The sequence below is a fragment of the Balaenoptera acutorostrata genome, chromosome 11 (genome assembly GCF_949987535.1).
Source record: "Balaenoptera acutorostrata chromosome 11, mBalAcu1.1, whole genome shotgun sequence".
Lineage (NCBI taxonomy): Eukaryota > Metazoa > Chordata > Mammalia > Artiodactyla > Balaenopteridae > Balaenoptera > Balaenoptera acutorostrata.
The window spans coordinates 10,948,325-11,054,503 of record NC_080074.1 but is presented as its reverse complement, the minus strand read 5'-3'; the positions used below and the strand labels follow the sequence as shown (position 1 = coordinate 11,054,503).

The 106,179-nt window shown below is 52.9% G+C and overlaps 2 protein-coding genes, 1 long non-coding RNA gene and 1 pseudogene across 7 annotated transcripts; 1 reads left to right on the top strand and 3 right to left on the bottom strand.

The window, feature by feature from the left end:
* The first annotated feature begins 34,113 nt into the window (after window positions 1-34,113).
* LOC114238423 (small nucleolar RNA SNORA11) lies at window positions 34,114-34,202 on the top strand (annotated as a pseudogene).
* Window positions 34,203-37,773: 3,571 nt separating this feature from the next.
* Window positions 37,774-52,630, bottom strand: MFNG (MFNG O-fucosylpeptide 3-beta-N-acetylglucosaminyltransferase). 2 transcript variants are annotated; one of them, XM_007165653.2, is made up of 8 exons: window positions 52,186-52,630; window positions 47,919-47,967; window positions 47,407-47,509; window positions 46,844-46,997; window positions 44,021-44,106; window positions 41,990-42,155; window positions 40,153-40,238; window positions 37,774-38,701 (listed from the first exon to the last, which is right to left on the bottom strand). In XM_007165653.2, exons 1-8 carry the CDS (start codon window positions 52,438-52,440, stop codon window positions 38,635-38,637), a joined length of 966 nt encoding a protein of 321 aa, XP_007165715.2. In that variant the 5' UTR covers window positions 52,441-52,630; the 3' UTR covers window positions 37,774-38,634. The 2 variants fall into 2 exon arrangements, with proteins under 2 accessions (XP_007165715.2, XP_057412720.1); XM_057556737.1 differs by having other exon boundaries at window positions 47,909-47,967; window positions 52,186-52,379.
* A 2,646-nt stretch (window positions 52,631-55,276) lies between these two features.
* CARD10 (caspase recruitment domain family member 10) lies at window positions 55,277-84,058 on the bottom strand. 4 transcript variants are annotated; one of them, XM_057557220.1, is made up of 22 exons: window positions 83,679-84,058; window positions 83,015-83,260; window positions 80,143-80,394; window positions 79,134-79,271; window positions 77,320-77,645; window positions 73,366-73,557; window positions 72,269-72,424; window positions 71,559-71,684; window positions 70,247-70,438; window positions 68,955-69,089; window positions 68,494-68,609; window positions 67,669-67,697; window positions 67,096-67,219; window positions 61,537-61,696; window positions 61,008-61,116; window positions 60,097-60,340; window positions 59,866-59,935; window positions 58,715-58,817; window positions 57,381-57,539; window positions 57,172-57,287; window positions 56,575-56,690; window positions 55,277-56,320 (listed from the first exon to the last, which is right to left on the bottom strand). In XM_057557220.1, the coding sequence occupies exons 3-22, from the start codon at window positions 80,375-80,377 to the stop codon at window positions 56,080-56,082; spliced, it is 3,087 nt and encodes a 1,028-aa protein (XP_057413203.1). In that variant the 5' UTR covers window positions 80,378-80,394; window positions 83,015-83,260; window positions 83,679-84,058; the 3' UTR covers window positions 55,277-56,079. The 4 variants fall into 4 exon arrangements, with proteins under 4 accessions (XP_057413203.1, XP_057413204.1, XP_057413201.1 ...); XM_057557221.1 differs by having other exon boundaries at window positions 83,015-83,181; window positions 83,679-83,881; XM_057557218.1 differs by lacking the exons at window positions 83,015-83,260; window positions 83,679-84,058 and adding an exon at window positions 80,566-80,767.
* Window positions 84,059-84,446: 388 nt separating this feature from the next.
* Window positions 84,447-90,022, bottom strand: LOC103004817 (uncharacterized). The gene is made up of 4 exons (XR_449613.2): window positions 89,798-90,022; window positions 87,773-87,899; window positions 86,809-87,110; window positions 84,447-86,595 (listed from the first exon to the last, which is right to left on the bottom strand). It is a non-coding gene; the product is annotated as an uncharacterized LOC103004817 (long non-coding RNA).
* Between the last annotated feature and the right edge of the window lie 16,157 nt (window positions 90,023-106,179).

Here is a 106,179-nt window from a genome sequence, read left to right as displayed (position 1 = left end):
CCCCCCACCCCATCCTCGGCAGCCGTCCGGTTCGCCTTTCCAGTGCTCAACCGTTGACAACCGGAGAAGTGTGGCTGATGCGTTCCCATTTTACAGGCGAGACAACTGAGGCTCGGTGAGCGCAGTGACTCCTCCAAGGTCACCCAGCGTGCTTGATAGCAGAGACAGTAGTAGACTCCGGGTCTCTCTACCCTTGGGCTAGGGCTCTGGGCTGCCGCTCACTACCTTTCCCCACCCTTCACGGAGTATGCCCAGGGGCACACTGGTCTCTGCTGCAGCCCAGAGACGCTTCCTAAGACCTTTGAGCCCTAGCCTCTCTCTGGCCACCGCCCCCCACGTAAACACATAGAGGTGGGAGATGCAGAAAGAAGCTCTGACATCCGGGGCCTATACCTCCACCCCCACCCCCACCCAACACACACACACACGGGCACACAAGCACCTGGTGAGGAGATTTGGCTCATGTCACGTGCAGGAAGAAACAGGCGCCTTCTCGGCTCCTGGGACCTGCAAACCTACCCGTTGAAGTCCTGCCTGGGACAAGCCCTATGCGTCTCAATCACTTTTATGGGGCCTTGTGCACCAGTGCCTGTCCTCAAGTAGTGCACAGCAGAACGGGCTGCAGGAACTCCCAGAAGGAGCATCTCATCCAGGCCAGGAATGGGAGAGACTCCCTGGAAAAAGCCATTGCCTGAGCTGAATCTCGACGGATGAGTAGGAGTTGGTCAACTGAAGAAGGTGGAGAAGTATGTCCCAGGCCGCGGGAACGGCATGTGCAAAGGCACAGAGGCATGAAAGCACCTGGTGTGTGCAAGGAACTCCAGGGAGTTAGGTATTACTAGAGCAGAACCTCTGTTCAGAAATTCCTCCCGCCTGTCAACTGAGAACAGGAAAGCAGGTCCAGGATGAGGCTAGGAGAGTAGACAAGCGCTGAGACACAGGCCGCCGAGGTCACGGTTTCTCCGAGTAGGAGACAGACTTGGGTGTTCCACCTCTGCCCTCCACAACTGGACTCCAGGCTACCTGGCACACTCCTATCCACCCTTCAAGGCCCCTTGCTGCAGACCCAAACAAGCCATTATGTTGTCTCTGCCCTCTAAACTGAGCTCTCCTAGAGGTTAGGGGCCACATGGAATGCATTATTCGTCCGCTGCATAGGGCCAGGCAAGAAGCAGGGTCCCAGCCCAAAGTCCTTGCTGGAAGGAAGGACTCGCTCACCGCCCCGCCCACCTCAGGCGGAAGCACAACGGCCTCTGCGCCCTCTGGCGGATCTAGGGAGCAACTGCAGAAAGCTCCCCAATCTACCCCTGTGGCTGAGGCTCTCCCGTGCAGAGGCTTGCAGAAATGGGCACTGGAGGAGGTCCACCAGTTGTGCTCTGGCCCAAGAAACTGAGCAATGATTCCAAGGAACACCAGGCACTGCGCTGCAAAACAGTCTGTTCTGGTTCAGTTTGCGTGACTTTCCCATCATCTGCCAAAGGACAAGTCACACCCCTCTCTGAGCCTCAGTTTCCTCCTTTGTGAAATGCGAGTAACAGAAGCAGCCCTGTCCCCAGCACAATGCTGGGGGTCACCACAAGGGCACTCCCTTCCCCTTGGAACCTCCAGGCCTGGTGGATTAGCTCGGAGATGGCTTTAAGCTCTGAAACGTTCTAAGATTCTCCCTTCGGAGGCTTTGTCCTTAGTAGGCAGACATAAATTGGCAAGGCTTTCAAACTCTTAGTCACCACCACCAGATAGAAGATGGAGTTGACCTGGGCTAACTGAGGGTCATGATCTGGACACCCGACTCGGCTTTCTCTGGACCAGCGCCGTCCAATGGAACTTTCTGCGGTGGTGGAAAGGTTATATATCTGCATCATCCAATACAGTAACCACTAACCACATGTGGCTATTGAGTGCTTGAAACTGTGTCTAGTGGGACTGAGGAACTGGATTTTTTATTTTGAATTTATTAATTTAGACTTAAATGTCCATATGTGGCTAATGGCAACCACATGGGTTAGCACATTTCCAGAAATACAACACCTTTCTCCCCACAATGGAGCCCAGACAGAGCTAATACAAACATACACACACACACACACACACACACACACACACACACACACACACACGGGACCCTGAGCACTCTGGCCAAGCCTGAGGGGTGGAGATGAAGAGACCGCTTGGAATCTCTAGCTGAACAGGTAAGGTTGAGAAAAATGTGGGCAGCAACCACCCATCGCCATTGTCATTGTCCTAGGTTAGGACTTGCCGTCTTTCACCTGAACCCTGCAACAACCCTCCCTCATCACCCGCCTATTTAAACCCTCCAGTAGCTCCCCAGAGCCCATGCAGGGATGCAGTGTGTTTCATTTTGCATGATGATGCCAAGTGATTGGCAGCAGCTACCTCGGTGCTCCCCCTGCAGACAGTGTCATGATCGATTGGTGATGTCTGCCTTGGGTGCAGGCGCAGAGATGAATGGTACGCACTCTCTGCTAGGGAGTAAAACCCAAACTCCTCACCTTGCCCAAATAAGGCCCTCTGCAGTCAAGCCCTTACTCTTCTAGCATCATGTTGTATCACCCCACACATGTTCTGGGTCCCAGACACCAATATCTGTCCTTTCCAGAGCATACCATGAATCTCTCACCCCATAACCTCCACACCTTTGTGCTTTTGAGCATGCTGTTCCCTCAACTTGGAAGACTTTCCTCCTTTCATATTCCTTCCCTACCTGTCTACTTCTGGTCTATCATCAAATACTGCTCAAAGGCTGCCTCTTCGGTGAAGCCTTCCCTGACCACCCCTAAGCTGAGCTGGCCAAGTTACTTATTCTTCCAATGGCCCCCAAAGCAGTCTGTGAAGGCCTTGATGACAGCACACATCACATCGTATTGTTCATTCTCACATGTGTCCTCCCCCGAATTATTTCTCACTCCGTCACCTCTCTCATAGTAGCTAGCTTGTATGGGGCTCACTCAGAGCCAGGCACCGTGCAGGGCCCTTAACATATATCATTCTCATTAAAAAGTCACAAAGCGAACATTAGGGGGTTTTTGTGGGAACCCAGCATCTCTCCTCCCTCCCACCAGCCTCCCAATTTCCTCTCTCCCCACTGCCATGTACAGTCTTGGTAGAATTTGAATCAAGGTGCCTCCTCCAGCCCCCGGCTGGGCTAACTGAGTCGTGAGTGGAGTGGCGCATGGACATGAAAAACAGCTGAAGCAGAACCATCCCAAAAGCCTCAGTGCCAGAAGATGGGCAGGCATTTCCAGCTGCCTGGACCCCTGTCCTGAATCCCAAACCCTGGGATCTTCCGGCAGTGCCTGGGAGCTGCTTCTCACAGCCCACCAACAAGCACCCTTTGTCCTAAGTTGACCAGATGTGGTTCACATCCAAATGACCCCACTGCCCATGCCGTATCGCCACAAGGACATGTTTCAGGGAGATCTTCCCTTCTGCAGGCTTAGAAAACAAAGGAGTGAGAGTGTGAGGAACCCATAAATTGCTGAAAAGCTTCATGGGCCGTTTAAGGTGAATAACACGACCTACCCTTTGTACTTAGGTGAATTTTTTTTCACTCTGTCTACATGGCATTTCGAGTTGATGCTAAGGAAATTAGGTTAAGTGGTTCTTTTAGAGAAACACACACACACATTGACCGTGTATGAGGTGTCATATTCCTGTTTTGGATCCAGACCAAAAATCAGATTTTCTGCTGTGCTTCCAATGCTGGAACCAAGGGCTATGATCACAGAGGGCGGGAACCAGTGATAAGACACGGAACCCAGAAGGACAAATAATGAAGATTCCCCACTAAAAGCCCTGCCCCTTGCCCACCATGGAACCATCCAAATTGAATATAAAGAGATAGATTTGAGCTGCCTTCTTGGGAAAGGGCGGTCACTTAGCTGAGGGCATTTTGGTTTGCAGGGCAGTGTGAAAGGTCACAGTGTTCCAGGTTAAAACTAGGGGTTAGGGAGCAGGTAATTGCTGGATATATTAAGGATGAGAGGATTTGGAGCTGGGGATTGAGGAAAGGTGGGCAATATAAGGCCCTCCCCCAACTTCAGCCTCCCCTACCACCTCTCCCCACTACTTTCTTCAGAAAAGTCTACATGCTTATCATATAAATCATCTATTGCCGGGTAACAGATTACCTCAAAGCTCAGTGGCTTCAAACAGCAAAGGATAGTTATTATTTCACAGTTCCTGGGGTCAGGAATTTGGCAGCAGATGATTCTGGCTTGAGATCTCTCATAAGATTGCAGTCCAGGTGTTTGGCTGGGGTTGTACTCATCCGAAAGCTTCACTGGAGGACCTGTTTCCCAGATGGTTCATTCATACTGGCTGGCAAGTTGGTGCTGGCTGTCGGCAAGAGGCCTCAGTTCCTTGTCACATGGACCTCTCACCAGGACTGCTTGAGTGTCCTCACAGCATGGCGGCTGCTTCTCCCAGAGTGAGAACAGGAAGGAAGCCACAATTCTCATATGACCTCTCCTCAGGAGGTACACACTATCATTTAGGCAATTTCCTATTGGTTACACAGATCTGCCCTGTTCACTGTGGGAGGGGACGACACAGGTGTGAATTCCAGGAGAAAGGTATCATCAGGAGCCGTCTTGGGGGCCAGTGGGCTTGAGGTCAATCAATTATATTTGGAAAAACTGAGGAAGTTCCGTGTTCTGCATCCAGACTAGCAAAGGTTAAAAACAGAACTAGGGGTGCGGATACAGGAGCTGGAGGATCCATAGGATTCTCTGATTCTGAGAGTCTATCATCCTCCATGAATCAAGGGCAGCTCAAGGTCAACGGAGCTTGAAGAATGAATATAAAATTCCTGATGAGGCCAGACAAGAGTAAAGGGTAGCTGCGTGTGTGACGCCCATGAGAGGGTGTCTGTGAGGGCCAGAGGCCAAGACCACACCCTGGGGGATATTTTGAAATGTCCAGGTGGATACCCTTTGGTCCAGAGATCCAGTTTTGGGAGGGGCCCCAGGGAACCTCATTAGGGGTGCCGACAGCATCATGCTTGCCTGGCTTGGAGCTGAGATTCCTGGGGGCTGAGGTTGGCCAGCATGCCTCCCTGCCAGTCTTGGTAGAGCAGGCCCGGAGCGTACCCTGGGACAGGGAAGGACCGTGAGTCCCCCTGTTGATACACCTGGTGCCTCCACTAGAATGTGAGCAACTCCCAGACCTCACCGTGCCTGACCCGGTCTGTGCCCTGGGTGCCCAGCCCCTCGCCGGGCACAAAAGCGGCCCCACCCAATGGTGCAAAAGTCAAACCAAGGAGAGCCGGCTCCAGCACAGGCGGGGTCTGCAGGCACTACAGACCTATGACAGACCACCTGCCCCCAGCTTTCTGAGCCAGGGGTCTCCTCTGAGACGCCCGCCAGGGAGAGCTGGAGGGGATGCGGGGATGCTCGGGGATCTGTGCATCTATCTGACTTCTGCTGCCCACTAGCCGGAGGCCACTGAGCCCTGCACTGTGGCGGTGTCTGCCATTTGGGTCTAAGCACCCTTACGTGGGGCTCCAGAATTCTGTCGGGCGGGGATCCTGCTGGAGTCTCAGGCCTGGGCCCTGTGGCCACAGCGTCGGGGGCGCGGGGGGTGGCTTGAGTCTCAGCTGGCTCAGTGAGCCGGGCTCTGCCCAAAGGGATGCTGGGGGTGGGGGTAGACTGGCTTCCACTGCCTGGGTCCGGAGGTGGGGCAGCTGGAGGGCTCTGGGAGCTGGAAGTCACTGGCCCTGCGGCCGGGCTTGTCACCGCTGACCTGTAGCCGGCTCCAAGGCTCCGGATGCTGCAGGGACTGGAGAGGCGCTGACTGCCTGCTTTCTTTGTGTTCTTCCTCTGCTCAGAAATGTTCAGGCTCTGACTCCACAGGGTAAAACGCCAGCTCCTTACACCAGCATCTGGACTCTTCTGCAACCTGGCCACATTCTACCTAGAATCATGATAATCACTTAAAATGGAGACATTTACTGTCTCTTTCAGGCTGGATGCCAAGTGTTCCCCATGAATTAAAGTCTCAGTGAATAATGACAGCAATCTTACTAGGTACTTATTGTTAGTATTCCCGTTTTATTGATGTGGCTCAGAGATGCTGAGTGATTTGACCAAGATCACACAGCGAGAAAGAGGCAACGCTACGATTCACCCAGTTTTTCCTGCTGATGGAACCGTGCTGCGGCCACGGGAATTCTTGGGGTATTTCAGGCAGGGAACCCCATTGTTAGCCCCCATCTGGCTCGTCATTCCCAGCACCTTGCCTTTATACCTAATGTTCTCTGAGTCTAGAACCCAAGTGTGAGGGTTAGGGTTAGGGTTAGCATTAGGGTTAGGGTAACTGTGTGCTCCCCGGGCCCTGTGGGGAAAGGCAGGTGTACGCGGCTGCTTCTGAGTTACTCAGGCCCAAAACCCAGGTGCCTCCTTGATGCCTCCTGGGCTCCCCGCAGATCTGACCCATCAACAACTCCTACCCGCTCTGCCTCCAAAATGTACCCTAAACCCAGCCCCTTCTCTCCCTCTCGCTGCCACAAAGGCAAGGGCGGGGTCCATCCTATTCACCTCGGTTTGCTCGGGATCTGGCATGCAGCCAGCACTCCAAAAATATTTGTTGAATAAAATGATCAAGTTCATGCCTGAGTGGACAAACGAAGGAAGGAAGGAAGAGTAAAGCAGATGAGGAAAGAAAACGTATGGGAACAGAAAGGCAAGTGAATTCAGTTCTGCCCTGCAGGCGGGGTGGGGGAGGGGGTGTGGTGGGCAAAAGGAACGCTTCTCACAAGAAGAGATGCTCCAATCTAAAAAATACAACAAACTAGTGAATATAGCAAAAAAGAAGCGGACTCACAGATATAGAGAACAAACTAGTGGTTACGGGAGGCGGGGCGGTGGGCAATATAGAGGTGTGGGAGTGAGAGGTAAAAACTCTTGGGTGTAAGATAGGCTCCAGGACGTATTGTACAACACGGGGAATACAGCCAATATTTTGTAATAACTGTAAATGGAAAGTAAACTTTTTAAATTGTATAAAATTTTTTAAAAAATTAAATCACTGCAAAACAAAAGAGAGAGAGATGCTCCAGCTACCTGTCAGCCTGACAGGTGGAAGGGACATGGCACAGAGGCACGAAGTGGCCAGGACAGCACGGGGCAACTGAGGCTCAGGAAGGCAACCCCAGGACCTGCCTCGTCCCTCCTCGGGCTGAGCAAGGTCCTTCCCAGCCCAGCTCTAGGGCAAGGTGGCTGCGTGCCCTCAGTACTCTCCCTGGATTTCCCTGGTGGTGTCTCTGCCTTCCTGGCCCACAGCCCAGACGTGAGATAAAAGAGCGACTTCTGCCCTTTCTCACTCAAATCCTTCTGATTGCTCTGCCTGTGGTTTCTCTAACCTCCCCTCACATCTCCTGCTCCCCCCGCCACCTCACACTTGGGGCCCATGGAACTCCAGTCTCCACAGCCCCATCATTTCATTTCCAGAACAAGCACTAGACAAACCTTGGCATTCGAACACTCAGCTACACCTTGATTTCACTGGGTCTGGCCAGGCCAGTGTTGGGATTTTGCCCCCCACTTCTGAGCAGGAAATTTTCTGCCAGAGGCTGAGTTCCATTTCTTCCTCCCTGATACCTTTCCCAGAGCAAAGCCCAATCTCAGCTGCAAACTCAGCTCCCAACACCAAGAGGAGGAGGCCGGGAGCAGGGCCTGGAGGGGGGAAGGGCGTGTGAGGCCAGGTGGGCTCATTTGAAGCAGGATGCCCAACAGGGTACGTAGGAGCCAAGAGGGGAGCAAGGCAGGTGTCAGGGCCATAACCAAACAAGCTGAAGTTCATGGCAGGCCCCACCCAGACTCCTTGGAGAAGAAAACATATCCCTTACCATTTGCAGGGTGACTGCCGTGTGCCAGGTTATATACAAACGCCATTGAATCTTCACACAACTGGAGAGGAAGTTATGTTAGGACTCGTTGGTTGCAAGTGACAGAAACCCAACTCGAGCCCAGTTTTAACTGATTTAAACTCAAAAGAGGATATACTGGCTCTCATAACAGGGCAGGGCAGGAAGGGTCTACCTGAGGAAGACTGGGAAGGAGGACGAGGCCACCTTGAAGGCCATCATCATTCTCTCTCTCTCTCTTTCTCTCTTTCTCGGCAGCTTAGTTCTTTTGGGTCACCGTCCCCACTCAGTGCAACCAGGAGACCCCAGGTTTACAGCCTTACAGATTCATGGCGAGAATGGGAAGAGATTTTCATCCAATTCCAAGCTGAACAGTTCTAGGGAAGGACTCTGGCCCAGTGTAGGTCACATGCTTACCCCTTGGACTAAGGGCCAGGGTGATGAGGGCAGATTAATGGCCCAGGCTGGGTCAGGTACCCCCACCCTTATAGCCAGAGAAGGGCCCGTCAGCAGAAGAATGGGAGAAGGACACGGCAGACAAAAGCAATAGCAGTGGTGCAGGTTTGTTGTTTTTTCAATAAACATCTTATTTTGGAATAATTTTAGATTTATTTAAAAAAAGATGCAAGTAGAGCCCAGAGAGTAGCTGTGTACCCTTCACCCAGCTTCCCCTGATGTTAACATCTCACATCACCACAATGCATTTGTCAAAATTAAGAAATGAGCACGGGTATATTACAATTAACTAAACTCCAGATTTCATTCAGTTTCACCCATTTTCCACTAATGTTCTTTTTCTGTTCCAGGATCCTATCCAGGATCCCACATTGCATTTAGTCATGTTTCTCCTTAGTCTCCTCTGGTCTGCGACAGCATCCCATTCTTTCCTTGCTTTTCTTGACCTTGACAGTTTTAAAGGGTACCGATCAGGTATTTTGGAGCATGGCCCTCAATTCGGGTGTGTCTGAAGTTTTCTCATGATTGCTCTGGGACATGGGGGGGGGAAGAAGAGCACAGAGGTGTGGTGTCCTTGACATGGCTGCATGTCAGGATGTACAGGACCGGTGATTAATGTGGGGTCTAGGCCCACCTAACAAATCGGGAAACTGAGGCTTGGAGAGGCTAAGCTACTCATGCTAGTCAGTGGTGGGAGGAATGCGAACCACGCCTGACTCCCATTGTCAGTTCTTTGGAGTTGCAGCCCAGCTCTAGGAATGGGAAGGTAAGAAAGGCTGCACCATGGAATCTATGTGAGGTTTGCAGCTAGAAGACTGAGCCCAAGGCTTCTTCTTGGGAGACAAGGCCCTGGAAGGATTGGCCCGGGGGCCTGGAAGCCACAGTAGACTCTAGCCAGGAGGGGCAGGGAAAATAGACAGGCTGGCACAGGCTCAGCCAGGTAAGAAGGATGAAGGAAGGAGGGAATGGCAAGCAGGATGGGCCAGAGCAATCCAGGAAGCCTCCCTAGAAGAGAAGGCTGCAATTGTAGGAACAGTCAGGAGGCTGGCTCAAGGTGTGAGGTCTGTCCCAGGCGACAGGAGAGCAAAGTGTTTACGACCACGAGCCTTGGAGTCCGACAAGACTGGGTTCAATTCCTTGTGCTACCTCTTCCTGCCTAGATGGTCTTGGGCAAGTAACCATTTCCCAAGCTGATCTGGGGCTTTCTAGCCTCCAGGCTTTGCCTGTAATGATCTCCCTGCTGAAATACTCATTCCTGAGCCAGCTCTCAGACCTCCCCAGCCTGGACCAGCTCCGTAATTTGTAAGACCCAGTAAAAAATGAAAATGCAGGACCCCTTGTTCAAAAATTATTAAGAATTTCCAGACAGCGATGCAGAGCATTAAATGAAATGTGGGGTCCTTTAAGGCAGGAGGCCCTGGGTGACTGCACAGGTTACATGCTCATGAGGCCGACCCAGTCCCCCGCCCTCAGTGACCATCCTGACCCTGTGCTCTGACCCTGCCGTATTTCCTCTACAGCTCCTTGAACATTAACCACAAGCTGCCTACCGATGTTGCTCAGGCCACTGTATCGAGCGGTTGCTTTGCTCTCCCGTGGTTTTTCCTTGTCTTGCCCTGGGTGAAAGGTTGGATGAGATGAACTCCAAGGTGTTTCCAACAGTTAAATTTGATGTCCTCTAATTTTATGGCTCTAATATTTTCTGCCAGGAAGCTTCAGAGCTCCCGTGCCTAAGATACTATGGGTCGAGAGGTGTGGGCTTCCCTCATGTGGTCTCAAAACCCTGACCTCCCTGGGCAGTTGGAAGTTTTTAGATGAAAGAGGAAAGGTTGGAAGAATTTCATTCACTTCCATTTTGCAAATTTGAAATGGAATATTAATTGTGATTTTTTGCAGGTGCTGTAGCCTTGCTGGCACACTTTTTACATTTTGTGCATTTCTGCTTGTTGGTTAACTTTGCTTTCCCCCATTGTTAAGAGGCAGAATATTAGAATCAGACTGCCTGCACTCATCTTTTATCTCTGCCATGAAAACACGTGCAAGTTGCTTAATGTCTCTGGGGCTCAACTGCTTTATCCGAAAAATCGAGATGAAATGAGTTCTATATTTTCTGGTTACTATTGCTGCTAAAAATTCTAGTGGTGAAAAAAAAATCCCACACACAACCATTTTATTCTGCTCACAATTTTGTGGGTCAGGAATTCTGGAAGGGCTCAGCTGGGCAGTTCTCGCTGGGGATTCTCACGCAGGCACAGTCAGATGCCGGCTGCGGATGCCATCAGCGGATGCATCATCTGGGCTGCACTGGATGTCCAAGATCGCTCACTCACACGGCTGGCATCTGGTGCCTGCTGTAGTTTGGCAGCTCTGCTAGAGCTGGTGCCTACATCCAGCATGGCAGAATCAGGGGAGTTGGTGGCTGGCTTCCTCCAGAACAAGAGTCCCAGGAGAACCTGGTAGAAACTACATGGCGTTTTTGCACCTGAACTTGGAAATCAGAAAGCATCACTTTCACTGCCTTCTATTGGTGATAAGCAAATCAATAAGTCCAGCCCAGATTCAAAGGGAAGGGATGGAGATTCCAGCTCTTCACAGGAGGATTGTCCAAAAACTTGGGAGCATGCTTTAAAATTGACACAATATATATAAAGCACTTAGAATAGTGCCTGGCACATAGTAAGCCCTCAAACATGTTTGTGTTGTATTACAGCCCCAAATAAAATGGATTGATGATGCAAAATGGTTTGTTGAAACATGAAAGTAGCGATGAAAATATTAACAAAAATTCTGTAATTCAGAATAAGGCATAACCATCAATAGTGACTAGGATTTTGATATGCCTGTGGAATGCGCTGGTTTGGAGAGGTATGATTTTGCATCAGCAAAGACAAACAGTAAAAATTGAAAGTACAACCCTACGTACCTGCCAGTAGATCTGTGTCATACCTGTGACCAGTGTGGGGTCTCTCATGTCAGGTTGTCCGGTGGTGGGTAGGAGCCTTTGAAGTTTTCACATCTGTTTCCCCAGAAAACAATCCAGGCATCACTCTGGGAAACCATTGGAGTGTTTCTAGAACAAGCACAAAATAAAGCTTTCCAGTACAAAATTGACGACTTCCATCACTAACGGCAGAGAAGAGACCAAAAACACAGAGGCATTAATCAAGGTGGCTGGCCTCATAGAAAAGCCAGGTACAAACCATTCTATTACCAGGACCATTATAAAGCCGGCCACACGGTGACTAAGTAAGAGCAAACAGGTTAAGCTATTGACAAAATTATTTTATCTTTTATCAAATACCGCTATTGGAGTTGGGGGTGGTGGTCCATGAAATTAATGGCCAACGATGTAGAAGACTTGTAATGATCACACATGCATAGTGGCTGATACTTCACTTTCTTTACAGATGCACAAAACCAGTGGCAGGCAGAGCATAGCAGACCTCGGCACATGTATGGGAGGGCGTGGCAGACAATCCCTCTTCCTTCTCTTAGCTGAACCCTGGCTGCATTTGATGAGGCGGTGTGCCCTCCTCTCAGCCAATCTTGAGAATCCTGTTCCTGATTTCCCAGCCTCCCTTGCAGCTAGGGGTAGCCATGTGACTCAGTTCTGACCAATGAGATCTAAGCAGAAAGCAGCTGGTGGGTTTCTGAGAAAGCTTTTTCTTTTCTTTGAAGTGAGACATTACTGCTGGCGCCCCACCTTCCTTCCACCTTCCTCCCACCTGGAATGCTGGAGCCAGTGGTGGCAGCCATCTTGTCCCTCCTGGAGGCTTCTTGTCACGTGAGGAGAGCAGCCCCTTGGCAGCAGATGTGTAACTTCTCCTATGTCCCCAATCCTCCAGTCTCTCCTCCCCATCTTCACCCAAGCTACCAATGACCTTTTTTCCTATTTCACTGAGGAAGCAGAAGTAATCAGACAAGACTCCACCAATGCCTGCATCCCTCTTTCTAAGACCAAGCTTCCATGGTGCCCTAGACCCAACCCCTCTCGTCTCCTCAAGGATGCTCTTCCAGCATTTCCCCCTCTTTCTCCTTCATCTTCATTTTCACTTTTCCCTCTCTAAGATCATTCCCATCACCACACACGTACTTATTTCTCCATCTTAAAAAAAAAAAAAAGAGAACAAACGTATGGACATGAAGGGGGGAAAGCAGCAGGAGGGGGTTGGTGATGGTGGGATGAATTGGGAGATGGGGATTGACATATATACACTAACACATATAAAATAGATAACTAATAAGAACATGCTGTATAGGGCTTCCCTGGTGGCGCAGTGGTTGAGAATCTGCCTGCCAATGCAGGGGACACAGGTTCGAGCCCTGGTCTGGGAAGATCCCACATGCCGCGGAGCAGCTGGGCCCCGTGAGCCACAATTACTGAGCTTGCGCGTCTGGAGCCTGTGCTCCGCAACAAGAGAGGCCGCGATAGTGAGAGGCCCGCGCACCGCGATGAAGAGTGGCCCCCACTTGCCACAACTAGAGAAAGCCCTAGCACAGAAACGAAGACCCAACACAGCCATAAATAAATAAATAAATATTTTTAAAAAAAGAACATGCTGTATAAAAATAAATTAAATTTTTTTAAAAACTGTCTTGACGGGCTTCCCTGGTGGCGCAGTGGTTGAGAATCTGCCTGCCAATGCAGGGGACACGGGTTCGAGCCCTGGTCTGGGAAGATCCCACATGCCGCGGAGCAACTAGGCCCGTGAGCCACAATTGCTGAGCCTGCGCATCTGGAGCCTGTGCTCCACAACAAGAGAGGCTGAGATACTAAGAGGCCTACGCACCGCGATGAAGAGTGGCCCCCACTTGCCACAACTAGAGAAAGCCCTCGCACAGAAATGAAGACCCAACACAGCCAAAAATAAAATAATAAATAAATAAATAAATAATTAAAAAAAAAAAACTGTCTTGACTTCACACCCCCATTTCTCTCCTTTTTTTTTTTTTTTTTAATTAATTAATTATTTATGGCTGCATTGGGTCTTCGTTTCTGCGCGAGGGCTTTCTCTAGTTGCGGCAAGCGGGGGCCACTCTTCATCACGGTGCGCGGGCCTCTCACCATCGCGGCCTCTGTCATTGCGGAGCACAGGCTCCAGACGCGCAGGCTCAGCAGTTGTGGCTCACGGGCCCAGTTGCTCCGTGGCATGTGGGATCCTCCCAGACCAGGGCTCGAACCCGTGTCCCCTGTACTGGCAGGCAGACTCTCAACCACTGCGCCACCAGGGAAGCCCTTTTTTTTTTTTTTTTTTTTTACAGAAAGAAAAAATACCCAAAGAGGTGTCTCTATTCACTCACCCACCCCAGTTCCTCTCCAGGAGGCCCCTGCAGTCAGTCTTTGTCCCTCCTCTCCACTCCTTGTCAAGGTCACCAGGCTCTCACCTCAGCTCTGACTTGTCTTGTCAGCCACCTTAGACACGGCTGACGACTCCGCCTTGAAACTCTCCCCTCTTGCTCTTCTCCCACCTGACTGTGAGCTCTGGGAGAAACACAACATTTGCTGTCTTGTTCACTGTTCTATCCTCACCCCCACAGGAGGTCAATGCTATTTAGTCACTGAGTTAATGAAGAGACTGCTAGTTATCCCCCAATATCCACGCTCCCCTTCTTCCACAGTACTAGTAGAAGTTTTGCTGAATACGTACATAGCTGCCCAGATAAAGACTATATTTCCCAGTTTACCAGGCAGGTAAGTGTGATCCTATGACTGGATTCTGGCCAGTGAAATGAGAGTAGAGAGGAGTTGTGCAGTTTCCTACTCATGTCCTCAAAAGGAAAGATGCATACCTCCATTTATTTTTCTGCACTTCCAATAGGCTGGAATGCAGATGCAGTGGCAGGAGCTGGAGCAGCCATCTTAAACCACATGGTGGCGCCACCTGTGGGTTGAGGAAGGCAGGTAATAACATAAAAAGCTGTAGCCTATCTGCACTGGTCCCATTATGCTCAGTCTGTTATACAAGAGAGAAGGAAACTCAGACTTATTGAAATCACTGTTATTGGGCTTTTGTTATAGCAGACAGGCTGATATTCTCAGGAATGCACCTTTATTTATTAAAGTACTTAGAGGTGGATTTTTTCCATCACCTGCAGCCTGATTTGTACATCTATGAGGGAAATGTGCTCCATGATTTATTTGGGTCCTGTTCATCACTCAACATTGATGCTGCAGGAGAGAACTTTTTTGGTTAAGTTGATGGTAACACTGTGAGCCACGATGTGGACTGGAAAGTGACACGAGGATCAGGGCTGACTCTCGGCCACCCTGTGGGCGGCAGGGAAGGGCACAGCTCCGTGGATGGAGGCACTAGCTCAGGCATGCCAGCGCTCAGCGCTTGTTCACCGAGAAGCTGGCAGGCAACAATGTACCTCCCGATCTTCATTCAGCACCGAGAGAAATGGAGAAAATAGCAAGTACAATCAAACCAAGGCCACTGAGTGGATGTCTTTTCAGCAGCTGTCAGAAGAGATGGGCCGAGCAAAAATCTGTGTTTGCAACCTGAGCAACGCTCGCTGTTGAACAAAGGTGCACATCAAGTTTTTTTGAAATGAAAGACAAGATTGAAAGCCTTTCTCTACAAAACAATGACGCCAATGAAAACCGTTCCTTTGATTTTAAAAAACATGACCTGGCTATACAGTCAGCACCTTGACTAATCTGTCTCTGTCACCTGCGGGCTACATCACAATGTTCACATTTGATAAAAGATACCAGGGTTTTGTATGACTGAATGTGAGACACATTTCTTTTTTTTTTTTTTAAACTTCGGGTTTATTTTATTTATTTATTTATTTATTTATTTATTTATTTATTTATGGCTGTGCTGGGTCTTCATGGCTGTGTTGGGTCTTCATTTCTGTGCGAGGGCTTTCTCTAGTTGCGGCAAGTGGGGGCCACTCTTCATCGCGGTGCGCGGGCCTCTCACCATTGCGGCCTCTCTTGTTGCGGAGCACAGGCTCCAGACGCGCAGGCTCAGTAATTGTGGCTCACGGGCCCAGTTGCTCCGCGGCATGTGGGATCCTCCCAGACCAGGGCTCGAACCCGTGTCCCCTGCACTGGCAGGCAGACTCCCAACCACTGCGCCACCAGGGAAGCCCGAGACACATTTCTTTTTTTTTTTTTTTTTTTTTTTTTTTAAATTTATTTATTATTTATTTATGGCTGTGTTGGGTCTTCGTTTCTGTGCGAGGGCTTTCTCTAGTTGCAGCAAGCGGGGGCCACTCTTCATTGCGGTGCGCGGGCCTCTCACTATTGCGGCCTCTCTTGTTGCGGAGCACAGGCTCCAGACGCGCAGGCTCAGTAGTTGTGGCTCACGGGCCTAGTTGCTCCGCGGCATGTGGGATCCTCCCAGACCAGGGCTCGAACCCGTGTCCCCTGCATTGGCAGGCGGATTCTCAACCACTGCGCCACCAGGGAAGCCCGAGACACATTTCTTGATCCCCAAGAGCCTGACTCTGTCCCAGCACTTGATGATTTTCTCCACTTGCTCAGGGGGAGAAATCGATTACACAGCAACGAACATATTAAAAGCCACATCGAAGAGCTCCAGCTGAACAAGAAGGAATCCTCTCCAGTGTGAAATGCAACAAAAGCCTGGGCCTGGCTGTTTGTCCCCACGTTTTCCAGCTCTCGAGGGTGGCACCTTCTCCTCTGATGAGTGCTAAACAGAGGCCTCCGTGAGAAATTGCTTCTTCGTCACCTCGGGGCCGGGCCGTGTCTAATCCTCAAAGCCCAGAACCACCTAATCGTGACCAGGCACTTGTCCCCATCCCCGACCACCTGTGGCTGATTCACAGGTTGTAGGGTTTGGTGAAATCGAGAGAGAAAGAGAAGCAGCTGCCTGGCCAGGAAGCCTGAGCCGCTGGTCAAGCTGGCGCCTCGCGGGGCCAGATGGGAAGCCTGGCTCGTTCATCCGCTCAGCAAGGGGTGAGTGAGGGCCTGTTATATGCCGGGGACATGGGGGCCTGGAGGATCAGTGGTGGACGTTAAAAAATAAAAATAAAAAAGATAGAAGGATTACAAACAAAATCATCTCTCTCAATGAAACCTTTAACTGTGCTAAAATATATATAACAAAACTGACCATTTTTAAATGTACAGTTCCGTGGCATTAAGGACATTCATACTGTGGTACAACCATCACCACCATCCATCTCCAGAACTTCTTTATCTTCCCAAATTGAAACTCTATACCCGTTAAACACTAACTCCCCATTCCTCCGTCCGCCAGCCCCTGACAACCTCTATTCTCCCTCTGTGTCTATGAATTTGACTATTCTGAGGACCTCTTGTAAGTGGAATCATACACTTCCATGAGTGTATAATATGGAAAATCGAATTTTTTTTTTAACAATTTTTTTTTACTAGCAGCCTTTTATTTATTTTTTTTTAAATTTATTTTATTTATTTATTTATTTTTGGCTGTGCTGGGTCTTCGGTTCGTGCGAGGGCTTTCTCTAGCTGTGGCAAGTGGGGGCCACGCTTCATCGCAGTGCGCGGGCCTCTCACTATTGCGGCCCCTCCCGTTGCGGGGCACAGGCTCCAGACGCGCAGGCTCAGCAGCTGTGGCTCACGGGCCCAGCTGCTCCGTGGCATGTGGGATCTTCCCAGACCAGGGCTCGAACCCGTGTCTCCTGCATTAGCAGGCAGATTCTCAACCACTGCGCCACCAGGGAAGCCCGGAAAATCGAATTTGACTGGAATCAAATTTGGAAATTTGATTGGAAAAAATATGGAAGTCAAATCTGTCATTTTGTGTCTGGTTTTCTTCACTTAGCATAATGTCTTCAAGGTTCATCCATGTGGTGGCATGTAAATCAGACTTTTATTCCTTTGTTAAGGCTAATATTCCATTGTATGTATTTGTGTTGTATCTTTATACCTTTATATATGTTACGTATTTTGTTTATCCATTCATCTGCAGATGAGCATTTGGGTTGTTTCCACCTTTTGGCTGTTGTGAATAATGTCGCTATGAACACTGGGGTACAAGCTGTTTGAGCTTCTGCTTTATCAGAGGATGTACTTTCCAACTCCTTTGGGTATATACCTAGGAGTGGAATCGCTGGATCATATGGTAATTCTCTGTTTAACTTTTTGAAGAACTGCCAAACTGTTTTCCACAGCGGCTGCACCATCTTGCATTCTATGATGAATTTTAAACTGACTTCATTTCGACTTTTTAAATGTTGACCAATCTTTGAGGTGGTTGGGGGAGGGACAGAAATTCCTGCTGAGCATCGCAGCTGGGCTGTGCAAATGGAGAGGAAGAGGCAGAGATGGGACAGATGGAGGAGGAGAGAGAAAGTCCTGGGGATCCACCTGAGAGAAGCCATGTGTCCCAAATACCCTAAGCTGGCTGAGGGCTGCCTGGGGCTGGCATCGTGTTTGGGAAGAGCTGAGAGAAGAGAGAATCACTCATTCATTCAACCAACATCCTCCGAGCACCGGCCCCACCGCGAGCTGACCTATGGAGAAGGGAAGACCCAGCCCCCCGTTGTGTCTGTACTTTCACCGTGTCTGCCCAACCTGCTACTCATCTCCCCAAAGGACCCACACAATAATAGCAACCAGTCATTAGGGGTTCACCAGGCGCCAGCTGCATTCTAAGCACTTTACAGAAGTCAATATTTAATCCTCACAACAATCCCCATCTCACAAGTGAGGCGGTAACTGCAGCTCAGAGACGCTGAGTAGCTTTCTCAGGATCACACAGCTGGGAAGTAGAATAGCCCACACTCCTCACCCCAAACTGCCTCACCCCAAACTGCCTCTCCCAAACTGCCTCTGTCTTCAGCCTTCTCTGAAGATGCTGAAGGTGACACCAGCAAGGGGGTTAACATCACACATTCCACAGGATCCGATATTCTCCAAAGTCCCTCTTGGAGGCTGGGACGCCACCAAGGATTTCTCCCTCCAGCCCTCTCGGGTGTCCCTGGGTCCTCCTCCCTTCTGCCAGATTCCCGCAGTGCCCAGCCCCACCCTACCCCCAGCCCTCTGCGGTGACACACTTCTCCTCCTTCTGGAAAGCAGGGATGACACACCCACTCCACCATGGCGGCCTCCACGGAAAGCCGGGCCCTGCAGATAGCAGCCCCACCTCCCCGAGCGCAGGCAGGACTGCTGAGAGCAAACATTTTCCCCCTTTGTCACATAGAGTAACAGACTCTTGAAAAATCACATACTCAGAGGATCACAGCCAAATCTTATAATCTGAGGCTCTCCACCAAAGAACCTTAGAACCGTCGACTAATAGAATCTTGGAGTCAGTGACTGGAGAATCCCAGAGCACTACAGTCTCTCCATCACAGACTGGGCGGTGGCTGATGTCATGCAGGGGCCCAGGCCAGCAGGCTGACACAGAGCAGGCCAGGAGAGTGAGGGGGTCTGGGAGGAGAGGGAACCTTGAGGGTGCAGGGTGCGGGTGGAGGAGGGAGGCCCGGCCTGTCATGCTAGAGGAAGCAGTTGGCGGGTGAGGCCTGGCTCTTGTTACTGATGGTTTTTAATTATGTAAATCAGCCCAGGGCCTGCGTCTGGCACAGGCTTGGCCTCTAGCAGCTGGCAGCAGAATTAATCAGTAAATAACCAGCTGGATGGGGCCTGTGAATAAGCACCCAGCCATCCCCCACCACCCTTCCAGAGGGGTCCTCTCAAGCTGGCGGGGGTGGAGGGAGTACGTGAGAGCTTCAGCTCACAGCTGTCAGTGGAGCTGCACGCACATACACACGCGTGTCCGCACACACACATGCATACTCGCGCATGCGCCGTACGTGCAGCTGCAGCTCTGGACGCACCGTGTATACGCACAGGTGGATACACCTGCACGCACAGACCCTCGGCTGCAGCAGCCCCGTGTACCCGGCACACATCTCCCCACAAAGAGCCCAGCACACGCCCAGGAACATAGCAGTAGGAGGCAAGTTCCTCATTCCCACCTCACACTTGTCATGTCTTGGGTGGGACAGAGCTTTGCAGCTCATGGCCACGGCCTTTCTCCTCCACAACCGCCCTGTGAGGCTGGCCAGCTGGGCTGAGGCCCTGGTTTTACAGATGGGGAAACTGAGGCTCAGAGAAGGCACTTGCCCAGGGCTGTATCCAGAAGTCTCTCCTCCCCATCCCTCGCCCCAATCAAAGGTTCAAAGAGGTTACAGACCCAAGAGAACTGGGGAAGAGAAATGGGGGGGGTACTGGGAGCCCCAAAGATATGTCCTCTCCCACTGAAGCAGGGCAGGCTGGGCAGCCCAGTGGGGGCCAGGCCAGTGGGGGTCCAGGCGGTGGAGGCTTGCTGCTCTCTTAGGGAGCTGTGATGAATTGCTCTCTCCTGCAGCTGGTACCCTCACTCCCGCTCCCCAGCGCTGCCCAGGATAAATCTCAGCCTTGGCCGTTCCTTGATCACTTTCCCTCATCGGGGGTTGGGCTTTTGCACCATCCCTAGTGGCAGGAGGGGACTCCCAGGGAGAATCATAAAATTAACAGGCAAGGGGCTTCCCTGGTGGCGCAGTGGTTGAGAATCTGCCTGCCAATGCAGGGGACACGGGTTCGAGCCCTGGTCTGGGAAGATCCCACATGCCGCAGAGCAACTAGGCCCGTGAGCCACAACTACTGAGCCTGTGCGTCTGGAGCCCGTGCTCCGCAACAAAAGAGGTCACGATAGTGAGAGGCACGCACACCGCGATGAAGAGTGGCCCCCGCTTGCCGCAACTAGAGAAAGCCCTAGCACAGAAACGAAGACCCGACATAGCAATCAATCAATCAATCAATAAGTAAATCTTTAAAAAAAAAAAAAAAAAAAGATGTTCTCTCCCAGTAAACTGGAAGAAGATATTTACAACATTTACCAAAGGACTAATATTTCTATTAAAAAAAAAAAAATTAACGGGCAGGTTTCCTCTTCCCCTCTTCCTTCTCTCTGCCTCTGGCTTTCTGTTGGCCTCTACTTCACTCTGGTCGGGATCCCTTTATAAACACTGATTGAGGGAATGAACTGAGACACGAATGAATTTCTGAGATGTGGAGCCGTGGGTCCGTGTCTGTGGGTCTAGCTTACTGTGCAGCTGAGGTCAGCTCTCAGCACCCGTTTCCCTCAGCCTCAGCCGAGGGGGCTCCCAGCAGGAAGAGGAAGCAGGAAGGTGCCCTTTGTGGTCAGCGGGCCCTGGGGGAAGCTGGGAAAGGAACTTGCAAGCCAGGGGCCCCCAGGGGGTCAGCCTTTTGGAGCCACCACCCCCTAGAGCAGCTGACAAAAACCGGGGGCTTCTGAAAAGGCCAGGATGCACAGCACTGGGAATTTGAAACAGTTTAGAGCAGTGGTTAGTGGCTTGGCCTCTGGAGCCAGCCTCCTTGAGTTCGAGTCCAGGCTCAGCCATTCAGTAGCTGTGTGACCTTGGGCAAGCAGCTTCACCTCTCTGTGCTTCAGTTCCTTTTGTGTAAAGTAGGGTGAGTAATAGCACCATAAGTGAGTGGGTACATACTCTTTAGAAGAGTCACTGGTGAGCACAGTTAAATACTCTAAAAATTAGCAATTGTTACCATAAGTAAAGGCACTGGTGCTCAGACATTCATGTGCATCAGAATCCCCTGGAGGGCTTTTAAAACACAGATTGCTGTCCCCCCTCATCCCCCAGAGTTTCTGCCTCAGTAGGTGTGGGAAGGGGCCTGAAGTTTGCATTTCTAACACTTTACCAGCCGATGCTGGGACCACTCGTCGGGGGTCACACTTTGAGGACTCACTAAAGCCCATGTTGGTGCTTAGTATCCAGCTCAGCCCCCCACCCCCTCTATAACTTGGGAACTGAGGCCCAGAGAGGTGAGCTAGTGCCCAAGGGCACACATGGTGAGAGTGGCCCAGGTTTCAGCCTTCCAGGGGGGTGTGGCTCTCAGCAGGAAGGGGAGGGCCCTGGAGGTGAAGGTGACTCCATGACTACCACCCCCCACCCACCCATCCAACACTCGCACCCCTCCCCCTCATGGCTCTAGGAGCAAAGAGGCAGAATTTGCCTTCCCTGCCAGAGGTAATCTTTTAATCTCTTTGCCTTTAATCTTGCAGCCCAGCATCAACCCAAATCCACACAGGGGAAGGAAGGGGTGAGGGACACAGATCTCGTGTCCTGGGGAGGATTTAACCCTGCTCTTCCCCACAGATCTCCCATCCCATCTCTGCCTTCCTCACCCCCTGCTCCTGGGAGGCACTTCTAATAGAGGATGAGAAGGCAGAGAGGGTAGCCAGATGGGGCGAGGCCAGGTGGAGTCATATGTTAAAAAGACTCCTTTGGGAGGCAAAGCTGTCTTAAACAGGACACAAAAAACATTAATCATAAAAGAAAAAAATGTAAACTAGGCTTCATTATGATTAAGAACTTATATTCAGCAAAAGACACCATTAAGAGAAAGAAAAGCCAATCCAAAGATGCAGAAAAGATAATTCAATACATATATCTGACATAGGACTAGTATCCAGCATATATAAAGAACTCCTACAAATCAATAAGAAAAAAAAACACACAAAACAATTTTTTAAATAGGCAAAGGATATGAACTGGCAGTTCTCAAAAGGGAATATCAAAATGGCCAATATGCACATGAAAAGATACTCCACATTAGCGATTATCAGAGATATGCAAATTGAAACCACAATAAGCTACCATTCAGACTCACACAAATAGTCAAAATTAGAAAGACTGATAATAACTGAGACACAAATGTAGAGAACAAACGTATGGACACCAAAGGTAGAAAGCAGCAGGGGGGTGGGGGTGGTGGTGGGATGAACTGGGCGATTGGGATTGACATGTATACACTGATGTGCGTAAAATTGATGACTAATAAGAACCTGCTGTATAAAAAAATAAATTTGAAAAATTCAAAAATAAAAAAACAAAAAACAAAAATAAATAAATAAATAAAATTTTTAAAAAAAGACTGATAATAACAAATATTGGAAGGAAGTGAGGATCAACTCTCCTACATAGCCAGTGGGACTGTTAATGGTTCAACCTATTTGAAGAACTGTTTGGCAGTTTCTTACAAAGTTACACCCATTCTATTACCCACTTGTAGGGATTTACCCAAGAGAAGTGAAAGCATGGGTCTACACAGAGACTTGAACATGAATTCTCACTGCAGCTTTACTCATTATACTCCGAACAGAAAACAGCCCAAATGGCCATCAACAAATGAATGAATAAGCAAATGGTGGTATATCCCCACAATAGAATATTACTCAGCAATAAAAAAGAGTCAACTACTGATACACATGCCACAACCTGGATGAATCTCACAGGCATTATGCTAAGTCCAAGAAGCCAAAAGAAAGAAAACATGCTCTATGACTCTGTTTAAATGAAGGGTAAGGACAGGCAAAACCAATCTCTAGTGATAGAGGTCAGGGTCGTAGTTGCCTTGGGGGAGGAGGGGTTAGTGATTGGGAGGGAACATGAAGGAGCCTTCCAGGGTGCTGAGAATATTTGATAAACATATGTAAATCCATCAAACTATACATTTAGAATCCAGGCACTTTCTTTCCTTTTCTGTATGTAAATTATACCTCAATTTTCTCTTAAGTTAAAGTAAAAAGAAATGAGGGAATTCCCCTGGCAGTCCAGTGGTTAGGACTCAGTGCTTTCACTGCCGGGGGCCTGGGCTCAATCCCTGGTTGGGACAGCCAAAATAAATAAATAAATAATAAAATAAAAAAGAAATGAAAAGACAGTACATTTGGAATAGGTACTCAGACCATCTCTCACCCACTTCGGAATCAAAGAACCTGGGACCCAGCCCAGCTTGACCACGGTGTGACTCTGAACCCATGGTTTAGCCTCTCTCATCCTCAATTTCCACATCTGTAAAATGGGGGTGAGAGTCTCTGTCAACCTCACCAATATGTGGAGAGGATCAGTGAGGAAATGGAGGAATGTGCCTTGAGCAGTTAAATGCTCCCTCGGATGGTCGGGGCCCAGCAGAAATGGAGGAGGAGCACAGACTTGGTCCCTGGGTCTGGGTTGTGGGGGGCTGGCTGGGCCTGCTGGAGAGGGTCAGGGGGTCTTCCCAGACAGGCCACCCACATCCTCAAGACTCCAGGCTACCCCATCCTGCCCTCCCAGGTGGATCACCTGGACCTCCCAACTCAAGGCCAAGTTGTACCACAACTGCTGCTTCACAATTCCTTCTGGAACATACCTGCAAGGCACAGAGCCCCGAGCTTGGAAGCTTCCTCCCTCTCTCCCCCAAACCCCTCCATGGTTGTCCAGCAGAACCTGCCTCTCTAAGGCTGGCACCACTACTGGATACTATAAAGGGGAAATAAACCTCCGAACTAGCAGGCCCCTGGAGGGCCTGGGAACTGGCACTCACTGCTGGGGCTCCTTCCCCTCACCCTCTCTGGCTGTTTGGTTTGAAACAGTCACACAACCTGGAAAAAGAGATGGACTTCACCCTGGGGCGCACAGGACTCTGCTGTACCCTGTGGCAAAGACATAATATCCTGTCTCCCATTTACCTTAGTGACAAACACTCGCTTGGGCCCAGCCAGAAAATTCCATTTCCCAGCCTCCCTTGCAGCTAGGAGAGGCCAATGAGGGAGCGAGCATAACTTGTTAGGTGAGACAGAGGGGCACATTCAGCCAGTCTGTGCCCACCACACCCAGATAGTAGATGTGATACTGGAGATCCAGCAACCTTCTTGGAGCATGAGGTGACCTTAAAGATGAAACCCACATGCTAAAGTTGGCGGGACTAAAAGAGAGACGGAGCCTAGGTTCCTGATGACACTGTTGAGCCCCCCACCAGTCCTGGACGCTTTTCTCCTGACATCCTTTATGTAAGAGAGAGATAAGCCTAAATCTGGTTTAAGCCACTGTCGTTTCCAGTCTCTATTATCAGCAATGGGAAGCAATCCCGAACTAAAACACAAAAGCCTTGTGAGGTAGATATTACTGTGCACCCTCCACCTCTTGCACCCTCATTTTCCAAGTGCACCCCCAGCCTCCCTGCCTTCCTCTCAGATTTCCATTATGCCCAAAAGACCAGCATTCAAATCCCAGCTCCCAGACACTGTGAATAAGCCTTGGCCTGGGGGCTTCCCTGGTGGTGCAGTGGTTGAGAAACCACCTGCCAATGCAGGGGACATGGGTTTGATCCCTGGTCCGGGAATATCCCACATGCCGCGGAGCAGTTAAGCCCACACACCACAACTACTGAGCCTGCGCTCTAGAGCCCGTGAGCCGCAACTACTGAGCCCGCGTGCCACAACTACTGAAGCCCGCGCACCTAGAGCCCATGCTCCGCAACAAGGGAAGCCACCGCAATGAGAAGCCCACGCACTGCAACGAAGAGTAGCTCCCGCTTGCTGCAACTAGTGAAAGCCCGTGCGCAGCAACGAAGACCCAACATGGCCAAAAATAAATTAATTAAATAAATAAATTAAAAAAAAAAAACCTTGGCCTGACCTGGAGGGCGCCCCACAACTCAGGGTGAGTGGTGTTCCACGCCGATCACTGTATCTGGAGCTGTCGAGATGAGTGTAGTTGAGAAAGCAAAGCACTGGGCTGAAACTCATGCCTGTTGTAGAAATAAAGGAGAAGCTGGAGAATATCTGCAAATCACAAAGAGCAAACAAACAGAACGAATACTAGCCAGGTGGGGTAAAAGTCTCTTTTAAACTTGTCCTCCCCTGTCTTTGCCATGTGAAACTAAGGTTTGTGGGTCTCCTGCAAGAGGGGAAACCATTAAACTCACACTGAGACCACCCTACAGGGCTGTCCTACAATTCATGGCCTAGCGGCTGGGTACTAAGCAAGGGTACCAGCCAGCCTGGGTTCAAATCCCTGCTCCATGAACTGTGTGATCTCAAGGCAAATTCCTTACCCTCTTTGTGCCTCATCTATAAAATGGGCACCATAGGTGGCTTTGAGGGTTTTAGGAGCTGACCTGGGTAGAGCTCAGTCCTGATATGTAGGAGGAGATATTAAGTATCAGCCACTGTTGACGTGTTCGTGCTGAGAACTTTCTTTATCGTGTGTCTGTTATAGGAAACTGAATTTACTCACCAGCTTTGGAACATTTCATTCGCGGACTTCACACTCGCTGCTCTGATCATAATTAACCCTGTGTAGAGTCTCCGGGCACCAGGAAGAGCAACCCAAAGCTTTCCCTCTTGCTTAAGTCTATGCAAGTAAAACTAAGTGGTGATTATACATGGTTCATTTGTCAAACACAAGGTCAGGAGTCTCAACTTGTCCATGTTACTAAGGCAACGCCAGGAAGCACCCTACGTCCCAAACCATCCCCCCTCTGACACTGACAGAAATGCCACCATTAGAGCCAGAGAACCCCTAGGAAGAGAAGCAATTTAGGAACAGAGCGTCTTGGAGTAAATGCACATATCCAGGTCAGCCAAGGGGAGCGAATCATAGCAAGGAAAGGGAGGGAAGGAAACACCATGGGAAAATTTTTGGAGCTTCTTTGGGGTAGGTGAGCTGTGAGCTCAGTCTCACCCACCTACCCAAGTGTGTGTGCACGCGCACACACACACATGCACACATACATGGATAATCGCTTTACCCCAGCAGCAGGGGCTTAAGCTGCTATCTAGGCTAGCACCACCCCCCCAGGCTGCACCAGCCACCTCTGTCCCAAGGTGAGGTTCCCAGAGGTTCAGAAAGGAAACCCTGCAGGGCTGGAAGCTGAATCCCACAGAGCCAGCAGTTACTGGTGGTAACAGACAACCTCTCTCTGTCACATACACACACACACACACACACACACACACACACACACTCATGCACAGACACACAGTCAGAGACAAAACACCAGACACAGATACACACTGAACTGTCCTCCCAAAGGCAAGACAAATCCAGAAAGACCACAGGGAATCGTCCTGTCTCAGAGAAAGCCACAACTGTGCACTCCCAGAAACAAGGTGGACACGCACCCTGAAAAACACTCACCAACAGACCTGCTCCCCTGGGATCTCTCTGCCCTGTGCCCCCACTCCTACCCCTAGCTAGCTCTACCCCCATAGTCTTCTCCCCAGGAGTCAAACCCAATCAGGATTCCCTATCCTCACCCATCCCCTTTCCCAGATACGCAGGCCCCCCAGGAATATCCACCCTCCCACATGTCCTCCTTTAACGCAGCTCCCAGGAACAGGGCTGCAGGCAGTAGGTGCTCGGCACACCTCCCCCTCTCCCTTGCCTGGGACTCACTCCTCATCTCCCCCCTCCGTGGAGCTGGCGGCTCTTCTCATTTTCCAGCGAGTGCGTGAAAACACACATTAGAGCAATTAGAGAAAAGTCATCGGAGGGCAAGGCAGGAGCCACCACCGCACCTAATTGCCAGCTCCAGCAAGGCGTGGTGAAGCACAGACTCAATCGCACAGATTACAAATTGGCACAAATTCCAAAGCAGGAAGGGGTGGGGGGGGCGGTGTGAGGAGGCTCCAAGTTCCATTTTAGATTCTCTTGTTTCTGTTTAAACTTCTTCTTTGCTGTTCGCAGCAGTTTTCACAGCCATGCTCCCAAGAGAGGCAGGCAGGGCAGAAATGATTTCAGTCCCATTTTATAGAAGGGAAAACTGAGGCCCAGGGGAAGAACAGTTGTAGAAGGTCCACCTGGACTGGTCTTCCTGGCTGGAGGTGGGGATCAGTGTGGCCCCAGACCCCAGGAAAGGCCCCCACTGACCCCCATCAGCCCTCTCCTCTCCCTGGAAGGAATCAGCAAAGGGTTGAGGTACAGGGCAGGTTCTGGATCGGCTACAGGCGTGCTGTATGGTGCTCATGGTGGGCAGCGTCTGCACATGGGGTGGCCTTGCCCTTCACCAAATGGCAGGATCATTTAATTGATGGCTGCTGTCCCCAGGTGCTCCTGTGTAAAAAGATGTACTGTGTGCTCTTTTCCCCTGACAGGGAGGAGGGGAAATTTCTTAGAATCTGAGTGCAGGGGGCCCATTTCTATGCCTCCTTATCCCACAAGGCTCTTCCCAAGCCTGGCCTGGTCCCCACCCCCAGCAGCATCCCAGGCATCCTAACCTTCCAGCGGGGGCCCACCTTGCAGGGCCCTGGCCTGGGGTAGAAGCCAGCAGTGAGGCAGGAGTGCCCCCTGGTGGTAACAGCCTATACTACCCACTGGGACTCCACCCCCCGGGGTCTAACATCAGGGCCTGAAGACACTGGGGATGGCTCCATTCCTGTTCCAGCCTCAGGGAGCTCGGGAGGCTCCTGGGTGGCAGATGGACACTAGGTATGGTCAAGAAAGAAGGCAGGGGAGGATGCCCAGTATCAAGCATGACCCATCAGAGGAGCTCAAGAAATGTGGGATGGATGAACGAAAGAATGAGTGAACAAATGCGGAAATTAATTCATTGTTTCCTAAAAGGTGGTGTAAATATCACTAGTAATATACAAGGTACCTTTTAGATAATAGTGTACTTTTTAGATAATAATTCTTGTTTTTAAGAATTATGTACTTATTTTGATGTATGTTAGATATAATAGATCTGGCCCATCAAATCCATTATATAAACTTTCTGTTTAAAACAAATGTCTTTAGGTACAAAAAAAAACCATTAAGTAAGTAACATATGGGTATTCTCAGGACCTAGCATAGAAAGTGTTCAATTAATGCTAATAAATGAATGAGGAGATGACCAGCAGATTATGATGCTCTTTGTAGAGCAGAAGGTAGACAGTCCCAAACTTTGCTGTAAACTGAAATCACCGGGGGAACTTTTTAAAAAAAAAATATCTCTGGGCAGGTATGTGTCTTTGAATCTCCGGTGGCTGAGGAAGAAGCCAGTGTGTCCTGGACAGCTCCCAGAGGAGGGGAAAGACACAAAGCACCCAATTTAGGTGACTTATAAGGAGCAGCATGGCTTCGTTACCCTTTGAGATAGTAAAACTCATCACTGGAGGAAGCAAGCTGTGCTTGGGTGACCTGGGACTCCTTTGCTGGGTAAGAGATTGGACTGGATGAACTTGAAGTTCTCATGCAAGGAAAGAGAAGTGAGTTATTCTTTATGTAAACTAGCTTCTACATTGACACACAGTACAAAGTTAATGTGTACTTACTATGGTTTTAACATACTAATTAAGTATTCCTCATTTATTCACCCTGCACATCATGTTTTATTTGACATATGTCTTTATTATCAGTTAATATAAATATTACATTCGTTGCCATACAGAGGATATAGAATTTGCTGTCCTGAGTTGATTTACAAGTTAGTTCATTTACGGGAGTTTTCTCTCCTGAAAAATAAAAATCCCCTTTTTCTTGAAAACTGTGTCTAGTTAATTATGGACATATATTAATATAATGTAGTTAATGTGGCTACAATCTGTTTATCTGTTTTAATTGGATCCCGGTTTGATCACAACAACTTTCAGTTACTTTCTTAATTAGAAGTTGGAGGAGTGAGATGTTTGGTGTTGGCTTTGGAAAGGGATGCTGTTTGCTTCTAAATCCACACGTCATCTAAAAAGCGCAGGTTGAGTTAATATTTGATGTGTGAGTTGTTCCATTATCTTGTTAGATACCACTGATAACAGAAAAGAATTTCCCGTCATGAATTTTCATGGCTATACCTCTGGGAAAATATTGATAAAAATAAATTGTATCCTATTTGGAAAGATTGGCATACCTCTTGAGATTGAGTCTAATTTTTTATATCATTTTAATAGTATTAAGGAGCAGCTTTTTAAATTTTGAATAGATTTTTAAAACATAAAACATGAATAGATTTGTCATAGCACAGGGTCAAAAATCAGTTCTGTTGATGGCAAGTTATTCGATATTAATTCCATTTTATGAACAAATGCAATTGAGTTGCAAATCCCTTAACAGAGGGCAGTGTTAGGCCAATGTTTTAATCGGTATTAGGAAATGTCAGACTAGCATCCCCAAGGAAGAAGAAATCTTTGGCACAATGCTGAAAACATATGTGTTAGTTTTAAAGCTGCACCTTGCTCTCTTACATAGCTACAGGGAATATAAATCGGTACATCTTCTCTCAAGGGCAATTGGACAGTATCTACCTAAATGATAAATGCAGCATCTCTTTAATTCACCGATCCTACTGCTAGGAATTTATCTTTCAATATACTCACACATGAGCATAATAACATGTGTACAAGAAAATTCATTGTTGCATTGCTTGAACAGCATATGATTGGAAACAACCTGAATAGCCATCAGTAGAGGACTGGTTAGTAAAAGAACTGTATAACTCTTCTTTGAAATGCTACATGGCTGCAAAAAAGAATGAGGGATCATATACAACAAAAAACAACCCAATTTAAAACTGGGCAAAGGACTTGAAAAGACATTTCTCCAAAGAAGACATACAAATGGCTAATAAGCACATGAAAAGATGCTCAAAATCACTAAGCATCAGGGAAATGTAAATCAAAACCACAATAATATGGTTCCCACCCATTGACGAGACTTCACATGCATTAGGACGACTATTATTTTTTTTTAAAAACAGAAAACAAGTGCTGGTGAGGATGTGGAAAAATTCGAACCCTTGTGCATTGCTGGTGGGAATGTAAAATGGTGCAGCTGCTGTGGAAAACAGTATGTCAGTTCCTCAAAAAAAATGTACACAGAATTACTATGTGATCCAGCAATTGCACTCCTGTGTATATTCCCAAAAGAACTGAAAGCAGGAATGCAAACAGATATTGGTACACCATTGTTCATAGCAGCATTATTCACAATAGTCAAAAGATGGAAGCAACCCAAGTGTCCACGGATGGATGAATATAAACAAAATGTGACATAGACAGACAATGGAATAGTATGCAGCCATGAAAAGGAATGGAGTTCTGATACATGTTACAACATGGATGAAACATTACGAAGAAGTTTTGGTGGTGGTTGCACAACATTGCGAATACAATTAATGCCACTGAAGTACACTTAAAATGGTTAAAATGGCAAATTTTATGTTTTATATATATTATATTTTAACACAATATTTAAAATTAATAATGTAATTTCTTAAAGGCAAGGGTGGGGAGTCTAAATCCCCTCTCTTTGAACATGGGCTGGCCTTGGTTGATGCTGCTGGACTTCCTAAGCTGGGTCATAAGGGGCAACCCAGCTTATACCTGGGACCCTGAGCCAGCATGTAAGAAGTCCATCTACCCTGCAATGTCACACCAGAGAGACCTCATAGAACGAGAGCAGCAATTTGAGTCTTCCCACCCAGGTGTCAGACACGTGGAAGAGCTTTCAGATAACCGTAGCCCCAGCCGGAGCCGCCCCAGCTGACACCAAGTGAAGCAGAGACAAGCTTTCCCCCAAAACCCTTCCCAAATCTCAGATTCATGAGCAAAATAAGTGGTGTCACTGTTCTAAGTCACTAAGTTTTGGGGTAGTTTGTTATGCAGCGATGGGACACGGAATGGTAAACATATTACTTATGTATTAGAATTTACTTCAATTTAATTTAAAAATAATCAGATACAAATAAAACAGATTTGGACTACATAATTATCTCTTGCAAACCAACTGGTAAATTGGATGTTTTCGCTCTCATGGTCTGTATCCTGCCTCTGTAAAGTCATTAAAGGTGCAAATATACTTTCACCCAAATACTGAACAAAGCTGGGGTGGGAGAGGCTCAGTGGGCTGGAGAGATGGGAACACAGGTCCATCTGGAGACTCTTTTCCCAGAAGGCCAGGTTACGGGAGAGAGAAAGGTCACTGGAGCTATGTAGCATGAAGGGACAGGTTTCTGACCCAGCAGGGCCAGATTAAAGACAAAACTTGGTCAGCAGGTCCTTGAAATAAAATCCAGAAGGTGGAGTTATGAGTGACATATATCACACAAGATGGGGTTTCAGGAGGCTTGAGAAGGAAGTTATATAGCCAAAGCTAGAGAATTTCAGACCAGGACCATTGAGGGGTTAAAGGTTTATTTTTTAAGCGTAGAAGAACTTAAAAATAAATCCATAATGTATCCTCCAAACATTCCCCCACTCTCTCCTTCCTGTGTGTGGCTCTCTTCACTCCATCAGTTTCTAGAACTCCTGCTTATTTGTTTATCTGTTTGCTGTATCTCCCTGTATTATTAGTCAGGGTAGGCTAAGTGCTGTAACAAACACCCCAAAACCCAAGGGCTCAACTCAACACCAGTTTGTTTCTGGTTCTTCTAACACTTCAGTGCATCTGTCTGATGGACAGACTTCCACAAAGAGATTCTGGGACCTGGGCTCCTCCCATCTCCAGGCTCCTGTAACACAAAGTCCTCCCCCTCCAGCCAGTGATGAGGACAGAGAGAGATCATCTCATTGGGGGGGAATTTTATGGGCCAGGCCTGCAAGTGGGGCACATCCATCAGCCAGAACTCAGTCACATGGCCACCCTCTCACTGCAAGGGAGGCTGGAAATGTAGTCTCACTGGAGGCCAGGAGTATTGCCCTACCCCCCAGTTTACTCCCCCTGTGTGCCAGTTCTCATGCCCCTTGTTCACAGTGACTGTCACCATGCCTGGCATAAATGTGGCGTCTATGAGTGAATGAATGGTGCTGGGGCTGCATTGCTGGAACTGGGCTGAGTAGGCACGTTCCTTACAAATGCCCTGGGAGATGGAAGGATGTAGTCACTCCCATTTCTCAGATTAGGAAACTGAGGCTCTGAAAGCTAAACAGCAGGCACAAGGCCACACAGCTAGTCGGTGCCAGGGCCAGGTCTCAAATCCAGGAAGCCTCTTCTGCCACGTGTCTGTTCTCTCCACTCCTCTGGCAGCCTCTCCAGTAAGCATATTCACTGACTCCGGGTCTGGTTATCTTCGAGGCCGCTCTGCTTTCTAACAGTCAATGAGCCATATTTGACAAGCTGCTGGTTCCTTGGGGTGGCAGCTGTATCTCACTCATCCCTCTGCCCCCTGGCTACCAGCACAGCCCTTGAACACAGTAGGTGCTCAAACCACGGTTGGGGGATTAATTTGTTCACACTGGCTCAGGCTTCATGCTTTGCTGCTTGCACAGTATGAGGGTCGCTTACAACTTACAAAAGAAATAGAGGGAATATTTATTATCCTGCCTCTCCCTGTGCAGTCAGAGCTGTCTCCCACAGCAGGACCAGTGTCCACCCCAAAACGTGCTCCTGAAGCAAAGACAAGGGCTGTGTCACTTGAGGGCCAAGGCCACAGATGTCTCACGGCCCCCATCAGGGTTAGACCATTAACTCCCGCCACATACATCCATAGAATGCCCTCGCCCCAGCTAGTCCCAGGAAGGAGAGTAGATAAAGGCAGCGGTGTGAGGTTCTGTCCATGGTGCTGAACGCGCCTCAAATCCTTGTTCTCTAACCCAGCAGCCACTTAGATCCTCTTGGGAAACCAGGTAAAAAATGCAGATTCCCTGGCCCCTTCTTTGGAGACTTGCATTCTGAGGATCTAAGATGGGGCCTTGGAATCTGTTTTTACCAAGCATCTGTGATTCTAATACAGCCAGCTTGGTACTAGCCTGAGGTTGACTCACCCACCTAAATAGTCATCGGTCTTCATGAAGTGCCTGCTATGTGCCCAGCACTGTACCAGATACTCTAAGGCGCCAAGCTGCATCAAGCAGGGTCTCTGCTCTGGGGGGAACTTACAAAGTCATTCAGGAGGAGATGTAGGGAGGGAAGGAGGGAGAGAACTTGCTCTGTTTTATGTGGACACAGTGCCAGGTACATACTTCATCTTTGTCCTGCAAGGTGAGATAAGTAGGCACGTGAAACCAGTAATCATAACCATAACTAACATTTATCTTTCCTTAGGGTCTCCCTAGACATATCTCAAGGCAATATGTGATGCATTCTGTTCCTTCTCACCTCCTCATGGCTCAAGACCCAGATCTTCCTGATTCCTGCTGCCCCTTATACCCCCTAGAATTTACTCCTCCCTTCTTCTGTCCCATGGTCACATTTCGTCATCGATTACATGATACACCATGTTTTCAATATTGTCTCAACTGGGATTCGAGTTCCCTATTGAGGGTAGGGCTTACACCTGACCCCCCTGTGTAGCCTCTAACACCGGGACCTCTCCATGCCCCCACCAGAGGAGGTGAACAGTAAATTCTTATTGGATGGATGACTAGGGGGAGTGATAAGTGGGCAGAGGAATCTGCCCAGTGACTGTGCCCAAGGAGAGTGCTGCTGGGTTACAAAGCAGTTGGGACAAGTGCTCAGAACCAAAAGAAGTCAGGATGGGCCTCAAGGAAACCAGGAAACAGGCAAAATGCAAATCAGGCAGGGGCCAGCTTCTGGTCAAGGTCTGCCTCTCCTTTCTCTGGGTGTTTGGGGAGAACAGGAAGTAGACTCAGGACAGCAGTGTCTGATGAGAACAGATGTTCTCTGGGCCTGAATGTGGGGCATGGAGGAGGGGACAGAGGAGAGAGAAAGGGGAAAAGCAAAGGGGGAGGGCCATAGCTAGCAAAATGGAATATCCACAGGCCCTCTTATTTATTTAATTTTACTATTTTTTATGGAAAATTCCAAACACACACCAAAATAAAGGGAATAGGAATAATGAACCCCCATGTGCCCATCGCCCCGCTTCAACAACCATCCCCATTTTAACATCCTTATTTAATTCCTTCCCCCAAGCGTCTCTTTAAAGAAAATTCCAGACAATATATCATTTCAGAATATATTCAGAATGTATCTCTCACATATTAGAACATTTCTGAAAAAGTAACCTCATTATCACACCTAATAAAATTAACAATTTCTTAATACCATCTAATGCAAAGTCCACATTCAAATTTCCTCATTTTTACCAAAAATGTCTTTTTAACAGCCGACAGGAATCTGGGTTCATTGTGACAAGGGGCACAAACCTTGTGGCCCTCCTATGAACAAATACCCACTACATATCCCCCTGAACCTGGCTGCTGGGCAGGACCAGTGGGGCTGGGCTCAGTACTGGAAGGAAAGCTACAGTATTTAGTGGGGGAGTTTGCCACCTGGAGCCTGTCCTGTCCACACATGGGTGGGCCATGAGCGCTCTTATAGGCATATAGGCTTTGAACCCCTCTCTTCAAAGAAAAAAGAAAAACAGATTCCAACTATATGCCATTCTGGAAAAGGCAAAACAATGGAGACAATAACAAGATCAATGGTTGCCAGGAGTTTGAGGGGAGAGGGGAGATGAATACACAGAATACAGAAGTTTTTATGAGCGGCGAAAATACACTGTATGACATTGTAATGATTTTATGTCATCATACTTTTGTCCAAACCCATAGAACGTGCAACACTATTCACTGCATAAAGTGAACCTTAAGATGCACTAGGGACCTTGGTGATTATGATGGGTCAGTGCAGTTCAGCCTTAGTTAAAAAAAAAGAAAAGTCTTAAAAAGAATTAACACTGAGGGTAGACGTTTTTGGCAAAACTTTTGTTTCACTTTTATATATGTATACATATTATATATATGTGTGTTTGTTGGATTGTGATGTAAAATGTACTTTTTAGATTAAAAAAGTTTGCAGGCTACTGTAGTTATGCTGGAAAATAAAAGAACAAATTAATCTAAAAAAAAATGTTTTTTTAGGGTCCATTTTTATGAACCAGGATCTAAACAAGGTCCATGCACTGCATTTTGTTGCTATGACTCTTAAATCTGTTTTAATCTCTAACATTCCTTCCTCTTTCCCTTTTTTATGTCATTTTACTTGTTGAAGAAACCAGGTTCTTTGTCCTGTAGAATTGTCCTCATTGTTGATTTTGTGGATTGAGCCCTCCTGGTGTCATTTTACATGTTCCACTGCCCACTCCCCGCCCAATTCCTGGAAACTGATATTTAGACCCAGAGGGTTGATCTGTGTAGAGTCAATTATTTTGGCAAGCGGACTTCCTGGGTGAAGCTGTGTCCTTCCTAGTGCACCATAGCAGGAGCAAGTAAGGTCAGATATTCCTTTTGTGTGTGATACTAAAAATGATCAATGTTACCAGCCTGATCCTTCCATTATAAAGCTTCCCCATCACCTGGTCCCCAAGGGGTTTTAGCACCTTTCGTAAAATCTTAAAACTGACAAAGCTGGAATAGCTCTGAGAAACTCATTCACTCATTTTTCAACTCATCCCACAAATATTTGTTGAGCATCTACTATACACCAGGCAGTGAGCAGGAGTGAGAAAAACCACCACAATCCCTGGGATGACAGAGCCAACAGTCAGATGGGGGCGAACAACAAATACTTGAGCAAGCAGGTACACCAACAAGAGACGTTTAGAGCCATGTAAAGAGCTACCCCAGAGTAAGGTGATGGTGGTCAGGCAGCCACTTTGTGGTGGGTGATCAAGGAGAGCCTCCCTAGGAGAGGACATTGGAGCTTGACAAGAGCGATCCAGTCATGCATTCCAGGGAGAGGGAGAGCTGGGGCAGGCAGAGAAGCTGCGCACCCATCAGCAGTAACGAGGAGGCGAGTGTGCTCAGCACCAGTGGGCAAGGGTGAGGGGGCCTGAGGGGAGGCCAGCGAGGAGGCTGCTATGGTAACACAGGAGAGACTGACCATGACCCAGACCAGACGGCGGAGTGGAGGTGATGGCCAGTCCAGCGCCCCTTCCACCCCCTTTCACAGCCAAGAACACTGAGCTTGGGGAGGGCAGGGAGACAGTGGTTATTGAGTAACTACCCGCCACAGGAGTTTTCTACGCAGCATCTCAAGACCGCCCCTGCACACTATGTAGAGGTCATTGTGCCTATTTCACAGGTGAGGCCAGTGAATCGTGAAGTCACCTGCCCGAGGGCATAGAGGCAGAGGGGGAAAGGAGGATAGAGCCCAGGCCTGAGGAGGCCCTCTGACCCTGCAGGGTCATCCCATGCTGTGATGACCACTGTGGAGTCTCAAACCTTGGCCCTGGCACCTGAAAGCCCTGTGACCTGGACCAAGGGCCTTCTCCCTGTGCCTCAGTTTCCTAACCTGTAAAATGGGAATAATACTTGCCCAAGGTGCACAGCAAAGCCGAGACAAGGTGGTCCAACCTTGCTCCCAGTCCCTGCCTGTGGGGCCCACACGGGTCACCTTAGCACAGAAGCCTACAGACGCTTCACACCCTCCCATACGGACCCACGGAGGGTTAAACTCAGCCTCCCTTCTTCCTCCATCCCAATTCTGATCCTTGCTGACTCTGCTCCCCGCCCTACAGCAGCTATTCTGGGACAATGGAGGCAGCAGATGGCCCGAGTCCTATTCCCTCCACCCGACCCTCAGAATCTGGGAGCAACCTGCAAATTTGCTGCTGCTTCTAAAAGCGGTCCAGCCGGCAGCCTTCCGCGTACAGGGTGGAGAGGACAGCGGCAGTACAACACGCTATCCCATCCCCACCGGGCTGTGGGCCCAGGGGCCGCCCCACTCGGCTCGTATCCCACAAACCCAGCATTAGGTCAACCCAGAAAGAAAGGAAGCCCTGCACCTAACAAGCACAGAGCGGCCTCCCTCTGGGTCAGGCTCCTCCTTGGAAAAGAAGGTGCTAAGGCTCCAGTGCTCGGCGGTTCCATCAGCCCAGACAGAGTTGCGGCAGGGACAAGGTCCTTCGAGGGCTGGAGGACGTGCTCCAAAGGAGCCCCCAGTCCCGGCTGCCTGGTTCAGAGCCCCCTTGTCCTCCCTCCCTCCTCCCCTCAGCCCTGAGCCCCACTGTGACGCCAACTCCCCAACATCTCCGAGCGTGATGCTGGTGGGGGGCAGACAACTTCCCTTCCTAGCCCTCCCCACAGGTACCATCAGGCCTGAAATTTCACCATGATCACTTTCATTCAGTCATGCAACCTCTTTGGGACATGAAATTCTAAGGGCATTTACCTTTACTCAGCTCCTACCTGGGCTGTCAAAGTGCCCTTTTATCTGATACCAGAGGCTGAATCCCTTAGCTCCATTCAGCCTTCCTTGATCCTCTGGCCACGCCAACCCAAACCCTGAAGACAGATAAAAGGAAGAATTGTCCCCAGCAAACCAGCACCTCATAGCACACAGATATTCACACACACACAGGTGCGACACAGGCACAAACACATCCATACACCCCACATATGTCCCTAGGCACAGACGAGCGTAGAAGGGTGTACGGCACATGCACACCCTTATATGCCCTGGCATGCAGTGACACAGCACACACTACTTACCATCGCTGTTCACTGAGCCATTCCTTTCTCCATACTGTGCCCTTTACAAACTCTGCATCATTTCACCTACAACCCGCGAGGTAGGTATTCCTTTTCTCATATATAAAATGAGCAAACAGTCCAGAGAGACCAAGTGGATTCCTCAAGGTCACACAGCCAGCAAGGGTAGGGCAGGGCTGTCTAGTCAAGGGACCCAAATCAACACCACTGCGACAGACAGATCAAAGACCCTGCCCTGGCCAGGAACGACTTTGGCTGCACGTAACAGAAAACTGAACCAAGCGAGGCTTAAACAAATAAGGGTTTAATATTCTTACACAACCAGATGTTGGAAGGGACAGCTGTGGATGATTGTCTTGACCTTTCCTTCATGGTAGCAAGGCGGCTGCCCTAGACCCAGACATCACACCCACATTCACAGCAGGAAGATGGGGTCTGGGGCTGCAAAACCTTCCCCAGAAGCCTCTCTATTGGCTTTGCTTAATTTGCACTAACAGACAGAGCTCTGGCTCTGGCCAGAGCTGGGTCATATAGTGGCTCCTAACAGAAAGGGAAGCTGGGAAAGTGAGCAAAAGGATCATCATGACTGGCTAGGACCCATTCTGACTCATCATCTGGGGCTGGACATGCTGATGCTCCAAACAAAATCGGGTGGGGAGCAGGGACTGGAGACTGGTCAGCAATAACAGTATCTGCCGCAGACCCTGGATTCTGGCCTTCTTCCACCTGGGTCCCCTCGGTGGTTGGGGATCCAGCCGAGGAAGCCAGGAGTGGGTGGCCCAGCGCTTGACCCCAGGAGAGTGACTGAGAGACCAGAGGTGGGGGCTCTGACCACACCAAGGGACCCATGCAATTCTCTGGAGAGTTAGGACTCCTGAGCCCGAGCAGCTCAAGGACCCCTACCTTTGTTCAGTTCAGCCACCTAAGGCCCGTGGAAGTCCAGCTCCTGAGGCCTCTCTGGCCCTCACATGGTGCACCTGGTCCTGGGCTGTCCAGCCCACCTCCCAGGGGCTTGGGATGCCTTTACCGTCAGCCACCATCCAATCCTGGGCCTGCCCACCACAGAGGCCCTGCCAGGGACTGCTGCCCACACAGGAACTGCCATGGGCCCTCAAGGCCGCCTGGGAGGCTAAGGACGACCAGAGGCTTCAGCTCAACCTTTCCCCAGCGGTTCAGGGTTCATCGGGCCACCAGCTGTGGGCACCAGGGAGTATCCGGGTAGAGGAGACAATGGAGGGAGCGAAACCTGTGGAGAGACGAGAAATGGACAAGACGGGTCACCCCCACGGGTTCCTGGGGAGCGCGTCACAGATATGCTCTGGAGCAGGGTTTCTCCACCTCAGCACGATGAACACTGGGGGCCAGATAATTCCGTTGTGGGGCTGTCCTGTGCATTGTAGGATCTTTAGCAGCACCCCTGGCCTCCACCCACTAGATGCCAGCACGCATCCCCTGAGTCCTAACGATCAAAAATGTCCCCACACGCTGCCAATTGTCCCTTAGTGGGGGGCGTGCGGGGGAGTTGCAAAATGGTCCCTGGTTGAGAACCACTGGTTTATAAAGACTTCAAAAGCCCAAGAAACCATGAAGAGGCCTCGGCTGAGGCCACACCATCTGACCGCACATATCTGAGTCCCCAGTTGGCTCCAGCCCCATTAGGTAGCAACCTTTAGATTCTAAATCTTCAGGCTTTGAGAGAATTTAACACCGATTCTTAAACGTCTTGGCAGTATAGCCATAGCTTGCACACCTCCACTGATGGGGAGCTCACTCTATTAGCAGGCAGCTCCTTTCCTCTTAGAAACTGAGCCAAATTCTGACTCCTTGTAATGTCCAACTTGTTCAACACAGCCCTGGTCCCGGCAGCCTTGGGATAGCTGTGAGTCCTCTGCCCCCAGCCGGACAGCTCTGCAGAATTTCAGGGGCAGGAGTGCTGGCTCCCCTAAGGGTTACCCTACAGATAAATCCAAAGTCCAGACAGAGCCTACAAGGCCTTCGGGGGCATGGGGGAGGGTGTTCCCTGCCACCTCCCCAACTGAATCTGACACCACTCTCCTCTCTTCTCCCACATTCCAGTCACACTGGCTTCTTTTACTTCCTTGAGTAGGTCTTGCTCCCCTGCCACAGTATGTCACAGGCTGTGCTCTGAGCTGCCCTACAGCAATCGGGGCTGGGGGTGGGATGGAGGGGGCTGGGCTGAGCAGCCCTAATCCCCCCAGGGAGTCTTTGGGGACAGAACTGGAAGGTGCCTAAGTGGCATTCTAGCCCCCATTCCAACCCTCTATCCAGCGAAAAGTATCATCAAAGAAACAAAGAGCCTGAGAAAGACTTTCTTTTCATTTCCCCATGAGTGCCTGGAGCGCCTCCATTAGAGCATCTCCTGTGCTCAGTGACGAGAGCTCAGTCTTTCACAGGCTCCCAGAGGATCAGGCCTGGGAGAGCCCTTCAGATCCACATCGCTCAGCTTCCTTGTGTTACAAATGGGGCGACTAAGGTCCAGAGAGGGCAAGGCACCTGCCCAAGGTCACACAGCAAGCCAGTAACAGAGCAGAGACTGAAATCCACTCCCTCCACTCCCAGCTCTGTGCTGTCAGCCACTGGCCTCTCTCACTTCCCTCCCTCCCGGCTCCCCCATCTTTGGATGCCTGGACGCAGGCCCCACTCCTCCCACCCTACAGTTTCAGCCTCCAGACCCACCTGGAGGAGTCCTCCTCAGGGGAGAAGGGGCCGTGGAGCTTAATGACGTTGAGTTTCCCCTCAAAGATGCCATAGCTGAGGGTGACCTGCGCAGAGAGACACAGAGAAGAGAGTGAAGGGTGCGGGGTGTCCCACTGGCAACTCCACAAGGGGGCAGCATTTGGGCAAAAACAGAGAAGGCACATAAGGCATTTTGAGGGACACAAAAAGCCTGCCTCTGCACCTGAAATTCCACCGTCAGTAACAGGTGTTCCGCTGAGGGCCCCACCCCACTCCCCTTTGACCATGATCCCATTTGTGCCCCCAACAGTCCAGTTTACTAGGGAGGCTGGAACGATTCCTTCATCTACAGATTGGGAAACTGAGGCTCAAGGCAGGAAAGCACCTTTCCAGGAAGTTGCATGCCTGAACGGAGGTTTCCTGAGACCCACTCTAGGGCCTGGGCAATCCGTCTCCACCCACAGCCTAAGGTCACTCCACGAGAAGTGAGGATGCAGGATGATGACACCCGTCAAGAGGTAGTCAAGCACAGTGGTTAAAGACTGTGGGCTTAGGGGCCACCCAAGCAGGGTTCAAATCCCTCTCTGTCCTCTACTAGCTGTGTGCCACAGTTAGTTCCACTCTCTGGGCCTCAGTTTCTCCATCTGTAGAATGGGAATAATGTTAGGACTCACCCCCACGTGAATGCTGTGAGGAAGCAGAGAGTTAAAGAAGTTAAGGCCCCCAATGTGGGGCCTGGCACAGCAGGGGATCTGAAAACCCCACCTTTAGGGTGCTCTGGTTTCGGCTGTCCAAAATCTGCCCCTCTTTCCTGGCTGTGGTCCTAATGGGACCAATCTGCATCCCCGTTCTAGGCCTGGCCAATCAACTCTAACTCTAGGCGCTGGTAGGAAACAGGTCATGTGACCCAAGTGGGCCACGTGACCAATGAGCGCCAGTCCTGAGATCTGGTGGAAGGAGGAGCTCTCTTCCCATGGGTGGGGTGGAAACCTGGGGCTGCACCTTGCCAGCATGAGGGCTGAGCCTGCCTGAGCATGAGGCCAGCGTGGGGGAGGGCACATGAGAGAGGGGAGGGACAGAGTCTGAGCACCCAGACCCTGCCAGATCTAGCAAGTCAGGCCAAGCCCTCAGCTTCCCAGGTATGCAGGCCCATAAATGACCTTTTCTGTTTAATTAGTCTGTTGCCTCTGTCACTTGCAGCCAAAAGGGCTCTGACTCACACCATGGGGCAGAAGATCCCAGGGGCCTCCCAGCCAGGACCCTCTACGGGGCTGGAAACCCATGAGCTGGAGGGCGTGTCTGCAAGGCAGAGCCAGTTGGACCTCAGCAGAGTCATTACTTGCCAGGTGGTGGAAGGGGTCCCTACCCCTCCCCCAGCCTGACATTACACTTGGATGTCCCTACTGAAGACCTGGTCCTTCCCAGTGACACCTGAGTTAGAAGGAAAAGCAGCAATCAGTAGACGGGTAAGCTTTGGTGAAGGAGAGGGCTGCCGATAGGCAGTTAAAAAGGACTGGCCCCTTCAGATGGTGCGGGGAGAATGGGAGGTTGAAGAGAGGAGAGAGGGAAGGAGGTAGCATGTGGCGAGCTGGGTGGTCTGAACCTCAAGACGAGCTTCATCTTATGTGTGCAGGTCTCTCCAGCTGGCATGTGGGAACCAGATCAAAGAATTTTAGCATCATAAATGCAGACCCTTGAGGGTTAGAGGTGGAGAGAGCTGAGACACTGCATGCCCTCAAGGAGATCCTTTACCACCCTGGGCCTCAGTTTCCCCATCAATAGGGGAGAGCCCCCACAAACACCTTCCCCAGTGCCACCTGCCCCAAGGCTGGCTCACCTGCTCTGGGAGCTGGGCAGCCCCCAGCAGCTGCAGGGTCTCCAGGTGGGAGTGGAAGAGGGGGCTGGGCTGCAGGTGACCGCCCAGCTTGCACTCGACGATGTAGCCCACAGTGCAGTCGTCAGGCAGCCGGATGAGGGCAGATGTGTCCACGAAGCGGGGGCCACTGAGGGACAGAGTCATGCTGCAGCCACTGGCCTAAGGCCCTCGACACCTAGAGCCCTCCCTGCCTCCCTGAAGACCCTGCCTCCGCCAGGGCCAGCTGGGAAAACAGAGCTCGGCTCTAGCATCTGCCTCTTGCATACTGTGTAGCCTTGTGCAAGTCACAAGCCTCGGGGAGCCTCAGTTTCCTCTTCTGTAAAATGGGCATGATAATGGCCCTGCCCTCACAAGGCTGTTGTGAGGATTAAGTGGAGGAAAGGTGAAATGAAGCCCTTTATAAACGTATCTTTCCTTCCCTCTCTTTCTTTTCATTCATTCACTCACTCATTCATTCATTCTTGAGTTTGAGCATCTACCTGCTGCCAGCCACCGTGACACAGAGGCTGAGGACAAAGAGATGAGAAAGAAATGCTTCCTGCCCTCAACAGCAGCCCCGATTCTGGAGGGAGACAGATAGAGGAGCAGGTCATTTCAGAGGAGGACTGGTGCTAAGTCAGAGGGAAGCACGAGGCCTGGGGACACAGGGAGGACAAGGTGGGTTCCCAGGGGATGTGGCAGGCTTTTGTTTTGCTCTTTACTTAATCATGGCAGTAGCAGTTTTTAAACAGAGTCTTACAGGATGAGCTGGAGTCAGCCAGGTGCCGAGCAGGGGAGGAGCAGTGTTCCAGGCAAGGGCGTCACCTGACTGCATACGCCACGAACGCCGCGGGGGTGCCAGGCGGGGCAGCTTGATGCCTGACTGAGGGGTCGAGTGGGTGCAGAAACCCAGCCGTTGCTCCCCTCCCCAGGTTGCACCTGCCCAGAGTGGGTACATTTTTCTAATTCACACAAATGTACCATAGAGGTGGACAGAAGCCTAGATGGGGGCACCCCAGGCACAGGGATGACCCCTGGTTGTGGGTACATGCCTGCTGTCGACAGATACTAGGACAGCACTCCTGCTCCCAGTCAGGGCACAAATTGCCCCCAGAGGACCCCACCCGTCCAGGACAGGGCACGGCAGGCTGGTGTGGTGACAGAGCACGCAGGCCTTAGAGCCAAACCCAGCAGCTGAGTGACCTTGAACCAATTACTTTGCTTAACCTCTCAGCACCTCAGTTTCCTCAGCCAAGTAGAAATAAGGCCAACACCCCTTCCTCCCTGGGGGCTGTGATACTCTTAGCAAAGCACAGACCTGGCTCAGAGTCAACCCTCAATTCAAGGTAGCGACACTGATGTGGCTGTGAATAACAGCCCGCTCGGCAGACCTCAAGAGGCTAGACCTTTGCCACGTCCTCTCTAGAATATCAGTACCCCCACCAGGTACTGAGGGCTTCCACTACTCCCACGATCCCCCGCAGTCTGAGCCCTCTAGGACCATCCCAGCTCAAATTCCACCTCTTCCAGGAAGCCGTCCCCCCTTTCCCCAAGCAGAAGGCCCTACTCCCTCCTCTGAGTGCCCCTCCAGTTGGCCTTCACCTCCCCTGTGACAGTGACCAGTCAGAAGAGGGCTGAAAATGGGACCTAATGTTTGTCGGGCTCCTGCCAGGTGCCAGCCCAGACACTTTTTCATTTAACCCTTACAACAACCACTGGCCATTGTACTATCAGGTCCATTTTACAGATGGGGGCACTGAGGCTCCTGGAGATTACACAACTTGCCTGTGTGTGGCAGAGTGCACTAGGCGGTGTACCCCCAAGGGCATGGTGACAGGTGGCTTGCTCACCACTAACTGTGTAACTCTGTGATGCAGCGGGAATGAGAGGTAGTTTCTCCTGAGCTCTCTCTCAAGCCCTTCCTGCTGCAAAGGCCCCATCCACACACCAGCCAACACCCCATCTCTGCACCCCCTCCCCACCTCTTCCACCAGTCTCTAGGTCTCTGCTTACCTAGCCCATGGGGCCATCTTCAAAGCCAGTTTGCGGTTGATGCAGAAGCCGGCACCCCCGGTGGCAAACCAGAACTGTACCAGCCTCTGCGGGGAGAGATGGGGAGGGCCAAAATGTAGGGTGACCTGGGGTGGGGGCAACAGCCAGGCCCCCCCTTACCCCCAACCAGCATGGCTCAAAACTTTTAATTTCACATCTCACTAGAGTCTTCCTACAGCCTGACATTATTATGCCCATTTTATAGATAAGGAAACCGAGACCCAAAGTCACATAGCTATTTAAGAATGATGGGGACACCAATTAGACCCCAATCTGGCTGGATTTCAGTTAAAGAGGACACATATCCTATTTGTCTACCCAGTGCACCTTATCCCTATCCTCAGAGAAACATCCCCGTGTGGTTCAGGAGGGACTGCCCAACACAGCACCTGCTCCCATAGGCCACAGATACGGGCAGGTGCCCCAGGAATGATGGATCACAAGACCACACCTTTGACCCAGTGACTGGCTCAGTGACAGGCACATGACTCAGCCAGCCAATCAGAGTCCTCGCCTGAGTTCCATATGCTGTGAGGGAGAGATGCTTTTACAGGGTCACCAGTAAATATAATCCTGATGCCATTTACACCGGGCCATGTACACTGGCCTCGCCACTCCCAACTCCTGGGACCAAGAAAGCTTTTCTGCAAAAGGAGAGAATGAGGTCTCATGGAGGAAAGAGAGAAGGGCAGGCAGGCCTGTGAGCCCCTGAGGCCAGCAAACCCCTTGGCATTTCAATCTCAGCAACCAATACCACCCCTCTGGGGTGTAAACCACTTTCTGCCCTCACCCAACATCACCATGGCCCAAGGCCTCTTCTACCTCCTCTGTGAGGACCTGTGAATTCACCCATGAATTTCTTTAAGGCTTTTGAGAAACACTGAACCTTTTCAGCTGTACCATCTCTTGGTCAAACAAGTGCCCTAAAGTTACCTTCTCCCAAGTACAGAGTTGGTGCTTCATTGATGCATGTTGCATTGGGTTGGGTCACCTCCCATGATGAAGCAGTGAGAAGAGCCGTGGGCAGGGAGCTGGAAAGTGGAGTGGGCCCCGCCTCCTCCACTGCACAGCTGTGTAACCTTGAGAAAGTTCCTGCCCCTCTCTGTACCTCAGATTTGTCACCTGTGAGTACAACATTGGCTCCAGTTCTGAAATCCAATGGCTCTCCTGGCCCAGAGATGTCCTCCTCCTAAAGACTTCTATGAGCTTACTTCTGGAAACTCTGCCCTCTTAGAGAGAGGTCAGGCCTCAAACAGGCAGAATGAATGGTTTCTTGAGGACCTGACACACAGGAGGCGCCCAATAAATGCTTGTTTAATGAATTAATGAGGGCAGGGCTTCCACTCCCAGAGAACTGTAGCAACATCAGCAGTGACCATGCAAGCGCCTAACCCTGAGCACGGACTGCAGAGCCCTGTGCTGCAGGTGAGGTGACCAAGGTGCACAGAACTGAGGTCACTTGACTGAGGTCCCAGCTGGGACTGACTCCAAGCCTGAGCCCTTGTCCCCTTTGCTGTCCCACCCTGGGGGATGCCAGGGTCTTAACAGGCCAGGACACTTTGGAGCAGAGTCCTGGGATCCCGCTGGTGGGGTGTCTGACAAGGAGGGCATTCGTGCACGTTGTGAGGTCGGGGACTGGGTGTGCCCAGGACTGGGTGTGTCCTGAACCAGCACAGGAAGAACACAGCTCAGAGAAGAGGCTGAGATGAGTCGAGTGCTGATTGATAACGCTCACTAGCGTCCACCACGTGCCAGATCCCGTTCCAAGCCCTTGGATAGATGACCGCATTTAATTCTTTTCTTGCTCACAATGGCCCTATGAGGTAGTGACTGTTTTCACTGATTTTACAGATAAGGAAACCGAGGCACAGAGAGGTGAGGTGACTTCATTCAAGGTCACAAAGCCAGGAGGTAGCAGGGCTGGTGTGTGAACCCTGGGAGTCAGGTTCCAGAGCAGAGCTCTCAAACCCTTTGGTCAGGGGTGAGGTGCTGTGGGAGTCTGGAGGACCCCGCGGCTCACCTGGCATCAGCTCGCTCACACGCGCTCCCCCAAGGCCCAGGAAGATTTAATTAGGGCTCAGAGACTGATCAGCTGCAGATAATTAAGGTTCTGTGTTTCCTGCTCTCGGTTTCCCTAGTGAAGCAGATGGTGACCCTGGGAGGGAGAAAACCCCACAACTGGCCCAGCTCCTGCTCCAGGCACCACGTCTAGAGAGGGGGACCCATGGCCTGACTCTTCACAGGGGCCAAGGGAGCCCTAGGGGCAAAATCTGGCGACCTAAACCTGTCCATTCAGGTCTGGACCTGAAGCTGGTGCTGGGGACCCTGTTGTGCAAGGTGTCTACTCAGTTGCTGGTTAGTGAAATCTGGAAAGAGGAGGGGTATCTAGAGGAGAGGAGGGGAGGGGAGGGTTCAGGGGCTCCCGGCAGCCACAATTTACTACCCGGCCCAGCAGATTCAGCATTTTAACAATCTGCCGTGGAGTCAGGAAGCCTCAACTCACCCCCCCATGCTCACTATGTGACCAGGACGAGCCCCTGCTCCTCCGTGGCCGAGGCCCTACTAAGCGCCAGTCTCTGTGCCTTACCTGCATTATCTCAATCTCCCCATTTCATAAAGGAGGAGACTGAGGATCACAGGCGAAGCCAGCAGCCCAGACACACCCGGATGCAGCCAAATCTGAAACCCAGAAAACCCACCGGACCCCTCCACAGCCCCGCCCCCGAATGGCCCCGCCCCCGGGGCCAGCGGCCAATGCACGAAGGAGGCAGCGAGGGAACCGACCGTGCGGTTGTTCGGCTGCGGCTCGGAAGCGTGGATAGGCCGGTTCAGGCTGGGCCGGCCGATGTAGACGTCGCGGGTCCACGGGAAGGTTTTTAGCAGCTTCAGCAGCGCCCTCGGGTTCAGGTAGTTGTCGTCATCCACATGACAGAACCACCTGTGGGGATGGAATGCGGGACAGTGAACTTGGAGGGGGTTCCCAAGGGCTGCCAGCCAGCCAGACTCTGCCCTGCGCCCTCATAATCAGTCAACAGAGTTATGGGGTGGGGGAGGCTAACATTGAAGGCACCTGTTCTGTGCCAGGCAGCATCTGGTGTAAGCTCATGAGGAAGTTGTGCCCACTTCACAGGTGGGAACCAAGACTCAGGAAGGTTAAGACACTTGCCCAAGGTCACACAGCCGGTGAATAGCAGAATTTGAATCCCATCTGTCTGCCCAGAGACAGACCCCAGCAGGCCCTACATGTGATTAAATTCACAGGGCCCGGACAACTTTACTTTTTTGACAAGACACCTCATTTAGGAACTGGCCTGAGGCAAAGGTCACGCCTGCCCCCTAAGACTCACCTCAGTCCACTGGCCAAGAAGGCATCAAACTCAGCAGCCATCTTGCAGGACAGGGCAGGGTGGCTGTGCTCCGCGGAGCAGTTGGTGACCACGAGGTGGGACCCTGAATAAGGGAGGACAGGTCAGGGGCCCCTGCCCAGCTCTTCCCAACAGCCCTACACAGTGTGAGAATGCAGAGGAAGGCGGGGCCTCAGAAAGCCTGGAGCAGTGCATCCAGTCCCATTTTACATATGGGGAAACTGAGGTCGGGGGGGCTGACCTGCCCAGGACCCTGGAGCTAATGGACAGTAGGCCGGGCTGGGACCCAGGTGTCCAGGGTCTTGTCCAGCACAGTCCCTCCCCGCACCCATACCCGTTTCCAGGGAAGAAGCCTGCTCCCCTCCTGGGCAAAAGGGGAATCCACGTGTGACAAGGGTGGGCAGCCCTGTTTCCTGGGGAACCCCAGGCCAGGGGACAGCCACCCCAGCTTTCCCTGGCAACAGCCGAGGGGCCCCCAACCCACCCAGAGTTACCCAATCTCTCCTGGAGGCCTTCATCCAGGCTGTCGGTGAAGATGAACGTCTAGGAAGGAGAGAGGAATCAGGACTGGGGTCGGCCAAGGAGAGTCCCGGGCCAGCCCACAGCCCACCACAGCCAAGTCCAGGTGGATACACACATGGCAGACCTCTGTCCTCCTTCAGTGATGGACACACACCCCTCTCACAGTCACACACTCCTTTAGGACAACATGACTTTCTCAGCTACCCAACCCATCCCCCCATACAACACACACAACCCAGCTTTTGTACAACTTCGCGGTATACACCAGCCCATTAGTCTCACACTCAGCCCCCTTACAGACCAGCACCCACAGGGTCCCTACCAGAGTCACACACCCTTAGCAGAATCACACCTCCATCAACCACACACACACACACACATCAGACATCACATCACACACACACATCACACACACACACACATCACACACACACACATCACATCACACACACACATCACACACACATCACACACACACATCACATCACACACACATCACACATCACATAACACACACATCACATCACACACATGCATCACACACACACATCACATCACACACACACATCACACATCACACACACATCACATCACACACACACATCACACATCACATCACACACACACATCACACATCACATTACACACCACACGTCACATCACACATCACACAGCACATCACACACACACATCACACATCACATCACACATCACACACCACACATCACATCACACATCACACAGCACATCACACACACATCACAGTCCCGCTTGGCCCCTCCACATATACAGAACCCTAAACACTTGTTCAGTAGACAGACCCACACACTAGGACACCAAACTACTTAGGGAGACGGTCACGACTTTCACAGCCACACAAACTCCCTGTGCAAGTGTCGGGGCCCTTACACATCTCCCAGATAGGAGAGGTGACCCACCAACAGCATTCATACACCCGGTCCCCCATGACCTCACTAAACCTCCAGACAGGTGTTATGATCTGTCCCCTTCGCAGATGGCAAAACGGAAGGTAAGTGATGGAGCAAGGCTGTGTGGTTGGCGGGAGGTGAGCTGGGATTTGAACCCAGCCTGGACCTCTCCCCGCCCTCAACTCCCACTACAGCCAGACTTTTCCCTGGGGGTCTAGCAGGCACCTCAGACTGAGGGCAAGAACACCGAGCACCCAAGCACCCCCAGACCTGGGCTCCTCTCACTCTTCCCCATCTTGCTGGAACCCAACACCTTGGGGTCACCGTGCCTCCTCTCTTTCTCTCACACCCACATCCAGTCTGTCAACAAATTCTGTCCATCCAGCTTTCAAACTGCCCAGGGTGCACCCTCTCCCTCCAGCCTCCGCGGCCAGCCCTCGGTCCAGCCCACCCTCGTCACCTCCTGCCCGTTTTGCTGCAGTCACCTTTTCCCTGCTCTCCCTGCTCTGTCCTGCCCCACCCCAAGTCTGTTTTCAACACAGCCCCCGGGGGAGCCTGTAAAATAAGTCAAACCTTTCTTGCCCTGCTCCCTGGCAAACTTTTGCCACCAAACAGTCACCCAGATAGTGGAACTCTCTCAAGTTTGGAGCGTGGGCCAAATGGGCCAGGGAATGCCTGTGAATGAATCGGTGGGGGGAGGCGGAAGGGAGGGGTCCCCGCAGCAGGGCCCGGGGGCCGAGCAGGGTGCATGAGGCTGGTGTTTCGGTCCCCAGGAATCCTGAGGCTGGCACAGAGCGGCGGGCAGAGTTTCCTCTGAGCTGAGGGTTGCATTTGATTTGTTCAAGGAGGGACTCTGACAATGGTTAAAACCTCGCAGGAAAACAAAGGGACAGACAGCCTGCTGGGGTCAGGGGAGGGGTGGCCGGGGGCCATCTGCTGCAGAGGAGGGGAGAAGTGGGGCCATTGTTGCTCCCCCCATCCCCCACCCGCCCTCCTCGAGGACTGTGGGGAAGAGGAAGACCCCCCCTGAATCACAAAACGTGCCTCCCCCAAGCCCGCCCCCTTTGCCTGGGACAAAGGCCCCACACGAGCCCCAGCTCGCTGCCACAAAGGCCCACCTGCCACCCGGCTGCCTTAACCAGCTGGGGCGGGTGCCCAGCCCTGGAGTTAACCAGCTCAGGACCGCTCCTGATAGCAGAGCTGAAAGAGGCTCCGAGACTCTCCCGCCCTGTGTAGCTGAGGAAACTGAGGCTGAACGGTGGAAGGCCTTGGCCGAGGTCACAGGAAGAGATAAGCCAAAGGGTAGAAACGAAGGGGGCCCAGATGCAGTGGCACGAGTGGGTCTCTCTGTCTCCTCTCTTCCTCTGAGTATCTTTCCTTTTTTCAATTCTGCCTTAAAGGACAAGATTTCTAGACTCTGCCCCTTGTGGTAGGGGCAGGGGTGGGGGGAGTGGGAGTGTCCAACTGAGTGAATTCATCTCCTACCTCTGCTTAACCTTGCTCAGTTTCCTCACCTGTAAACTGAGAATATCAATACCTACCACTCGGGTTGTTGTGAGGGTTCAGTAGAGTGATGCACCCGATATGCTGTCACTTAGATGCTGAGCAGCCGGCAGGCACTCCCTCTGGCTGCCTGCTTAGCATCTGGGACTGAGCTCAGGGCACAGAGCGGGGCTGCTTGCCTCTCCTCTGCCGGCCTGGTCCTGCCAGACCCAGACACCCAGGCTGGAGGCCCAAGTGACTAGGCAGCTCTGGGATCCCGGGTCTCAGCAGAGAAGGAGGGGCCCCGGCGGGAGATGGCAGGCGGGTCCTACTGGGCTCTGCCCCCTCAGGCCTTCGGGGCAAGCACTTCCTCCTCTCTGGCCTCAGTTTCCTCATCCGGAGCAAGCACACCACCACAGTGATCAAGACGAGACAGGAAAGGGCCTCTGACCACGTGAGGCCATGCTCCCGGGTACACGCAGACACAGCACCATAAACAGGAAGGTCTGCGGGGAGGGCCAGGCTGGGCAGCTTCCGCAAGCGGATCCAGAATCTCCCCAAGATGAGAAGCTGTGCAGAGCCCCAGGGAAGAGCCTGGGGTGCTGGGGGTACAGCAAGGAGAGGGTTAATCCAGGGTGCTAGGAAATCCGGGCAGGGGGTGCCCCCTCCCCAGGGGGCCCTGGCCTCTTCCAGGCACCACCTCCCCCCTCCTTGGTCTCCAGGAGCCCCCAACCCCCTCCGAAGGCTCGTCACTTCCACTGAGCCAAAGTGGGGACAGTGTGTGTGTGTGTGTGTGTGTGTGTGTGTGTGTGTGAGAATCTGCCTCTCCCCCTCCCCCAGGGATGACTCCCAGCACCCCCAAATCACTGACTTTGCTTGAGGAGGGCACTGGATGTGAGGAGGGGAAGAGCCAGAAGGGACTCAGCGTGTCAGGGCCACCTCCCCAGAAAGACAGAAGCCGCGCACCCCTGTGACACACACGCCTCTTGTCACGGCACATCTAACACTGACGCCGGCTCCATGCAGGTGAGCATGCACGCGGGTGTACACACACGCACACACACGCACAATCCCAATGCCAGGCAGACCTCTGCCCTGCCCTCCTGCCCACCACTACCTCAGCCACCGCCATCGCAGCACACACCCCACCTCCCTCGCCCGGAAAGTGCCCCACAGGAAATGGAGCACAGGAGGTGAGGTGCCACCGCCCTGGGCACACCCTGGGCAGCAGAGGCGTGGGGGCAGGGGCTGTCAGGAATTCTGAAAGGATGCCCCCCTGCCGCTCTCCCCGAACAGGCCCCCCCCAGACTGTCCCCTCCTCAGCGGCTCAGTCCCTGTGCTCCACCCTCAAAGCCAGGGCAGAAGGACAGCATCCAGGGCCTGGACAGGGGGCGGCCTGGCCTGGGCGCATGCCAGAGTCAGGACCTCTCGGGGTCCTCTGTCCCAGCTGCCCAACACCTCCCCTTGCCCCCGATGCCAGGCTGGGCCAGGGTGGGCAGGAACGAAACCTGTGCCAGGACAACCAGGGAATCGAGGGACCACCCCCCAGAAGGGACCCAGGAGCCCGGGGTAGGGGCCCAGCCTGGCCCCAGAAGAAACGAAGCAGTGGGCCTGAGGAGCAGCTGGCCCCGGGGCCAGCAAGGGACACAGTCAGGGCCGCAGGAGCCCCTGATCCTTCCAGGAAGGAGCGAGAAGACAGCCCAGGTGCGGCAGGTGGGTGAGCAGCTTCTCCCTCGAGGCCGCCAGGGACCCCAGCTCGGTAGAAAGTCCTCTGTGAGTCCCTCAGACCAGAGGCCACTCCTGGGGCCCGCAGTCACCCGCTTGTCACCTGTTCCCTGGTCCTGGAGACCCACGTGTCGAGCAGCAGCTCCAGGCGGGAGCGGTGGAAGGCCCGGGTTGTCTTGACTGCGATGAAGACATCGTGCAGCTGCAGCTCGGGCGGCCGAGGGCTTCGCGGGCTCAGCCCGGGGGTCTCCGGCACGCCCTGCGGGGATGGGCTTGAGTAGTACCGTAGGGAGAAGAGCCCCATGCACAGCAGGGTGAGCAGGACTCCAGCCAGGCCCCGGAGGAGCCGGCACTGCATTGGCCCTGGGACCCCAGACGGCTCAGCCCCCAAATCCCAACCAGACAGGGAGGGGAGGCTGGTCAGGCGGGAGCCCCGGCAAAGGCAAAGGTCTGCCAGGCATGGGGGGCAGGCCAGGAGGGGAGAGGTGGGAGTCGGTGCTCTGGACCCGGAGGCCGAGCCATGGCAGCCCCGCTGCCGCTGCCGCCAGCCCTCCACCTGCTCCCGGGCCCTCCCTCCCACTGCCGGCTCTGGGGCGCCTGGCCCCGCCCCTGCCTCCAGGGCAGCCCAGGGGCGGGGCCGGCCCAGGGGAGCCCAGAGGTGGCTGAAAAAGTGTCACCGGCTGAAGGGACGGCCCAGCCCTGCCTGCTGCTGCTGGGGGGGGGGGGGGCAACAACAACCCCTCCATGCCAGATGGAAGGGAGGGGCCCTCCAGCCCTCCCACTCCCCAGAGACCCCCGGCTAAGCTCATTCAATACCCAGTATCTTCTAGTGTCCAGCCTCCCAGCTTTTGCTCACGCTGTTCCTCGTCCTGGATGCTCTTCCCCAGCCCCCACCATCCTCACCCACGTTCCTTCCACCAGGCTTAATTCTATCTGGACTTCAAGGCTCAGCTCAAGGGTTCCCTCCTCCAGGAAGCCTCCCAGCCTCTGGGGCTCCCCCAGTAGTTAGCTCAGTTCCTCTGGTCTTCACAACAGTGTTAGAATTATTTCCAGTTCATAGCTGGGCACATAAGGCTCAGAATGATCTAAGATGATCCAGCAGCTCAGCCACAGAGCCAGGTAGAACCCAGGTCGCTGGCCCTCGTCTGGCCCACCAGAGGCCCCTGAGGGTGCCTGTCCTGCTGTGGCCCACTGGAGCCCATCTTGCTCAGCAGTCTTTATTGCTGCCTCTCTCCCAGCCAGGCCAGTGGACAGAGGACCCTCTGCAGCTACCACCTCCATCTTGTTTTGTACAAGGTCACTCATATCTTGTCCTCCCTCCGCTAGAACCCTGATGGCTCCCATCTCCCTCAGAACAAAAGCCAAAGATCAGACACCAGCTTACAGGCCCTGTGTAAGGGGGGCCCTGTTACCTCCAACCCCATCTCCTACCATCTTCCCCTTGCTTCCTCACTCCAGACCCAGTGGGCTTCTGGCCAGTTCAGGGACACACCCACCTCAGGACCTTTGCACATGCTGTTCCTGCCTGGGTCTCTCCCTAGAGATACATACACCTCACCCTCACCTCTTTCAAGTCTACACAAATGTCTTCTACGTGAAGCCTTCCCAGAACACCTTATTTAAATTGGAATCCCTTCTCCCTCGTCCTTCCCAGCCCCCCAGTCTCTCCTTCCCAGGCCCCTTTTTCTGCTGTTTTCTCCATAGCACTTCTCATCTTCCAACATCCTGTATATTTTATTTATTGTCTGTCTTCCTCATGAGAATATCAGGGCAGGGATTTCTGTTTATTCACTGAATCCCCAGTGTCTAGAACAGCGCCTGGCACGTGGTAGGAGCTCAATCAATATTTGTTAATTAAACACAAGAAAGTACCAGATGGCTGGTGAATTGCATTAGCCCCATAAAGGGAGAGGAAAGGAAAAGCAACCCTTTTGAGTCACCGTTCTATGGGCCAGCCCCACGCCAGGCCCCTTCACAGTCTGTCTTCTCAGAATGGCATCACCAAGGGATGATCCCGTGGTTCATGCCACACAAACCAGGGTTCAAATCCTGATTGGGGCACTCCCTAGCTGTGTGACTCTGGGCAAGTTACTTCACCTCTCTGAACTTTACTTTCATTTGCCAGATGGGGACAAAAATAAGACTTGGTGAAGATTAAAGGATTGGTGGGCTTCTCCACCCCCATTGAAAAGGCACCTAAGATGGGACCAGCTACTGGGCTCCTGCATCTTCACCCAGACTCATATGTCCATAGACTAAGCACTAGGCCAGGCACACAGCAAGGAAGTGGGGAGGTTTCTTTACCCAAATGAGCATGACCCAGTCTCCATGGCCAGGGAGCCCAGAGCCACCCACAGAGACCCACCATCCTGCCACAAAGCAGAGCATGGCATGGCCCAGGAGAATTCCCAAGGGCTGGGAGAATCAGGCAGGCTTTGTGGAGGTGGTGTCTGAGCCAGACCTCAAATTTAAGCAGCCCCCGACCCCTGGATGTGGACTTCTCAGCCTCATTTCCTACCACTCCCCAGGTGGCCAATCTCAACCCATTTTCTGCCTCTGAGCCTTTGCTCTTGAGGTTCCCTCCACCTAGTATACCCACTCCCCCAAAACCTCCCAGGAGCCTGCCCAAATTCATCACTGTGACTGAGGACAGTCATAGGAGGACTAAGAACATATAGGCATGTAAGTCCAATAAGTGCTTCCTGAAGAAAGGAATCCCACAACGCAAGCTCAAGTAGCACCTCCTGCAGTAAGGCCACCTAGATTTCTCCCATTGGAGGTGACCATCCTCTCCAGTGAAGCAGTCTCAGGGACCTGGTAATACACTGAGGGTTTGCTCTTAGTCCCCTGGATTCAGCAGCTGGGCCCCTTAGCCTAAGACCACACCCTGCTGGCTTGGCATCCCCACTCCAGGGGACACTCCTTTGATGATCAGACACGGGCAGAGCTGAGCGCAGGGGTGGCCCATCTGTGGGATCCTCCTCCAGTCATTCCGGGGCAGGTAAGGTGATGCCAGCACAGATGGCAGGCAGCTCTGGGATGAGTCAGGAGCGAAATCTGACCCTCCCCACGAGAGAGTGGGAACCTGAAAGGTGGTATCAACCTGAGCTCGTGGTGGCAACAAGTGGGGGGATGGAAAGGGGGCCCCGGGCCAGGGATGCAAGCAAGCAAAAGGCCACCAGCTTCTATGACAAACTGTTTAATGTTCCATAATGTGCAGCTTCTAAGTGAAAAAGGCCCGTTAAAAATCTACGAGCTGTACATTCTGGTAATGGGGCAGCCGGCCCCCTCCCCGGCCGTCCCTCCAAGAGGCAGGGCAGGGCAGGGTACAGGTGCCGTGAGAACATGGTCCTGGGTGTGCTCAACAGGAACACACGCGGGTCAGTGCCCAAGGGTCATGGGGGTGGGGGCATGATATTTACGCAGGGGAGAACCACGGACACACGTGTGACCGGAAGACACAAGGGGCACAGGTGACAGTGGACCCGGGAAGCCACAATGCCCCCGTGGAGGTATACACAAGAGATGTGAGCTGGACGGGTGGGCACCACGCCTGACGGGCTCAGGGCTCCTGTGAGCAGAAGAGGCTGTGGAGCCGGGAGACCTCGTGTGCCAAGGGGAGGGGCAGACGCGAGCCGGCCCCCTGGGAACTTGGGAGTGCAAACCAGTGCACAGGGGTGAGAACGCAGATGCTCCAAGGTGAGCGACGAGGGAGAGGACACAGACGTGTGCATGAGACCCACGAGATGGGTCCGTGGAGACACGGGGCCACGGGAAGGCCCAGAGCAGCAAGTACAGGGATGGGAGGGAGCTCTGCCCCGGGGGCTCCTCCAGGTGAGAGAGCCCGGAGCCCAGAGCCAAGGGCCCCCCGTCGAGCGTCTCAGGGTCTAGGAAGGCTCAGGATGGGGAGGCCCCAGCTCCACTGCACACACCAGGGTCCCCGCTGGGGGCTGTTTCTGAGGTGCGTGAGGAAGGCACAGGCGTCAGAGGGGACTCCTCAGGCCTCGCTGCTGCTGCTGCTGCTGCCGCCTCTGCTGCTGCCACGCTCCGCCCACACGAGGCGGGCCTGCTGCTGCAGGATGCGGCCACGCACCACCTTGGCCAGCTCCTCTGAGTGGCCCCACTCGTGGGCCGCCACCTGCACCCAGGAGCAGGGCAGCCCCCAGAGCACCTGCTCTGAGCCTCGGCACTGCCGCAGCAGCTCTGAGTCCCGCCAGCCCGGCCGGCCCAGCAGACCCCTGCCAAGAGAGAGGAAGGTGGGCGGTGGTCAGAGTGGGGGATAAAGATGGACGGTGAGACAGAGAGAGAGGGACAGACTCAGATAAGAGAGTCAGAGAGAGAGGACGGACAGCGGGAGACAGAAAGAGAGACAAGGCAAACAAAGAGATGGAGAAGAGGAAGAGGCGGAGAGAGAGAAAGACAGAGACAGAGACACAGGCACCCAAAGAGGAGGAAGAGCTGGGGTCCTCCCCATCCTCCCGGCCCATCTCACCTGACTTCCCGGACATTCTTCTCGGTCACCTCCACGTGGATGACAATGGGGTAGATCTCGTTCTGGACCAGCTCCCGCACGCCCCGAGCACCCAGCTCCAACAGGCAGTGCTTCTTCTCAGGGGGTCAAGGCTACATTTTACTCTCAGGCCAGAGACCCTAAGCTCCCTGCCCCCTGACTGGGCCCCATGACACAGCCCCCTACAGGGTCCTGTTTCTGCATCCAGGGGGACCTTGGCAACAAAGAAAGAACTGGAGGGGAAGGGCCAAGACCCAGGGAAATAAGTCACTTCCCCCCACTGGACCTCAGCCTCCCTATCTGTAGGATGGAGCTGACCCCGCCAGCCCCAGATCCCAGGGAAGAGGCAAGTTTGAAGGCAAAGACAAACAGGTGAGATGTATCAGCCAAATTCTCCAGGGTGACCCACATGAGGTCGACTGCCCCAGGCCACCCATCTCACAGGTGAGGAAACAGGCCCACGGAAGGGAAGGGACTTGCCCAGGGTCACTCTGCAACTGAGCGGCACAGGCATGCACTCAGACTCTGCTCTTGGGCCCAGAGGGCACCCCCCCCCCCCGCCCCACCCCAAGCACCTACCTTCCCGACAGACTCCTGGATGGCACGAATCCTGCTGCCCAGCCCAGGGGTGGCAGGTCGGGCCTTGGGGGCTCCGGGCGCTGACGATGTGCACTGTTCGTCCCCAGAGAGGCTTTCTGCAGGCAGGGAAAGGCAGGAACGAAGGGCCAGTGGGCCTGGCTGCCCCAGGGTGCCACCCAGCCCTCCCCTCTCCGGGCGTGCAGGCTCACCTGCTGGGCACACTTGGAAGTCCAGCCGGGAACTGGGCAGGTCTAGGAGGTTGCGGATGAGCCGGGGCGCCAGGCATTCAGGCAAGAGCACCACGGGCCGCAGGGCAGACACCAGCAGGGGCCGTACCAGGCTATAGGGTTTGAGGCTCCGCTCTGGCTCTGGACAGGGAAGGGGGTGTGAAGAGATGGGGGTGCAGGCAGGGCCCCAGCTCCTCTTTCCTGGGGCAGCCAGTCGCCTTGATACTCTCAAGGCCCCTAACTTTTTTCCCTTCCTAAGTCCTGCTGCTCCTCCTACACACAGCAGAGCTGCCCCCTCCCTCGCTGGGACCTGGGACCCTCACAGGAGGCTCCACCCCATCCCCTGCCTCACCCTTGCCCCCTACAGGCCATTCTCCTCTCAGCAGCTGGAGGGACGCTTTAAAACTGAAGTCAGATCCTGTAACTCCCCTGCTTTCAATGCACCAGTGACTCCCCACAACTCTCAGGAAGAAAGCCACATCCTCCACGTGGGTGAGCCAGCCCTGCCAGAGCCTGGAGAAGCAGCGAGCCACGTGGCCCCTCACAACGGACTCCATTCCTGCCTCACAGCTCAGCAGCTCTAGTCACAGGGCCTTTGCATGCCCTGGGGTGGCCCAGTTAACTCTACTTTCAGAGCCCAGGTCACGCTTTCCCAGGTCCCCAGGTGGGCGGGGACCCCGGGGACCCCTCCCCTCTCCCCCCTCTCCTCCTCGCCGCCACAACACATGACAGAGTTATGCACTTGCTGTACTCAGTGTCCTCCAAACACAGTACATGCAGCCATGCCTCTGAGCCTTCGCACAAGCTGTGCCTTCTGCCTGGCACAAACTCCTCTTCATCCGTGAAGGCCCCAGTTCAAACAACCTCCCTTCCAGGAAGTATTCCCTAACCACCCTCTCCTCCTTGCCCCTCAGAATTGCTATTCCCTCATCTGGGCTCCCCCAGCCCCTCTTCCCTTCTCTGGCCCAAGGCCTCACCCTCCTGCCTCCAGAATCACCCTCTGGGGTCGTCATGGCACCTGCCACCACACACAGGCAAGAAACACAGCTACGCATGCTTTGCCAGACAAGGACAGGCCCGTGCTCGTGGGTGCCCCAAACTCACCCAGACCCACAGTCACACCTGGACGTAGACAGCTCCCTCAACCCTGGTGGCCCATCTCCCACCAGGCCCCTGGCATGGGCCCTGCCCCCCACCGGAACCCTCCCACAGGCCCTTCCAGGCCAAAGGGACCACCAAGGCCGAGGACACCCAGATGTGCACACTCCTGGACCCCGTGAGCAGCGCAGGCTGCACCTTCACACCTGTGCACACACCTGAGCAGGGCTCCAGCAGCAGCTGCTCCGGGGAGTCCCCAGCAGGACTCCCCACATGCTTGGGCTTCACCAGCCGCAGCTGGTCCAGGGCGCGCTTCTTCAGCTGCGGAGCAGGTAGGGAAAGAGGGGCACCTGAGAGCTCAGCTCCATCCCACCCTCAGGGAGAGAGGGCCCCGCTGCCACCACTGTCCAGGCTCATGGGTCAGCATAAGAGCCCCCTCCCCACCAGGCTTTCCCCTGCCCCCACCCGGCCCAGCACAGCCCCCGAGGCAGGGAAGGGCAACCATCACTAGGGACCAAGGGAAACAAGACTGTCAGACCCAGTTAGAGCTAGAGGAGCCTTAGGTCTGCCCCCACTTTAGAGATTGAGAAACCGAGGTCCAGAATAAGACATAAGGGACAAACTCTGGGGTCTCTTCCAATGAATTAGCAATGTGACCTTGGGTAGGAAGATTACAGAAACCAATATCGACAGCACTAATTATACCAATAGCTGACAGGTGTTGAAAGCCTACAATGTGACAGACACTAACTAGATTCCACGTGCATGAACCCCAGAGGCAGGCAGCATAATCCCCCCATTATACAGATGAGGAAACAGAGCCTCAAGGGAGGGTCCCGTGGTCGTCCAAGGTCACAGGCTGAGAAGGAGCAGAGCAGGGATGCAAATCTGGGTGGTCTGCCTCCAGAGCCCAGGCTCACCCCCTTCTCTCTAGCACCGTGGGCTCTTGAGACCTCTTGAACCTCTCTGAGCCTCACTCTGCCCAGGCGCACAGTGGGGGCCATCACCCAGCCCAGCCCTGGTCCAGGGATTAGAGAAGGGGGTGTGACTGTTGTTCCGTTAAGTGCTCACCACGTGCCACGCATGCTCCTGGGCAGCGGGCACACTATCTCACCTCCCCCTCTCAACTACCCAGACGGGAGCCCTGTTGTTCTCTTTGCTGGACACATCGGAGAGGATCAACCAAGTCTGGGTGGAGAAGCAACCAAGTCTGGGTGGAGAAGCAACCAAGGAGCTCACCAAGAAGATGAGGAACCAAGCGTGGGTGGGGTCTCCTCCCCCAGCTCCCGGATAATGGAGCCTGTCCTCTCCCTTTTGGGGCCCCCCTCAGTCCCCAGGCCCTCGCCCTGCCCCCCCCAGCCCTGCTTACATTACTGCGGGGCCCCCGGTGTCGGCTGGAGGGCAGGCATTTCTCCTGAACTTCCAGGAGCTGCTGGGCTCTGTGTGGGGGGTCATGTCATGCGTTTGTAGGGAGAAGGGGAGCCCCTCACCTTCTCTCCTCCAGCCCCCCAATCCTGTCCCAGGGGATGGCGAGGGACTGAAGGAGGGAGAAAGAGTCCCCCATCCCAGTCCCAGCTCCCAGGGCTGCTGGCAGTGTCACCTCTGATAATTGGGCACAGTGCCCCGGTCCAGGTCCCGCAGCGTGAGGGGGTCAACCCGCGTGCAGAACCACTCCTGCCGCCGCTTGTACGCCGGGTCCACCAGCCGCAGGATCTCCTGGGCTTTCACGCACAGGGCATGGGGGTCGGTCCGCTCGGGCAGGGTGAGGTTGGCTCGAATGTAGAAGGGCTCGGCCCCCGGCCTCTTCACCCAGGCGTCTAGGGCCTCATGGAAGGACTGGCAGGCTGGGCGTGGACAGGCAGGGGGCAGCAAGGAGGACAAGGAGAGGGCAAAGTCACGCATCAGCCTCAGAGAGGCCACAGATGTGGCCCTCTCGAGGCCTGAGCGGCCAGGACCCCACCTTCCTCTTCTTTTTTTTTTTTTTTTTTTTTAATATTTATTCATTTATTCGGCTGCGCCAGGTCTTAGTTGCGGCATGCAGAATCTTTAGTTGTGGCACACAGATCCAGATCCCCGAGCAGCAATCGAACCCGGGCCCACCGCATTGGGAGGGAGGAGTCCCAGCCACTGGACCACCAGGGAAGTCCCCACCTTCCCCCTCTTAAAGTGAGAGTCCAAGGCCCAGAGAGGGCGGGGACTGGCCCAAAGCCACCAAGCTCACTCGGGACAGAACCAGGACCCGAACCCAGGTCTCTGGACTCCTATCCAGTGCTCCTTTCACTGTAAGCTGTTTACTGAGGACAAGACAGAGGAAGGGCACAAGGACAACCGGCAAGGAGGCAGCGGCGCAGGAGGGAAGGGAATTGCCAGGATTCAGGAGGCGGAACATCCCCCTCTCAGGCCTTGGCTGTCCCCCCCACACTATGGACCAGATAAGCCTTCTCTTGGGCCCTCAGTTCTGACCTTCTAGGACTCCCGAGTCCTCAGTCCCTCCCCCCAGGCCAGATTTACCCTTGAAGTCCATCAGAGGGAGTGTGGATGTCTGGTTCCAGGGCAAGGTTCTCTGCTGGGCCTCGCCTTCCAGGCCTGTCCGGTCCAAGCCAGCAGCCTCTGCCCTTGGCTGGGAGAAAACCCAGGCAGGGAGGGAACTGAGCTTCCCAGGGCTTCCGGAGACAGCCCTGGGGCTGGAGAACATCGGGTGTGGGGGTGACCATGTCTCAAAATTCAGCTGCTCCCACCTCACAGGGTGGTGCCCAGTCAGACACTGCCCACCCAGCCTGGCTCAGTCTGGTCTTTCCCACGTGTAAGGGTAGGGATCTGTCCAGGTTCAGTCAGTATGCCCCACCTCCCAGCCCCTGCCCAATCAGATTTCATTTGACGCTGGCTGAGGCGGGGCAACCGGCCGCTAGTCACTGAGCCCGCCTCAGCTTCGGCCAATCCTCAGAAACTCCGCCCAGTGACCTAGATCCACCAATCAGAGGGCGTCCAGCCCCAACGAAAGCACTGACTCCGCCCCCAGCTCAGAGGGGCGGGGCCTCACCTCTCTTGGCTCCACCCTGGCCGATCCTGGCCCAGAGAGTACCCTCCGAACGACAGCCCCCGACCAGCTGTCCCCGAGGAACGACAGGCCATCTAGGCCCTTGTCCTGGGGCTCAGGCCCCCCCGGAGGGCTCCAGCCAGACACTCGGATGGCCAGAGACCTGAGAAGAGAGAAAGGAGATGGGAATTAGCGTTCAGTATTTTGATTCAGTTCAACATTCTTGGAGAACCATAGTGATTCCCCAAGGATGCCATGACTCCCACCCCGGGCCACTGCACCTGCTGGAACGCCCTCCCCCTTCTTCTCTGCCTGGCAAATTCTGTTCATCCTTCAAAGCTCAGGTCAAAAGCGACCTCTCCCTCCCAAACCCCTGCACACGGTGAGGTGGAGCTTCCTGCTGAAGCCCCGCGTTTTTGTGTTTTCCCATTTGTTTCCTCGCTCAGAAAGAACGCCCTGAGAATAAGCCTGCTGTCATGTTCAGCTCCAGATCCCTACCACCAAACACAGTGTCTGGCACATAGCAGATGACTAATATAAGCTTGTTATGCTCATAGTCTAGGGCGGGAGGTCACCTTTAGATCACAACAGATCAGAGATGGTTACTGCTGGCAGTGGGAGCACAAAGGGGAGGGGCTTCCCAGAGGAAGCAGCAGCTGGGCTACATACATCATGGTGAAAAACAGAAGCACTCCGGGAATCGACAGAGAGCACACGGTTCCAGGCTGAAGAGCTGGCATGGGCAAAGGTGTGGAGGGCAGGATACAGGATACAGTGTGGAAGAATTTAATAACAACAATAATAATAGTAGCAGGAAACCCTGGGTGCTTCCCATGTGCCAGACACCATGCTAAGCTCCTTGCCCTAATTAACTCCCAGAAAAGGCAAGCTGGAGCCAGCCTATGGAGGGCTCGGAATGAAGGCGCCTGGCCTTCCTCTCATGGGCAGTGGGTACCACTGACAGGACAAAGAGTCACCAAACCCCCATCATGGCAGGGCTCTGCCTGTCCCTGGATGAGAAGTGGTGAGGCCCTGTGGCCAGACTAAGTGACAACTGACCACAAGTCTCCCCATGGGCCCCCACGGTTCTGGGGAAGAAGAGAGACCAGGGTCCATGGGTGTGCCCCAGCTGGAGAGGGGGCCCAGGAAGAGCCCAGGCGTTCACTCGCCTCCCCACCCACCCTGGCAGCTGCAGCCACAGGGCCACACTGCCCCCTGCTGCCAGCCTGGGGTGGGCAAGGCTGCAAAGACCTTAACCCAATCAGCACCCATGCAGGGGGGGAACCCTGGCCCTGGGGAGTCCGACTTGGCTCCTGCCCCCTCAGTCAAAACAGAGAGCCAGGCCCCAGGGGCTGGGGCTAAACATGGGCGCTAGAGGCATCAGGGCTGCCTTTACAGGCTCCTTCAGCCCCGAGACTGTCCTGGCCACATCAGTGTGGCACAGAAAGGCCTCGGCAGAGACAGGAGGCCTGAGGCCAGGCCTGGCTATGCTGCGCAATGGCCCGATGGCTGAAGCCACACAGTCCAGCTCCAACCCCAGCATTAACTGTGCCTTAGCCTTGGACAAGCGAGCTGGCTGGCCACTTGATTCTGTCCCCGCATCCCTAAAGCAAGAACGATGATGGCACCCGTCTCCCACTGTGGGTGTGAGGGTCAAATATAGAGATAATGCAGGTAGAGGTGGAAACCAGAGGGCTGCAGGGCCTTCCAACTAAATGGGTTGTGAAATTCACTGGGTCATGACCAGCACTGTTTTTTAATGGAATGGAACAGAAAACATAAGCCTGCCTCCCTTCAAGTAAATCCGACTACCTTCCTGTAACCCTTTTGTTTCAGGCACGTGTACTGGGTTTCTTGCGTGGAGGGCTGTGGTCAGAAGAGTTTGAGAAAAGGGGCGTGGAGAGCGCCAGCAGGGACTCTAGGGCCAGGCTGCTTGCCTCATTCTCAGCAGTCCCACCTGCATCTACCTACCTCATTGTACAACTCAGTGAGTTAAAACATGGGACATGGGACTTCCCTGGTGGCGCAGTGGTTAAGAATCCGCCCGCCAGTGCAGGGGACACAGGTTCGATCCTTGGTCTGGGAAGATCCCACATGCCACGGAGCAACTAAGCCCGCGCACCACAACTACTGAGCCTGTGCTCTAGAGCCCGTGAGCCACAACTACTGAGACCGCGAGCCACAACTACTGAGACCGCGTGCCTAGAGCCCGTGTTCCACAACAAGAGAAGCCACCACAATGAGAAGCCCGCGCACCACAACAAAGAGTAGCCCCCACTCGTCACAACTAGAGAGAAAGCCCACGCGCAGCAACAAAGACCCAATGCAGCCAATCAATCAATCAATCAATCAATAAAATAAAATTACTTAAAAAAAAAAATGGGACATTGTTGGAACAGTGCCCGGTGAATCTACGTGCTCAATAATAGACATTCACTGTCAACAGGTGTGATTCAGGACTAGTCACCTCTCTGTGGCCCCATTTCCCCACCCGTTTCAAACCCACAGACAACTGGCCATCACAGCTTCCCCAGTCGAGGGCCCAGCAGGCAGCCTGCATCCAGGCCCTCCAGGACCCACCTGCTCACCACCCGCCCCTGCCTGAGCACACCCCCTCCCCTCCGTAATTCCAGGATCAGGGCAATTTCTCAGCCACCCCAGGTTTTCAGGCTTTTCTTGCCAATTCCTGCTGCTCTGAGACCCAGCTCAGGCACCTCCTCCTTCAGGACACCCTTGCCCACCTCTCCAAGGGACCAAGTGACTTCTCTGAGCCTCCACAGCCCCAGGCTACTACCTGGAGGTTCACTGGGGGCAGGGTCCAGGCCAGGTCCCTCAGCCCCAGGCCTCAGCAGACAAGCGGGTTTGGAAGAGAAAGGAATGCGTAGGGGGAAGGGGCTGCCTGCTCCAACCTCTCAGGACTCCTGGGTCTCGGGCAGCACACTCTGATTGACCCCAACCCTGCCTGTGGGGGCTGGAAAGGATGGGGTCCCAGGACACTTCCCCAGTGTCAGGTCAGGAGTTGGGTCACAGGGGAATGGGGCCAAGTCCTTCACTCTGCCAGCCCTGAGCAGTGATGGGCCAAGTGGCCTGGATAAGGGTTGCCCCACCCCAGGGCACTGTGGGAAGATCCCTAGGCAGGCCAGGGACCTTTGAAGTTGACACTTAAGCATGTCACATAGATTGCCTCACTGAATCCTCCCGACAACCCTTCAGGAGCCGCCTGTTATTCCCCCCACATTAGAGAAGAGGGAAACTGAGGCCCTGGGGAAGTTATAACTTGACAAGGGTTACACACGTGGTGGGTGGTGGAGTCAGGTGATGACCTATCCAAACTCTCCCTGTGCAAGGTCGGCCAGTGCTGGAGACCCTATGTCTATGTGACAAGTGCGGACAGGGGTGGCCCTGCCCGGGAGACAGCATCCCGATACTCTCCCAGTGCCCTCCCCACTCAGCACCTCACTTTCACTCTTTTTCTGCCTGTCCATCCATGTCCCCCATCCTGCCCTGCCCCAAGGCCCTGGGAGCCAAGAGGGGCAGATGAGAGCAGAGGGCTGAAATGCCCAGAGCACAGTGAGCACTCAACACGGGCGCGAGGTTAAAGTAGCTTCGACGGGAGGAAGGGACAACAGAATCCCCAGCTCCACCACCAAGTGGCCATGGGACACATTCCTGACGCCGAGCCTCATTTTCCTCATGTGTATAATGGGGCTTGCAGGGCTACCCTGAGGATTAAGCCACAACAGCACCAATAATAATAGCTAAGAGCTAGCCTCCCGCTCACTGCGAGCCAGGCGCTGTACTAAGCACTCTAGTAGGAGTACCGGAACCCCCAACAATGACCCCAGGGGACAGGCACTATTGTGAACCCATTTTACAGAGCAGGAAACTGAGGCACTGAGAAATTAAATGACTTGCCCAAGGCCCCACAGTAGCGAGTGACAGAGCCCGGACTTCAGCTGGCTCCCAAGTCTGTTCTTCCCCCTGTGCTCTGGGCTGTAACCCTGCCTCCAGCCCAGGACACATGCAAACAGCACTCGCCAGCCCGTTAGGGCACTCGAGTCCCTGACCTCCCATTGGTCCACCCCTTTCTCTCCCGGTCCACCTCAGTCTGCTTTCTTCCCCATCTCCCTCCTCCCCAGGAACTTCGTGGGCAGCAGAGGTGGCCCCACGTGATCATGGGGCCCAGGTGGGGGCTGGGCCAGAACCTCCAGCTCCCTCTGCTGCATCCCGGCCCCCTGGACAGCAGCCAGGACCCCTGCTGCAGGCCCGCGAGCGGAGGAAGGGAGGAAGGGCCGAGGCAGGCAGGAAGGGAGGCGCCTCCGCCCCTTCCCCCAGAAGCACGTCCTGCACAGTGAGAAACAATGTCGCACTGGGCCCTGTGCCGGAGGGTGAGAGTGGGGGCAGGGGCCTGGCCAAGCTGCTTCCAGGAGGCAGGAGGCCCCTGGCTCTGCTGTGCCCTGATTTCTTGTGTGACCTGCACTCTGTGACCAGCATCCCCGCGTTCCAGCTCTGACACCAGCGCTTCCTATGCCCCCTCCAAAACCCAGATCTGATCAGGTCACTCTGCACCTTGGCCCTGGCACATCCCAGCTGTGTGACCTCAGGCAAGTCAGTTAACCTCTCTGAGCTTCGGTTTCCTCCTTTACAAAACAGGGGTAATCATAATAATGCCTGCCTCCCAGGACAGAGGGAATGCTGTAAGGCAGCCAGGAGCCGGCCCTGCATTTAGTAATAGCTAAGCTCCCCCAACCACCACCAGGTTTCCCAGGGTGCACAAGCCAAAATCCACACTTCCCCATCCTGACTCACAAAGCCTGCCCGAGCCTTTCGCCTTTCCCCCTCCCCCACCCTCACGCTCCAGTCACCACCAAACTCCAGGTCCGTCCCTGGACAGATTCTGTTCTCTCTTCTTCCACGTCACCCAGCGGCCCCCCATGCCTGCTCCTGAGTTCAAAGGCCACATTCTCAGACCAGCCTCTTCCATCTCCTGCCCTCCTGAGATCACGGACAGTCTTGAGCAGGGAGACCACGCATCCACCAAAACGGACAGAGCACATGGCCTGCAGCGCGCTCTGAGCTGAGGCGGTTCATGAATCCAGTTGTGGGCCTGGGGCCAGCCCAGCTGCAGGGGCCCCACCCCACCCCCAGCGTGAGGTTTGCTGGGAGGCTCAGTCCTGCTGGGAACCCCGAGCCGGGAGAACAGGCAAGCAGCACAAGTAAGAGCTACCATCTACCCACCACCTGCCTGGCAAAGTGGGGTGCTTTACTGCCACGAGTCCTAAACCTCCGAACACCACCTGTGGAAGACATCACTGTGGCCCTTCAGCCAGTGAGGAAACTGAGGCCCAGGGAGGTGAAGTGACCAGCCCAAGTCTCCCAGACGATAAGCGGTGGTGACAGCATATGAATCCAACGTGTGACTCTGTCTAAAGACCTTAACGGTCTGACAGCTGCGAGAGGCAAAGGCTTCGCTGCTGCTCCCTCCCACCTCGCCCCTGCTCACTCTTCTCCGGGAATCCGAACCAGCCCCCCAGCTCCACCCACCCCAGGCAGCTGCAGTACCTGTTGAGGAGATCCAGGCCACAGCCTCTGGCCAGAAGGCCCTCCGGCTTTCCCAAAGGCCACACGCTGTCGGAGGACGAGGACGAGGAGAGGCCAGGGGACCAGGGCTTAAGCGTCACACTCCCTGGGGAGGAGGAGTGAGGTTTAGGGGTGCCAGACTGAGCAATGGGGTAGGGCCCGGGGTTGAGCCCCTCAAGCCCTGGGATGGCCCAGGGCCCAGAGGCCTGGGGACTTGGCAGGTTTGAGGCCCCTGGAACACATTGGACTCACGGGGCTCAGGGCTGGGCCTGGGCCGGCCAGGGTGACCCTTCAGTTTCCCGGAAGAGGGTGGAGGGCGGGCTGGAATTGAGGAGCCCCATAGAGCACAGCCGGGACCAGGAGAGAGGACCAGGGTGGGCTCGGGGTGAGAGGTGGGAAGCAACTCCCCCAGGGCCTCCCAAGCAGAGCCTCCCTGCCCGGCCAGGGGACAGCAAAGCCTCAGGGAGGGGGACACAGGCCAAGGGCAGAGCAGACAGCATAGCCCTCAGGTGGGCCCCCAGATGAGCCCTCCCCACGGAGTCCCCAGGCCTTTACCTGTGATATCCGACATGCTGCTAAAGGACCTGGGCAGAGAGAGGGCGAGAGGGGCCGGCACTGAGCACGGTGATCCTGTGCCTCCCAAATGTCCTCCAACCCCCAAGCACGTGCAGGCTAGACCCCGGGAGGGGTCTCAGGCACAGTGCACTCGTGCCACCCAGTCCCCTCAACACACAGGACTAGAAGCTAACATCCTGACCTCTGCCCCGTTCTTCCACCTAGAATGCCCTAGCCTGTCCTTTAATGCCACCCCCTCCCGGAAGGCTGCCCTGACCTCTCACGCCTCATCTCAGCCTCACTTTCTACCTTTGTCATTCGTGACTCTGGGGTCTGCCTCCCTCCCACACTAGACCATGACCTCCCCATCACACACCTGTCATGGCAAGTTCATCCATCGGATCAAGCCCATGACAGGGGGACACATGCCAGGAGGCGTCTCCTGCCCTTGGTCTTGCCATCAGTGATACGGCTCAGTTTTTCTGGCCCCCATTTTCTGCTGCTGCTTGAATCTGGGGCCTGACTTTCTTGCTTGAGGTCCCTGACCCCTGGGAACTTCCTCCATGTCTCCTAGCCCTGAACCACCCAGGCTTCCCCCTGGATTAAGGATCTTTGAGGCTTGACCTCCAGTGACTCTCATGTCAAGGTGCTCAGCAGGGACTGAGCTCACTCTGCCCTTTGACCTTGTCTTAACCCCTGACCTCATTCATGCCTATGACTCCTGCAACCTGGGTTTCCAGAGCTCCAGCCATTTAAGGGCAGTAAAGGGAGGTGACAGCCTGGACCTGACTCAGGCATCAGGGATTCTGGGAGGAAGCTGTTTACCTCTTAGCGGGTGCGGGGTCCTCCTCCCGCTGCCGGCGGAGGATGGAGCCGGCGCTGGGGGGGAAGGGCAGGATGGAGAGCCGGTTGATTTCCTTCTCGCTGTCCGTGGCCTCCTCCTGCAAAGCCACAGCAGGGCCTGGTCACCCCCACGGGACCTGCCCACAACTCATCATACCTAGTTTGTGCCCATTTCACAGATGGGAACTAGGGCCCAGAGCCGAGGGGTAGGCTCTGCAAGGTTATGGCCGTGTGAGTGGCTCCCCAGGTCTCCCGGCACCCAGGCCCAGGCCCAGCACAGAGCTGGCTCTGCGTGAGCTTAAACAAGGCATTTGGCCTTCATGGGCCTCGATTTCCTCTCGTGTGAAACCGAACTGTCAGCAAACTGGAGAGTACTCTACGTGTCAGTAATTCTACGATGGCCATCCGTACCCCCCATGTCCGGGCTAGGGCAGGTGTCTTACCGAGGTGTGGGGCTCAGATCCCCCCGTGACAGCCGCCTCCCCAGCTGTTTCAGGGCCTCCCAGCGGGGAGGGGAACTCGCTCAGGCTCCAGGTGCTGCTGAGGTTGGAGCACAGGGAATGGGAAGAGGCGCAGGCCTGGGAGAGGAAGGGGGTGGGGAGGTCAGCAGCCCTGGGCCAGGGCCAGCCCCCGTCATTTTCTCAACACCTTCTGGGAACAGGGATGCGGTGCGGAAGGAGGGCTGGATCTCTGCCCTTGTGGAGCTCACACCCTAGTGGAGGAGATAAGCCATAAACAAGCAGATAGATGAAGGAAATAAGGCTCATCGGCCAGGAGAGCCAGGCAGGAAGGTACCCAGGGTGGGGAAGGCACTCAAAGGCCCCACCCAGCCGGGGGCATCAGAGTGCTTTCCAGAGAAAGTGTGGTTGGAACTGAGAACTCAAGGATAAGTAGGTGTGAAAGTTGGGGCGGATGGTCTAGGCAGATGGAACAGTATGTGTAAAGGCCCTGAGGCAGCACTGTGACACATTCCAGGAATTAAAAGGCTGAGACCGAGAGAACCAGGCTGGGGTGGGGGGGCACCCTGTAGGGCCTCTAGGGCATGGTAAGGGGTTTTGCCTTTACCTAAAAGCCACTGAGGATTTTTAAAAGTCAGAAATCACAGATTCACGCTTCCTTTGTTCTATTTCTTCAAGCATTAAACTCAACTAATCATCTTTAAGCAAACCCAAGATAGGAAAAGGCAGAGTTCCAGGCAGAGATCTGAGAGCCAGTGTCTGGTTAATAAGGGATCTGGGGGCTCAGCTCCACTGTTGGCTGGCTGTGTGATCTCGGGCAAGCCTCTGACCCTCTCTGGGCCCTATGCAATGAGGGAACTGGACTAGCTGGTCTCTGAGGGACTTCTAGGGCCCACATTTTGCATTCTAAGATGCTCACAGGCCCTCGGGCAGCCAGGCTTCTCCAAGTATATGCTAAGCCAGGCTTCAAACTATTCTTTGTGCCCCAGCTGCAACCCCAGAAACTCAGAGACCCCCATGCTCCTGTCTTGTTCCCTGATACACCAACCCACAACTACCCGAGCTACATTTTGCCTACCCTGGCCAACAGGGCCCTCCAAGACTGGCATGTTCTTGACCTTGGGTAAGGGCTCCAGCCAAGACCCACGTATTTCCTCCCAGAACCTGCATCTTCCCAGGCCCAGCTGAGGACTCCCACTGGGTCCCCCATGTCCCCACCCCCGGCTGAGGTCCCACCCTGGCCAAGAGCTCCAGCTTGGATTCCTGACCCTGCTCACCTTGAGGTAGGGGCCACCCTGGACCCGCTGCAGCTGCACCTCCAGCAGGGCCTTGGCACCCTCCAGGCTGGTGAGCGCGGTCAGCAGCTCGTCCCGCTCGGCCTCCAGGCCCCGGACCTGCTTCCGGTACTGGTCCTTCTCGATGAGGCTCTGTGAGTACTGCAGCTGGATCCGGTCTCGGCTCTGGATGGCCTGGTGAGAGAGGGCAGGGAGGGCGTTGGGCCAGCAGCTGAAGGAGCCACATGGGCTCAGCTGTCCTGGCCTCTGACCTCTCAGATGCGGGGGTGGCAACAGGAACAGCGGCTAACGTTTATTAAGGACTTCCTGTGTGCCAGGCCCTGTGTTAAATATCGGCTCATTTAACCTTCACACTAACTCTCCGACTTAGAGATTCTCACTATTCTCATTTTACAGACATGGACACCAAGCCAGCAGGGACAGAGTTGCAGAGTCCAGGCTCGTACCGTTTCCCCAAAACAACTTAAAACTCTTCTGTGGGACCCACTGGGTGCAGGGGTCTTTATTCGCAGCCTTCAGGGTTCAAACCCAGCCCAGTGCACCCAAAGTGCTTTTCCCCACAGTGAAGACCAGGGTCCCTGAGAGCTGGGCCCATGGCCAGGACCTGCTACCCATTGTCTCAGAGGGAGCTGGGGCCAGAGACCCACCGGCTGGGAGCAGGCAGGTGAAGCGCACATTCCTGGGCCCACCCCAGACCACATGAATCAGAATGTCTGGGGACGAAGCCTCAAATCTGCATTTTCACCAGGCCCTCCAGGGGATCCTGAGGCCCGTTCTCACGTGTACACTTCAACTCCTCTAGTGGGATTCAAACGTGGTCCAAGGACAAAACCTCCTGCCCTTCCCGCTGCATGGGAAGCCTCACGCAAGGAGGGCTGCGGGCCCGGAGGAACTGGCCCGAAGTCCTCAGCCTACCCTATGGCCTCAGGAGATGAGGGCTATGGTACCCAGGGCCTGGGAGCCAGAACTTTTGAGGATCTCTTCATCAGCAAATATCTGTAAGTACCTCCCACTGTGTAGGCCTTGCCCTTGAGGCAGGGAGCACAAGGGATTCAGATGCAAAGGCCACCAGGACCAACTTTCGTAACTGTCACAAGAGCCCAGTGAGGCAGGTGTGTTGAGGGGGCCGGGCTGGCACGTCTCAGGCCCCCTGTCTGTTTCTCCTGGCCTACTTGCCCCCTCCTAAACTGGTAAGTGTACTGTTCATCTCCGTCTACAATTCCTGTCCTGTCTGCCTCTCGCCATCCTCCCCTGGACGAAAGCCAGGGCCGGGCACACAGCAGGCCGGGCTCACCTGGTCCCGCTCCTTCTCGATCTCCTCCAGCTGGGCCAGGACGGTGGCCATGCGGTGCTTATACAGGTCACAGTCCTTCTGCAGCGTCCGGTGCTTCAGCCGCAGGTCCTCCATCTCCTGCAGGTACTGTGGGCAGGCGGAGCAGGGTGGGACACGCCCAGGCCGGACCCCAGGGCTGGGGACAGGGGCAGCTAACCAGCTGGTGTCCAGCAGGTCCAGGGAGAGAGGCCTGAGCCCCAATAATGAGTGCCCACCTCCCCAGCTGGGTGGCCTGGGCCACTGACTGACATCACCTCACTGGGCCTCAGCTGCCTGATCTGTAAAATGGGGATAACGACCCCGTCCCAGCCAACCTGGGCCTCCCCATTTCAAGTGCAATCTGCCCCCTTACCCCGCTCTACTTGTTCCACAGCACTCATCGCCCTCTGTGACATGAAGTAACGGACTGCGGATTACGTGTATGGCGTCCTGTTTGTCTCCCCTGCTAGAATCTGCCCTCCCCAGGAGCAGGGACCTTTGTTCCGTTCACTGATCGATCTCAATACATATTTGAGAGCAAATGAATGCACAGTTCTTGGCACAGGACCTGGCGTACAGCAGATGCTGGGGGAAGGCTGGCTGAAGTAAACTGGTGATGCTCTCCCCCCTCCCCTCCCCAGGCTGTTAGCAAGAAGGCAGGTGTGAGGGGAGGGGGGAGACGCGGACGCTACCTTGTCCCGCAGCTCCTCGGCCCACTGCAGCTCCCCCTGCACGGCGTGCAGCTTCTGGCACAGCTCCTGCCTGCTGTCCTGCGCCTCCCGCCAGTCATGCTCCAGGATGTCCAGGAGGATGCGCTCTGAGCCTGGGGCCCCTGGCCGGCTTGCCTCCTGTGGGGTCAGAGTTCACGGCTGCCTCAGCCCCTGGCTCAGGGCCCACCCTGAGTGTGGGGTAAGGGGGACAAACAGCCCTCAGCCCCACCCTACTAGCTCTGCCACCTTGGCCGAGGGCCTTGACCTCTCCGGACCTCAGCTTCCCCCTCTGTAGTGTGTGTGACGCCAACAGCCCTGCCCACCCTCCAGGGAGCATCTGGGGGTACAAATGAGGTAAGTGGATGAGGGCGTGCTCAGACAAGTTGGACCAGGACCTTATTCTTCAACAAGAACCAGGCCTGTTCTCTCTTGCTCTGGGCCCTACCTGCCAGCCAGGACAGCAGACAGGTAATATTTCCAAGGCCTATTCCCCCTGCCCCGACAATGGGTCTTCATAGGGTCTGAGCCTGGCCCAGGGAGGTAGACGGAAGGCTTAAGATCCAGTCCACAGACCCACACCCCAGCCGGCACGCCCAACCCTGTGAAATACACCAGAGCCCCGGCTCCCTCCCCCACTTCCTATGAGGAGCAATGGCCAGGTGGCAGGCCCACACTGCCACTGACCTGCCGCAGGACACTGAGCAAGCTCCAGGGCCACCCAGGGGTCTCAACCTTTCCAGGGTCAGACTCCTCTACAAATCCAAGGAAAGCTGAGGCCCACTCCCCGGAAAAATGCTCACACACAAAATCGGGTACACAGTTTCAGGGAGTTTAGATGCTTCCTGCCCCACCCGACCCCACCCCCCCAGCAGACCCCAGACTCAAGACCCAGCGCAAGCTGAGCACTGAAGGCCCTCCACTCAGAGCTTAAGACAAGGGGCCAGCCAGGATTCCATCCAGATCTCAGATCCCCGGATCTAGAATCCTCACTCTCCAGGCCTCAGGGGGACGAGTGAGCAGCAGGAGGGTCTGGCCTCCCCCCGACCCCCGGCACTGCCCCCTCCTCCGGCCCCCCATACCTGCTGCAGGCCCTCCTGCAGCTCCTGCAGCGATGCCACCAGCCGCTGGTTCTCGGCGCGCAGCTCGGAAACCAGGTCCGCGCTGTCAGGCTCTTTCTCCTTCTCCTCGGCCCCGGGGAGTGGCCCCCTGGCCCTTCGCAGCAGTGTGCACTCTTCTTCCAGCCGGCTCACCTTGAGCTTCAGCTGGTCCACCTGGGGCCCAGGACAGGGGTCAGCTCAGGGAGGGGGCACCAGCCAGGCCAGAGAGGAGAGGTCCTGCTCCCACACTACTGGGTGCCTCCCCGATTCCCAGAGGGGCCCGAGCAGGTGTCCTCCCCAGACGTGTCTAGGAAGAAGGGACAGGCTGGACAAATACAATGAGGAAGGAAGGGAGGCAGCGAGGCCAAGCCACCCTCCCAGGGGAATCTGCCTCAAGGACTTGTGGGTGGAGGGGCCGTATCATAACACGCTCTTCTGTCCCACACTTCTGACACTGAGCACAGGACCAGCATAACAGAGGGGGAGGAGGGCTGCACCAAGAACAGGAGGACCCAGGGGCTGGGCCCAGCTCGGCCTCTAACTCAGTGTGGCCTTGGGCAAGTCACAGCCCCTCTCTGTGCCTCAATCTCCTCATCTCCTTGTCGGGGGAAGAAGGAGGAGGAGGATTCTGAGGGTTTCACCCAGCCCAAGAGCCAGGATGTCCCCCTCTCACCCAGCCTCCCCACTCAACATACACTCGCGGAACACATGTGAGTCTCGCCCTCCCTTAAGATATTCCTACCAGAGCCTCCACTTGGGAAGATTATGAGGTTGGTTCACCCCAACACGAATTCCAAGTCTGGGATCCAGATTTCAATTGTACCATTTTACCCTCTGTCATCCTGAGCAAGTCACTTACCTCCTCTGAGCCTCAGTTTCCCCATCAGTAAAATGGGCCCATTCAATACCCCTGCTCCACCACTTGCCTCCCAAAGTCACTGCAGGAATCAAACAAGACAGCAGGTGGACGGAGGCCTTTAAACTATAGAGCTGCTGAGGGTGTGACAGTGGCTATCTTTACAGCTTTAAATAAAATCCTAGGACCCCAACTGTCACCGGTTCAGTGCGGGCAGCCAGAAACTGGCCAAGGGTGCTGGGTGGGCGGCTGGGTGGTGGCCGCCTGGCAGACAGCAGATATGCACGGCCAGTTTGCTGGATTATGAATGCACTCAGCCGGAATGATTTTCCAAATTCATGCGGGGTCTGGTGTCCAGCAGGTCCAGGTGGCTAGACCTGTGGTGGCTAGACAGTGACAAGAGGAGCAGCAGGTGGCAGGCCACAAAATGAAGTCACTGTTGGAAAAAGGGCACAATGACCTCTGGGGCTATACTCAGGCATGCCGACATCTGGTGCCCTAGGAGTGCCCTGGCCTTGCTTGGAAAGGACTTGCAGCCCCACACCCCCAGAGCCTGGCATGGCACCCCCCTCCTCCACGCCCCCCCCCAACACACGCAAGGGTCTGGAGGCTGGGTCAGGCAGTTCCACGAATTAACAGCCCACTCCTCCTCCGCAGAGGACTCAGAAAGAAATTCATGACTCTCACATTCCTTTCCCCTCACAAAACACGCTTTGTGAACCGCCGGAGAAAGACAGCTAGTTACAAGGGCAAATGTGGTCACACCCTCTCCAGCAAACTGCAGCCACACACCATGGCCTCCTGCCCAACCCACGGCCAGCAGGCTCCCGCGATGAGCTCAGGGGACAGGGCACCTGGGAGTCTCCGCTGAACGCCAGGAAATATGGATGCATTTAATCCTGGTGTACAAACTCACTTAGCACAAAATTATAGCGTTCGTTCCTTTAAGTTTATGTTGCTTAGAAATAACAGCTCATTACATTTGCACCTTATAAAGCACAGTATTAAATCACAGCCACTACACACCTGTCCACAGGGGGAGGGAACCCAAGCTGCCGAGAAAAGCACCATCAGCTGCTCTGTTCATTTCCATCGGCAAAGCCTTTGTTAATATGTTGCCAAAAAGCTCCAGTAAGTTAAGGCAAATGTAGGGTAGCTACATTTAAAGAAAAGCTTATCTATTAACTGAATTTCACCCCTTACCCTCTGCTAAACTGGGAAAAAGCAGCTATTATCTGCCTACTGGCAGATCGCCATACCCCTAGGGCCATACTATGTGCACCTACAGCTGAACGGCAGACACAGAGAGAACCTGTGACACCTCTTCTACATCCCCCTACCCAACCCCAGGAGACTCCAGACAGCTGCACACATACACAGGGCATCCCCCACCCCAGTCACATGCACATATCTGCCACCTAAGGGGACCAAACTCAATCACACGCAGCCCAAAGATGAGACAAACCGTGCGGGCCACAGCCCCTCCCAACACCCAGGGGGGTCGGTGGCCATCGTGCTGTCCTCTCTGAGCAGGCTCTCCCCACCGGCCCCCACCCCACCCCACCCCACTCCCAGCAGTGCCCAGAGCAAAGTCAGAAATGCTCAATCTTCGAACCCTGGGAAAGTACTCCAACCAACCTCTCTGTGCCTCAGTTTCCTCATCCATAAATGGGGATAATAACAGAGTTCCCCCCCAACCCCCATTCCAATGGAGTTGCTGGGAAATTAAAGGAGCTGATGGACGGCAAGCCCAGAGGACCATGTCTGCTGCACAGGAGGTGCTGTCTTGCTGTGATGTCATCTGCATCCATGACCTTGCGCTTCAAGGATGAGGAAGCTGAGGCTAAAGTAGGCCTGGCAGCCTGGGCCCATCAACCTGTGGCCTCAACACCCCCAATCAGGACTCATTTCCCCAGACATCAAACCCCCAGCACACACGGCCGCAGGCTCCAGCGCACCAGTGCACCCGCACTGACAGCCTCACACGTGCCACCCATCATCCACGGGCACCTGTCACCCCCTGGGGTGCTCCAGCCACAGCTGAGGCTCATGGGGTCAGGGGGCTTCAAATCCCACAGTCAGAATCCCCCCTGTGGAACCTCTCTAGGTATGACTGGGGAGAGCCTACTGCGTGCCGCGGGCATTGTCAAATCCTTGGGACAACTCTCTGCAGCAGTAAAATCCCAGCTTTCTCCCCACGCGAAGCCCCAGTAAGGAACCAAGAAAGAGAGGCTCAGTTTCTCAGCCAGTAAGAGGCATGGCCTCACTCGTTGATGGAAAAGAATTGGGTGAGATTTCACCTGGACAGGAGCAAACAGAACAGCATCATGGGGCAGAGACCAGCGCTGGAGCCAGGTGGACCTGGTTCAAACCCAGGCTGTGCCACTTCCCAATTTGCAGCCTTGAGCAAATCCCTTTACAATCCTAAACCTGTATCTGTATTTCAAAATGAGAACCGGGTGCATGGTGCCTTAGTGAGATTACACGACGGGATGCATGTAACCTGCGTTACTTGCACAGAGTAGCACTTAATAATAATATCAATAACAACGGCTAATGATAATCCAGGTTTTGAGCACTAACTCTGTACCAGGCACTGTACATGTCTTAAATCCCGTGACTTAAACTCAAGGAATCCTCGTAACCCAAGGTTGCTCTGGCTCAGCACTTGCTGACATTGTGGGCTGGACAATTCTTGGTTGTGGAGGGCCGTCCTGTGCAATTAGGATGTTTAGCAGCATCCTGGGCCTCTACCTACTAGATGTCAACAGCACACGCCTGGTTGTGACAACCAAAAATGTTTCCAGACATGGCCAAATGTTTTTTTTTGCGGGGGGGGGGGGCAAAATCGCTCCCAGTTGAAACCACAGTCATAATTCAATGAAATAAATGCTCCCATAATAAATCAACACTCCCATGTTACAGATGAGAAAACTGAGGCACAGGGCAGGGAAGGGACTTGCCCACAGTCCAATATGCGACAGATGGTGGCTTTGGGACACCGGCTGTCTACCATATGACCGTCATTTTTTGCAAAGCTGCCCCTTTCCCACGGCACCCCCCATCTCCCCAGGGCCTACCGCCAGCTGCAGGTCCCGGCTGCGCAGCACGGCCGAGTTCTTCTCCTCACTGAGCTGTGCCAGGCGCATGGCAATCATGTAGTTCTCGTCCTTAAGCCGCAGCAGCTCCAGGCTCCCCGCCTCCCAGTCCTCCCGCAGCCGCTGGCAGCGCTCCTGAGCCTGCTGTTGCTCCCGCAGCCGCTGCTCCAGCCCTGCCCGCTCTTCCTCCAGCACCCGGCCCCGGGCCTGCAGCTGCTGCTCTCGCTGCAGCTGGCTCTTGCGAGCCTCCCTCAGCCGCCGCACCTCTGTCATCAGGAACTGGGTCAGGCCCTCGGGCCCCTCCTCATCTGCCAGGGGCAGAGGAGAGAAAAGTCACGTCGGGCAAATAAAATCCAAGGGGATGACAGACTGCACAGAAAAACCCAAACCAGAAGAACACTAGAAGGAAATATTGGAACCAATTTTTACAATTTGGGGACAGGGAAAGCCTTCCTGAACAAGGCACAAAATCAAAGAGCTATAAGAGATTTCTAAACAATGACAGATATAAGAAACAAAGTTGAAAGACAAGCAACAGAGTGGGAGAAAATATAACAAATATAACAAATGACTCAGAGCCACAACATATAAAAAGCTCCTGCAAATCAATAAGCAAACAACCAAATAAAAATGTGGGCAAAAACTATCAATAGGCAAATCCCAAAACAAAAATGGCTGGTAAACATAGGAAAATACGTTCCAACTCACTAGCAATAATAATAATAATAACAATAATAGTACTACCACTAACAATTGACTTTATTCTTTGGCCTACATACATATATTAATTTATCTAATCTTCACAACAACACTTAAGATAGGTACTATTTATTGTACCCATTTTAAAGACAGAAAAACCGAGGCACAGAAATGTCAAGCCATTTGCCCAAGGTTGACTAGTAAACTGTGAACATCTCTCAATAAAGTACAAACTTAAAACAACAACATTAAAAAAAAAAAAAAAAAAAAAAACAACAACAACATTATTTTTCACATATCTGACTGCATAGACTGTTTTTAAATGATCCCCAGGATGAATGAGGGTACAGCAAAATGGGCACTCAAACACTGCTGGAGGGATGTATGCTGATTTACCTTTTAAAATACACACTCTCTAAGAAATTTGACTTCTCAGAACCTCTCCTCCTGAGACACACATTTGCACAAAGATGCACCTAGAAGGATGTTCCCAGCATTGTTTGTAATGGTGCAAACTGGAAACAACCTAGATGTCCATCAACAGGGGATGCGTTAAATGACTGGCACGTCACTAATAAACACTACGCAGTCATTTAAAACAAGTGTAACAGATGTGGAAGAAACACAAAAATCAGTTGTTCTGAGAAAAAGTGAAACACAGAGCAAGACATGTAAGATGATTCCCGGTGTGTATGTCTGTGTGTATAACTGCAAAGAGAAAGGAAACTCGCCAAACTGATACCAGCAGAGCAGACCTGAAGGAAGAAGTAAAGATCTTTCCTATATATTTTCAAGTCTCCTGGAGTGTTTGAATTTTTTACAGAAGAAACTGTAAACTGGTACATGCCTGACACATCTTTGGGGGAAAGAGCTGCATTAAGTGTGTGGGCTCTGAACTTAGACTATAACTGCATTAGAATCACAGCCCCACACTCAGCCTGCTGGGGGGGCCTTGGGCAAACCGGTACAGTTCTCTCTGTGCCTCAGTTTCCCAATCTGTTCAACAGCGACAATGGGAGTGCCTCCCTGACAGGGACGGGGTAAGGAACCTCTGCACTGGTATCCGAGGCGCTGGCACCCACTGCGGACCCACTCACCGAGGATCATGGAGCAGCGCTGGGCAGGTTCTTGGCCCGTGAGCAGCGTGAAGTGCTCGGGGTAGTAGAACTCCAGGGCTTCCAGGAAGGCCTCGTAGCCCCTCTTCCCCCGGCAGCGCAAGATGTCCATCAGGCGCCCTGGGAAGTGGGGTGAGGGGGCGGGGGGAGAAGCGGTGCCCAAGGGTCAAGGTGAGGGCTTCTCCCCGTGCCTAGTTGCTTTCTCCCCCTTCCCCACGCCCCGCCATACTCCAGGGCCCACGTTCTCCACATTTCTGAACCGGTGACACACACAGGGGCCTGACTCAACACATCAACGGGGAGAGCCCGTCTGCCACAGCCAGGAAAGCCAGGACCCACCCCCTCCATGGCACCCCAAGCCGCTGCCTGCGCCCCCCCCACAGATATAGGGCCAGCAAACGCAGCCTGCCTTTTCAATGGCACAGGGAAGCCCCCTCCATCCCCAAACGCAAAGAAAAATATTTCTCTCGTTGACCAATGCCTGAATTCCACCATTAGACCCTCATCCCTTTGCCAGCTCTGTTCAAAGGCACAACGTATGGGAGAAGGCACCCTCAGAAAGCTGAGATGGGTCTTGAGCACTTGAGGAAAACGCTCCCAGGAGTGTGTAGCACACAGAAGTCGGGGGCGGGAGGGGGGGAGCAGCGAGAACCGAAGAGATCAAAGGACACAGGAAAGCTGCCAAATCCACCAGCTGTGACCGGGAGGTCCCAAGCCCAGCCTGCACCGGCAACTACAGCCAACCCCTTGCTCTAAGGGGGGCCCAGGAAATGGGAGATAAATCCAGACGCGGTCTAGGCACCGCGGACACGCTGGGTCACACTGTGGTTCAGGAGGAGGGAGGATGGTGGGCACACCAACCATCCCACTCTACCGATGTGGAGACCGAGGCCCCGGGGATCGGAGCCCTTGGCCCGACGGTCCCGAAGAAGGCCCCAGGGAAGGCCGGTACTGCCCGCTCAGGCCCGACCCCGCGCCCCCCACGGCTCACCGGTGCGGTTGACGCGGCACGGGAAGCGGTAGGTGCTCAGCACCTCCTCCTCGTCCTGCTCGTCGATGACCCGGCATTGGCGCAGATACGGTGTGAGCTTGGCCGGGTTGAGGGCGCGCGTCAGCCGGTGCCGGACGCCCTCGATCCGCTCCCACAGCGCGTCCTCCTCCGCCTCGGACCCGGAGCCGGCCCCAGCCTCCTCCTCGGCCTCCCCTGCCTCGGCCCCGCCCGGCATGACCGCGTCTTCGGGGTCTGCGGGCCAGAGGCGCGCGGGGGTCAGCGCGGTCGCCGGGGACGGGGTGCGCCGGCCGATCCCAGCACTGGGCGTCGCCCGCAGGACCAGCCGCCCGTCGCCGCCGGAACCCCCCCTCCCGCGCCCGGTCCGCCCGGCGGGTGCCCGGCCCCCGCGCCCCCGGGACTCACCCCGCACGCCGGAGCCGTCTCGGACTCCCGGGTCAGCGCTCGGGCGGCGGCTCCGCCGGCGCAGGGGGGCGGGGTCCGCGGCGCCCCTGGCCCCGCCCCCGGCCCCGGCCCCGCCGCCGCCCGGGCTGCCCCGGCCTCCCCACATCGCCGCCCCGGCCCGGGCCGAGGAGCGTCCGGCCGGCCAACCACCCGCACGTCCGCCAGCACGCCCGGCTCCCCGCCGTCCGGCCGCCGCGCGCCTCCCCCCGCTTCCTGTTTCCCGCCGGCTCTCCCTGCCCTGGCTCGGCGGGGTCCCGACGGCCCGCCCACACCTGCCCGGCCTCGGGGCCTGGCGGCGCGGGCGGGACATGCAAACTCTCACCCTCCCGCGCGCCGCCACACACCTTCTCGCGTGCGCGCGGGGCACGCGGCGTCGGCTCCCACGGCGCACCGCGCGCCCCCCGCGCCCGGCCCGCGGCTCCCACCTGGCACCTGGCGCCCACCTCGACACGCAGCCTGCACGGCGGTCAAACGGCGCACACGTCACATCAGCAAGAGGCACACCGGTCACACCGGCACACGACGTCACACCCCACAGCGCACACGTCACACCAGTGTACTCAGAGCTCAAAGGTCCCCCACAACCCACATGTCACACCAACCTTGTGCAGATGCCACACACCCCGTCACAATCTTATCTCCTCCGTCTCTTAGGAAATGACCATGCAGTGTGGGGCAGGGCTCCCATGCTTCTGAGAACTCCCCCAGATCTCTCCCCCAGAGCTGTCCCAGGGTCAGAGCACTTCTATGGCCCAGCTCAGCTGTGGGCCTACTGGGGCCCGTCGTGTGAGAGCACTGCCTGGGAGCAGGAGATCCTGATCCCAGCCAGGCCTCTGACCTGCTCCTGACCCGAGCGAGTGCTTGCCCTCCCAGGCCTCAGTGTCCCCAAGTAGACTGCCAGCTCTGGCACCTTCCCTCAAACTAAAAGGCAGCCCCTGGGTGGGCTGCAAAAGACAGAAGTATGGATGCGTTCTCAGAGATGGGAGTCTGAACTCTCAGGGCACCACTGCCAGATCCCCTTCTACCTAAAGTCTCATGGCAGAACACGAAGACCAGGGATCCATTCCCCAAAAAGGGTGTTCCTCCAGATGCTAGACCCAGAAATGCTTGGGAGTGGTTCTGTGGTCAAGTCAAGGAAGTCTGAGAAACGCTGCCTCCATATTCCCCCCTGCCACCTTGGGAAACTCGTAGTCACTTATCATGGTAAAGTGTGCACCCATATCTGCTGGCACCGCGATAGCGTCTCTCCATGGGTTAGAAACTGCCAGTGGGGCCTGCTGAAAGTGAAGAGCGGAAGGGCAGGAAAGAGTTCTAAGCTCCCCAAACTCCTTCCATACCATCTGAACTAAATGCCATGTGCATTTGTGTTATTTATCCAAAGAAATAAAAGTTTTCAACAAATGAAGGCCCTGAAAAGCCCTGCGATAAAGAAACTGGTTTAACTTTATAAATCCTAGTGTTGTTTCCCAAACTTAATTAACCATGTTTTGTTTTGTTTTGGAGATCACCAGTTTACATGGGGGGAAATGCTTTGGAAGTACTGGATTCTAGTGCAAATTCCTCAGTTCACAGAGGAGGAAGCAGATGCCCAGTAGGGCAAGGAACTTGCCCAAATTCACACAGCGAGGAAGCAATGGGACCAGGCCAGAGCCCAGCCCCTGGCCCCTCTGTCTCCTCACCCAGGCTCTGAGCCCGGGCACACACCAGGCCTTCCTCCCAGTGGCCCCAGGTGCCCTCGGCTTCCTGTAATCCTCCCGCCAGCAGCCCTGTTCATTGTCAATATTTTTAACTTGGCCAGGATAATGGGATGAAAGTCTTTGAAAATCTTTCTGTGGTTAATTATTTCCTCATCAAGAAGCCTAAGCAGGGCCTGGAGATAAGGCACAGAAACCAAGGGGCCTGCAGGTAAGTAGACAGAGAAGTGATGGGACACTAACCTGAGCAGGGGGTCGCTGGATGCCCAGCAGTCCTGGAGAACCTGCAATCCCATGGGCACCATGCTCACATATTCACATGCAGTTACACACACCCACAGACACACTCACACACACTCACCCACAGAGGGCATCCAGCCAGGTGGGAGACAAGGGGGCACACACCTGCCCTCCCCACAAGGCAGAGCTTTCTTGGGCGTCCACAGCACCGAGGGTGGAAGAGTGCAATTAAACATCACCTCCTCAGGACTTCCCTGGTGGTGCAGTGGTTAAGACTCTGCGCTCCCAATGGTGGGGGGGCCGGGTTTGATCCCTGGTCAGGGAACTAGATCCCACATGCATGCTGCAACTAAGAAGCACACATACCACAACTAAAGGAGCCAGCGAGCCACTACTAAGGAGCCCACCTGCTGCAACTAAGACCCGAAGCAACCAAATAAATAAATAAAATAAATATTAAAAAATAAATAAATCACCTTATGTCCTCTTGTGGATTCTGCTACATTCATCTCTCTACAGCCACACCAGGAAGGCAGGAACTGAGGCAGGGAGACAGAGGGCCTAGACCTCGCATCAGGGGCCCTGGGTCTTAACCTAGGCTGACTGCCACGAGTGCTGTTCTTCTGAGCCTCAATTTCGTTGTCTGAAAAGGCAGGTGATGAGTAATTCCAGCCACACCTAGAGAAGAAGACTGTCTAGGAGCAAAGAAAGTGCCCTAGGGACTTTAGGGCACATTTGACCTTAGTTATGTCTCCTTGGACAAATTCCTTCCCTTCCCAATTTCTACATCTGTAAAATGGACATAATGGTCACCCTCTGCAGGGACTGCCTCTGAGCTACAGTTCCTTTATTTGTGAAATGGGCACTGGGCAGTCAGTCCTCTTCCTGCTTCAGAGCAAAGCATGTCCCCATATGGCAGACCAATCCATGTCCCACCACCTCTGACCCTGCCAGTCCAAGCCACTAACCTGTCCACCCGCAGGGTGCTGGACTACAATGCACTCTGCAGCCAGAGGGATGGCTTTAAAAACAGTTAATACCCTCCAGAGGTTTCCCACCAAACGGGAATATAAAACAAGTTGCCCCCCAGACCCTGCCAGCTGCCCCGCCCCATCTCCTCCCACTGCCCCCCTCACTCACCAGCCTCATTCTGTTCCTGGAACCGGTCAGCTCTTCTCACCTCAGTGCTTTCATTCAGCCTGTTCCCTCTGCCTGAAACACTTGTCCCTCAGCTCCTGGCATGGAGGACTCCTTCTAGCTATTCAAGTCTCAGATCAAAGGTCACCTCCCTTGGGACTTCCCCGGCGGTCTAGTGGTTAGGACTTCACCTTCCAGTGCAGGGGCTGCGGGTTCAATCTCTGGTTGGGGAGCTGGGATCCCACATGCCTCGTGGCCAAAAAACCGAGACATGAAACAGAAGCAATATTGTAACAAATTCAATAAAAACTTTTAAATTGGTCCACATCAAAAAAAAAAAATCTTAAAAAAAAAAATTGGGCTTCCCTGGTGCTGCAGTGGTTAAGAATCTGCCTGCCAATGCAGGGGACACAGGTTGGAGCTCTGGTCCAGGAAGATTCCACATGCCGCGGAGCAACTAAGCCCGTGCGCCACCGCTACTGAGCCTGTGCTCTAGAGCCCGCGAGCCACAACTACTGAAACCCTCACGCTCTAGGGCCCGTGTGCTGCAACTACTGAGCCCGCGTGCCGCAACTACTGAAGCCCGCGTGCCTAGAGCCCGTGCTCGGCAACAAAGAGAAGCCACCGCAATGAGAAGCCCGCACACCACAACGAAGTGTAGCCTCCACTCACCGCAACTAGAGAAAGCCTGTGCGCAGCAACGAAGACCCAACGCAGCTAACAATAAATTAATTAATAAATAAAATTTATTTTTTAAAAAAGTCACCTCCCTTGGGACAGGAGCATCCACACAGGCAGAGCTCCCCCTGCACGGTTCCCACGCACCCCCTCAAGCCACTCTGTGCTGTTTTCTCCATTGCATGTTTTCTCCATCAGACATTTCCCCATTCTTCGATTACTTTACCTGTTTGTTGCCTGCTTCTGCTCCAAGAACAGAAATGTCTTGGTCAACAGGAGTGGGCTGGAATGTTCCAAGAACAGTGAGGATGAGGTGTGGAGTCGGACAGGAGAGGAGATTGGAGAAGGCAGGAGGATAGGGGAAAGGATACAGAGCAGAAGGGCCATACAGGTTATTGTCAAGACTTTGGCTTTCCCTTTTATCAGTAGTAATACAGGGGGCCCTTGAGCAACACAGGTTTGAACGGCACAGGTCCACTTATTTGCAGATTTTTTTCAGTAAATATGTACTACGGTATCATCCTTGGTTGGTTGAATCCAAGGATGCGGAACCTGGGATACGGAGGGCCAGCTGCAAAGTTATAAGAGGATTTTAAACTACACAGGGGTTGGCACCCCTAACCCCCATGTTGTTCAAGAATCAACTGTACCAGATTATTATTGTCTCCCCCAAACCAGCCTCAAAGCCCACAGAGACGGGCATCTACTTTTTCGTTCACCCCTTCAGGGAGGCCCCCAACACTGGCACCTTCTCTGTTCCTCTTAGGCGACCTCTGATTGCATCCCAGGAATCAGAGCCTTGATTTCTCTCTTCTCTAGACTGGAAATGTGGGTGCATGGTGGACCTGGGCTCCCCGACCCCAGCCCCTAGGCTGATCTCACCTTGTCTGGCCATCTCTTCACCAAGAGCAGGGCCTGGGTCCCATCGGTGCATACGTGGCAGCACCCAGCATGGGACCTGGCACACAGTAGGTATTCAGTAAGAGACTGGTGAATGGACCTGGCACTGGGGAGAATTCCTTTTGATGGGATGCACGACACCAGAACCAGACCGCCCCAGGGTTCAAATCCCAGTATAACACTTGCTTGTGACCCTGGGCAAGTCACAATTTAAGTTTTCTCTACCCTTCATGTGACGGGCCTAAATGCACATGATCAATTGAATTCATCTAGCAACATCCCTTTCTGTCCCATTGCCCAGTGTCCCCCTAGGGTCACTCTGTGCAGTAGGCCAGGGGGGACCTGCTTCCCTGGGACCTATTCCATGGAGATGGGGAAGGAAGGAGGAGGCTGGGGAGTCTTTTGTGGCCAATCGCAGGAGTCTGGGCCAGAAGGGCCTTTAAGACTATCACCTTTCATTAGCTGTGAAAAGGAAGGAAATCCTACCATTTGCAACACCATGGATGGACCTGGAGGGCATCACACTGAGTGAAATAAGTCAGACAGAGAATGACAAGTACTGTATGATCTCACTTATATGTGGAATCCAAAATAACCGAACTCATCGAAACAGAACAGATTGGTGGTTGCCAGGGATGGGGGCTAGGGGCATGGGAAATGGGTGAAGGGAGTCAAAATGTACAAACTTCCAGTTACAAGATAAGTGCTGGGGATGTAATATACAGCAGGGTGATTACAGTTAACAATACTGTATTGTATATTTGAAAGTTGCTGAGAGAGTAGATCTTTAAAGTTCTCATGGCAAGAAGAAAACAATTTGTAGCTATGTGAGGAGATGGATGTTTACTAAACATATTGCGGTAATCATTCACAATATATACATGTATCAAATCATTGTGCTGTACACCTTCAACTAATGCAACATTGTATATCAATTATATCTGAATGACACTGGGGAAATAAGACTACCATTTTACAGAAATCGGGGCAACTGAGGCCCGAGGCTTTGGTGGCCTGGGTGAGCCCTGGGTTCCCCAAAGCAGGAACAGCTGGGCACCCTGAGGTGGAGGAAGGAATGGCCGGCAGGAGCCACCCTCCAGCATCACGTGATTGAGCTAGAGACTCCACAGGGGTCAGCAGGAGAATGGGTGGCCTTGTCCCCCCTTCTCTTTCCCCCATGACTACCCTCAGCAGCCTCGGCAGCAGCGGAGCAGAAAGGCGACTCACCCTCATCCCAGTTCAGATCAATTACAGAGAGATTCGTGCCTGTCTGAACTTGGGCTCCCAGGGGCTGGGAGTTGGGCTGCGCTGAGGGGTCCCATTCAGGAGGTCCAGGGCTGGGCTGAGAAAAGACAGAAGAAGCAGCCGGAAATTGAAGCTGAGCTTCTCTGGCCCACCCCTACCCCAACCATGGCTGTAGCACCCTGCCACATCACAGGTCCTCTCTACCTCGGTTTGCCCCTCTGCACCACAGGGTAATTGGAGGGAGATGTCCATCCCAGCAAGTCACTGACCCTCCTCCTGAGAGAAGATGGAGACCCCAAGGGGGACACACCTGAGGGACACAGCAGAGACTGCCATGGGAACACGAGCCGCCTGCCAGCTCTCCAGGGAGTGCATCCAGGAGAAGGCAGCCACTCAGGAACGCTGCCTGGGGGCCCTGAATTCCACAGAAAAGCCCGCGGAATTGGCTGGGCTGAGTCAGTAGGAAAGGGCGGGCCAGGGGACCTGCCAGCTCTGAGTCACTGGGGCCCCACTGGCTTGCGTGCCTTCCTCTGCCGCCTGCCAGGACCAAACGCAGGATCCTACAGACCCGGGTTCAAAGTCCAGCCCGGACACTTCAGTGAGGTCATGACCCTGGGCAGTGGAGACAATAATGGTTGTATGTCATTAAATGAATGGCTTTATGGAACGTGCTTGGCACAAAGTTGGCACTCAATAACAACAATAGCCAACAGTTTTGAGCACTTGTATATGGGACATATTATACACACAGTTTCCAAAATTAGCTCCTTAAAATCTTAACAGGGACTTCCCTGATGGCGCAGTGGTTAAGAATCCGCCTGCCAGTGCAGGGGACACGGGTTCGAGCTCTGGTTCGGGAAGATCCCACATGCTGCAGAGCAGCTAAGCCCGTGTGCCACAACTACTGAGCCTGCTCTCTAGAGCCCGTGAGCCACAACTACTGAGCCTGCGAGCCACAACTACCGAAGCCTGTGCGCCTAGAGCCCGTGCTCTGCAACAAGAGAAGCCACCGCAATGAGAAGCCCGCACACTGCAATAAAGAGTAGCCCCCGCTCGCCGCAACTAGAGAAAGCCCGCACAGCAACGAAGACCCAATGCAGCCAAAAATAAATAGAATAAAATAAATAAATTTTTTTTTTTTAATCTTAACGAATAGCTAGACATGTGGAGTCACAAGGGTGATGTTGTTGGTGCTGTGCTAAGCATGGAGGGGAGAAATCTGCCCACCCCCCCTCCGTGTGACCCTCCTTTCCCCCTCCCCCAGGCCCACCTACCAGCACAGTTCCCTGCACAGTCTCCCTGCACAGCCCTGTTTGGTGCCCTGGGCCAACCACTTTAGGTTAAGTTGCTCGCAGTGGTAAGAAGAGGGAGTCCTCTGTCCAGGGGCATCAAAAACTAAAGCTGAGGAAGAGGCAAGAGAAGGAAGGGCCGTTCAGGCAGAAGGAATAGCCAGTGCAAAGGCCCAGGGGCAGGAAATCTCACATTCTGTTCCCAAAGGGCCCCTCATTTCCCTCACCTGCTGGGACTTGCACCATTCTGAGCCATCAGTGCTGTTCACCATAGTCCCCATGACTCAGACACCACCCCAGGGGAGGAGGTGAGTTGTGGGGCGGTCCTGCCGGCAGGCTGGTGAATAATCATCCCACTGGCGTAGAACTCAGACCCAGGCAGGGCGCTGAACTCCTCCGTCTCACACAAGCCCAGGGGGCAGGGCCTGTTAATATCCCAGGCTGGGTGAGGAAGCCAAGCCTCAGGTAAGACCACAGACAGAGCTGCCTGTCCCAACCAGGAACTTGTTGACTCCAACACGCTCTTGGGAGAATGAGCAACCTCAGTGTGGACAAGAAAACCTGGTTTAAATCCTACTCTGCCTCTCATTTGTTACCAGACTTTGGGGAGCCAGAACCTCCTTTCTTGGCCTCATTTTCTACCATCTGTGCAGTGGGGGTGGCCTGATGAAATGAACCTGCATCATGGCGCAGGCTCTGGAGCCAGATTGCCTGCACTTAAACCCCTCTCGTGCCTCAGTCTCCTTATCTGTAAAATGGGGAGGAGAATAGTACCTATCGGATAGGGCAGTTCTGAGGATGAAATAAGTTAATATACGTAAAGTGCCCTGCACATAGTAGGCTTTCAGGATAGTGATGGCTGTTGCAATCCATGAGGGCTCTATCTGCTGGGAAGATCCTGCCTGCCTCCCTCCTCCCCCACCTCCACACTCATCCTGCCCCAGGTCCTGGCACACTTGGACCCCACAGAAGCCTCTGCACTGGTCCCATGTCTGGCTGGAAGGCTTTTCCCTCCCCTTTTCTTGTAACTGGCTCCTCCATATCCTTTGATTCTGGCTCACATGACCCTTCCTCAGAGAGGTTCCTTTGTCCACTCTGTGGAAAGGAGGTCTTCCACCACCACTGTGTGCTCTCATGAAGATCTATCAACTCTTTGATGTATTTGTCCACTTCCATCCTCCATAGAATGTAAGGCCCTGAGGACAAAGATGGCGTCCACCTCCTTCATCACTGAATCCCTAGCGCCTAACTCTGTACCTGCCACACAGCTGGTATTCCAGAGATATGGGCAGAATGAATGAATGAATGAATGACCCATATTAGGTTTCAATGCATCTTACACACTGAGGAAGCTCCCAGAGCTCCGAGAGGATAGGACCCCAGGGCCCGGACAATAATAATAATTGCCAGCATTTCAGAGTGCTTGTTGTCTACCAGACCATTCTGAGTGCTTTCCATAGATTAATCCCTTTAATCCTCATGACAGACCTGGGAAGTAGCCACGATTACTACCCCATTTTATAGATGAGAACACTGAGGTTCCAGTTAAGTACCTTGCCCAAGGGCACCCAGCTGGGAAGTGGGAGCTCTGGAATTTGAACCCGCACATAGTCTGGTCCTGGAGTCAGCTTGTTTTGTTTTGTTTTGTTAATAGACTTTATTTTTTAGAGCAGTTTTAAGTTCACAGCAAAATTGAGTGGAAGGCACAGACACTTCCCATATAACCTCTGCCCCAGCACAGGCATAGCCTCCCTCATTGTCACCATCCCCCACCATCAGCTTGCTTATAAACACCTGCTTATAAACTGTCCAACACTGCAAACAGGAAGGCTTCCTAGAAGAGGCAGGGCAGAAACTGTGTCTGGAAGAGGGGAGCGGATTCCTGCACCACAGACAGGGAGCTGGTGCGTACAGTAGGGAACTGAGTGCACCCAGATGTGACTGGATGAGTGGCAGAGAGAGGGCCTGGAGAAAGCCCTGGGGAATAAAGTTACCAGATGTTCCACTTACCTAATGGCGCGTATCAATCCACCCCAAAACGCAGCATACAACGACAACCACCACTTATGTAGCTCATGAATCTGCACTTGGGTGGCTCGTCTCTGCTCACATGGCGTCAGTGGGGATCAAAGACCATCTAGAGGCTGAGGGCTGGGGCTCCTCAGGCACCTCCCTCCATCTTTTAGCGGTCTCACTGCATGGTCTCTAAGCGTCACGGCCTCAGGGCAGCCAGCTTCCAACATGGCATGTACAAAGAGAGCCAGAGGACTCCATCGCCCTTTATGACCTGGCCTTGGAAGTCAGCCAGTGTCACTTCTGTCACATGCTCTTGGGCAAAGCAGTCACAGGCTCGCCCAGGTTGGGGGTGGCCACGGGGGCGTGGGCTGTACCTCTTGATGGAGGAGTGGCAAAGTTCTGGAAGAGCATGTGTGGGGTGATGAATACTGTGCTAGACATTTTTTTTTTTTTTTTTTTTAATTTATGGCTGTGTTGGGTCTTCGTTTCTGTGCGAGGGCTTTCTCCAGCTGTGGCAAGTGGGGGCCACTCTTCACCGCGGTGCGCGGGCCTCTCACTATCACGGCCTCTCTTGTTGCGGAGCACAGGCTCCAGACTGTGCTAGACATTTTTGAAAATGTATTCTGTCACAGCAGGTGACTGGGGCTGGATCAAGGTGTCAGCCAAGGAGCCTGCTCTGTCTGTGCATGGCAGACTCAGCTCGAAGTCCTGGGTCAAGTGACCGTATGCCTCAGACCTTTTTTTAAAGCTTTTAAAAAATGTTTACTTAGGTATAAAACACAATGAAGTGCACAGATTTTTTTTTTAATTTTATTTATTTTTGGCTGCATTGGGTCTTCATTGCTGCGTGCGGGCTTTCTCCAGTTGCAGTGAGCGGGGGCTACTCTTCGTTGTGGTGCGCGGGCTTCTCATTGTGGTGGCTTCTCTTGTTGTGGAGCACGGGCTCTAGGCGCGCGGGCTTCAGTAGTTGCAGCACTTGGGCTCAGTAGTTGTGGCTCGTGGGCTCTAGAGCGCAGGCTCAGTAGTTGTGACGCATGGGCTTAGTTGCTCTGAGGCATGTGGGATCTTCCTGGACCAGGGCTTGAACCCATGTCCCCTGCATTGGCAGGCAGATCCTTAACCACTGCGCCACCAGGGAAGTCCAAGTGTAGAGATCTTAAGTGGGAGCTCAGTGGATTTTGACCAATGTCTGCACCCAGGTGACCATCACCCAGATCAAGACACTGACCATTTCCAGCACCCAGTCAAGACCTCCTCCAGAGGCAACTACTCTTCTGTCCTCTGTCGCCGTGGATTAGTTTCACCTATTTTTGTTCTTCGTAGAAATGGAATTATCCAGCATGTGCTCCTTGGTCTGTGGAGTCTTTCATTCACCACGTCAGTGAGGTTCTTCCACGTAGGTATGTATATCTGTAGACTGTTGTGTATTTGTAGATTATCCAGTCTTGTTACTGAATAGCATTCTGTTTTGTGGATATACTGTTTAATGGGCATCTGGGTAGTTCCTGTTTAGGGGCTATTACAAATACTGCTGCTATGGGAATTCCCTGGTGGTCCAGTGGTTAGGACTCCGTGCTTCCACTGCAGGGGGCACAGGTTCGATCCCTAGTCCGGGAACTAAGATCCTGCATGTTATGCAGCACGGCCAAAAAATAATACTGCTACTATGAATATTCATGTGCACTTCCCCTAGTAAACATGTTTGTGCATCTCTGTTGGATTCACACCCAAGAGTCGGCTTGCTTGGTCATGGGGTCGGCATATGGTCAGCCTCAGTAGATCTACCAAGCAGTCTTGCCATGTGCTTGACCATTTTCCACTCCCACCGGTGGTGTGTGAGCAATCCACACACTCACCAACACTCAACGTGGGCAGTTTCATTTTACTCAATCTATTGAAGGTAAAGTGGAAACCAGTTTTCTGAATGAAATCTCACTGCAAGCCACCGTTTCTAAGACAGATCAAAGGCGAGATGAAGTGAAAGCGAATACTATGTACAAGGGGGAGCCTACAGAAGCATCTTGCTATTGTTTTAGTTGGTTTTGCTTTATTTTCTATGTTTATATTTTTACTGAGGTGATTACGTATTGTTAAATTAAAACATAAAGCATATATGAGCCCTTCTTGAAAAAACTGTGAAGCCCTTCCTGCTGGATGGCAAGCAGCTAAGAGGTGACTGTAAATAAAGGAACTCAGAAATGGAGGAGCTGAGGTGAGTATGGAATCCACTTCAGTAGAGAATTAAAACTAGACGAGCAAAGAAGTTATGGCGAAAAAGCAGAATTTAAATGCTATAAACTCCAACAAAGCAAAAAGAATATGAACAATAATAACTGGGAAGTGGGTAGGAGGGGAAGTGGAAGAAAATGTAAAGGAGCGAATTTATCTTTTATTTCAAAGAGGTGATACAGGATGATTAAATTCAAACACGTAGTTTTTAAAAAATTACTCCAAATATTTCAAGTGAAAGTTAAGATTGTCAGACTAGATAAAAATAACAAACCCAACTCTACGTTACTTACAAGAGATATGATTTAAATATAAGAACACAGGGACCTCCCTGGTGGCACAGTGGTTAAGAATCCGCCTCCCAATGCAAGGGACAAGGGTTCAAGCCCTGGTCCGGGAAGATCCCACATGCCGCAGAGCAACTAAGCCCATGCGTCACAACTACTGAGCCCACGTGCTGCAACTACTGAAGCCCATGCGTCTCGAGCCCACGCTCTGCAACAAGAGAAGCCACCGCAAATGAGAAGCCCTCACACTGCAACGAAGAGTAGCCCCCCTCGCCACAACTAGAGAAAGCCGGTGTGTAGCAACGAAGATCCAACACAGCCAAAAATGAATAAATAAATAAATACATATAAGAACACAGAATGGTTGAAAACAAAAGTGTAGAAAGAGATATACCACACAAACAATAACCAAAAAAATTTGCTGTAGCTGTCCCAGTGTTACAGAGTAGACTTTAAGATAAGAAGCAGTACTAGAAATAAAGGGGACATTTCAATCAGGAAGATATCATAATCTCAAATTTGTATGTACCCAACAGCAGTGGTTCAAAATACAAGCAAAACTTAATGGAACTAATAGGAGGAAGAAACACATCTGTAGTCATGGTAGGAGACTTTAACAAACATCTCTCAACAATCTATGTGAATTTAGCAGTCACTAGAAATGGGGTCAGTATACAAAATCAACTATATTTCTCTCCCTTGGCCACAAATATAAAACAACATTTTAAAACAGAAACTATTAAACTCCTGGAAGATAATATAAGAGAAAATTTAGATGACCTTGAGTTTGGTGATGACTTTTTCAATACAACACCAAAGGCACGAGCCACAAAAGAAATCACTGATAAGCTGGACTTCATTAAAATTGAAAACTTGTAAAAGACACTGTCAAAAGAATCAGAAGACAAGCCAAAGACAGGGAGAAAATATTCCAAAAGACATATCTGATAAAGGACTGTTATCCAAAATATACAAAACTCTTAATACTCAACAATAAGAAAACAAACAACCTGACTAAAAAAGGAGCAAAATATCTGAAGAGACGCCTCCAAGAAAGATGTACAGATGGCAAATAAGCATGTGAAAAGATGCTCAACATCATGTGTCAGTAGGAAATTGCAAATTGAAACAACAGTGAAATGCTACTATGCACCTATTAAAATGGCCAAAATCCAAAACACTGACAACACCAAATGCTGGTGAGGATGTGGAGCAACAGGAACTCTCATTCACTGCCGGTGGGAATGCAAAAGGGCACAGCCACTTTGGGAGACGGTTTGGCAGTTTCTTATAAATTAAACATACTCTTATTACCATATGATTCAGCAGTCGTTCACTTCTTAATATTTTACCCAAATGAGTTGAAAACTTAAGTCCACACAAACACCTGCACATGGATGCTTATGGCAGCTTTATACATAGCTGCCAAAATTTGGAAGCAACCAAGAAGTCCTTCAGTAGGTGAACAGATAAATAAACTGTGGTACATCCAGACAATGGAATATTATTCAGTGCCAAAAAGAAATGAGCTCTCAAGCCATGAAAAGACATGGAAGAAGCTTAAATGCATATTACTAAGTGAAGGAAACCAATCTGAAAAGGCTACATACCATGTGATTCCAACTATATGACATTCTAGAAAAGGCAAAACTATGGAGACAGCAAAATGATCAGTGTTTGGGGGGAAGGAGGGATGACTAGATGGACCACAGAGGATTTCTAGAGCAGTGAGATTATTCTATGTGGCACTATAATGGTGGATGTATGTCATTATACATTTGTCAAAACCCAGAGAATGTACAACCCTTGTGTAAACTATGGACTTTGGGTGACAATGTGTCAAGGTAGTTTCATTGATTCAAACAATGGGGTGGGGACTTCCCTGGTGGCGCAGTGGTTAAGAATCCACCTGCCAATGCAAGGGACACAGGTTCAAGCCCTGGCCCAGGAAGATCCCACATGCCGCGGAGCAACTAAGCCCGTGCACCACAACTACTGAGCCTGTGCTCTAGAGCCCGCAAGCCACAACTACTGAGCCCGTGTGCCTAGAGCCTGTGCCCTGCAACAAAGAAAAACCACCGCAATGAGAAGCCTGCACACAGCCACAAAGAGTAGCCCCTGCTCGCCACAACTAGAGAAAGCCTGCGCACAGCAACAAAGACCCAGTGCAGCCAAAAATAAATAAATTTTAAAAAAAAACAATGGGGCGTTGATAGTGGGGGAAGCTATGCATGTGAAGGCGGGGGATAGATGAGAATTCTCAGTACTTTTTTTTTGGCCGTGCCAGGTCTTAGTTGAGGCATGCAGGATCTTTAGTTGCGGCATGTGGGATGTTTTAGTTGCAGCATGCAGGCTTCTTAGTTGCGGCATGCATATGGGATCGAGTTCCCTGACCAGGGATCGAACCCGGGCCCCCTGCATTGGGATCACGGAGTCTTACCCACTGGACCACCAGGGAAGTCCCCTCTCAGTACTTTCCACTCAATTTTGCTGTGAACCTAAAACTGCTGGAAAAAAATAAAATCTATTTTTGGAAAATGAAGCCATCTGTAGGAGCATCAAAAATATCAACTTCCTAGGAAGAAATCAAACAAGAGATGTGCAAGGCCTCTACACTGAAAATTACAAAATAATTACATGTGTTAATCATTAGGAGAATGAAATAAAGACCACAGTGAGGTCCCATTTCACACCCAGGAGGATGGCTATAATCATGGCTATAATCAAAACAATAACAAGTGATGGCCAGGACGTGGAGAAATTAGAACCCTCTCACATTGCTGGTAGGAATGTAAAATGGTGCCGCTCCTTTGGATAACGGTTTAGCAGCTCCTCAAAAAGTTAAATATTGTGGTACCCTATGACCCAACAATTTCACTCCTAGGTATAAAATACCCAAGAGAATTGAAAATATATGCCCACACAAAAACGTACGCATGATGTTCACAGCAGCATTATTCATAATAGCCCCAAGGTGGAAACAACCCAAATGTCCATCAACTGACGGATTGATGAACAAATGATGTATAGCCTGACAATGGAATATTATTCAGCCATAAAAAGGAAGAAAGTGCTGATACATGCTCCAACGTGGATGAACCTTGAAAATATGAAGCTAAATAAAAGAAGCTAAACACAAAAGGCCACATGGTTTATGATTCCATTTACATTAAAAGTCCAGAATAAGCATATCCATAGAGACAGAAAGTAACTAGTGGTTGCCAAGGGCTGGGGGGAAGGGCGCATAGGGAATGACTGCCAATGATATGGAGTTTCTTTGGGGAGTGATAAAAAATATTCTGGAATTAGATAGTGGTGATGATTGTACTACTTTGTAAATATACTAAACAAAAAACAAAAAACGACCCACTAAATTGTACACTTTATTTATTTATTTATATTTTCTTTGGCCATGCCGCACGGCTTGTGGGATCCTAGTTCCCCAACCAGGGATTGAACCCAGGCCCTCGGCAGTGACAGTGCAGAGTCCCAACCACTGGATCACCAGGAAATTCTCTGTACACTTCAAGTGAGTGAATTTTATGGTATGTGAATTATATCTCAATTTTTAAATTTTTAAATAACATAATGTGAAATTAAATAAGATCTAAATAAACTGAGGGCTATATCATTTTCACAGACTAGAAGCCTCAATATTATAAACAAATCAATTCTTCTCAAATTACTCTACAGATGCAATGCAATCCCAATTCAAAATCCCAGAAGTGGGACTTCCCTGGCGGTCCAGTGGTCAAGAGTCCACACTCCCAATGGAGGGGGCACAGGTTTGATCCCTGGTTGGGGAACTAGGATCCTGCATGCCACACTGAGCGGCCAAAAAAAAAAAAATCCCAGTTTTCCCCCCCTGAAATTAACAAGCTGATTCTAAAATATATATGGATATGCAAAGGAAAAGCCATTTATATAAAATACATAAATAAAGAACAAAACCAGAGAACTTACTGTACCAGACATCAAGAACTATTGTAAGAACAGGAATTTGAACACTGTGGTGTTGGTATAACAATAGACAAACAGACTAATGGTCCAGAAACAAACCCACACATGTGACACCGCAGTGCAGTGGGAGAAGGATGATCTTTTCAGTAGATGGTCCTTGGTCAACTGGATAGAATATTGTGGGGAAAATGCATCTTGACCCCTATAATAGCTTCCTGTGGCTGCTATAAAAAATTACCACAAACTTGTGGCTTAAAGCCATAGAACTGTATCCCCCTACAGTTCTGGAGGTCAGAAGTCCAGAATCAGTATCACTGGGCCAAAATCAAGGTGTTAGCAGAGCCAACCTCCCTCTGGAGGCTCCAGGGGAGAATCTGTTGCTTGCCTCTTCCAGTCTCTGGAGCTGCCGGCATTCCTTGGTTTATGGCTGCATCAGTCCAATCACAAGGCCAGCAACTTCAAACCTCTCTGTCTCTCTCTGCTCCATCTTCATAAGGGCTTCCGTGTGTGTGTGTGTGCGTGTGTGTGTGTGTGTGTGTGTGTGTGTATGAAATCTCCCTCTGCCTTCCTCTTACAAGGATGCATGTGATTGTATTTAGGACCTGACTAGATAACCCAGGATAATCTTCCTATTTCAAGACTTTTAATTTAATCACTCTGCAAACACTGTGTCATATAAGGTAACAGTTCCAGGAATTAGGAGGTGTGCATCTTGGGGAGCCCATTTTTCAGCCTAACATAACCCCTACCTCACACCATAAACAGAAATAAATTCCAGACCTAAATGTGAAAGAGTAAAATAATAAAGACTTAGAAGAAAGCATAAGAGAACATCTTCACAACCTTGAAACAGGCAAAGTTTTCCTAAACAATAAACAAAGGAGATAATCATTTTTTAATGGGCTGTATTAAAATTAAGAACTCTCTTCAACAAAAAATGCATTTCAAAGAGTTAAAAGACAACCCACAAAGTGGGAGAGGATATTTGTAATGTATATATACAGCAAAAAACTTCTGTTTGAAATATACATAGGGGCTTCCCTGGTGGCGCAGTGGTTGAGAATCTGCCTGCCAATGCAGGGGACACGGGTTCGAGCCCTGGTCTGGGAAGATCCCACATGCCGCGGAGCGACTAAGCCCGTGAGCCACAATTGCTGAGCCTGCGCGTCTGGAGCCTGTGCTCCGCAACGGGAGAGGCCATGATAGTGAGAGGCCTGCGCACCGCGATGAAGAGTGGCCCCCACTTGCCGCAACTAGAGAAAGCCCTCACACAGAAGCGAACACCCAACACAGCCATAAATTAATTAATTAATTAATTAATTTAAAAAAAAAAGAAAAGAAATATACATAGAACTCCTACAAATCAATACGAAAAACACCCAATATAAAAAGACACCAGAATAGAAAAATAAGCAAAAGACTTGAACAGATCAAAGAGGATACCCAAATGGCCAATAAATACATGAAAAGGTGTTCAACTTCATTAGTAATCACAGAAATGCAACTTAAAACCACAGTGCAATAGCACTATACACCTACCAGAATGGCTAAAATGAAAAAGACAGAAGATATCAAGGGTGAGTGAGGATATGGAGTAATCAGAACTGGTGGGAACGTCAATTGTTACCATCACTTTAGAAAACTTTTTGGCAGCTTCTACTAAAACAGAACATACATAGACCTTTGACCCAGCAATTCTGCCTCTAGGTATAGATCCAACATGTTCACCGAAAGACACATACCACGCTAGAATATTCATAGCAACACTATTTGTCATGGGCAAAACCTGGAAACTATCCAAATGTCCATTAATAGTAGAATGCATAAAATAAAGTGTGGTATAGTCACACATTTGAGCATTACACAGCCATGCGGATAAATAATGTACAACCACAGGCAACAGCATGGCTGGATCCCACAAACAGAATGTTGGGTGAAAGGAGCTGCAGACAAACGAGGACATGATGCCATTTACACAGAGAACAAAAACTTCAAAATCTGAGAGGTCAGGATAGTGGTTCCCTTTGCAGGGAGTTGGAAGTGGGCACAGAGTGGGCTCATGGGGAGGTGGTTGTATTCATGTCTTTTGTGTGTGTGTGTTCATATCTGTATCTGGGTGCTGGCTACATGTTGTGTTCACCTTGTATACATTTATGACGTAGATATAGATATAGAAATAGATATATAGATATAGTTATAGATATATGTTGTATTTCAATAGAAAATTGTACTCCCCAAAGTAAATTATATGTAATCATATGGATTAAATGCAAAAATGTCATTAAGTGACAAAAGCAAATGCAGAATGTATATTGCATGTCACTGTTTTTTTTAATGGGGGTGTGTGAATATACATGCATGGGTGTGTGTATATACTTATGTGTCTATATATATATATATATATATATATATATATGCATATGCAGAGATCATTCCTGGAAGAATGCGGAAGAAACTGCCCTAGCTTATCGCCTTTCAGAGGGGAACTGGAATTAAGTATATATTTTAAACTATTAAATAGTTCACACTTATGAAAATGTTTAGAGAAAAACAATAAACACCTAATTTTTTTTTTTTTTTTTTTTAAGGACCAACGTTTGAAAAGTACAGAGAAGCAGCGAGGTCCACAGACTACCTCAGCGAAAAGCTGAGTTCTGTGTTCCTCGGGTTTCCCTGCAAGGGGCCACCTAGGGGGCTCATGTGCGCGTCCCCGCCCCGCTTACAGCTGGGGAAACGTAGACCCGGAAAAGCCCCGCAGCCGCCGGGGTCGACAGGTCCCGCCCCGCGCCCGGTGCACGTGTCTAGTTGTTACGGTGCGGCTTTGGAGTCAGACGGGAGTGGAAGTTGTGTGACCCTGCCGAGTCATAGCCTCTCTGAGCCGGCGTCTCCAGGTCTGGAGAATGGGGGTGATAACCCCCACTTCACACTGAGGCCAGCAGAAGCGATGTGTGCGGAGCGGCTGGCGGACAGCTGGAGCACTGTAAGTGGCCGCGTGCGCCACTTGTCTCAGGGCAGGGACCCGGCTGGAGCCTCCGACCGCACTGCTCCCAAACGGACACAAGGTGGCGCTCACCCCCCACAGGTCCAGCCAGGTCCCCGCCTCTGAGGGCGTTGGCTACTGGAAGGAGGGAGACGGGGAGGCTGCTACTTCTGCACACGTGTCCAAACGCTTCTGGGCCCTGGGGGTGGAAGGGTGAACAGCGGGGCGCCCTCCCTGCCCCAGGGGGCAGGACTGGAGGGACTGGGAGTCCCGAAGGAGGAGAAAGGGGGAAGACTCTGCACCTGGGATGGAGCCCTGGGATTAGAGTTTAGGATCTTGTAGTGTGTTGAATGGTAACCTCCCCCACCCCGCCCCCCAAAAGATAGGTCCACCTGGAACCTGTGGGGGTGACTTGATTTGGAAAAAGAGTGGTTGCAAATGTAACTAAGATAAGGGTCTTGTGGGACTTCCCAGGCGGTCTAGTGGTTAGGACTCCGTGCTTCCTCTGCAGGGGGGCACGGGTTCCATCCCTGGTCCCAGAACTAAGATCCTGCAAGCCGCATGGCGTGGCCAAAAAAAAAAAGAAAAGATAAGGATCTTGAGATGAGAGATGATCCTGGATTTTATCCAGGTGGGCCCTGAATCCAATGACAAGCATCCTTATAAGAAAAGACACTGTCACAGAGAAGGCCACGTGGAAACAGAGGCAGAGATTGGAGTCTTGCAGCCGCAAGTAAGGAACACCTGGAGCCACCAGAAGCTGGAAGGAGCAAGGAAGGATTCTCCCCTAGAGCCTTGTGAGGGAGCACAGCCTTGCCAACACTACGGTGAGAGAATAAATCTCTATTGTTTTAAAGCAGAGTGCCTTAAGGAACGCAGTTTGTGGTCATGTGTTTCAGCAGCCACAGGAAACTAAGAGATGTTTATATTCTCTTCCTGTTGCTCAGCCTGTGGACCTGCCCCCAACCCCCGATAGCCTACAGATGGCACCCAAGGCCCCCCAACTCCTGACCCCATTATTTCCTCCCCAAACCCACTGCTTTCACACTTCTGCTTTTGGTGCCCTCTGTCTGGACAGCCCTTCCTTCATGGGTCGCCTGGACAACTCCTATACACCCTTCAAGGCCCTCCTTAAACACCCTCTCCTAAGTATATTAGTATGTTCCGAATCAGTGGCTCCCAGCACACCTGGACCCATTCTCCTCAGCACACTGTGTCTATTCCCTCATTGTATCATCACTGTCAGTTCAGCTAGGTGTCCCCCTACTGGTCCTCATCTCCAGGTTTCTCCATCCCCACAGCTAGTGTGTGAGTTCAGGCCTCCCCATGTCTCACCAAGACCCTGTGCCACCTCCTCACAGGTCTCCCTGCCCCAATCTGGCCCTCCAGCCCATCACGACTCTGTAGCCTTGGTGCTCAGATCTGCCAAGTCACTCCTCTGTTCAAAAGCCTTCCATAGCTCCCCACTGCCCTAAGGAGAGTGTCCACAGGGAATGACAATACTTCAAATGCCCCTTCCCACCTCTCACCCCACCCCACCGATGTCCATCATACCCATGTGCTGCACACCCCTGGGCCTTTGCACAGACAGTGTCCTTCACCTGAAAGCCCTCTCCCCGTCTGCCAGGCACACTCTGACCCGTGTGATGACCACACACCAGGGGCTGTTCTCAGTGTTTTACATGAGTTAACCTTTTGAATTCTCATAACAACCCCAGGAGAAAGGCTCCATCGCTGTGCCCAGTTCACAGGTGGGAAAACTGAGGCCCAGATGGGAGAGGAACCAGTCAGAAGTGGCAGAAGGATCTGATCCCCACACACACTGTCATTCCCCCTGGTAGGGGCCTCAGAACTGCTGAAACCTCCCCAGTCCATGCCACAACCACCCAACCCCAAATTAATCGTTCTCTCCTCTGCGGGTTCTGAATTTTGTAAACCTGCTCCTCATTGCGCTGTGCAGGAATTAGCCGATCACACAGTAATCTCCCCACCAGGAAGCTTCTGGATAACTTCACTTTACTCCTCTAGGTCCATGGTAACTGGCACAGTGTAAGGGGTTCAATAAACTAGAATGAATGAGTGAATGGTTTCCAGGGATGTCAGGTACTGGGCATTTCTCACCCTCCTCAAAGAAAAGAATACTTTATGCAAATTCTCTGGGGCCAGACCTTTTCCCTTCTCCCTGCCAGGCTCCCTCCTCCTAGCCCCACCCCCACCCCACCCGCAGTTTCTGGGAGGGCACTGGGCTCTCCAGAAAATGCCCCAGGCTCTCTAGTGGTGCGCTTCCTGATTACTGATGAAACCAGGGCTTAAAGCTGGTGAATCATGAGCCGCTGCCAGCCAGGGCATGTTGGGGTGCCAGGTGGGAAGGGAGAAGCCAGGCTCCCCATCAACCTCTCTTTCCATCACTATATGGCCTCCCCAGCCTCTGGAGTCCTGGTGACACTAGCTGGAAAAGGACTAGCCCTGGATGCAGGTGACTGGAGCAACTCCTAGACTGTCCCCAGTCCTCCTACACCCCCCACCTCGGCCGCTCCCAGGTCCCAAAGAACACACAGCCCCAACAGTTCACAAACCCCCTTCCCATCCTTGGTCTGGTGACTCATTAACGACACCCAGGAAGGTGGTGCATCCCCATTTAGAGGTAGGGAAACCAGCTCAGGGAGACCAAACTACTGGAGACCACCCGGAGGAAGTAAGCAGGGCACAGAAAGTTGAATCCTAGTTTTCTGCCTCCCAAGGGGGTTCAAAGCAGGACCGGCCATTTCTTGATTCAAGGGTCACACCCTTAGAGGACAAAGGAGTGAGAAGTATGGATCCCAGCTCTGGCCCTGAGACACCTGGAGGAATCTTGTCAAACATCGCAGGGACTTGAGGCAGGTGGGGAAACTACAACCCAGTGGGTAAGGGCTCATGTCCAGGTTCAAGTCCCAAGTTGACTCCTAACAAGTCACAGAGTTCCTGCGACCTTGGACAAGTTTTTTAGCTTCCTCAGGTTCCCCTTAGGCCTCAGTTTCCCCATCAGTAAGATGGGAGCAGCTCTGAGTACCTACACGTCACAGGATTATTGTGAGGATTGTATGAGTTAACACAGAAAGGCCTTAGAACAGGCAAGGCATACTCAATAAACAGCAAATATTTTTAAAGGGTATTTTGAAGGAATTATTTCCCCAAGGAGGAAGCATTTGGAGTGAATCCTTGTTGTCATCAGAGAGGAACGGTCCCCATACCTGCCTGGTAGAAGGTTCAGGCCTGAGGCCTCCTTACAAATCCCGAGTCCTGTCGCACCCCAGACCTACCAGGTCAGAGACTGGGGGTGGGAAGCTGGTATTTTTAACAAGAACCCCAGGGGGTTGCTTGGATCAGGCAAGCCTGGGCATCCCAGGGGCTGAGTATCATGCCTTTTTTGTGGTCTCTTTTGGTAAAACACCTTCCACCCACCTGTCGGCATGTCCTTGGAGGGAAAACCAGCTTTCTCTTTTTCCCAATTAGTAATAATATTTAGCTGGTATTAAAGGCTCACTAGTGCCAGGTGCTTTGCTAAATTAATTCTAACTACCAACAGCCCTCTGAGGCAGGGCCTCTCTTTAGCTCCATTTTATAGAGGTGGAAACTGAGGCCAGGGAAGTTAATAACTTGCCCAAGGTCACCAAGCTGGAACGGCAGAGCCAGGACTGTCTTTACCACATGGTATGGCCTGTACAAGCAGCCCCAGCGCCTTGGGGAAGTGCCTAGATGCTCCGGCCCAGGGCAGGTCTCTCAGGAACTGGACAGCCTGCAGTCTTTTCCAGGCAGCTTCACAGAGCTAGAGGCCAGGGTCCCAGTCCCAGGCCCCAGGCCTTTGCCCTCACCAGGTCCACACAGCCACATTGCATCTCAATCTCAGTGGTTCCTTTACCCGACTCCCCTCCGCCTCCTGGCCCGGGGCAAAAGAGGGCGCTCCAGAGCCAGGGAAAGTGCAGGCTTTGAGGCCCTGAGCAATGATCTTATCCCCCACCCCACCCCACCCATAATCTCCCGTCGCTCCCTCATCTGCACCTTTTTCCAGGCCCATCATGTCACTAGCATGTCTCTGGAAATGCCGTGTCTTTGATCAAGCTCTCTCCCAGGCCAGGCACATCCTTTCCCGATTTTAGGCTTCCATGTTGAGAGGGTGGCCTCCGGGAAGCCCTCTCTGACTGCCTCCTCTGGGTTAGGGGCTCCTTGGTGCCCCCATCGCCCTCCAGGGGATGACTGCCTTAAACAGTAATGAGGTTGTGTCCTAAAGGTCTGTCTCCAGGTACTCTGAGCTAGGGGGTGGGATGTTAGGGGAGGGGAGACAGAGGACAGGTGTCGCTGACCTCCTTCTGGGTTAGGTGGGGGAAGAGGAAAAGGGCAGGTCTCCCTCTGCCGGACCTCTTCCACTGACCATGACCCTCGGGCCCACAATCAGTATCTCCTGTTGGGCAACCACAGGCCGGATTGGCTGGGGCTGTCTAGAGGTGAGGAGGGCAGGGCTGTTTGCTTTCCCCTGGGCACCTTTGGCCAGCCCTGCCCTCTGTCTGCCCCCCCACCCCCACCCCAGCTCTTAGGACCTGGGGCTTAGAACAGGGAGGGATACTTCTTGAAGGTGTGAAGTAACATCTTGGTCCCAGTTTTCTCCGGCTGGTTCCAAGCCTCCTAGCAGCCCTGCCCCATCCTCCCGGCGTGGAGGCCTCAGGGCAAAATGCGGTGGGTGCAAGATGAGGTTGATGGAGTTACTGGCCCATCACCCCCACCCAAAGATGGGAGACTGAGGCTGCCAGAGGCTGGTCAAACCAGAGCTGAAGCCTTGTGGCCCCACTGGGGCAGGATGGGATCTGGCCTCCTCCTTCCCAACTCCCTCAGGCCCTCCACCGTCAAAGCAGGGGAGGGCTCTGGGGTTGGGGGAGGAGAATGGGGAGGGTCACCCAGACATGGGGGGGGGGGCTGGGCCCTGGAGCCAGGGATGCTTCCTGCGGACACTGGACTCCCACATTCCTGGCCATTCCGAAGACTCAGTCCTCCTCCCTTCTTGCCCTCCCCGGCATGGGGGGAGGGCAGTGCCTGGGTCTGAGCTGGCTGCTGGTAGGCGGGACCCTGCAGGGAGGGACTGAGGTTCAGACTAGAGGGGCTGCCTGGCAGGCCTGTCCAAGGCACCGCCCTGGGGGTCCTTCTGATTCTCATAAACAGGAAGTCCCCCCCCCACCCCCCGGTCGACAGGCCCCTGTGTATGCAGACGCTGGACTCTGGAGGCCCAGCAGCCCTTGACCTCTCCGGCTGCTTCCTGTTAGCTGGGCCAGAGGAGAGAGAGGCAGACAGAAATGGCCTGAGGGAGTGTGAGAGCAGAAGAGAAAAGCGCTTAGAGGCTGAAAGGAAGGAGGCCAGAACAAGTCCGGCACATAGTAGGCGCTCAATAAATCATCCAGCCTGAGGTCGGATAAGGAGGAGAGGGGCTGCTCTGGGAGAGCAACACAGTTGGGGGAAAGAGAGGCTGGAGGTTCCCACCCCGCGGTCACTGAGGCCTAGCACATAGTAGGTGCTCAGTAAATATTTGAGACGGATGTTTAGGATAGGCATAGGATAGGCGGGGAAGGAGAGTCCTTGGGAGAGCAGCACTGGTGGGGGGCAGGGAAAAGAGGGCTCCCCCGGCCTGGCTGCTCCCTGTGGGTGGACAGCCCCTAAGAATCAGCTTCCCATTGTCCCTGTCTGGCCCCCACCCCGCCCCACGGCCGGCTGGGCCAGGCCACTGTCTCAAGGCCCTTTATTTTTAAAATCCCTGCGGTGTTCCCACCCCAAACCGAAGGAGCAGTGCCAGCCACAGATCCGCCTGCGGCCTGGGCTCAGGGCCCAGAGGCGCCGGGGGTGGGGCATCCGGCCACCCCACAGCTGCCGCAGATGCAATTCTGGAAGGGCTACTAGGCCAGCCAGCCTGCCTGCGCAGGGTAAGGAGGCCCCTGGCAAGCCCCCTGCTCTGGGCCCAAGGTGTTAGCCCAGAGGCCTGCTAGAGGAGCAACCAGATATGTGTGTTGCATCCAGTGGCTTATTCTTCTGTAAAGTGAATCTTTCCAGAAGATTCGCTTTACAGAATCTTCAGAATCGTTCCCCACATTCCACCAAACAAATACGTGCACAGCACCTACTGTGTGTAAGGAGGGAGGCATGGGCTCGACTACATGGGGGTGACAGGTGGGGCCTGAAGAGGATGCAGGCGGTGCAATTGTGGGGACAGTTCTGGAAAGAGACCCCCGACCAGCTCCATTCCTTCCAGGCTCTGTGACCTTAGGCAAATCATTTGGCCACTCTGAGCCTCGGGCTCCTCTCCTGTAAGATGGGACAATAATAGCTACCACGGAAGGCTGTGGTCCATCTCCAGACACAGCAGTGAACAAGGTAGTCGTGGTCCCTGCCCTCATGGAGCCTAATGTCCTGGGGGAAGATGATCCCCCCATATGAACAAGGTCATGGCAGTCGCGAAAGACACCGAGTGGAAGGGAGGGTGCTGGTGGGGTGAGGGGTCGGGGAGAAGTTAATTTGGATGGGTTGTCTGATAGGCTTCTGAGGAGGTGACAAGAGCTGAGAGGGAGGCAGCCTTTCACTCACCTGGGGGAAGAGTGTTCTGGGCAGAAGGAACAGCAGTGCAAAGGCCCTGAGGCAGGGGAGTGGGGGTGACCTGACATAATGGGTATGGAAGGACTTTGTAAACTCAACAGCTGTGCACTTGGAAGGAGAGGTTATTATTGTTATTGTCACTATGTCAAGTTTGGGGAGGAGACAGGAATGTCAGGCAGACACATGCCACAGCTGAGAGCTGCCCCTGCATCCCTTCCTGTTCATGTACTCAACCTAGAGAATGCCCGGCTGGCTGGCCAGCAGACGTGCCTGGGTCCTTGAACTGCAAAGGGCGTTCACTCCGGCCAAAC

What these genes read in the sequence shown, in the direction of transcription:
- MFNG (XM_007165653.2), bottom strand. Translation starts at nt 52,440, where the DNA reads ATGCAGTGCCGGCTCCTCCGGGGCCTGGCTGGAGTCCTGCTCACCCTG. An exon ending in AGGCCTCCAGGAGAGATTGG is followed by an intron (nt 47,510 to 47,918) that starts GTAACTCTGGGT and finishes TCCCTTATTCAG; the next exon opens with GGTCCCACCTCGTGGTCACC. An exon ending in TTCTTGGCCAGTGGACTGAG is followed by an intron (nt 46,998 to 47,406) that starts GTGAGTCTTAGG and finishes CCATCCCCACAG; the next exon opens with GTGGTTCTGTCATGTGGATG.
- CARD10 (XM_057557218.1), bottom strand. Translation starts at nt 80,710, where the DNA reads ATGTGGGGAGGCCGGGGCAGCCCGGGCGGCGGCGGGGCCGGGGCCGGG. An exon ending in TGCAGGAGGGCCTGCAGCAG is followed by an intron (nt 72,425 to 73,365) that starts GTATGGGGGGCC and finishes CTGACCCCACAG; the next exon opens with GAGGCAAGCCGGCCAGGGGC. An exon ending in TCCAGGAGTCTGTCGGGAAG is followed by an intron (nt 56,691 to 57,171) that starts GTAGGTGCTTGG and finishes TGACCCCCTGAG; the next exon opens with AAGAAGCACTGCCTGTTGGA.